We start from the raw sequence: 144,179 nt of genomic DNA, 5'->3' as shown, positions 1-144,179 counted from the left end.
GCTCCCCCCGGAGATACGGAGGATCCCGGATCTGCGCACTTTCCGCCGTGCCCTCAAAACATTTTTATTCCAGCAGGGAGGCCTAACCTCCCTTTTTAATTGTTTTTAAATTGGTTTTATAATTGGGGTGTTTTAAATCTGGCCAAAGTATTTAATGTATTTTAAATGGTTTTTAATGTTTGTATTATGTATATTTTACCTTCTGGCTGTTCACCACCCTGAGTCCTTCGGGAGTAGGGTGGTATATAAATTTAATTATAAATAAATAAATAAATAAATAAATAAATAAATAAATAAATAAATAAATAAATAAATAAATGTTTTCAATACCTTGTCTACGGAGATTTTCAGTCATCCAGGTCATGGTTGTTCCAAAGATGCTTTTTCGAGAGGCAACTGGACTTTCTGTCCCCCCCCCCTCCCCGTTTTTTCTTTGAAGAGTTTCACTTCTGCTTCTTTTTTTAGAAGAGAAATGTCTTCAGAAAAAAACAAGAAAGCCCAGTTGCCTCTCAAAAAATTACCTTTGGAACATTTTCAATACCTTGTGTTTATTGCCCCAAACAATTCCAAAGCAGCAATGCAATTCCTTCAAGAGCAATCAAACAAGAATGAATGGAGCGTCTTCTTTAAAGAGCTAATTTTTAAATAAGAAGCCACTCTATACAAATATTTAAAAAGTAGGTAGTACTTTGAAAGTCTTAAGCACCTAAAAGCCAGAACAGACACAACAGTTTCACAGATAGAAGCCCGGAAGGAGAAATATAGTTGAAGGTGTTGTGAGAAGCTTATAAGGCTTCCTGTCAACCACAGCCAAACAATGAGGGAAATTCATATCTGAAACATTAGCTGAGAATGTTAGCTTTCAGGTTACTAAACAGAACGGATTATACAGGTATGAAGTTATATAGCACTTTGTATTTTACTTTATTTATTATATGTCTATGCCATTTATTTCATGGTTTAAGTGACCTATGAGACTTATGAGAACATAGATTTTTATCTTTGTAGAAAACTGCAGTTTCTGTGACACTTCTGAACAGTTGTGATATATTCACAGTAGGTTGCCCAGGCCATGAAAATTTGCAGTAGCTGCAGCCTTTGAACTACCTCAAAGTTCGACCCATATACAGAACGTTTGAAAAACATTAGCCTTGTCATGAGTAATACTTATCACTGTCACCTGGATATCCAAGAATGATTATAGCTGCTAAACCAGCCAGAGCTGAAAGATATTTTGTCAAGAAGGCAATCCATTCCTCCGTAGGAACCTTCCCAATTTGAATAGTGTCCTGAGTCCTTTAAAGTTGCAGATCAGTTTACCTTCTCAGCTGCTTTTCCTGAAGAGGAAAGCTTGGAGACAGGATATACTAAACATTAATGAAAATATTAAGAAGGCTCTATTATACTGTTAGATACAACTGTCTTTTTGAGGAGAAGATTGAACACTACTTCACTGTGTTCAGGATAAATTTACTACTATCTACATGTTGTATAGGGGCATGGTGGCCAGCATTAAGACACTGGGTTTGTTGACCAGAAGTTTTGCGGTTCGAGACCCAAGCACTATGTGATAGGGTGAGTGCCCATTCTTGCCCTGGCTTTTGCCAACTTAGAAGTTTAAAGCATGCAAACACAAGTAGATAAATAGGTATCATTTTGGTGGGAAGGTAACAGTGTTCGCCATCACTCTGCTAAACAAATAATTCCCTCAACACTGTCAAACTATTCACTAAGTCTGCATTACTATTACTATTAATCTTCTCATCATTCCTATCACCATCTCCTCCCACTTATGACTGTATGTCTGTAACTTGTTGCTTGTATCCTTACAATTTATATTGATTGTTTCCTAGTATGATTTGATTGCTTATTTGTACACTGTGACTATCATTAAGTGTTGTACCTTATGATTCTTGATGAACATATCTTTTCTTTTTATGTACACTGAGAGCATATGCACCAGAGACAAATTCCTTGTGTGTCCAATCACACTTGGACACAATAAAGAATTCTATTCTATTCTATTCTATTCTATTCTATTCTATTCTATTCTATTCTATTCCATGTGCCTTCAGAATATAATCATGCTGGCCACATGACCATGGAAGTACCTTTGGACAATGCTGGCTCCCTCAGTTCAGAAATGGAGCTAAGCACTGCCTGTTAGAGTGAGACATATCTGGTCAGGGGAAACTTTTATTTTTATATTTTGCATGTTGTGACAGGAAGCCTTGATCATCCAAGAGGGATATGGATCTAATACACAAGTGGATGCATTTATAGCCCCAAGGCACCTGCCCATTTCCTCAGGATCAACAAGCTCAAACTCTTCCCAGATAACAAAGCCAAACAATGCCTTAGTCCAGATATCAAAGTCAGAGAGTGCCTCAGTTAACTCCACAAGACAGATGCCTTGAATAGAGTGCCACCAGATGTTCCTTTGGTTTCTTCCTCATCAGGAGAGCTAAGGCCACCTTAAACAAAGTAAGAAGAGCAGAAAAAGAGTTATGTTTTGCCACTTTTATTGCTGAAAGCCAAGCATTGATAAATATTTTTAAATCTATGTTCAGTCAAATTTATTCTTTGTCTTTAACAACTCAGATAGGAAAACTGCTGCAGAGCAGGAAGTAATAGCAATTCCATCTGATTCCTAGAACATCGCTTCACCATCAGTTCTGGTTATGTGCATAATATCATCTCCCAAAAAATTAATAAGCGTTACAGCTAAAAATTATATCAATTTGGTACTTCAAAAATATTAAAATCAAGTCATTATTCAATCATTTAAATAGACATAAAATATAATAAGAATCATCCATCAGAACAACAATTAATAAAAGTGTCTATTCAGAGGAAAAAAACCAGACCAGATCTAATATTATAAAGTTGTATATACATTAAGAGAACTCCAGAATTTGGATGAGGTACAAGCCCATATATAAAATTATAACCCATTAGGAACCTGGAAGTTTACCAATAGAAAGAACTGATCTGGAATCATTTCAAATTTTTAAAAAATGCTTGTGGAAGTTGTTCATCTCAAAATCAAGAATACTAACAATGAAAACCTGAACTAGTATAAGTATGATAAGGGACCTTAAGACTGGAATTACATCTATTTTCTCTCATTGTTCTCCCCAAATTAAGGGTTTCTAACTGTTGATAAGTATTTCATTTATGACAATATAGTCTCTATTTGCACAATACGATAACCTATCGTTGGTTAAACTATGATTTATTCAATTATCTCAGGGATCTGGATTTCAATACAATACAAAAACCTCACAAACTAGTGAACTATATTTTTGTCTAGGGTATTCTACAAATCTTGCCATTATTGTTTTCCAGGCTGTGAAAGGACTTCATTGGAAAACTAATGTGATGTCTTTAGAGGCTGATGTGATAGAAAAATCTTACCTTAAAAATATTTTTAACCATTTCTCGTCCACTATCTGAACTAGATATGTAATCACTGTGGAAAGTATCACAAGATGATCCCTGAGGAATAAAAAGTATCTTGATCATAGCAGGGAACTGCAGTGGGGTGTAGAACCATAAGTGCTGGAGGATTTAGAACAAGAAATTTAAAATATCAAGCAGGTTTTAGCTTACATTTGTAGTGATAGCATCACATACTGTATAGGAGATGATCTGAGACTGTCAGTATGATGTGAGGGATTAGCTGCATTCAGCTTCAACACCCACTGAGCTTCCAAGCTTGATAGACTTACTATTCTAATCTTGTTTAATGTATTCCCTACTTCTTCATTTCTGATTATCTCCAAGTTTTCTAAAATGCAACTTTCAGTGTGACTGTGAGCCTGATAATAAACAGTGTACTTTATTATTATTTTGCTTTTGATATTCTGTTTATTTTACCTCCCTAAAATGTCCACTGAGTTATTTGAATTCCACTCCAATATTTCAATATTAGCATGCATTATAGCAATGTTAACACCAGTGGGGCGGGGTGTCTATCATGGCAATTAAGGCTTAGATCTAATTCTAAAGGGCAGCTGAAAAGCTATTGAGCTGCATCTGGACTATACTACTTCAGGTTGCAAATCCTTCTCCAATTAAAATAATGGCAAAGCTAATATAAGTAACCCCCTCAAAAATAAACCTTTGTGGATAAAGCTAGCTAGGAAAAAAAAGGGGGGGGGACCTGTGTCTAGCTGTATCCATTTCCTATTTACTTTTGTATGTGGGAAAGATATTTGTATGAAACATTCCTTGTAAAGGGTTGCAACTCAAACATTAGTTTATCATGTCATCTGTCAACTTGCACCAACTGGTTTCAAACAGTGTTAAGTAGCTTATACTTATGTGAATCTCAACCAAGGAGATAGCAACTTGCTGCAGTTTCTGAAGTTTATTGACCTTATGCAAATATAAAGCCAATTTTATTTACTAGATCCTAAAAGCAAAAAACGGATAATTGAAGGAAGCAAGAGGAGTAAATGGTCTCCCCTAAAAAAACAATTCTCTATATTTTGCTGGACCACTAGAATTTCTGGAAGGCTGCAGGCTGAATGTTTTGTAACAGTTTGTACTGCTCGACTGCTGTTATCTATTGAAGATGGGAGAATTCAAGTTTAATTGAAAGGAAAATCTTTTTTTCATTATTATAAGTTAGCCAGAAAAACCACCTACACTCACTTTTTCCAGCATCTGGAAATTATAAGTGAATCATAACATGGAAATTAAACTAAGGCTGTAATTGCAATAATGCTCACTGGAAAGCTGTTTTTATCAAAATCATTGGGAAATAAGTTTAGGATTGAAGTTTTAATGTGCAATAGAGTGTTTGTTCCCTTTCCATCTGTGTCACACCAGAAGATTTATTCTATTTCTGCTATTGCTATGGTGAGCAACTATTTCGATACCATTCCATCAGTAACTAAAAGAGAATTTGCTGTAGATTGTAGTATTCAGGGAATGTATAAAGAAATGTAGTAGACTACCGGGTGTCATGATTCTCTGAAATTCAATGTCCAAGGCACAAAGGCATCCCAGATACCCAAGCATTGGTTAATAAGCAGAACCTAACAGTAGGCAATAGCTTAGGTTTCCACAGATTTTCTCATAGGAAGAACAAGAAACAGCTGCTGAGCTGATGAAAGGGAAAACTTGTGGTAAACCACGCTAAACTTGATTGCGGAATATACGACTTCACTAATAGTGTCAATGCCTGGAATGCACTATCTGACTCTGTGGTTTCTTCCCTTAACCCCCAAAACTTTAACCATAGACTGTCTACTGCCGACCTCACCCCATTCCTAAGAGGTCTCTAAGGGGCGTGCATAAGAGTACCAGTCTGCCTACCATCCCTGTCCTAATGTTCCCTTTTATATGTATCCATTTCATGTATTCATAATTATGTTTATATTTATATCTATTACCTATTACATGCTTGATGAAAAATAAATAAATAAATAAATAAATAAATAAATAAATAAATAAATAAATAAGTCCTTGAAAAGGGAGTTAGTGGGAAGGAGGAAGAGGCATGTTTGGAAGAAGAGAGAAGCTGGTGATAACTAGCAACTCAAGCTGGATCTAGACAATGTTTGTTGTTGAAGATGTTGACTAATGAGTCTGAGGTGAACTGCGTTGTACTGTATTTCTGAAAAGTGGCATATTTGAAGAAAGACTGGAACCAGTCTTTCCAAAGTGAAGCAATGCATAATCTGGGAAGAAGGCTGCCTTCTTCCCAATTGAAGTGTACAAAGTATCAAACAGACACAAGAGTTTTAGTACTATAGACTTTAAACTGATATGATAGTAATCAGGCAGTCATGCCCCAACTATTACAATATACTGTTAAGCTACCCTTGAAGGCATGAGCTGTGAGGGACATGCCTCAATGTGTTCAAAGGACATCTCTGCTTTACGAGCTGCACTGGTTCCTGATATTATTCTGGGTGGGATTCAAGATATTGATTATAACTTTTAAAGTCCAACATTGTATACAGCCTAGTTATGTAAGGAACTGCTGATTTCTGTGGCATCTGCTATAAGCCAGTAGGGATGGCATGTTTCAGATCCCTTCAATTAAGCAATGTAATTTATCAGGACTGAGAAAGAATGTCTTCTCTATTATACCATCTACCCTCTGGAATAAGATATCCCTTGATATCTGTGTGTTCTGTCCCCGTCCCACACACGCACCCAACCAGCCAGCCGAGGGTTAAATAAACTCTTCAAACACTCAACGTCAGTGATAAGGAACTTGGCAGCAACTCCATAGCTGCCTGCCAAGAACTTTTACTCCGATAACACAGACAAAAATACACACAGTTTGAATAGTCCAGTTTGTAATTAAATCCACAGCAAACAGGCATTGTATCCAAAGGTGCAAAGTGACTCGCCAGAGATTTAGCTTTGTCTGTCACAGAGTCCGAATGGCTATTACACTCCCTTTTATAGCCTGTGGGGTGTGGTCCAGTGACTCAGCTTAATCTCTGGCATGCCTCCTTTTCTGCTGCTCACCCTTGTCTCTCCAACGCTGGCGTGGGTCCAACCACAATGTTTCTTCATCACTATCCGACGGCTTGGAAACACCTGGCTCCTGGCCAATCTCTTCTCCCTCGGGAGACACCTGAGGCATTGCCAGAGAGGAGGGTCCTGGAGAGGGAGGCCTGGCCATCTCCTCTCCTTCATGTTCGGAGCCTTCTTCCTCCGATAAGATAGGCTCGGAGGACGGAGCCACAACACTGTGTGACTTCCATTCTGATAGCATTCCAGAAATCCCTGATGCCCTGGATCTTGTCCCAGGCCTTATGTTAGGGTTCCTGTCAGATAGCTTTGTTAAAGTTTGCTAATAAGATGTTATAAATATCAATAGGTTTTAAAAATGCAAATGTACTTCTGAACTCTATGTCAAAAAATAAATAATTTTTTTTATTTTACGAAGAACCAAGAATGAGGGCCAGCAAAAAGGATTAGTCTTCAATATAGGAAAAGCAAGAGATTTATAGTCTTTGATTACCAAAATGTGTTTTCTTACAGTTCATGAAATAACTATCTATGTAATGGAAAGATTGATCAATATTATTCAGAGTGGTCAAGATTTAATGATGTGTTTTAAAATTAGACTGAATGATTTCCTATATGTAGCATAATATGTTTTGATTGTTTGCTTTTGTGTTTTTACCTTTTCTCCCTCTCTTTTCTTGCTTATTTCCATATTAAAGCAATATTTGAAACATGAAAAATGGTATCATATCATCGCTCCCTGGTATTTCTATCAAAAAGCTAATTTAGCAACAACTTCTCAAAGTAGAGTGTCAACAACTAAATACGACAGCTGAGATGGAGATATGAGCTCTAGAATAAAATGGAACTATTATTTTCTATAATATGAGAACTATACTTTTGCAGATGCATCTTGGAATCATACTCTTTGAAGCCACATCCCACCATTCATTCACCTTGCAATCAATTAAAATATCAGGATCATTTTCATGAACCAAAGCCATGTCATAATACCTTCACATGAACAAAACACCAATAGAATTAAAGCTACATCACATTAGCTCAACATGTTCATGTTTACGGACTCTGTAGTGCCTTTTCACAGTTTTTGGCTGGAGTACTCCAGATATAACAGACAGCTTCAGGCAGCACAGACATTGGTTAACTTGGTTAATTAAAACAGAAGCAATAGTCCAAAGCATTTGAAGGCACCAGGTCAAGAAAGTGTGCTCTGTTTGTTTGTCTGCTTAATTTTATTTATAACCCACATTTTCTTGGTCACGTTGATGTGCTGCAGTTAACAATATAGTTCAAAGGAATCATTGATGAACTCCAACAATTTAGGATATAGTAATAACTTTTCAGAATACAAAATAAAATGCATAAATAGCAGCAATGTCCCAAAAGAAATGATGCACAACTCCAGACCTAAAAATATAATGTTAAAAACAAATACCTAGGGGAGGAAAGCTTGAGTCCAAAAATATGGATTCAATAAAACTGGACAAACTCCTGATCTTCATGAATCTTCCTTGGCAGATATAAGCAACCATATCTGAGGAAAGAAGTATCTGGAGATTTTGCAGTTAACTAATAAGGACTCAAAGAAGTCTTCCATAATTCTCATAGACTATACAGCACTTGCACTATTCAAAACAATTCCCTTGAGCAAATTTCCATAGATCATGTGGTGACTGAGAAAATCTTAATTTTCTTCTTTCACACTTTCACAATGAAGGGTCTCCATGCATTCTAAGCCATGATTCCTTGTATCTGCTTTTAGATTTCTGCTGCTGGCCTTTTTACTGTCTGTCAGGCTCAAATCTGTAATAGAGGAAGATAAGAATAGACCTGGGCAACTGATCATTTCATGCAGACAGCAAGTCTTTAATTGAGATACTTGGAGCAACAGCAAACTTTCCCTCTAGCAGATCTTGAAATTCCATAGAATCATCCTTTATTTTGGAATAATGAATACAAGGGAAACAATTTCAAGAAGAAAATTGAATGTCAGTCCATTTGTCCTTTCTTAGATAAAATAAGTGCTTTACATGGTTCTTTTGCTTTGTGTTTTTTAGACATAACACTCCCATGGTCTCAGAGACTCATTCTCAGAGACTCTTCCCATCCTGCTTACAATCTTTTTGGACTGTTGCCTTCTGGCAGAAGATACAGAACAATTAAAACTCAGACCACACGTCTTCTGAATAGTTTTTATCCCAGAGCTATAATTGCACTCAACAATGAACTAAAGGGGAGAACTGTGTGTGGGGCCTGGTCTTTGAGTGTTAAGTGAATTTTGTTGTATGGGTATACTGTGTATATACGTACAGTGACAATAAAGTTATTATTATTATTATGGTCTATAACTGTAATGGGGGAAATGTTGTGAGGAGGAATTACAGAGAACACTGTTCTTTTAAGGCAACACAAATAAATGTAATACCACCGAAAGGATGATGTATGATTCTAGTCAGAGAGTTTGGGATTACTGCTTAATTCTCTACTGTTTGGCAGTCTCACTAGGCAACAATTTCATAATCAACTCCATGGCTCAAATTTCTGGAAGCAATTTAGGGATAAGAGTTGAGTCCAAAAGATCATAGCCCAATGCCTCGGATTTTCTTCATCAGTATGAAATGAATTTAAAGTTTAGGTATGGCATTTCAACTAATAATACATGTTCTATTATACACTGTTACGGTCTTATGGGATGCTTCTTTCCCCACTTCTTTTGGCATTTGTATCTAGTTTGTCATAGTTTTTGTATTTACAGAAAGAGAATTGACATGTGCATGGGAAGGATGGAAAAAAATATTTTGTTTGATATAATGATTCTCTTGCCTTTCTCAAATAATTTATTCCCCTAAAACTTTTTTTAAAATGAAAATGCAGAAGAATCTGGGAATACCAATTTACATTTTTTGTATGTGCTGAATATCTGGTTTTGTGTAGTGTATTCTTGACCTAGATTCTAGAGTCATAATATCATAACTCTTGAAAGCTATTTTTGAGACTCCATCTGGAAAATGACTGGAATTATTTTTAAAAACTGTCCATCTTTAAGGTTATAATTCAATGTAAATTTCAGCCCTTTCTTCCACATACTCCCCCTTTGATCCAACTGTATATTTATCCGAGCATTTTTGCCCCATTTTATCATGTGATCTTTAACGTGTTCATCTTCTGTTTCCACTTTCAAGATTCAGAAAGAGTTTATACAACTTAGCAATAGTATGAGCATCATTTGTACCCAACTCCACATCAAATTCAGTCTTGCCCATTTTCAGATATTTTTACTACATCAGTCATCAATATATTACCTGAAATAAAAATAACATCTTAGGTAAACCTTTCATCTTAATTACAGAAGTTCTTCCAAAGAATGACAGCTGCAATTTTCCCATGTCATCATATCTTTTCAAACTTCATTCTATACCAGTGATCGTTAACCTTTTTGGTGCCGAGTGCCCAAAGCACTCGTGTGTGTGCGAACGTGTGTGTGCAAATGCACGTGCACATGCCAGAACCCCCAAAATGCAATGTGAGTGCCCCCCATGCATGTGCCCTGTTTTAGGCCTAGAAAGCCTCCTGCACCAATCTGGAAGCCAAAACGCGGCGCAGGGGCACCGTGCAACCCCCCCCCACTGCACCCTGTTTTGGGCATGGAATGCCTCCTGAACCAACCTGCACCCCCTCATGCATGCACCCCATCCCCCATGCACATGTCCCCTGCATGCACCCTGCCCCCCATGCATGCGCGGCAGAGACCCAAAGACCAGCTGGCCTGTGGGAGGTGCACATGCATGCGCGGTGGAGCTGGGCTGGGGTGACGGCTGGTGTGCTTGCAGAGAGGGCTCTGTGTGCCACCTGTGGCACGCGTGCCATAGGTTCGCCATCACAGTTCTATACCTTAAGATAATTATTTTGAAACAATTCATTATACAATTCATACACAATTCATTATGCAATCCAAATACAATTCATAATAGCTCTAGTTGTTGTTGTTGTTGTTAGTTGCAAAGTCGTGTCTGACCCATCGCGACCCCATGGACAACGTTCCTCAAGGCCTTCCTGTCCTCTACCTCTAGCACCCAAATATTTGACTTTTGTTTTTTATCAATAAACACAAGACCTAAGGAAACTAAAGCCTTAGTAAGACCACACCTAGCATCCAGTTTTGGTCACAACACTATAAAAAAAGAAAGAGTGCAGAGAAGAGCAACAAAGATTATTAGGTCCCTGGAGGCTAAAACATATAAAGAACGGTTACAGGAACTGGGCATGGCTAGTCTAGTGAAGAGAAGGACCAGGAGAGACATGATAGCAGTGTTCCAATATTTGAGGGGCTGCCACAGAGAGGTACAAGGAAAAGTACAAAGTACAAGGAAAATTTTTCCAGACAAGGAAAAATGGATGGAAACTGATCAAGGAGAGATTCAACCTAGAAATAAGGAGAAATTTTCAGATAGTGAGAACAATCAACCAATGGAACAGCTTGCCTTCAGAAGTTGTGGGAGCTTCATCACTGGAAGCTTTCAAGAAGAGACTGGACTGCCATCTGTCAGAAATGGTGTTGGGTTTCCTTCCTGAGCAGGGGGCTGGACTACAAGGCCTCCAAAGTCCCTTTCAACTCTGTTTTTCTGTAAACTCTGTAAACAACTAGGTTTTTCTCATGGTGGCAAATCTCCAACATCCACCAAAATAATTCATGGGATATTGCGGCAGTTCAGCATTTGGAGTCCTTTCATTATGGTATGGTAAATTTCAACAGCCTGTGGGGTCCATAAGATGCAATTTCAGGAGATTGGAAGCAGAGTGAGGCAAAAAGTCCTTCCTCTCAAAGCACAGATATGCCTTTAAGAATATGGCAATGGTCCAATGCAGTTTCCAAAGAGACAATTGCTCCCTTGAAACAATATTTCTTCATGCACTGATAAAACAGAACTCAAACAGAAAGAGATTCGTTGACCTTGTTCGCAATTGCAAGTCAGGGACTCATATTTTCCATTATTAGGATCACCACTTCGTCTTGAAAACTTCTAAGTCTCTTACTGAATCTATCAGTTGGGCCTACTTGAGCATGGTTCTCCGTGCTTGCATCGCACGTCCTTGTTTACAATAGACCCAGATCAAAGGATATTTTCTCTCTCATCTTGTCAGTCTTTGAATTAGAAAGTGGAGGAAGAAAGGGAAAACAAATTCTCATGGCTTTGACAAAAAGGCAGCATTTGAATAGAATAGAATAACAGAGTTGGAAGGGACCTTGGAGGTCTTCTAGTCCAATCCCCTGTTTAGACAGGAAACCCTACACCACTTCAGACAAATGGTTATTTAATCTCTTCTTAAAAACTGTTGGAGCATTTACAATTTCTGGAGGCAAGTTGTTCCATTGATTAAATAAATTCAAATAAAATAAAGGATTAATTAATTAATTAAACAAACAAGTCCTTTCTACCATTCTTATCTTACCATCCTCAGCACTGTAAACGTAGCTTTTTACTTCCCTGATTAACATGCGTAGGGTTAGGATAGGTATGGTTTTGTGAAGCTTCAAATGAATGATTTGACTTCCAAAACCTCCCATTGAATCACCTCTTCAGAATAGTTTCCCAAATTGAAGTTGTCATCTTCTAATTAAACTGGGAGTTTCTGGTGCATTTTAAAGAGTCCTGAAATTTTTGGACATCCAGTGATTCATGGGATTTATCTTCTGCCACATCTCAATCATTTTTGACCAGTTGAAGCTTCTTATCCAGGTAGGCACAAGTTCAACAACTAGTAATGCTCTGATTGTCCCCAAACCCACTGATCAGAGGATCCTCATGCGCCCAAATAAGAATAGTTCAGTGTTTTATTTGTATGTTTACCTAATGGGTGCATGCATGGGATTCATTACAGCAAAAAGGTTCCAGGGGTAGAGATGAGGCTATTGTCTTTGTTCAAGTGAAAAGGTGACGTGTTTCAATGCAGCAAAATGCACCACCTTAAGTCTCTGTGGGTCAGTGCTACAGGAGAAATGCTACCAGTTTGGGCATTTTTGGCCCATGCTATGGGATTCACTGTGTGTTGAAGCTAACCTGCCTGGTAGACCTTCAGAACAGACCATCACACACCACAGGGACTCCAGGGCAATGTTTTTGATACACATTACAGGGACCCAAGCATTGCCCAAACTACCCAGTTTGGAACCACTTCATTCTGCTTAATCTTTTCCTTGCTCTTAGAAGCAAGTGGGCCACATTGCTTCATGAAACATCTTCAAGAAAATGCTTCACTTTTTATCTTCCCTGAAACAGAATACTCCCTTGATGATTTGCACAGTCCCATGGATGTATTTATAGACCCATTTCACCCTACTGTTTATGGCACCAGATTGGAATGCAGGAAATCCTGAGTTCTAGAGACCCTCTTAAGGTATTGCTGGAAGAAATGTCCATCTGGGTTCAGTTCCAAGTGGAGAGAAAGACACTGGAAACATGGAGACTGCTTGAAAAGATGGTTTTAATGGTGAACAGGACCACCTGGTTTTGAGGTCCTGGGCAAAAGGGCACATGGGAGAGACAGAGAGACAGAGAGAGAGACAGAGAGAGAGGGAGGGAGAGGGAGATTTATACCCTCTATTGGGCTTTGAATTTGAGCTTGTATTCTGATTGGTTGTCAGACTCCCATGGGGCCATGCGGGGTAACTTTGTAGGTTGTCTTTTGAGTCCCAGGCTTGGTTGAGCCTTGCTGGCTGATGCAATCTCCCTAGGTGCAATGTGGTGAGTTCTGTTACTAGATGGGTAGAGGGCTAATCTTATCTTTGTTGGATCTAGGGTGAGGGCCTTTGTTTATGAATAGACCTAGCTATATCTCTTAAGTGCTGACATCTGTTGTGGGCTATTGAATGTCGGGACTATTAATAGTGAGTCTGCTTCCTGCCTAAAAACAAGTTTCTCCATTTCTCATCCAAAGAGGTATAATATTCTGCCTTTTTAATATTTCCTAGAATATTTCATTCTTCTAGGAGACGGGTGGATGTTAACTTCCTACAGTATGAAAGCCAGGGTGATTTTGAGCCAGTCTTTCTTTGTCAGCCCAATCCACTTCACAGGGTTTTTGGAGGAGGAACAAGTTTTATGTCTGTTTGCCACCTTGAATTACTTATAAAGTAATAAAGGTGGGATAAAAAATAATTGAATGAGCAAAAATCTAATAATAAAAATGTGGATACTTAACCACTTGTGCAGGTGCAACACAAGCAGAAATGCAAAAGAAAAATTATTTGTGAATATGTAAAATTTATACAGGAAGTTCCATGATTCCTTGATGGAAAAATTGTCATATAATTTCAAGCTGGGTTTTACAAATGTGCATTCAATTCAAGCAAACCATAACATAAGTGGAGGAAAAGTCTTTTTTTTTTCTCCTTTTGTTTAATTTACCCATGTTTAAACACCCGCTAAGAGGAGGTATTAGTGAACGGAGGCAGATTCTGTGAAGAGCTGAGTAGTTGAAATGTATGTTTCATCCACCACCATCATCCCCCTCCCAGGTTTTGGAAAGGATTGCCATGTCAAACTTCTAGAAGAGGAACAGCTTGTCTCCGAGGAAAGAGATGGAATGCAAAATTTGCTTGGAGTGTTGTGCCTGATGGTGCTAAAATCAGAAGGCCATGAAGGGCAGAGTGTTATGTGCAGAGCCTGTGACAAAAGTTCATCCTTGCCAACTAGAACAGAAATAACGTTATGCAAAATTGCAGGAGATGCATTCTTATGGCACCCAAGCAATCGAATGCTGTACCTGTCAAAAAGGTTTAATGCTTAAATGTTGGCAGGCAGGCAGAATGGATAACGTACATGGGAATGTTTGCGGAGGATTAATGACATTATTCCACTCTTGCAAGAAGCAGCCTCCGAGGAAATTTTAGCTCGTGTCGTTCGAAAAGGCACGTACACAAGATGCCGTATCTGGCCACAGTTGTATATAATGTGGAGGACATATGCAGATTAAATTATCCCACTCCTCTGAAAGGTGCCTTCACAGCTCAGATAGCACATATGCTGTTCAATCCAAAATACCGTATTTTTCAGAGTATAAAATGCACCTTTTTTGTCCTTAAAAAGGTGTGAAAATTTGGGTGCGTCTTATACACCAAATGTAGCCCCTCCCACCCTCTAGCCCCCACCCTTTGGCCTCTGCCTCCCAGCAATTTACCTCCTTGCAGCAAGCAGCAAGAAGGAATAACCCATTTCAGCTTCAGCACAGCCTAATTAGTACAAGTTGATTGTCCCCGACTCTCAGCTGTTTCAGGCTGCAGGGATTGCCATTGCCTATTGCTGCACAGGCCTCTGCTGCTTGCTGCAAGGAGGTAAATTGCTGGGAGCAGTTTTTTTTTGTGTGTGTGTGTTTTTCAGCTATGCTGAAAACAAAAATGAAAGTAAAGCAGGATGTTTGCTGTTTGCTGCAATGAGGCAAAATTGCTGGGAGGCAGAGGCAGATTTTTTTTTCTTATTTTCCCCACCAAAAAAGGTAGGTGCATGTTATAGTCTGGTGCATGTTATAGTCTGGTGCATCTTATACTCCGAAAAATACGATAGCCTAATATTCATCTGCAGAGGTCTGCAAGGAGTTCTCTGAATGTAAGCCCAACTTGGCAGATTTAAAAGTGTCTCTTCCAGTCTTTTGATGCTGTTTTTTTTTTTAAACTCATTTTTCGGTTTAATCACCATTATCATGGCCATGATTTACACAAATGATCAAAAAACGCCCTACCAGTTTTTCCTAACTCAGCTTTCAACTGTTTTGGAACTACAAGTTCCGGTTGGCCAGTTGGCTGACAAATTCTCGGCACTGCAGGAGCAATATGTCTAGAAAGCAATGAGGAAGACACCTACATTTTTAATGTCACTTTCCCATGTGCCCTTATCAATACACAGCCGGGATTCAAATGATTCAATGTAAAATAAACCATTCCCAGAAAGCTTTAATATTCCTAGCACAACCATGTATTTATTTCACAGATGGATAAGCAAATTCAAGCAGCGACTGTTGTAATCCTAAAATGACAGGCACAATTTTGCATTTAATAAAAATGCAAGGAGGGGGAAGCGCAAAATAAAGGCAAACACATGGACAAAATGTCAATGCAGCCTGTTAACAGACAAGGGTTGTTACCCATGAGCTGTCACTAGCTTTGGGATGCCCAAGAAATCACACCACGGATCTTAAAGCAGCAAAATCGGGATCTGTCCCTTTGATAAAGCCTTCCACATGGCTATTTTTCACTGATGTCCTCACATGGAACAGAACCCTCGCGTCTCATTTCTCACGCTGTAAGAGAATGATAGAGGAGCAGTTGTCATCTTCACTTGAAATGATTGCTATAGCTCTGCAGGTGCAGAACCCTTGTTTTCGTGTTATTAGCTGCAGAATTAGGTTCTTTTCAGCCAGGAAGCCGAAAATGCCTTCTTTATTTTTGCCTACGCAGAGAAATTTCTTTCTTCATATCTATTGTATTACACTAAATCACATCAAATCCTGTCACATCACTTTATCAGATCTTATCTTAAATCCTGTGAAGCACAGGAAAGTGCATATAGGACGAAGCTGGTATTACAAGCCTGTCCAGTTATTAAAAAGGCAGGAAAGGCCCCTCAAAGTCACCTCGGCTAGCAAAGGGCTACTCGTTAGGCCTGTGGGAAAAGGTTGTCCTGAATCTTTCCCATAAAAGGACCCATTATTCTTTCTTTGTTTTGGAAAAAAAAAAAGGTCACCTTTTAAATTAGGTTTTAAAATTACTGTTTAACATGACTTAATTTTAGTACTAGTTTTGTATCCTTATGGCCTTGATGCTATGCTACTTTTGATGTATTGTCCATGCCAGTAGAGGTTTTGTTTTTTGAGCAAGAAATGTGCAACAGAAATGGAAAAGAGATTTTCACTACAGGTAGTCCTTGACTTAGAACCACAATTGAGCCCCCAAATTTCTGTTCCTAAGTGAAACATTTGCTGAGGGAATTTTGCCCCATTTTTGTTTTTTACCTTTCTTGCTACCGTTATTAAGTGAATCACTGCAGTTGTTACATCAGTAACACGGCTGTTAAGTGAAACTGGCTTCCTCATTGACTTTGCTTGTCAGAAGATCACAAAAGAAGGTTACATGATGCGTGGACACTGAAACCGTCATAAATATGAGTCAGTTACCAAGCGTCTGAATTTTGATCATGTGACCATGGAAATGCTGCAGCGGTCTTAAGTGTGAACAATGATCATAAGTCACTTGTTTCAGTGCTGTTGTAACTTTGAACCGTTACTAAATGAACTGTTGTAAGTCAAGGACTACCTGTAAATGGGATCTATCTGAGGATGGAGTAAGGTTAAAAACCAGGGCCATCCTCCCTTACAGTATAGGACATGATTGGCTACAGCTATTAACATTGGAAATTAGCAGTAGCAGCTTCCTGGCCCACCCTTCTCAGTCCTGATCCATCTTATGTGGCCAGTTTCCCTCAGACATCATTGAGGACATTGGTCTGACACATAGGTTGAAGTAAACTACAGTTATATGTCATGTTTTCTTCTCTATATGATACATGATATATGTTATGTAATTAATGGAATATGATGATAGAGACACTATTTTGTCCCTTGATTTAGGACCCCAAATATCTTGAGGGCAGGCTGGTTTAAAAAAAACAAAAGTACCTGAAGCATGGAAATTGATCTTCAATGGTTATTGATCACCTGGCAATTGGGTAGGAAACATTTATTTATTTATTTATTTATTTATTTATTTATTTATTTATTTATTTATTTATTTATTTATTTATTTATTTATCGTCCCCCCTACCCATCTCATCAATGGCACCATGGCTTACATTTCCAGCTTGACATGGGCTAAAAGTCTTTCTCCCAAGCTTTGGATGAGCTGTTTAGCTCCTGGAACTAAAAAATTGTTTAGCCTCAAACTGGTGGTTGCTATTTGTTGGCTTTCTTCTTCATCTAGACAATGCCAGAATTTACTATATATAAGCAGAAAAGACTTCTAAATAATATATGATGCCTGGGCCAGTATGAGATAGAATCTTGAGTTTCCTAGCTGGAATTTGCTGAGGTGGGATGGAAATTCCTTATACCATTGGGATGAATCTTGATGTGATCTTGTAGGAACAAGTTTTCCTACTTCTTGGAAGTTTCAACATAGTTTGGAATGAGGATGTAGCCTAAGGTAACGTGGAATGTAGATTTCATCCACAAGACATTCCTTGGAGCTGCCTTCTGTGTGACAACTCTGAGATGACTTTGGGTGTGATGAGGGGCAAGGCTGGGCACCATGGCATTTTGTTTTGTAAATTCCTCCTATCTCTAAGGAGATCAGGGTTTCAAAGAAAGTAGGATTAGGTGTGTGATATGTAGTGAAATGTTAATAGGGTGAGAAGAGTGCCTGTCAGCTCTCCCAGGTAAACCAGTCAGGAAATCCAAATAGATGAACAAATTCTACTTTATTGTAAGGCCATATTAACAGAATCTTGCAAGTATGAAAGTACAGATTTCCTGTCACTACTTTTAACTGCTTGATCTATTGTTGTTGTTGTTAGTTACAAAGTAGTGTCCAACTCATTGCAACCCCATGGACAATGTTCTTCCAGGCTTTCCTATCCTCTACCATCCTCTGGAGTCCATTTAAGCTTATGCCTACTGCTTCAGTGACTCCATCCAGCCACCTTGTTCTCTGTTGTCCTGTTCTTCTTTTGCCCTCAATCTTTCCCAGCATTAGGCTCTTCTCCAGTGAGTCCTTCCTTCTCATTAGGTGGCCAAAGTATTTGAGTTTCATCTTCAGGATCTGGCCTTCTAAAGAGCAATCAGGGTTGATCTCCTCTAGGACTGACCGGTTTGATCACCTTGCAGTCCAAGGGACTCACAGGCGTCTTCTCCAGCACCATAGTTCAAAGGCCTCAATTCTTTGGTGCTCAGCCGTTCTTAGGGTCCAGCTTTCACAGCCATACATTGCAACTGGGAAAACCATAGCCTTGACTATAGACACTTTTGATGTCTCTGCTTTTTAGTAAGATATCTAGATTTGCCATAGCTTTCCTCCCCAGAAGCAACTGTCTTTTAATTTATTGGCTGCAGGTCCTCATCTGCGATGATCTTGGAACCTGGGAAAATAAAATCTGTCACTACCTCCATTTCTTCCCCATCTATTTGCCAGGAATTGAGAGGGCCAGATGCCATGATCTTAGTTTTCTTAATATTGAGTTTCAAGCCAACTTTTGCACTCTCCTTCTTCACCCACATCAAGAGGCTCTTTAGTTCCTCTTCGCTTTCTGCCATTAGAGTGGTATCATCTGCATATCTGAGGTTGTAGGTATTTCTCCTGGCAATCTTAATTCCAACTTTGATTCAGCTTCATCTATTAGGATGGGTCTTTTCTAAATTTCTTTCTCTGACCATTAAGCCACTAGGGCAGTGATGGTTAACCTTTTTGGCATCGAGTGCCTAAACTGGAGCGCACGCATACACCAGAGTGCTGGAACCCGGAAGAGAGCAGCTGGCCAGTGCGCATGAGTGCGGTGGCCAGCTGCTCTTCCGGATTCCATCATATGCATGCACACAGGACAGCTGGTCTCTTCAGGGTTCCGGCATGTGCAGGTGTGCCAGCCAGTTGGTCTACCAGTTGTCTGGTGCACATGCATGCAACAGAACCCGGAAGAGCAGCTGGCGATGGCGCATGTGCCTACAGAGAGGGCTCTGTGTGCCACCTCTGGCACGCTTGCCATAGGTTCACCGTCATGGCACTAGGGGCTTCTGCCTCTTTTGTTTGATTATTTCCTAATCAGCATCCACTCCCCTCATCTAGCTGACTGCCACAAAACATATTAAACATTACTTTTTATAGTTTGTATTCTTTTTTTCCTCCTCCTCCTCCTCCTTTTTCTCTGTTTCGCTTCTTTTTCTGGAAGTATGGTGGGATTGCTAGCTGCCTACAGCTTTCCATATTGGACATCATATAAACAAATGAAATAAGTAAATTTATTTTGTAAATAAATTAACAAAATGTTTAGTATATTTTTTCTTGTAAATAGCTTTAGTGATTCTGTATGAGAAAGCAAAATTCAAAATACTTTTTTATATCATATATTACAGTGAGATATGTTAAAATATGTATATGATTACCACTTTTAATGTCTGATTTGAATTTAGAAATGAAATATTCTAGGCCTTCATTTTTGTACTGGTTCCAACTTTGGGAGGAAATCTCACAGAGTGTGACACATCCTTTTGTTTACATATTTGAGCAGATCTTCTGTGTTAATAGAAACCCCTTTCTTTTGGCACAGTAATACTGAATACAATACAAGGCACAACATAATATATTATATTTTTTATTCTTTTAACAAAAAATATCCTCTACTCCTGTGATTCTAGAAGTAGAATTATTCTTCTTTTTTAATCCTATTTGTGGAATTCATTGTCTCTGACAAATGCAATTCTTTCTCAGAAACAATGAGATGGAAGAAATGGATATGCTCAACCTGAGATTGTTGTCCAAATAATTATATTAATTTTCTGTTTATGTGAACTCTTGCATTCCTAACATAATGCATATTGGTATAGACAGAGTATAAGGAGAACAATGCTTAGTGCTTTATTGGAGATGTCCAAAGCCAGAAAGTTCAAAGAACCCACAGCCAAGAAAAATTAGTAAAGAGTACAGAACCAAATATTTTATTCCTGTTGCGTATAGATATTTAAAATAGATATACACTTTCCTTGATTTTGAGGCATGGCAGGATGTTGGTAAGGTCATGTTTTTTTAAAAAAAATTGCTATTGCAAAATCCAACTTCTAAACAGCCAAGGAAATGTAAATGATAAGACAGAAGTAAGGGATCCAGTATTGCATTTCTCTGTCTGAAATCAGAATTAGAGATTTTCTGTTTAATCTCAGAAAGTCCCAGAATTTAACTTTAAATAATTTTACAGAAGAAGAATTGCTCCATGATTCATCTCCAAAACCCAGATTGGATTTAGAATTAGGAGACAGAAAATCAAGCTTGGATAGTAATATAAATTAAGAATATTTCTGATATGTAGACTTTTTAAATTTGCTTACTCATTTGTGATCATAACAAGTGGTTGACTATTTCTGCACTTCCTGAACTGTAACAATTATACATATGTATATATTTGTGCATGACTGTATAATAGCCTCAGTTTGTTTTGGCTTGATTTAACTCTTGATATAAAGAAGAATGACCCTGTACGGTAATATCTGTCAATTATATTGAGAATTTCAATAAACACATAAGACTGTTTTATGTTATTTAGAAGATTAGTTCATTCAGGCCATGCAAATGAAAACTTGACAAAAATCACATGAATCCAAAGGCTTTCATCATTACTGAACTCCTTTTAATCAGCCAAATCCTAAAAGTGCATTTTTCATATTTATATTTTATTGGGTTTAATTAGGCGACTTCACACTGATGAGTAATATCAGTAAAGTGCTTTAACTATTTGTCATGCTTTTATTAAAATAATGTGCTAATTGGACTTATTTATTTATTACTTACTTTCTGGGAGTCATTTTTATTTGTTTATTTCCCACAACTAGCACTATCTGATCTTCTAAGTATATTTTATTCCTTACTAAAAGTCTATTCATTCAGAGAGTGTTTAAAGTTACTACAATACTAAAAAAAAAAAATGGATTTGTAACCAGTCTTTGAACTTATAAGTGTTGCAATGCACCCATGATCACGTGATAAAAATGAGAGCCACCCACATTTATGATTATCCCCCTGCTTCCCCCCTTCCCCCAAACTGACCTTTGTTATCTCCGCTTTCTTTCCCTCTGCTGGGCTCATCAACCCAGCCCTGGCTCTGTGGCTCTTGCATTTACATCACTTCAGATTTGGGGACAAAACAGCCAGTTCCAGAGTGAGCTCCAGAAGTGCTAACAGACAACAGGCAGCAAGCTCCAGCACTGCCAGATAGACTGCTGTCTGAATAGGCAGAGGAGGTGGGGGAAACCAGCCTAGCAAAACCAATTGCAGTTGCTCTCTGGAGATAAAAATTAAAATTAAAGCAGTCCCTGTGGGTTTTACTCTACTACTTGTAGCTGACTTTAGGGGGACAGTGCTCATCTCCATTTCTACGTCATTGAGCCAGAGCTTTCTGAAGATGTTTCCATGGTCATGTGGCAACATGATATCACACTTCAGCGCAGAGCATTCAGTGAAACACTGAATACTGTTACCTTCCCACTGAAGTGATATCTATTTATCTACTTGCATTTACATGCTTTCAAACTGCTAGTGTCAAGATTCAAAGTGCACTTTTTCTGTTGCGATCATTAATGCTTCTCAGCTTGCTAACAAACCAGGGGGGGAAGGGTGAGATGGACTGTAGGCTCCCGACATCAAGAAGATGATCCATGAGAGCCAAGGACACTTCAGCAGGTGTTTGCCAAAGCCAAAGACTTTTTCTCATAACAATATAATGAGACTCAATTGGACAATGTGACCTGTACTAATTGGGGGAGGGAGAATTTTATTTTAATTATGTGGGTTTGTGTGGGAATTTGCTAGATCTGGTTTTACCTTCATCAGTGCCAAAATGATGTTAACTCAATAAAGTTTTGTATTCAGAGATTGGATAATGTCAACCATGCTTGCTTTGGTTGGGTTTGTCAGTTGGAAGGTTGACAGCTAGATTGGCAGGAACTGAGGCAAATGACTGGAACTCATGTTTCATGCACTGGTAAGATTTGAACCACTGGAGAACAGACTTTCTGTGGCATTTTTTTAAGCCACTGAACCACTGCACCTCTCTCTGAAGATGAGGACATGGAATTATTGCCCCTCACAATATAAGATCTCAGTGGGCTGCATACAGTGTATTGCAAAGGTGCTCTATAAGATTGCTAGCATGGAAGGAGTCTTGCCTCACTAAACAAGCAAACACCAAACTGCTTCTATTAAAACAGAGTAGCAAGCCCAAACTGTCTGTTGACAACAACTGCCAGTTAAGTTCCATTCCATGGGCCTTGACTTGTTGATTTTGCAATCCTGACTTTGAACCTGGACCAATTGACTAATCTGCTTAATGCTTTGACCATCAGGCTCTACCTGTCTACTCTCCTGCATGTTGCTTTGATCAGGAATTCTTGTAAGCCAAACATTCTGGACTTTGGGGAGAAACTAGTCTCTATACTGCAGTATATACTCCATACTGAGTTTGCAAACCCTGTTTAGCAAAGAGAACAAAATTACCCCTATGTATCTTTGGGTATGCTTGGCTTAGGACAGGACACTGGAACTTTTTGCCATGCTGTGGCTCTGAGATTTCTTTACGAAATCTGGCTCTGGTGTTGTTTAGCCCCTTGTGTATCCCATACCTGGAAGCAGCCACTTACCTGCCTGCTGGCTGGCTTGCAAGCCACTTGTATCTCCCTGTTGGCTTCCCCACTGCCTATGGCTGTGAGCAAGTAATCCACAATCCTTACTTCATTATAGCAACAGGGATTGCTGGGATTGCTATCACTAAGTAATGCAGTAATGCAGTCATGTAATGTCATGTTTTATTACCGCATCATTGACTGATGGAAATTCCAGTCCAACTACTGTCATAGTCAGGGCCTTCTCTGTGGGAGCCCCAGCCCTGTGGAATGAACTGCCCCCGGAAATGCGTAAGATCTCCGACCTCCGGGTATTTCGCTGTGCACTCAAAACCCTGTTGTTCCACCAGGCCGGGCTATCAACATAATAATTTTAAATTGGGTGTTTTAAATTTCTGGGGTTTTAAATTGAGCCAAATTATTTAATAATTTTAAATTATTTTAATTGTTGTTTGTTTTGTGCTTTTAATAGGCTGTATTAGGCTCCCTGAGTCCTTTGGGAGAAAGGCGGTATAGAAATAAATTTATTTATTTATTTATTTATTTATTTATTTATTTATTTATTTATTAACCAAGGACTACCTGTTTTTATCTTAGGCCACAAAAAATTGAAATGCGGTCTATATATTAGTCTCCGCTCCATCCCTGAGTACATATCTGGCAACTAGGGTTGCCGGGTCTGCTTCCAAAAAATAGCGGACAAGCCGGGGGGGGGGGTTTAAGTAGTAAAAAAAAAATTACAATTAAATTATATATTTTCTTACAAACATTTTAACACGTATTAAAATAATCACTTAAAAACTTTACTTAAAATTCAAAACATCAAATATATTATAATAATATGTAAAATATTAAATTACATTTTAATTTCATCATAAAGCTTTTGAATAAAAAAAAATGTCCACTATTTTGTGAAAAAAAATAGTGAACATAATGTGAAAAAAGTGGACTGTCCGCTGAAATAGTGGACACCTGGCAACACTACGCAACCACAAATATGTACCTAAAAGACTGAAGTGATATTTCTAAGGCTAACATTATTTTTGAAGACTGAATTCCTCCCAAACTTCACGGCTGAGAATCAACAGCTTTGAAAAGTCCCAGTTTCAAACTTAAAAAAAAAAAAAAATTAGAACAGGGTTTTTTATTTTTTTAGATTGTTTTAAACCTGCCTTTATTATTTTTATAAATAACTTCAAGGCAACAAACATATCAAATACTCCTTCCTCTTATTTTCTCCATTACAACAGCCCTGTTGGGGTGGGCTGAGAGAGAATGACTTTCACACCTGAGGTGAAATCAGAACTCACAGCTTCCTAATTTCTAGCCTGGTGCCTTGACCACTAGACCTTTCAGGCCTAAAACTGTTAATATTTAGATACATTTAAAATTCTAATATTCTACATTAACAATGTTTTATTAAAATAATTTGGGAAGTATATTCACAAAAAAATTAAACTGTGTTATTCCTAGTAATACCATTGCTTTGCTTGGGTCCCATAAGCTTTCTGAGACATTAAAATGGAAAAGGCATCTACTCTAAACTTTGTTTGGAAATGTGCTTACTTTCCCACAAAAAGGACACTGCTAAACATTTTTTAAGAATAGAGCTAGAAAGGTGTATTTTGTTTTGTGTATGCGTGCGTGTGTGGGTCTGTTTTCACAACCAAAATCCCCAATTATATACAGAGGTCATGTGGAACCAAATGTGTTTTGGGTAGTGGTCCTATGGGAAGCTCCCCCCCAAAAAAGAATGAAATATTTTGGGAAATATTAAAAAAAAAGGTAGGATAAAATATTTCCCCTAAAGGAGAAATGAAAAAATCTTAAGGGAGGTGGAAACCAGCCCCAGTTTCCCTGCCCCAACAGAAACTGAGGAGGGCAGCTTTTAGAAATGCAGATTGAAAGACTGGGTCAAGATAGAAATTCAAATAAACAACAAACAAAAGGCTGACAAAATTAGCTCAGAGAAGCCCCTAGGATTTGCATTTCACCCTTTTGCCTATAAAGCCAGCCATGACCCCATAGGAATCTGACAAGAGGCAATAGATTATTAAAGGACATGTTTTTGCACAGGAACAGGAAGCTCAAATACAAAACCCAAAGAACGTACAAAAACCCACCCCTCTAAACTCCATTTTGTCAGCTGTCCCAAAATCACATGTAATTGGTGGTTTTGTTTCATCCAATCAGCTTCCAGCTCCATTTTATCTCCAGTGCCTTTCTCCTGGATTGGAACTGGACCTAGATATTTTTTCCAACAGTCCGTTTTTGGCCACAAAGTATGAGCTATAGCCAGTGGTGGGATTCAATTTTTTTAACAACCGGTTCTGTGGGCATGGCTTAGTTGGGGGTGTGGCTTGGTGGTCATGTGACTGGGTGGGTGTGGCTAGCTGGTCATGTGACTGGGTGGGCGTGGCTATGTGCATAGGGACTACTCAGAGGGCTGAAAAAAGTCATTTCTGACTGGTCCTTGCACTTATGACCATCCTCACATTTATGCCCGTTGCGGCATTCTTAACAATCGTATCAGTCATTTCACCACTACTTCTCTTCACCACGGTGACAAAATAGAGCGTAAAACATAAAATGTGAGGACAGTCGTAAGTTCAAGGACTGGTCAAAAGTGCGAGGACCGGTCAAAAATAACTTTTTCAGCCCTCTGAGTAATCCATATACACAAAAGGATACAGCAGTAGAGTGGGATGAAGGAAGGAGAAGAGAGATGGAAGAAAGAAGGAGAGAGAGGGAAGGAAGAGAAAGGAGGAAGGAAGGGAAGGGAAATTAGAGTAGGAGTGAGGATAAGAGGGGGAGGAAGAGAGGAGGAGAAGGAGAAAGGAAGAGGAAGTAGGGAGAAGAAGAAGCGGGGGGGAAAGAAAGTAAGAAGGAAAGAAAAGAGAGAGGTGGTAGGTTTGAGGAGAAAGATTGCTGTACAATAAAAAAGATGAAATGGAAGAAAGGCAACCCCAAACAATATAAAGATATTAAGATAATATCTGAATTGTTAAACTTTAAAGAATAAAAGAGAACAAATATGAATAAATAATTAGAACCACACATACAAACATAAAATTTATTTTCTTTGAACAGAGTATTTGGCCGGTTCACAAATTTAAACAGTGTTTAGTCGTTTCAATTAAATTTACAATTTCTATATTTCCTTTTTGCCATATTTATTCCTTATCTATTTTTTTTAAAAAAATCAATATTACCCTTCATCCTCATCTCTAATCTTAATCAAATTCAATTTTTCCCTTCTATTCTATATTATACCCCTTCCCATTGTCATCTATTTTTATATCCATCCTCACATTGGTTAATTATGTAATATTACAGTTGTTTAATATAAATTCAACATTTTAATATAAATCAATTAGTTATATAACTATCTTTTTTGTATATTAATCAATATGCACATGAATATTCCAATTATTTCCATGCAATCCAATTTCTTACAAATCAATTAATTATATTTACTAATCATAATAAACCAAATAATTTCCCCCATATATTCCTCCAAACCACAACTTAACCATTTCTGCTTTCAACACAATATACAATTAATAGTATTTCAATTATTACAATTCCCTAGTTAAATAGAGCTTTTTTTTCTTTTGTATTTTAAAATCTTGAACTCTCCTCTTTTTCCCTAAAATTCCCATTGTTTGCACCTACCTTTTTGGGTGAGGAAAAAGAAAAGAAATCTGCCTGCTTAATTTTCCAACGTTGTAGCAACAGCAAAGCCAACAGCCTGCTTTACTTTCAGTTTCATTTTTCAGCATAGCTAGGGGAAAAAAAATCTGCTTCAGCAAGCAGCAGAGCCCTGAGCAAAACAGCTGAGAGTAAATCAGCTGAGAGTCGGGAGCCGATCTAATCAAGGGCTAATTAGCCTATGCTGAAGCTCCGCGGGCCAATAAAATTACAAAAAAACACAGAACCATTTGTTAAATTGCTGGCTCACTCGCCCCTCGCCCACCAATATTTATTGGCAATAAATAGTAGTGCTGAGGGGCAGGGCAAGGGGCGGGGTGAGCCAGCAATTTAACAAACGGTTCAGCCAAACCGCCTAGAACCGCAGAATCCCACCACTGGCTATAGCCATAGCTTTTGTTCTTATATCTCACTTGTTTTCCTGTGCCATTTATAAAGTCTGAAGTGTTAAGTTTTAAAAACATAGAGAAGCAATCTATCACAAAAATAAGCCTTTATTAATTTTCATCCTGTCATTTATGTAACTTAGAACTGCATCAGGAAACACATATCTTGTTCTGAATGTGAGCATGTCCTTTGGAGGTCTTAAACTGTATTAAGTGAATAGGCTGAATTTATACCTTCTGGTTTATCTGACTGTATATATTTTCTCATGGAACCAAAGATTTTGTCTCTTAGCTTTTAATGGGAGACGATATGAGATTCCGTGGTTTATGTTTTATCAGGTTAGCAGCCTCTGTAGGCATAATGGCTTTGAAACATTTCTGTGACTCCTGGAGGGAATTTAAAGTATCTCTGAAAGCCTCTGCATCCTGTGATTCATGTTCCCATTATGTTGCCATGTTGATGAAAGGAGGAAGATGTGCATTGAATGTACATCAAGGATTAACCACGCACATGTGCCAAGGTGTTTATGCGGTATAACTATCGGCTTGTTCCTCAGAATCAGTGCTACAGCATCAGAGTCTACAATCAGCTGTACAAACTGCTTCTATTATATTAACATATGGCCAGCTTTATTTTTTTGGCAACATAAAACTGCTGTGTGCAATTAATAATGTAACCAATTTGGGTTTTTTTTTTAATTAAAAAAAAATATCCAACTTTGGAAAGATGTACTCTAAGAATTTTTTTTTTCAGATTCTACTACATCAAAGAACACCCAGTAATTCCAAAGAATGAAATGAAATCTAGAGAGACTGAAGTCTGCTTTTTGAACACTGGGTTTTCTCATTAATGCTGTTTTCCCTGAATGCACATTACCATTCGATCATCTGCTAATAATTTTATAATATGCATGTCTACCCAGAACTAAGGAGCAATGAATTCACTGGAACTTGCTTATAGAGCATTACAACTTGAATGTAAATTTACTTTAAAAAAAAAACACCCTGATTTGTATGCCACCCACTCCTTTTAGGGATTTATGGATCCAGATAGTTCATAGCAATGTATGAAAATGATTATTAAAAAAAAAAATAACAAGCAAAAACAAAACTCTACAATAGTTACAATAACCCTTGGAAAATCTACAGTATATGTTACCTATTCCTTTAAATGCTCTGGTTGAATTAAGAAGCAACCATTATATCAGAACAACAGCAACAGCTAAATCAGTGGTATTAGAAGGCATAGAAGTTTGAACCTGCTCTTAAACTGTAACATGAATACTGATTTCTGGGAAAATCTATTCAATAATACTCCACCACAGAGAAAGGTGATCTATACGTTATCAAATGTATCTGTGGGCAGAACCCACAGATGCTCCTTTTATTTATTTGCAATTTGCTGCCTAGTCAATCAATTTAAGATAACAGACAATTCTAAAACCATAAGACATGTATAAAATCAATCCACAGTGCCATAAATATTCATGTTAGACTATCCCTCCATCCTTATTCTTATTCGGTTCCTTCCTCACCAAACCTCAATGACTGCAGAGTTAGGACTACTCTGAACTTAAAGGAAGGCTGTTCTAAGTCACCTTTTGGATTCTTATCCCCTTACCTCCAAGGAGCTAACCCTTATCGTATTAGTTCATTTATTGTCCATTATGTGTCATGAAGCTCTTAGCAACTATATAGATACTGTAGATCCTCATCCTAGGTTTAGGTATTCCTTTAGTGTGCCCATCACTGCTATACCTGAATCTTTATTTTTCTCTTTCCCTTGACCTTCCCCAGTATCAAAGAAGGGACCTCATCCCCATAATATGATAATTTGAGCTTAGTCCATCATGCCTAGAGTAAGAATTCTGGATAAATTTTTGTTTGTTTCCCTGGCTATCTGTGGAATTCTAAAAAATACTCTCCAATCCAAAATTCAAAATAATCTAACCTTCTTCTTCATATTCTTGAATACAGCTCATCCACCTGGAATCCACACTGTGTATCAGACATTAACACTATTGAGCCGGTCCAGAGGTATTTCAAGAGAACAGTATCCATTCCTCTACACAATAGAATCCCTTATGCCACCAGGCTTGAAATTCTGGGCTTGGACAATCTGGAACTGCACCGCCTGTGATCCGATCTAAGCATAGTGTACAAAATTGTCTGCTACAACGTCTTACCTGTCAACAACTTCTTCAGCCTCAACCACAATAATACACGGGCAAACAATTGATACAAACTCAAGGTAAATTGCTCCAAACTCGATTGTAGAAAATACGACTTCAGCAACAGAATGGTCAATGCCTGGAATGCTCTACCTGACTCCGTTGTTACAGCCTCAAACCCTCACAGTTTCAACCTCAAACTGTTTACCGTGGACCTCACCCCATTCCTAAGAGGTCCTTAATGGGGATGTGCGTAAGGGCACCAGCGTGCCTACTGTTCTTGTCTTACTGTCCCCATTTATCTGTACTTACTCCCTTTGTTTATGTTTATGTTTATACCTATACCTGCTATCTTGTACATGTTTGACAAGCAAATAAATAATAAATAAATAAATAAAATAAACCTGTGTATACATGGGATAGGCAGGTTCTACTAGGAACACACGGTAATGAAAGTTTGTTTGTGTGTTTGTTTGTTCTGCTGCTTTGGTGTCAAATCAATCAAATGATCCTAAGTAGCTTACAAATCCTATAACAGAGTAACACACAGCATAAACAACAATTAAGAAAAATGTATGAGAAATTGAAAATAAGGTGGGGGAACCCAACAATAATACCTAATAACCTAACACCTGAGAGCAGGCAATCCCATCAGTCAGTTGGACAAGCCATTTAAAGCTGCATATACTTTGATTTGAGCTCAAAAGACAGGCAATAAAATGTGGACTGCAAGCAGGTTTCCAATCACCTACTTGTATTACCACATTATAAATCAGCTACAATATTCTACCTCCTCATGGGCTGACTTGTGTATGACATTAGTTCAGGTTTAAGACTGCCAGTGAATCAATGAAGCCAAGTGTTCTCCATCAGTCAGAGACAAATCAAAGCTAACCAAAGGATTTATTGTGCTGAGGGTCTGGGATAGCATCAGTACTAGACCCAAGAGGTCCCCCAAGTTGCGAACCAGCTGCTTAAGGAAATGCAAGCCGTCTCCATCCAGAACCTGGAAACAAAACAGCTCTGTATCACCTGAGTTATTGTATGAGAAACACAATGCAGAACAAGAAACCAAGAAATAAATCAATGGAATATTTTTCTATGGACGTAGCCTAACCTATTTATGAAAAAATTTAAAATTCTCTCTGCAGTCAGTCCAATTCCTACAAAAGTCTGTCTCAGCTGTCCAGCTGGCAAATCCAGAAAAAGAAACTCCTGGAACATTATTTTACCAAGAGTATAAATTTTATTGAATAAATCCACATTGGCACAGAAGAAGCGAAACCAGCTCTGAGCTTCCTGCACAAACAGACGCATAGTTCATCTCCCCTTTCCTCACGGGCCACACACAGTCCATTACGTCCACCAATCACTTCTATTCATTTTGTTTTGGGAACCAGCTGATCACACTGTGGCATTTTCTCTGGGTGTCCTTGAGGGAGGGGACCAATGTCTCATGGAAACCAACAATGCTTGGAGGCCATTCCCCTCCACCCTTGCATTCCAATCCACAACCCGCCCCCCATTCTTTGTCAAGCTTCAAGCAAAGCAGAATATAGGTGATAGTTCAAGTCATTCTTGACAGTCTGAAACTTTAGAGAAGTGGGGAAAGAAAGAAAACTATTAACTATGGAATTCAGGGTTGCTCACCATTCCTAAACCAGAAACTATCAGTACTGTTCTTCCACTGTTGTCAATAGAAGAAAAATGATGCTAACAATAAGCATGCATCCCTGTCAGGATAATCAGTTACTTGTGGCATAGATTGTCATTAGATATGACACAGATTTTTGTTACACTGCTTAGCTGGCTGCAAATTGGACATGTCATACTGGTATTTTCATGAGTTCTTCATTTTCTCTGTTTTTGTTGCTATAGCGACTGTCAAAAGTCAGAGGAAGAAAACAGGCAGATCCAAAGGGAGAATTTCTTAATTTTAACAGATGTCTCCATCTCTAGAATTTCCTGACTTTTGTTCATTATACTTTTATTTTCTTCTTGATTTTTTTTAACAATAAACATGCAAGAAGTTTGACATGCTCCAGAAGGCTCCATAAGCTTTTGTGGCCTTGATTTGGTGTGATAACTTTCCAGAAGGAAAATCTAGAGGAAAGTCATTCAGCATTAATTTCTTCAGAAGCAAAAAGCATTGTATCTCTGTATTTAATCCTAAGAATCTCATTGGTAAATTAAATTGAAAGAGAAGGACTGGACCTATGTTACCCTATTAACATTACTGTTAAATTTGAGTATCCAGTTTGAAAGTGGTTTTTCTTCACTTTTGCAAGGTCTTCAAACGGCTTTTGAAACTTGAGAATGAATTTTAGATCAAAATAGGCCCCTTTCCAGAAAAACAGCTTTCTAGAAAAACATATATGCAGGAAACATATATGGCTTCCTGAAAGCAATTTTTGGCAGAAGTTCCAAGACTTCTAGCACAGATCTTTAAATATATGCAAACAAATATCATGCTAACCCTAAAAGTGCCCTCTCAATTCCACTTTCATTGTATTATATACAGTTCATGATAGAGGAGTTATTAAAACAAAATTGGGAGAAATAAAATATTGCATTACTTAAATGCATCTATTCCAAAGATGTTTTTTCAAGAGGCAACTGGACTTTCTGGTTTTTTTCTTTGAAAACACTTCGCTGCTCATCCAAGAAGCGAAACGTTTTCAAAGAAAAACCAGAAAGTCCAGTTGCCTCTTGAAAAAGCACTTTTGGGACAACCATGACTTGGATGACTGAGAAACTCCATAGACATTTAAATGCATCTAATTCTTCTCAGTGGAAAAAAAAAATGTAAAATACCTGGAAATAAAATTTAGGCATGAAGTTCAAGTTCAAAAAAAAAATTGAGTTATAGCAGTGGTGGGTTGCTACCAGTTCACCCCAGATCAGGCAAACTGGTAGCAGCGGCAGCAGGATGCTCCACCCACCCGCCCAGATGTCTCTGCGCATGCGCAGAAGCGCTGCGCATGTGTGCGCACCCACAAGCGAACCAGTAGCGAATGAAATTGAAACCCACTACTGAGTTATAGCTAGTTTTGCTTTTGTGAGTAAAGATTTTTGGGAGATGGAGAGAAAAAAAAAAACCCATGATACATTACTATGGCGTATGTATACATAGTTTTGAATGTCCCTAAGGCAAATCGTCTAATCTTATATCTCTCAGATAGCTTAGACTTTCCCTAAAAATAAAAAAAAGAAAGTTCTGGACATTAGTGGCAGATACCAGGTTGAAAAATTTTGCAGATAAGGTAGCAGTGTTGCCTGCTTCTCTTGATAGTGATGAAACAAATTATATTGCTACCATTTTTTAAAAAATGGAAGGATTTAAGTTTCCAATCAATTAGGAGACATCATAGTGAAAAAAGTTTTTAAGGAGGGATCTCTAAGTAGGTTACAAGTAATCATATCTACCAGGATACAGTTTCTATTAGTGGTGCTAGAAAAAAAAACATTTTTTAAACAAATCCCCATATAAAATTATCTGAACACATTGAATAATGTGCAGATTGGAACATAGCTATCCAATAAATCTCACACTTCTCCAAATATTTGAAACATTAAATTGAATTGTCCTCCCCCCTCACTCCTTTTACTTATATACAGTAAAGTAGAGACAGTAGAGACCTTCAAATTTCTAGGTTCTACCATATTTCACGACCTAAAATGGACATCCAACATCAAAAACATCATCAAAAAAGCACAACAAAGAATGTTCTTTCTGCGCCAACTCAGAATGCTCAAACTGCCCAAGGAGCTGCTGATACAATTCTACAGAGGAATTAGTCTGTCATCTGCACCTCTATAACTTTCTGATTTGGCTCTGCAACCCAACAAGACAGACACAGACTTCATAGGATAATTAGAATACAGAAAAAACAATTACTACCAACCTGCCTTCCATTGAGGACCTGTATACTGCACAAGTCAAAAAGAGGGCTGTGAAAATATTTACAGACCTCTCACATCCTGGACATCAGAACAACTAGACGCAAGAACAGTTTTTTCCCGAATGCTATCACTCTGCTAAACAAATAATTTCCTCAACACTGTCAAACTAGTTACTAAGTCTGCATTACTATTACTCTTCTCATTGTTCCTATCACCTATCTCCTCCCACTTTTGACTGTATGACTGTAACCTTGTTGCTGGTATCCTTAAGATTTATATTGACTGTTTCCCTATAACTATCATTAAGTGTTGTACCTTATGATTCTTGATGAATGTATCTTTTCTTTTATGTACACCGAGAGCATATGCACCAAGACAAATTCTTTGTGTGTCCAATTACACTTGGCCAATAAAGAATTCTATTCTGTTCTGTTCTGTTCTGTTCTGTTCTGTTCTGTTCTGTTCTATATCAAAATGTATGAGAATTTTTTGCTTAGACCCTTGCTTTCTAGTAGTCCTGACATTAACCTAAAAACACTGACATTAAGGTAGGCTGTTCTGTCCAGAATATAGAAAATAAAGTTATGGTATCTTGCTGGGCTGTGGTTGCATGGAAACATTACATTTTAATCCCATTCTTCTGTTAACCCTTCTTTTAGATTAATCATAAGGAAAGTGAAGATTGTTAACAAGTTGAATTGACGCTGGTGAAGATCAGGCTGATTGATTAATGCTGATACTCAATTTCATAAGATGCTGCATATAATTGGAAACACTTATTGCCTAATTCTCCATTGGGACACAGCTGCAAGACTACCTTTTACTCTTCACCAAAGAAAATATTTTGAATAGGAAAGGGACAAGTTATAGCAGTTTACTACCCTACCCTACCCTACCCTACCCTACCCTACCCTACCCTACCCTAGTTGATGGGGTGGCTTAATTTCAGACTCTGGTTCTGGAAAAATCTATTCTGTTCTGTTCTGTTCTGTTCTGTTCTGTTCTGTTCTAATGTACTCCATTCTATTCGAGAAAACAATAGGGCATCCAGGACATATAGTATAGTTACATTCCCCCAAGTTATTTTTTAATTAAGGCCCCCAAATTCTGCTAATTAACCGTATATATGACAATATTTTAATATTTACATATGAGTAGTTGGGATTTGGCATGAGGCTTCTGAACTCTTGAGAAATCTAAGATGGGAATGATGAAATCTTGTTAACTATGCACATGATTCAATGATTTTTCATGGATGAGATTTTAAAAAGCCCTCAAGAGATTTCACTAAAATATTTTCCATGATGGGGGTATTTTACCCCCTCGTTGTATATTACAAAATAAGTCTCTAAGTTGTTCCACCATTTCTGCTTGTAAAGTTTTATAATACACTGCAGTCAAACCATCTGTTCCCGGAGCTTTGGCAGTTTTCAGTTGTTTTATTGCTGCAGTTATCTCCTCAGTTGTTATAGGATAATTCAGTCTTTCCTTTTGTTGATTAGTAACTTTTGTAACTCTTTTATTTTCTAGATATTTTTCTATAAGTCCATTCTGTATGTCTTCTTTAGCATATAATTTAGTATAGTAATCTACAAAAACTTCTTTAATTAATTTTTGTTGATAAATTTCTGTCCCTCCAATATCAATACAATCGATGGTCCGCATACTCTGCTTCTTCCTTAAAGTATAAGCCAGCCATCTGCCCGGTTTATTAGCATTACAAAATGTATTATGCTTTGCATATTGTAAATTTGTTGCAACTTGGTCCGCCATAAGCATTTGAAATTGGTCTTTCAAAAGTTTTATAGCACTATGTGCTCTTTCATCTGTTGGATTTTTAATAAGTAACTGTTCTTTTTTCTTTATTTCTACTTCAATTTCAGCTCTTTTCTTTTGTCTATTCAGTTTATATTTAGAGTTCATATGAATGAGTACCCCTCTCATATATGCTTTGCTCGCGTCCCACACAATTTCAATAGGGGTACCCTTTCTTCTATCTGTGAAGTATATCACCACATCTCTTGGTAATTGTCTTTGTCTGGCCACCCATGAGTTCACTCTGTAAATTTTATCTATTTTGTAAAAGATCTCATCAGGATTAATTTTTAACAACACAGCCAAGGCATCAGCACAAATCTGTCTCAAATCCTGCCGGTCACTCTCCTTAATCCCTCTAATTCTTATGGCAAATTCCATAGACCGGAATTTCATCATCGTGATTTCATCTTCAACTCTCTGTATTTTATTATCCACATCAGAAATTTTAAAATCAGTATCCTTTATTTTAACATTCACTTCTGATTTAAATTCTTCCAGTTTGGAATCCACTTTGATAATAATTTCTGACAGGCCAGAGACTGCATTTGATAATTTATCAGTCACCTTATCATAATTCTCTTTCACCAAATTTTTCATTTCAGTAATTTCCTGCTTAATTTCCTGTTGAGATTTTTGAAATTTATCATCCAAAGCCTGCGTGATAAATTTTTTTAAACTTTCAAAATCAAACTGCTCTTCAGGCTTGTGTGTGGGAGATCCCCCCCCCCGTTGCCTTGCTTTCCTGCTTTTTAGAAGCCATTTTATCACGTGAGTTAGATTTTCTAAAAAGAGAAATCCTTTTTCTTTTTCTTCCAGCACCACAAAGTCCTCTAAAAAAATCCCCCAGCTTTAATCAAATTAGAAGTAAACTTGTATGAAATCAGCTTATTTTAGAAAGGGATTTTTTCCACCCCTCTTCTCCTGTGCTCGTAACAAACAGCGCTACAATGTAGCTTATTAGAATAGCTTTAGAAAGTCACTTTCCCTTTCAGCTTGTTAACTTGTTAGCGTTGGAGTGGCGCCATCTTTTCAAGCCGCTTCCACTCCCTTAAATTTTTAATCAGGTCAAGAAGTCACGAAGAAAGAAAAATACTTGCAATTCCTTGGTTTCAGGGTTTCCCCGTTAATTAGCAGGGTTAGATTCAATCAGTTTGTTTGCTGCTGCCGGCTTGCTCTGCATTAGCAGAGTCGTCCCACGCCGTCCGGAGTCTTCGCAAGTTGAAAGGGAGCCGCGCCTGTTTCCTCCCCAGTAATAAACTTCTGGGGGCTCACAGGGGCTCAACCTGCGCCTTGCCAACTCTCTCCTTCAAATCCTGCAGATTCTGGAGTTTTCAAGCCGCTCCTCACGATCGAAGCGGCTCTACAAACGGCGGGACTGACGGACCTTAAAAAAGGCACGTCTTCACCGGAGCCAGCAAAACAGGAAGCCCTTTGGAAAAAATGGATTTTGGGGATCAATTTATACTGGCGGTTTCAGCAATTTACCAAGAGCAAAAGGCACAGATTATCATTAATGGAAGTTTGACAACAGACTTTAAAATTGAAAAAGGTACAAGACAAGGTTGTCCGTTATCCCCTTTGTTATTTATTTTAACATTAGAAGTCTTGTTGAATACAATAAGGGATTCGACCAGCTTGAAAGGAATAGTGATAAGGCAAGAGGACTACAGAATAAGGGCATTTGCAGATGATCTGGTTGTTACCCTAACGCAGCCGGTGGAATCAATAATCCTGATGAAAGACATTATAAAAGATTATGGTACAGTATCAGGATTTAGACTGAACCAGAAAAAAACTAAACTGATAGTCAAAAATATGACACAAGATCGAAAACATGAACTTGAAAAGAGGGCAGGTTTTGAGATTGTTTCAAAGGTTAAATACCTAGGAGTTCAGGTTGCAGAATCTAATATGAAACTGATTCAAAATAATTATGAGGTGTTGTGGCGAGAGGTACAAAAAGATATGGAGACATGGAAAAAACTGCAGCTTTCTTTACTTGGAAGAATAGCAGCAGTTAAGATGAACATTTTGCCAAGATTTCTTTTTTTGTTCCAAATGATTCCGGTGCTTAAAAGTGATAAACAACTGAAAGAGTGGCAAACTGGAGTGAATAAGTTTGTCTGGAACGAGAAAAAACCGAGAGTGAAATTGAAAATTATGCAAGATGTTCCGGAAAGGGGAGGTCTCAAACTTCCAAACCTACAGTTATATTATGAAGCAGCAGCTTTGACTCAAGCAAGCGATTGGTTTGGAAGGAAAAAGACTGGAATATTGAATATAGAAAGTTTTGATCTCGAATTTGGTTGGCACGCTTACTTGTTTTATGAAAACAAACTGGATAAAGTATTTAAAAGTCATATACTTAGAGATTCTCTGATGAGAGTATGGAAGAAGCACCGAATCAAATGGGATTATAAAATACCGTTGTGGCTGGATCTTGGTCATATTATTTGGAATACAAATATAATGTCACTCGGGGGGGGTTTATATAAAGAGGTTCTTTTTACAGATGTGGGCAGATGGCAACTGAAGACATTAGAGACACTGTTGGGCGAAGGGATTAACTTAACCTGGTTACAATACAATCAACTTCAACTGAGATGGAAAGAGGACCAAAAAACTGGTATTATATTGCATGAGGAAGAGTTGGTTAGACATATAAAAGAGAAAGGTCCAATGCATATCAAAAGGCTATATAATGTTTTGTTAGAAAGGGACTCAGAAACTGAATTGGTTAAAGATTGCATGATTAAATGGGCACAGAATTTTGCAGAACCAGTAATGTTGGAAACATAGGAGAAAATATGGGTTCAGAATGTTAAATTTACGCAATCGCAGAATTTGAGGGAAAATTTTTATAAGATGTTTTACAGATGGCATTTAGATCCCAAGAAATTATCCTGTATGTATCCTAATGTTCAGCCAAAATGTTGGAGATGTGATTGTTTAGATGCTACATATTATCATGTTTGGTGGAATTGTAAGAAAGTTAAGGCTTTTTGGATAAAAATATGGTGGGTTATGCAGAATATTTTGAAGAAAAAAATTCCTTTTTCTCCACAATTGTTTTTATTGGGTATAGCAAAGGGTTTTACACAGGATGAAATTAAGCTGATATTGTACATGATAACTGCAGCGAGATTATTGATAGGTAAATATTGGAAAAATGAAGCTCTACCCACTGTCGAAGAATGGACTTTGAAGATGGCCAGTTTTGCCGAGATGGCGAAGATTTCAGCATATTTAAAAGATCGCTCACAAGAGACTTATGAATGGGAATGGAAAAAATGGATAGATTATGTGCAGAACAAATATCAAGTTAGAAAGTACCAAATAGTTTTTCATTGAAAGTATTATATAAAAATAGAAATGTATGAAAACTGTGAAGATAAAAAAAACTTTTAAGGGGGTCTGAGGGGTTCAAGTTTTATAAAAAGGGGATTTTGATGGGATTATATTTTGTGGAAGTCAGGGGGGTGGGTTAGGGGGGGGTTTGGGGGGGTTAGGGTGGGGCGTTGGGGCTGGGATGGGGGGGAAAAATGGGGTGAAAATGTAATTGTAAAACTTTTGCAATAAAAAAAAGAGAGATTTCACTAAAATACATATATTTTTAAATTAATATTTTGGAGTGTTCTTGCTCCTTTACATCTGTACGTGGAACATGAAAAAATAAATCAAGACAGACTTGATTTAGTCTACAGCCCTACAACCACATTTGGTTCTTTTAGCTTTTGTAAGGTCAGCTAAAGTCATCTGGGTAATGTCACCTGCCCTCTCTAATATAATGAACAAAGATTTCATCAATACCATTTAGAGCGTTTTTTAAAAATTATCTTCTATCTGTTTTCTTTAAATGTAGATTTTATGAACTGAACATAAAATACAGATAAAATGTGTTCAAAGCAAATATTTTAGGAATTTAGTTGTTCACAATAGTGCTTTTGTGAATTGAATACAATATCTGAGATCAAGCTGTCTAATATCTAATCAATGTCTAATCATTGATACTTTTATGATTAAAATATTCAGGAAAAACTGGTGTATGATACGAATAGTAATTAGTCCCATGTTTAATACTTCAGGTTTTTGAAAGAAAAAGCAAATATTTTTTCTTACATTCACCATTCAAGAGTTTTGTACACTTTAGGAAAAGAGAAGGATGATTGTCTGAAATTTCTGTCCCGAGTAAGTTCTCTAGACATCAAGTGAAATGTTAATGAGCCCTGCAGTTTGGTAAAGCTTTTGGTTCCAATTTTCCTGCTTCAAAGCTGAAAGGTCAATTTAATTGACACTTTTCAGAGACTCAGGTTCACTGCATCCATACAGCTTGTGCATGAATTTTCAATTCAATTTTCAGCCTCTAATGGGAGCAGTCACAGATTCAAATGCCTTGTTGAAGTGGCATAAAATGAATTATGTCGATAACAACATTTCATCAACCTCAAAACTATTCTGTGTTATATCTAAAGCAGTAAAGTGGTGTAAATGAATTGCTAAGTCACAGCAATATTGATGACTTACTTCTCATCTTTGTGAAAAACAAAGCTTCAGAAAAGCTGCCTTGTTCACAGGGTTTTTTTCAATTGATAAAATTAGAATTTCAAATTAGAATTTGAACTCATACAGCTTCTAAAATGAAACCTATCTAAGTGTACATGTATGTGGGTATTAGATGCACAAAAGACCTAATTGATCATTGCTGATATCATCAAACAGCTAGGTTTTGGGGAGAGGATAAGTGACTAAGAATAATTCTTCCCCTCCCTCCCCATTCCTTAGTATTCTCAACATTAAATCAGAAGAGGCCTACAGAGGTTACTGCCAAGAATTACATATGGTATGCAGGCATTATTCATAATCTCATTCCATACTATGCATCTACTATCAACAATGTTATTGAAAGGCACTGTAAAAAGCTTGAATCATCAGTCACAGAGCCAAGGATGGACATTATTTTATGTATGTATGTATGTATGTATGTATGTATTTAGATCATTCTATGGCCACCCACTCATATTCAGTGACTCTAGGCAGCTTACAAAAAATAAAATAAAAACCTAATATATAAAGAGTAAAAACAATAACCCCCACAAGTTACCGTGTTTCCCCAAAAATAAGACTCTGTCTTATATTTTATTGAACCCCAAAATAAATGCTTGGCCTTATTTTTGGGAAGGTCTTCTTATTTTGGGGCGTATGAAGCAAGACCGGGATCCTCTTGCTGCCTTACCTGATTTCCAACTCTGTCTCCCTAACCCTAACCAGAGGAAATGATGGGGACCAGCTGCACATGCATATAAATATTTTTGGGGAGGGCTTATTTTTGCAGGAGGGCTTATTTTCAGGGGGTGGCTTATTTTCAGGGAAACACAGTATCAAACAAGCCACTTGATGGGCTTCATTAGCCTCCTAAAATTTCAGTAGGACATTAAATCCTTGAATACAGGAGAAATTGCAGGTAGAACACCAATTGTCCTCTAAATTTTCCTAAGGTCCAGTGCTTTTGTCCAAGGACCTCTGGTTTAGATTCCTCTCTGTGGACTGTGAATCTGCCACCTAGCAGGATCGCATCAGGCAGACAGTACACAGCCTTTCTCTCTTAAATACTTAGGAGTAAAGTATTTACTCCATATAGTAAATTACAAAGAAGCCTTTCAAATTAATTTTAGTTAAGTTTACTTTGCAAGATTCCAAAACAGAAATAAAACCGACACAAATATTGTAAGCATTAAAAATGATATACGCATTAGGAGCATAGAAGAGTACAGAATTGCCTTGAAGAAGATTCAAGAGTCAGATGGCTAGTCTGCTCTGCATCTACTTACTGTAATTTGCAGCCTTGGCTGGAAAGACAGGAGAAACTACAGCCAGAAAAGAAAAGCGCAGCTGAACCTCCAATTGAGGAAGCAAGGCATGTACCAAGGCAGATGGTAAAGTCCCTCTACAAGACAGGTGGAAAGCAGCATCTTTAAGCCTTCAAAATCCTTGCTTCAAAACCCACCAATTTTCATTGGCTCCAGACTACGCTTTTCTTTGCCATTCTGGTGTTTTGGATTGAACCCATCACTCAGCCTAGCTGGTGAGGAACTTCTTTAGGAAATGGTCCAACTACATTCTTCTCAATACTTGGCATACAATTCAAAGCAATAAATCCCTACAAGGATGTCTTCCTCTCTGGTTTAACCCACTAGCCCCTCTTTTTTTTTTTTTTAACTTTAGGCAAGCTTTTTGTTTCTTCCACTCCTCACTTTATGTGTTACAGTGTCCCAGCCTATTTCTGTAACAGATAATGTAAGGCCATTGTACATATATCATGCAAAAAAACCATGCAATTTTTAACATTTTGCTTCTTTTTCACTAAATTTAGTAATAGATGTTCAAATATAACTACAAAAGAAACACTAATGTCCAAGCCTGGCACTGATTAAAAATGGCAAGTAATGAATATTACATTCCAAGACTAAGCAAATATAAAGTAGAAAGATTGAGAGAGAGAGAGAGAGAGAGAGAGAGAGAGAGAGAGAGAGAGAGAGAGAGAGAGAGAGAGAGAGAGAGAGAGAGAGAGAGAGAGAGAGAGAGAGAGAGAGAGGAGAATAAGATAACAAGTTCAATTCAGGCAAAAGTATCACTGCAGCCTAATTCAAAAATTAATGGGAAAAACAGAAAGTCACCACACAGAATCACTGTATGAGGGGATGAGTCGTTTCTAAATCTTTGAATGAATGAATGAATGTTCCGGTTTCTCTCTTTCTCAACTTCTACTGTCCTGCCTGCCTCAGTGTTTCTTTTTCTACCTGTTCTGGCCACCCATTTCTTCCACACTACCTGCTGCTTCTGCATTTTCTCTTTAAAGCAAAAATGCAGAGAAATAGATTTCAATCTTCTTTACAGCAGTTATAAATTTACCTCTTACTTTGTGGTTAGAACATAGCTCTTTTCTTTCTATAATCTATTGCGTCTAATCATCAAAACTATAAATCATAAGGGTTTGGGGTTTTTTTTTTTTTTTTTTGCTTCATGCAAAAAGTCTATAAAGGGTTTACAGTCAGGAATAAATGTAGATATTGTCTTTTCTCTAATCAGATAAGTCAATTTAGTCATCTCAGCAAATTCCATCCTCTTCACCAACCATTCCCTTATTGTGGGCAATGTCAATTCTTTCCATATTTGTGTGTAAAATAATCTCATTGTGGTTATCATAAGAAAAACAGTTCCATTACTTTTTGTCCATAAATCCCAAAAGACAAATATCTGGTCTCAATTGTATGTTAATTTTTAAAATTGTCTGAAACAGTGTTTGCATTTGAATCCAAAATTGTTTTACATGTCCACCAAACATGATAACATTTTTACCATATTGTTGTTCATATTTTCAATGTAAATTTGAAGTGTCTTTATACATTCTAGACATTTTTTCTGATGACGTATACCAACAGCACATCATTTTATAAAATGTCTCTCTCAGATTATAACATCCTTTCAGTCATACAGTATATCTTCCCATTGTTCATTCTGTATATTATAACCAAAGTTTTTAGCCCACTTTATGATACATTCTTTCACAAGTTCTTTTGTTTTGAATTTCAATAAAAGTTTATACATTTTAGCTATTAGATGATTATTATTTGTGCACAATTTTATTTCAATCTCACTCAGTCTTACACCGTTTAAAATCCTAAATTCTTTTGTGAACTTTAAGTGTTTCTAATATTTTAAATAAGAAAATGATTGAAAACTATATCCTTTGGCCAGTAGTTCTTCTCTTGATTTTATTTTGCATCTTTTTTTCTTTCTTACCTAGTTTTCTTTTACTTTTTTTCTTTTCTTGAACTTTTATCTTTTTAATTTATTTCTTCTTTTCTTTTTCTCACTTTATATTATTTTACATTATTTTTTATCTTTTTTTAAAAAAAGTTAATAAAATAGAGAGAGAGGGATAGGGAGAGAGAGAAAGAGAGAAAGAAAGAGAAGGAAAGAAAGATGATAGATAGATAAATGATAGATAGATAGATGATAGATAGATAGATAGATAGATAGATAGATAGATAGATAGATAGATAGATAGACAGACAGACAGACAGACAGACAGACAGACAGACAGACAGACAGTTAGATAGATAGAGAATGAGAATGAGAATGAGAATGAGAATGAGAATGAGAATGAGAATGAGAATGAGAATATAAAATCAAGGCAAAAATGCCCTTAAGTCAAAACTGAGTCCTGTTTTCACTTTGGTGTTTGACTCCTATCAGCCTGTCACAATAAAGAAAAAGGAAGCCATTCTTTTAAGTCTGCTGTCACCTCTTGTCCTTGTGGATCAGATGTGGCTGGCTGAATCCAAAACAAGATTCAAAATGTAATCTTTTGTGTTTCCCTTTGGAGGGAAAAAACCCCAACTTTTTTTTTTTTTTGCATTTACTTGATACAGAATTAGATGAAATTAGCATAAGCTCCTTTTCCTTTGCACTCCTGAACTTTCCATCCACAACTAATCTGTGCTCCTTTAGGACCAATAGAGCTCTATCAATAATTTTTTTAAAAAAAAACAACCTAACTTTGTTGCCAGTGATGTTTCATAAGTTTGGCCTCAGTGTTAATTAATGCTAGCATTCACTTATGTATTGCCGTTACAGGCTATCCACAAAATATGTGAGCAGATGAGAAAATGCAAGGAGTTTTATAGAAAACTGCACTAAACTAAGGGTTTTCATCACATTACATCTAAATGAGAATCAGGTTGTTATAAGACCAATATAAGTAGCTCTCTGTGGGATGAAGATGGGTAACTTAAATTTTAATTAAAAACTACTTGTCCTCATCAGTAAAAATTCCCATGCTATTTCCAGATGGATTATTTAAAAATCTTCTATCCCCCAACTCTCACCCCAAATAGGTTCTAAAATTACTCACTATTCTAAGCAGTTTAAATTTTTCAACTAATTTCATTTCAGTAATTTCCAGCCTGATGAGACATGCAAATTCAAGGAGCAAGGGTAATTAAAGTGAAAAGCAAAATAAAACAAAATGCATTTAAATAACATTGTATATGACAGAATCCCACTGAATCTTCATTTGGACCATTCTTGCTGTTTATAACTTCTTTTAAGTTATCAATGTCACAATGTCACATTGATGTGCTCTTTTGTTATATTGGTTTACATTGTGTGGACACTCTATTTGTGATCATTAAGAAATCTTCTTTGATTCACTCCATTTGAGTCACTCCAAAAACGACACTGCCAAACAAAAAGTAATAGGACCAAAGAGAGAACAATGACCTAACTGAGAAACCAGATATTTCTCTGAAATATCTGGAAAACATCCAGACTACTCAGTTAATTAGTTGTTTCACTGAAGTTAGGTCATATTTGCATAATATAAAGGGGGCATGAGGGAAAATTGAGGAATAGTATAGGAAATTAACCCAAAGATAGCTGAGGTTTGGATAAAGGATTAATCTACCACATTTACATATTGTCTTTGGCATAAAGCTATAATGATTACAATATTTTGATAAACGAGTTCTGTAGCGGAAATGTAGATGCCAACGTGAGCTTTTGTTCAAATGCAACTTTTTAGGGTTTATCCATCTTGCAAATTGAAAATCTGAGTTACTATTTTGAGCCTGAGAACAAAGAACCATTGGATTCAGTCTTTTGTTGCATTCAGTCTTTTGTTGCAATCAATGACTAGTATTCCATGTCTGAAACATACTAGATAAAGTAAAATAAAATATTATATAAAATGGTAATAATAATAATAACATAATAAAAATGATTAGTCAGTATACCAAATAATCTCTACAATTGAAAATGTAATTAATAAAGGGGTTTTAAAATCATAACCATGCATCTTTATTGAATGCACAGTTAAGAAATGCATGTGTTGTATCTTCTGCTGTATTTTACCAGAACAGAAGATTTTCCTGAACTTTCTTTCAAGTAAAACTGTTGGGAGTGTATGAAAATGAGCTATGATCCAATTGAGATGATCAGGGTGACCTTGATAGATTTAGGCTCATCCTAAAATCTGCAGAAATCCTATTGAGCTTAATGGCACTTATTTCTAAATAATCCCATGAAGGTTTAGTTTGTCAGTCTAGTCTTTCTACAACCTTTAGCACTTCTGTGGAGGTGTTGGTAGAGCAAATCAATATGCTTAAATATTCGGATTCTTAAAAATAAGAATTTTGAATTATTATATAATTCAATATATATATTATTCATATATAATAATTATATATGAGGACCCGGATTGTGGGGGCAATAAGATGACTTTGTATAAAAAAGAACACCACTTAGAGGGGGCCGAAAGCCCTACTAAGCAAGTATATACAAAAGTATGAAGGCTATTGCTTAACGCATTGTAAGCCGCCCTGAGTCTTCGGAAAAGGGCGGCATATAAATCGAACCAATAAATAAATAAATAAATAAAATATAGTTATTAATTATATAAACGCCACACATCAAAATATTCACATTTTAATAGGACCAGCCAGACATTAAAATTAGCATCCAAATTAAACAGAGTAAGCTTGCTTTTGAAGGTTCCACACTTTAAAAATGTTTTCTTGGATTGTCCACCTAAATCAAAAGATTTTGTGAAGATTATGAGACAGATGTAAGGAAGACTGTCTGAATGGAAGCACATCAAAATCTCTGGGTTTCCAGTGGGATATTAAAATTGAACAGGGGTCATTCTGAGGCTTCAAATTCAGAAGCTGATAAACCTGGTCTTACTGACCTTCAGTCTGCATCACAGGAATTATCTGAAGAGATGCAGGTTGAGACTGCAGACCCAGGATGTGAGTCAGGTTAGCTCCTAAACCAGTGATGGCTAACCTTTTTGCTGTCGTGTGCCAAAAGCGGGGGGAGCGTGGGGGGTTTGTGCATGTGTGTGCCCAGACCCATAATTCAATGTGCCCTGACCCCCCTTCCCGCACATGCATGCGTGACCCCCCCTGCTCCCCCCACTTTTGGCACGCAATGGCATAGTCAGCCCAGTAGGCCTGTTTTTCACCCCCCCCAGGCTCCAGAGGCTTTCTTGGAGCCTGGGAAGAGTGAAAACAGCTTCCCCCCCAGAGGCCCTCTGGAGGTCAGAAACAGTCCATTTTCCCATTTCCACTGGGCCAGGAAGGCCCGTTTTTCACCCTCCCCAGCCTCCAGAGGCTTTCTAGAAGCCTGGGGGGGGGGCAAAAACTGCCTCCTCCCCCCCGAGACCGGAAACAGCTCATTTCTTCACTTCCAGTGGGGCCGGAAGGGACAAAAATCAGTTGGCCAGCACATGCATGCATATTGGAGCTGAGCTAGGGCAACGCTCGCATGCCCACAGATACGGCTCCACGTGCCACCTGTGGCACACGTGCCATAGGTTCATCATCATGGTCCTAAACCCAAAAACCCATTGCAAATTATGAAGTGAAGACCAAAAGAAGTCAAGGCCCTCTACCTGAAAGTAGTATGATTCAGCCAATTAGTCAGGTGATTGCCAGGACTTCATAAAACAGATGTTCATTGTGACTGGTTTGGTGTGGCAAATAACATTCTAATAATAACATTCTAATTTCCTAACTGTGACTCTGTATGCTGTTGCTGAATTATCTGGACTCATGGGGTGGGAATAGACTGTTCTTAGATCTTCCTGAACTTGACATTCATCTCTGGACTCAAGTAGAACTAAGATTTTGTGCCTGTTTTCTACTCAAAAAGTATGACTTTGCAGCATACTTTGGGTTACTTTGGTAAAAAAAAATTGTAACTACAGTAAATATTTTAAATTCATAACCAGAAAGTAGCTGTGCATGTGTAACTGGCAGCAGAAAACAGGTTGATGCACAATTACAACATTGGTGTGCTTGCTAAATACCTATCCACTGGCAAGTAGAGTCAACACATGAATTACATACACATAAAGAGCCTTGGTAGTACAGTGGTCTAAGGCACCCTGTTATTAAGCTGGTTATTAAGACCAGCTGCCTGCAATTACTGCAGGTTTGAATCTCGCCAAGGCTCAAGGTTGACTCAGCCTTCCATCCTTTCTAAGGTAGGTAAATTGAGGACCCAGTTTGTGGGGGCAATAAGCTGACTTTGTATAAATATACAAAAGGATGAAGGCTATTGCTGAGCACATTGTAAGCCGCCCTGAGTTTCCGGAGAAGGGCGGCATATAAATCAAATTTAAAAAAAAAAAAAAAATTAAAAGCAGAACTAAGTCAACTAGATGCTTGCTTTAATATTGCATGTACAGGCTTATTCTACACCAATGCCCATGCATACAGAGAAATTAGTTGCACAAATGAATTATTCAGCTAGAATGACCATTCCTGGCTACATAATGCTGAAAATGAGATATCAGGAAAGTGAGACAAAGTAGCATGTATTGATTTAAACCAGTGTTCTCAATCTGGATAATTGTAGGCTCCAACTCCCAGAATTCTCTGCAGTGGACATGATGATAGAGGAATTCTAATTCTAGGAATTTTGTCCAATTTACAGAGTGTTTCTGAAAGTAGGCCAAGGAAGTAGATGCATCAGCATGTTTCTAAACCACAACATACTGAAATAGCAGTGTTACAAAACAGATTGGACATGATCATGGTATCTTAGAAAATGTTCACTTTTAATACAGAAAAGTGTTTACAAGCTGAGATGTTCCTTTCTATTTTTTTCTGATTATTATGCTTTCTTAAGATTTGCTATTTACAATAAAGCAGGAAACAAATGTAGAAAATCTTATTTTTGCATGGATCTTTTCATCAATTGGAATGGCAAGGTTTAAATAAAAGGTATTTCTGTAGTCTTAGCAACCTTTACTGAAAAAAAAGGAGAATACAACTGTTGGAGCAGCTTCCTTGACATGGAATAAATCACAATCTGGATATAGCTGCACACTCTAGAGCTTAAAGAGTTAGGAAGATTTTATATCACATTTAGAGTTCAAGCCAAAATTTAGACACATTTCTGAAACATGTTTCACCTCAGACTTTGGTGAAGTCAAGGGAATCTATTTCTAACTTTATACCACTCACTGAAAATGGCTTTCGTAAATCTTCTAATGGGCTAAGTATATGGCTAGACATGCCCCATTTTTGATGATCAGATCATAGTAGTGTAGCAAAATCAACCCAATGGAGAAATAGAGACTCCTTGGGGGAAAAGAACAAGCCCTTCTTAGAAAAATTCTCAAAATTGGAGGTAGGTCAGAACAAAATGCAGTAATTGTAATAAATATTCTTGGTTACTATAAACTCTTTTGCTGTTTTCTTATATCCATCCAATTGAAGAACAAAGAGCAAAAAGTAAGGTGGAAAGTCTATGAGCAGGAACACAGTGGTGATCTTATCATTAAAATATTCACTACAGTCAAAAGGCTATTCGTCTCATTTAACAAAATGTTTGGTGCCATTTGATACCTTCATTATTAAAGAGTGAGTTGTGGTGTTACTAAAGCAGGACATTCTATTTCATTGATGAATGCTGGAGTTAATTTTTTTGTAGATCTTACAGATTTACACACACAGCCCTATTACTAAAGAATTATATAGGCACTGCCATCCTTTTAAACATATCATCTTAGCCGCAGTGATGCAGTGGTTAGACTGCAGTACTGCAGGCTACTTTTGCGGACTGCCGGCTGCTTGCAATTTGGCAGTTCAAATCTCACTAGGCTGAAAGTTGACTCAGTCTTTCATCCTTCCAACGTCAGTAAAATGAGGACCCAAATTGTTGGGGGCAATGTGCTGACTCTGTAAATCACTTAGAGAGGGCTGTAAAACACTGTAAAGCAGTATATAAATCTAAGTGTTATTGCTATTGCTATCTCCCGGAAGGATCAAACATAATTCCTTGTAATGGAAGCCTAGTCAGTTTACAGAACTAGATTTGGGAGAAACTGTTCACAGCCTTACTGAAAGCAGTGAAGAAGGAATATGCAGCTTGCCACTTTTCTATAGCTTTGATATAAAAAAGAGCAAAGTTATGCAGAAGAAGCATAAGCCTTTCAGAAGATCTTCAGAAAGTACAATAACTTTCTGTTAAATCAGAGCGGTTTAAAAGAGCTGATTACAATAATATGACTTATTCTGATTAGTGCAGTTTTCAGATAACAGATAACAGAGTTAGAAGGGACCTTGGATGTCTTCTAGTCCAACCCCCTACTTAGGCAGGGAACTTTATACCATTTCAGACAAATGGTTGTCCAAACTGTTCTTAAAAACCTCCAGTGTTGGAGCACCCACAACTTCTGGAGGCAAGTCGTTCCACTGGTTAATTGTTCGAACTTTCAGGAAATTTGTCCTTAGTTCTAGATTGGGTGTCTCCTTCACAATGATAATGTATCCATTAATAGGCAGCACCCAATCCAATTTGCTAAAACTCTCAGCTTCTTTATAGCCAGCAGCCTGTAAATAGGAAATGGAATGGAAACACTAAGGCTACCACAAATTTTAAACTTTTTTCCCCCCTCCCACATGCTCAAGTTCAATAGGATCGCTATTCTTAATTTTGCAGCTATTGCTTCTTAATTTGGGTTTTGTACAATTCTAAATATGTTTTGCACTCGATGCAATTTTATTTAAATTTTCTGATGGGAATTAGTCTAAATAATCAAACTCCCTGAACTAAAGGTGAGCACGACTTCTCAAAATCCATGTGTGCCAAAAGCTGTCCTCCGTTCTCCAGATTTCCCTACAATAATGAAATCACAACCAATTATTTTGCAATGCATACCTTTTTTCTGTTTCCATACGTGTGGATGTGTTTCTTATAATTCTTCTGTTTATCTTTTCAAATTCAGTTTCACGTTTGCTTTGAATTCTGTCTCTCCGTCAGGTTTAAATTCATTTCTTAGGTGACATGTATTTGACTGCCTAATTTATTGATCAGATTGCGGGAATAGTTGCTGAGATTCAAGAAAATATATGGTTTTGTTGGAAGTCCCCCCCCCCCCCAAGAATGAAATATTTTGAGGAATATTTAAAAAGGCAAGATATAATATTTTCCTAAAGGAGAAGTGGAGAAACATGCTCTTAAAAGACAGAAAGCAGATTCAATCTCCCTGCCCTCCAAGCAGAAACTGAGGAGGCAGCTTTTAGAAATGCAGATTTGGCAATCCATTCAAGACAGACTATTTTGAAACCAAGGCAGAATGGTAGGATTTAGAAGCAGTCCCTCACCCAAGATCCAACATAGAACAAAAGTCGTTAGACACAATAGGAATTGCCCAACTCCCTTTCAGAACAAAAAGGCCCTTCACTGCACTATCCCAGAGAGGCCCAAGCATTTCCTCTTTTGTCTATAGAGCCAGCTATGACCCCTACATAACCCTTACATGACCCTATAGGAATCTGCCAACAGCCAATAGAATACATGTTCTTGCACAGGAACAAGAAGCTCAGATACAAAGCCCAAAGAAGGTATAACAGCCCCCCCCCCAACTCCATTTTGTCAGCTGCACCAAAACTATAAACGCTGGTGGTTCTGTTTATCATTAAACCATCCTTCCAATCAGCCTCCATGTTTCTAGTGTCTTTCTCCCAGCTTGGGACTGAACCAGATGGATATTTTTTCCAACAGTTGCAAGCTATGAAATTTATATATCCATGAGCAACTACAAGGAGATGTCTTTGATGGAGAACACTACACTCATTAATCCATTGGGCAACTGCCTTGGAGCTCTCATAGCTGGTGTAGAGAAAATAATCAAGGTAATCTATATTCTCAAGATTCAGATAAGTAGGCTTTTTTTTCTCTCTCTCTCCAGAAGAAAAATTCAGCTTCTAAAACACAGGGAAAGCACATAAATAATTGGAGCTAAGGAAATACAACCCTGTTTTGAGACAGCTAGAAGGAAGAATTGTAATCTGACACCAAATGTGATAGAAGAACTAACAATGCGATAGGATAGCTTTTTTTTTCTTTTTTCTTTTTTTTTGCTGATACCAGCTTTACACCATGGAATATAGCAAGCTACAATAGTAAATTTGCATTTGGAATTTTGGGTTCAGTCCCAGCAGACACATATTGACAAATGGAAAGGGAGATCAGCAAAGAGCAGGCACATAATTAGTGGGCTAGAAGGATTGATTTAAGAGTTAATAATGTATCACTCGGCAAAGCAACTGGAGGGATGAGTCCTAGTCTACAAATATTTAAGAAACATAAATGCTGAGAATGAAGGGGAATTATTTAGATGGCTGCTGGTGAGGACTCTGGAGGAAATAGAGAAAGAGAAAAATTATACTCCAACTCAGAGAAATATCCAAAGTGTAATCCATCTCACTGACACAAAGGCCTTACTTTAAACAAGGAACTGCATCCCTTGTCTTCATGCCATAAAAGCTTGATTTAGCATAGAAAAATGCTAGTTACAGATGCACGGGAATTTAAACTGAAAATGCCTTCATTGGTGAAGACACTTTCTCATTTACCTTATATTGACTAGGAAAATGCACAAACAGTTACCCATAGGGCACTCCTGAAGATTATCTCATTTTTGGCATTCATCCTGAAGATGACCAGACAATGGACAGATCTTCAGGATATAAAGCCAGATGAACTTACTGCACTGAGATCGATGCATCATCACAACCTGGCTAGCCCAAATACAACACACATTAACTGTCCAATGACAATGCAGATTATTTCTCAGATTAAGATGGTGCAGTGGTTAGAGTGCATACTACAGGCTACTTCAGCTGACTGCTAGCTGCAGTTCAGCAGTTCAAATCTTACCGGCTCAAGGTTGGCTCAGCCTTCCATCCTTCCGAGTGGGTAAAATGAGGACCCAGATTGTTGGGGGCAATATGCTGACTGTGTAAACCTCTTAGAGAGGGCTGTAAAGCACTATGAAGCAGTATATAAGTCTAAGTGCTATTACTAGTATTATTTCCTGAACTGTCAGTCAAGAAGGCCAGACAATCTGGATAGTCATCCAACAACTCATAATATTCATTTGCAGTTTTATTGAATTTGTGTGTGTGTGTGTGTGTGTGTGTGTGTGTGTGTGTGTATACATGGTTGTTTTAATATTGTTAACCATCCAGAGTTGGTTGGATAGTGAGATATTTTTAATACAGAAATAGTTTGTGCTTTCTGATGTCAGATTCTGAAGAATTAAATTTAATTAGAACTTAATCTATTTTCTCTCTATGAACTGAATCATCCTTCAGAATTTACAATTCACAAACAGTTTTTCAGACAGTGTATAAGTATATCAAGAAAGGGGAACCCAAAAATGTATAGTAGTGAAAACAATACATAAAACACATATGAGGAGAAATAGCTTATTACATTGGAAAAATGTGCACAAAAATTCTTACATGCTTAAACCCCCTCAAACCTACATAGAAACAGAACAAACTTCAGATTTTTAAAAAAATAAAAAATTGGAAGAGAAAAAAAAACCAAAGATTTTCAACTTTCTTACTATATAATAGACTCTCCTCCACATTCCAGATTTGAAAGAAATTGGCCATCTGCTGCAGGGAGAAACAACCAGGTTTAAATAGTTGCAGACGGAACAAGGACAGGGGGAATTTCACTTGACTTTTGTAATAGGCAATCTAAGCAGGAAATGATATGCTAGAATTTTATGAAATGGTTCAAAACGTGTGTCTTCTCTCTCTTTTCATTTGGTTTAAAAAGTAGCAACCAACAATGAGAAGCATTCTGGGCTAACCTAAAAATTCCCATAGTTTCCTCTTGTCCCTTTGAGGCATATCATGCCAGATGCAAAGAATCAGGGCCATATGTTAAGTTCTAGTTTAAGAAGATTTATTGCTCAAGCCTATACATGAGAGTCTAGTCAACTAATGGTCAATTAAATTGGTGCTACAAAAGAGTCAATGAAATTCAAAGGAGGCTGGACAAAGCATTTGTGCACATATAATGATTCTAGGCTGAGTCCTCTCTTGAATATGCCCCCAGACTCTGCCTTTTTGTGTCATACATATTCAGAAGAAACTGCTGGACTTTTTTTTTCCCCCTAGCCTGTCATTTCCTGACATATACTGTAGAATTCCCTCTGGAGCTGGTGTGTTCATGAGAACTGTGCTAGTAGAGCAATATGTAGCTACAGAAAACATATATTTGCTTCTTTCCAGATATAAAGAAGGACACTCTTTTCCAAAGAGCACAGCAGCATCATTAACGTCACCCTTGAATGCAGTCATTGCATTTCCATCAGGAAATCACTACCTGCATATATTGACATTCAGGTAGGCTTCACTTAAAGAAGTATTCAGTGGTGGGATTCAGCCAGTTCATACCTATTCGGGAGAACTGGTTGTTAACTTTCTAAGCAGTTTGGAGAACCGGTTGTTGGAAGAAATCTTATTTTGTTTTTTTTCCACTTTACAAGGCTAATCCTGTAAGGAAGACAGGAAGGAAACATTCTGGTGTTGTTTCTAGCCTAATCTTTATTGCCCTGCTTACAGAAACTGCCTCTCTGGTTAACAATTACAATTATATTGTAACAGTGAGTGACGTTGAGTTGGCCATGCCAACTCAGTTACATGACCACCGAGCCACGTCTACCCAGAGGGTCATTAGGGCAGAGAACCAGTTGTTAAATTATTTGAATCCCACCACTGGAAGTATTCCTTTAGTGACCATTTGCAGTCAGAAAGCTGATGAAAATCTTTGTTGTTAGTCGCGAAGTTGTGTCCGACCAATCACAACCGCATGGATAACATTCCTCCAGGCCTTCCTGTTCTCTACCATCCCCCAGAGTCCATTTAAGCTCATGCTGACTGCTTCAGTGACTCCATCATTCTCTGTTGTCACCTTCTTCTTTTGCCCTCAATCTTTCCCAGCATTAGGCTCTTCCCCAGTGAGTCCTTCCTTCTCATTAGGTGGCCAAAGTATTTGAGTTTCATCTTCATCTTGTCCTGAAGATGAAAAGCTAACATTGTATTATTATATTGTATACCACCCCGAGACCCTCTTTAAGGGAAATGGGCAGTTTAGAACCATGAAAACAAACAAACAAACAAACTTTGTTATCAGTCCTTACATTTACAATCTCTGCAGGCCTGTAAAGCAGAGGAAAGCTGAAGTAAAATCATAAGCACAGTCACAGTTTTATTTCGTGACCATTTCATTTAATCAATTTCTGATCCCAGCTGTGGTTGGTTGGTTGCTACGTGTATTTTATAATCTTAAAAAACATTAAACAGTCTTTACATGTAAAGTAGAACACGAAATCAAGTACAACAAAAGTTATAATTGAAATTTTAAAATCCCACAAAAATGGAAAACAGATGTTCTTTTACTTAAACAGAAGTGCCATTACCAGGGCTGAATTGATTATTCATAGGGACATGGATTGTAGGTGCACAATCAGAGAATCACAGGTGCTTGTCTATATGCCCCAGTTTCTGTTGCCCATCAGCAACAAGCTCTCATATCCAGTCACCCCTGTTGGCTTTGTTCTGTCCCCATCTCTAGTTATTGCAGCTGCGCATGCGCGAGATGGCGGTTCCCCGAAGTGCCGGCTGAGATCGGGATGAAAGAGTTGCGACAGGAAACTGGGGGAAGGCCGTTTTTCCACTCATCGGCCCCCTGCCCGATATGCTGAGCCTTTGACAGTTCAAATGAGCCGTCTCCGACAGAAGACGGCTCTCAAATGACCTGGGGACGGCGATGAGAGGATTGCATCAGCTGGGCGCCGCTGGGAGGGCGGCGTCGGCCCTTGCAATCATGCTGAGGCCGTTGGAGTTTTACCGGCCGGATCGGCGCTATTAGACACTGCAGACACTCGGCAATTTTACATCTAATTGGGGGAGGCTACAGGTGCTAGGCTGCTGTAAGATCGTTAGCCCCCCCTGATGAATCCGCTGAGGTTAAGGCAGCGGGTATTGTGGCAGCCTTGTTGATGGCGGTGAATGTCACACTGGAGATGAGAGGCCGGGAAGATCTGGGCTGTAACTGCCCAGCGAGGACAGGCTATGACTGCGGGGTGGGTGGTCCTGAAGAAGATCTGGGGGGCGGGGAGTTGGCCGGAGGGGAAGTGATAATTATCCATCTTGCTCTTCCCTGGGGTCTCTCCCTCCCCCATTTTTTGTCCCCCCCCCCCCGGACTGTTGCCTGCCTGGTTCGGCCTGCTTGTTTTACTCATCTTCAGTTGTCTGTTGGGACTTTTGTCATCTCCCCTCTTTGAACTGCTATCTGACTCCTGGCTCCTCTCACACCGTAAAGTGTTACATCTTATCTTTTCACCCCTATTACTGCCTTATTGGTCTCGTTATATTGGACAGAGTTATGGAGTTACAGACTGATGAACTATGAATCCTGGTGGACTGCTGCTGCATCATGTTCCTAGGAACTGCTCTATGACTCCGCCGGTGGTTGTTCCCCACCTAGCCACCGTGAGAGGGTGGCTGCGGCTGGTTCCGCAGGACTCATTCGTTGGAGCCTTGGATTCTCCACCGCTGTGAGAGAGCGGTGGTTATGCCGGCCTGGGTTGACTCCTATTTTACCATCATTATCCCTCTTGTTTATCATCTCGGTTTCCTGTTGCTATTTTCCATCCACTTCTCATATTTATTATGGTTTACACTTCAGCGACCCTCCTTGCTCTGCGAGATGCCCCCCTCTCGCAGACATGGCCTTCGAATTTATCAAAGGCCTACCTCAAGGATGGGTTTTGGAACCCCGAGTGGTGGCATGCTTCTAAGCGTGGTTTGAGGGGTTTTTTAATTAATGTTTTTAATCAAATTTTAAGGGGACCCGGGAGGCGGGTGGTAAGGGTTGAGCCAGGGGCGGCTCCTACGGTTCAGCAATTGGGCCTGTCGGATGGTTGGGAGGGGAGGGAGGGAGGAGGAGGGAACAAAGAGGCTCAGCGGAGAGAGGGTCTTCCAATCCCTGTGACAGTTGGGAGATGCAGAGGTCGGGAGAGGGGGGGCTAGGAGGGCGCCGCCGCTTCGTTCAAGCGGTGGCGCCCTCCTGCCCCCTCAGCTCATCCTGCTCCCCCAACAGCGACGGAGTGCGGAGCCCTGGACTCCGACTGGTGTACTTAAATGCCATGTCCGTGGTGAACAAGACACTCCTCGTCCGAGATCTTATAGACGAGGAGGACGCGGACCTGGCTTGTATCACTGAGACCTGGCTGGGGCCGGAGGGCGGTGTCCCTCTCACGGATTTGTGTCCCCCACAAATACTACACCAGCCACGACTCCAGGGGAGGGGCGGAGGAGTGGCGGTAGTTATTAAGGAAAGTCTTAGGCCTAGGGAGGTCACTGTTCCTCAGGTTGGCGGGTGTGAATCCCTCCTTTTGAAATGGGACCCTGGAGTTCAGTCTGGGCTGTTGATCACGTACCTCTCCCCCAGCTGCGTGGCCTCAGCCCTGCCCGCACTACTAGATGTCTTAGCCGAATTGACGGTGGAACTCCCCAACCTTTTGGTTGTGGGAGATTTCAATCTGCCATCGGCCGGTGAGTCATCTGAGTTGGTGCGGGAGTTCATGACCTCCATGATGGCCATGGACCTGACTCAGATTGTACAGGGCCCAACTCATATTGGAGGACACACACTCGACCTTATTTTTCTCTCTGGACAGTGGATACATGATTGTGGGGAGGGGACTTTATCTACTGACCCTCTGTCATGGACCGATCATTCCCTCCTTAAACTCGACTTTTCCTCCACCATCCCCCATCGCAGGGGCGCGGAACCAGTAAGATGGTTCCGCCCCAGGCGCCTGATGGAACCCGAAAGTTTCCTGATGGAGCTTGGGTCATTTCCTGCCTCCTTAGCCCACGATTCATCTGAGACCCTTGTCGCGGCCTGGGAACAGGCTGCGGTGGGGCCCTGGATCGAATCGTGCCTTTGCGGCCTCTGATCCGACGCAGATCCCAGGCGGCTCCTTGGTTTACCGCGGAGCTCAGGGAAATGAAGCGTCAGAAAAGACGCCTGGAGGGTGGTTGGAGATCCTCCCGATCCGAGTCCGACTGAACACAACTAAGAACCCATATTAGGTCTTATCTTGTGGCGATGGAAGTGGCGAAACGTAACTATTTCGCCACTCTCATTGCATCTGCAGAAAATCGCCCAGCAGCCCTGTTTAGAGTGACCTGCTCCCTCCTTAATCAGGGAGCGAGGGAGGACCCCTTACAGGGCCGTGCTGAGGACTTTGCACAGTTTCTGCAAGATAAAATCACTCAGATTCGGACCGGGTTGTACTCCGACTGGACAGAGTCCATTGAGGTGACAGGGCCTAGTCTTGGTGGAGACATCTGGGTTGAGTTTGAGCCTGTTTCATTGGATGACATGGACAGGATTATGGGTAGGCTGGGGTCTTCCACATGTTTACTGGACCCTTGTCCCTCCTGGCTTGTTTCGGCAGCCAGGGAGGTGACTGGAGACTGGATCCAGGCTGTTGTCAACGTTTCACTAAAGGAAGGGGTCTTTCCCGCTGCGCTTAAAGAGGCGGTGATTCGACCCCTCCTTAAGAAGCCTAACCTGGATCCTGACGTACTTAACAACTACCGTCCAGTCTCCAACCTTCGCTTTTTAGCAAAGGTTGTTGAGTCTGTGGTGGCACAGCAATTCCCTCAATTCCTGGACAAAACTGACTACCTGGATCCTTACCAATCTGGTTTCAGGCGTGGCCACAGCACGGAAACGGCATTGGTCGCCCTAGTAAATGATCTCTGGCGGGCCAGGGATGGAGGTTGCTCCTCCATCCTGGTCCTTCTTGACCTCTCAGCGGCGTTCGATACCATCGACCATGGTATCCTGCTGCAGCAGCTCAGGGGGATAGGGTTAGGAGGCACTGTTTTACAGTGGTTCTCCTCCTATGTCTCGGGCCGTCTGCAGTCTGTTTGGGTGGGGGGTCAGGGATCCTCCCAGAGGCCTCTCACTTGTGGGGTGCCTCAGGGCTTGGTTCTCTCCCCTCTGCTCTTTAACATCTATATGAAACCGCTGGGTGAGATCATCCGTGGTTTTGGGGTGAGGTATCATCAATATGCTGATGATACCCAGCTTTACATTTCCACCCCTGACCACCCTAGGGATGCCCTTTCCGTGATGTCCCACTGCCTGGAAGTGGTGCGGGTTTGGATGGGGAGGAACACGCTTAGACTCAACCCTTCCAAGACTGAGTGGCTGTGGATGCCGGCATCCCGGGATCTGGAGGTTCCATCCTTAATGATCGGAGGTGAAACCCTTGCTCCCTCCGATAGGGTCCGCAACTTGGGTGTCCTCCTGGATTCTCGGCTGTCTTTAGATGACCATCTGATGGCCGTAACCAGGGGGGGCTTCGCACAGGTCCGTCTTGTGCACCAGTTGCGCCCGTTCCTAGACCGGGATGCCCTCGCCACGGTCACTCACGCCCTTGTTACCTCTAGGTTGGACTACTGCAACACCCTCTACATGGGGCTGCCCTTGGGATGTGTCCGGAGGCTTCAGCTAGTCCAAAATGCAGCCGCGCGGGTAGTTACGGGGGCGTCTAGATACTCCCGTGTAACACTTCTCCTGCATGAGCTGGACTCCGGATACGTTTCAAGGTGCTGGTGCTCACCTATAAAGCTCTTCATGGCTTAGGCCCAGGGTACTTGCAGGACCATCTCCAGCCGTTCTCCCATCGTCCTGTGCGCTGTCACAGAGTCGGCCTCCTCAGGGTGCCGTCAGCCAAACAATGTTGGCTGACGACCCCCAGGGGGAGGGCGTTCTCTGTGGGAGCCCCGACACTCTGGAATGGATTGCCCACTGAGCTCAGAACAGCCCCCGACCTTCTTTCCTTCCGTCGCGAGCTGAAGACGTGGCTCTTCCGCCAATTAAACTGATCCGTTTGGGGGTACACTGGTATAATTTTAAATTGTTTTTTAATTGGGTTACTGATTTTAATTTTGTATTGTATTGTGATTTGTATTGAAGTTGTCATTTTGTAAGCCACCTTGAGTCCCTAGGGAGAAAGGCGGCATATAAATCGAAATAAATAAATAAATAAATAAATAAATAAATAAATAAATAAATAAATAAATATTGCTTTTATGAGATAATGAGATTTAGTCACATATTTCTTAATTTATTTGAAATCTGAGGGGATCAATATAAGCACACGTGTTGAAATGCAACCTTTACATAGCTAAAGACAATAAAATATCCAGTGCATTTAATTTGTTTCTCCATTGTTGAAAGAAATATCCAGGTATAGTTCCTTGGAGAAAGGAATCAGAGACAAAATGGAGGCTGGAGGCTGATTGGAAAGAGGGTCCATTTATTGATGAAGCAGAACCACATGGGTTTGTGGTTCTAGGCAGCTAACAAAATGGAATTGAGAGTGGGTTTTTTTAATATCTTCTCTTGGGTTTTTATATCTTCTCTTGAGCTTCCTGTTCCTGTGCAAGAACATATATTCTATTGGCTGTTGTCAGACTCCTGTGGGGCCATGTAGGAGTTATATAGGGGCCACAGCTGGCTCTATAGGCAAAGTACAAACCCTTGGTGTTTGTCTGAGCTACATTTGGTTGAAGTTTGGACTGCTCTGAGGGTGATGCAATGAAGGGGTTTGTGTTCTGAAAGGGTGTTGGGTAATTCTTATTGTGGCTTAATGGCTTTTGTCCCGTTTTGGCTCTTGGGTGAGGGTGTTTGCTTATGAATAGAGCTATCTAGATACTTATCTTCTTTCAATAAGAAAGAAGTGCTTACATCTACTGTGGGCTATTAAAGAAAGTGGAGGTTGCTTTCTGCCTCTAAAAACATGTTTCTCCATTTCTCATTTAGTGAAATCTAATATTCTAGCTTTTTAATATTCTTCAAAATATTTCATTCTTCTAGGAGTGTGTGTGTGTGTGTGGTTTCCCACAGCATCCAAATGAAATAAATTTATTTTTCACCTTTTTATGAGATCTTTTCTGCTTTTGGCATTCAAAACCTTTTATAGATGTCAACTGAATAATGACCATGACTCCAAGTTGATATACAGTATACTAGAGTTTGAACCAATTGTTTTAAATAATGTGTTGTTGTTGTTTTTTAAAAAAGCTTCACTCGCTTAATATTTTTCTTCAGAATGAGAAACAAAGGCACTAAAATACATCCAGCTTTTCCTGGAGGTAAGCCAGTGTAGCTTGCTTACTGACTAGGAACTGGTCAGGAAAGGTTTTGTAGAGGAGTAGATATTCACCCATTTTTTTTGTGCTTTGGGGTTGAAGAAATAAGCAGCCAGGAAACCAGAGTGAAAAATCTGGCCTAATTCATCAAGAACGTATTTTTTCAAGAGTCCATTTTTCTGAATACAAATGTCAAGTAGGTAATCGCTGACGATCATAAAATATTTCAGAGAAAAGCAGATACTTTGTCATTCAGCAAGACTTCTCTTCCAGAGGAAAAAGGCTGCAGAATTCAACTTCATTGCTCTTATAAAGAAATTAACAACATTATCTTTCTTATCTTTCTAAGATAAAGCAAATTAGTTTACCTAACATTTGTATATTAACCTTTTGTTTTCCTGAAGTAGCTGCTTTGCTGATAAATATATCCTGGGCCAGTTATACAGTATATGGGTGGGGATCATAATAGAAAAATCTTTTTTAAAAAAAATCAAGAGAAATGAAACCATGACCATTATTTTCACACTATCTCCCCTGTTTTGTTCAAGGTGGTGTTTTTTTTGTTTTTTTGTTTTTTGGCTGTATGTTGGCCTTCTCCTAGCTGATACTGGATCTCAAAATCTTGCAGATTTATCAAGGATTCACGTCTTTTATAAATGTTATGTAAGAAAGAACTGAGTGTCTGAAATCACTTGGGCTGCGCCTCTCAAACATTCTGCGCACCCTCCGTATCATTCAGAAAATATGTGCAGACAGGTAGAAGGTTTACAAGACAGGCTGGCTGGCTATTTTAAAATATGATGGTGGAGCTAGTGGAACAAAGAAAGAAAATTGCTATAGGCAACTGTGTTGGAAGGCAGAGAGAAGGCTTCTGAAGAATTTGATGTGCTCCTGATATATTTTACAGTTCCAAAGTTTCTGGAAAAGCAACTGAAGAAGCCAGAGGGCAGGAAATTGGCAGATGGCAGTTCCAGGGTAAAGGTGTACTGGTTGGCCAGTGTTTATCAGTGAGGGATCTAGGCAGGAGGAATCCAGGGAGCTGTACTGTTAAAATTCCGAGGATTTATTTCTGGAAGCAGCCTCAGCCAAACAGGACTGATTTGTAGTACACAGCATGGACTCTGGTTGTCAGGGATCAGGGGAAATAGGCTGCTGCTGAGTAGAGTTAGCTAAAAGGAATGGCTCTGCAAAGTTCACCCTTGACAGCAGTGGAGAAGGTTTGAGGAAAAACAGGAACAGGCACAATGGGTTCAGATCAGGGGTGAAATGCTATCGGTTCACATCGGTTCGGGCGAACCGATAGTTTTAAAAAAAGTACCGGTTTGTCTGAACAGGTATTTCCAACGATTAGCTATGCCATGCAATTTATATTTGCTAGAAAGCAGGAAATCCTGCTTTCTAGCGAATCTAAATCATGTGGCACAGTTGTTCCCCCCCTTGCTGTTCTACTTACCTTGTTAAGTGTCCTTTTTCTGCGCGAAGTGTGTGTTTGGAGTGCATTGCACATGTGCGTGTGCACAGCATGTGTTTGGTGTGCAATGTGCATGCACGCACAGCATGCTTTTGGCACCCATTGTGCATGTGAATTGTGCATTTGGCGTGCACCGCCCATGCACGGGCAGGAAACTGGTGGCAATCCGCAGAGGATTTCTGCACTGGTTGAGATACAGCCTTCCACTCTGGTTGCTGGAAGGCTCCAGTGGGAGGGGGAACTCAGTTGGGGCTAGTTGAAAGTTTGCCAAAGACAATATAAAAGCTCAGCCAATGTCAGCATCACCAGTCCTGCTCAACAACCAGTTGCTGGGAACATCCAACAACTGTTGAAAACAAAGGAATGATGAGGAAAAAGAGAGTCAGATTCAGGAAGCCTTCTAGGGTTCCCAAGTGGATCTGCAAAGGAAGGAATAAGGTTAGAGGAAAGAAAGGGGCCAAATCTGAAGCTGCACAGGATGGAGAAAACCAGTTTCCTTCCAAATCCAGTGCCCAGAACCAATTCACTGGTGGCAGTGATGCAGAAGCAACCTGCAAAACCAGAAACAAGATGATAAGGAAAGCAAGAAAATTCTTATCCCAAAATTCAGGGGCAAGAATACCCTGAAATGACCAATTAGCTTATTTCCACCTCAAACATCTGGTGGTAGCCAACTGAAGGATCAAGTTCAGGTTCTTCAGTAAGAAATGAAATCTGGGAAAATAGCCAAAGTTGAAGGTGCCCAGCTACAGATAAGCAGGTGCAGTGTTGGAAAAGTTCCCAGCCTGTTAGCTCAAAGAGAAAATTGAAAATCAAAAGCCTCTATCTTTGTAACAATAAAAGAAGAAATCTTCACTAGGCATTGACTATGCATTGTTTGAATTTTTGCATCTTCCAAAATCTATGGCACATTTTAAAAAATTTGTTAATGATTACACTTCTGTCTTCCACCTATGCCCCACAATTAGCTAAGAATGTCTTCCTTTGGAAAAGAGGAAAAGATGACTCCTTGGCTTTGTTATTGTAATGGACAGACTGATCTCCAGCTCTTTAACTTCTGAAGTTGCCCAAAGAGTTGCCATTGTACCACAACATACCAACAATCCTATTTCTCTCCTGCCTTTCTAGATTGACCATCTACATTGAGAGCTGGAGAAGGAAGGTTCTTCTCATCAGGAGAAGAAGCGTTGCAATTGCAAATTTATAGCAATAGCACTTAGACTTAAGACTGCTTTATAGTGCTTTACAGCCCTCTCTAAGCAGTTTTACAGAAGCAGCATATTGCCCCCAACAATCTGGGTCCTCATTTTACCCACCTCAGAAGGATGGAAGGCTGAGTCAACCTTGAGCCTGGTGGTATTTGAACTGCCAAATTGCAGGCAGCCGGTAGTCAGCAGAAGTGGCCTGCAGTACTGCACTCTAACCACTGCACCACTGAGGCTCATATTATAAATGATAAACTTTCAAACCCCCCCTCAAAAAAAAAAAAAAAACCATCAGAAAGATCTGGAGAGTGACTGTATAGGCATGGCACACTTCTCTGTAGAAGAGATTAATTTCCAAAAAACCACTTAGAGCCACAGTCACGACTTTTCTAATATAGAACAAAAAAAAAAGTTTTGTTTTATTACATTGTTTATATTACTCCAGTGTAGTGCTCCCTGATGAGATTTATTTTCAAAACCTGCTTATTATTCCAGACCAGGACTTTTCTGATAGAGAATGAAGTTTTCTTTTCCATATGCAGCCTGAGGCTTTTCTGGAGCAGAATCAATATTTTATTTTCAAAAACCTATGGTTGCACTAGGCCTGAACAGAAATCCAAGCAAAAACATCACACAATTACATTCATTTCCTCAAATTCTGGAGTGGTAAAAGGGGTTAATATTCAAAAAAAGGGAATGCATACACGTTTTCTGAAGCATGAACATGACTTTTCAAGAGTGTTGTGAGATTTGGAATATAAACAGAAAAAGTTTAAATCATTGGAAAATACCCCTGACTGCTGATGAACTTTGAGTCTAAGGCACTTAATCCAGTGGCAGGCAAAACAATGAATGCAGAATACTTTTTCAGCCCTTTTTTATTGCCACAGAATTTGCCATTTACAATGACCTAAAGTTTCAAGAAACTGATGGACAATTAATTCTCATTAATAATTTGTACACATTTCAGATTTGGGGTTACTGAAAAGCGATTCAACCATGGCAAATAGTTTTTTAACTCCAATTATTACAGTAATAGTTGGAACTGTTGCATTTATGCCTTTAGCGCCTGAGAAATAGAATGCACGTGGGATGAGGAGTGTGTGTGAAGCATGAATAAAACATTGTACATACCACTGCACATTAAATGAACTGTGCTTCTATTTATGCTGACATATTGGCAAGTATGTAGCAGTTATTGTAGATTCAGCTTTGTCTACAGCTGAAATGAATTTGCTAAAAAGATACCTATAGTAGAGTGCAATTATTCTATGAGCATTGTGGTCTAGATTGAGCCATATAATTTCTCCAAGTATATCTGAGGCTATTTTATAATTTTCTATATTTTTATATATATTTAAGAGCTGGGATGGCGCAGTGGTTAGAATGCAGAATTACAGGCTAATTCTGCCAACTGTCGGCAGTTCGATCCTCACTGGTTCAAGACTGACTCAGCTTTCCATCCTTCCAAGATGGAAGAATAAATAAAGATCCAGATTGTTGGGGGCAGTATGCTGACTCTGTAAACAACTTAGAGAGGGCTATAAAACACTGTGAAGCGGTGTATAAGTGCTATTGCTGTTTTCTCTCTCTCCCCACCCCCTTTAGAAGGTCATTTTGAAAACATACTCCCCATGCTTTTACACAAACAACATTACTGTTCAGTTGACTCCTACCACTAATCTTCTTATGACTATAACTTTGTTGCTTGTATCTTACGATTTATATTGTATAAATATAAAGTATCCTTTATCCTTTAAGGATAAAGTATCCTAGTATGATTTATGTTGATTGCTTCTTTAGTATCCATGGCTATCACTAAGTGTTGTACCTAATGTTTTATGATGAATATATTTTACAATGACTATGATAATGATCGATCACTATTGTTGTATGTACACTGAGAGTTTATGCACCGGAGACAAATTCTTTGTGTGTCTAATCACACTTGGCCAATAAGGAATCCTAATTCTAAGAAAGTGTTGGAAAATCTGGATAAATTTGCTGAAATGGACTTTCAATTTTTAGACCTACAAACAGAGGGAGAACTTTGAAGAGGCCATTGATATACATCATCCTACAGACGTTAACAAAGAGCACCTACTTCTTCTTCAAAGTTGGACTAGATAAGAATCAATGTCTGCAAAAATGGCATGGTACATGGAAGATGATTCAGCAGTTCATATAATGGGGTCTATACTTGTATCAGTAGGAAAACATAACATACTCACTGTGTTCCTGATAATTTCACTGCATTTCCAGATGAGAGAGAGATGGAAAAATAAGTCTGGGAAAATCTTTATCTCCAATTAAAGAAGTAGCCATATTAAAATCTTAGAATAAATAAATGCAAAAAGCTGTAACAATAAGACAGAAAACAATAAGACAGTTAAAACATGCAGTAAAGTCAGCATAAAATTGAAACCGTAAGAAGAAAAATCAAATCAATATACTGGCATCCAGTGGTTATCCAGATACTCACAGTCTACATCTGGTAGTATATTGGCCAGTTACCCTGTGGTAAGATGGGCAGCCAATAAATTTGATAAAGAAATCAATAAATAAATTGAAAGCAATTTTAAATCAAGGTATGTGACATAAATTCAATTATGAGTTGAATTGTTACCTCCTTGTTTTAAGAGCTGTGGTTGTGCAGTGATTAGAATGCAGTATATTGCAGGCTAAATCTGCACAGTGCCAGGAGTTCAATCTTGACTGGCTCAAGGATAACTCAGTCTTCCATCCTTCCAAGGGTCAGTAAAATGAGGACACAGACTGTTGGGGGCAATATGCTGATTCTATAAACCACTTATGGCTATAAAGCACTGTGAAGCGGTATATAAGTCTAAGGGCTATTGCTATTGCTATTGCTAAGGTGCTTTGGAGAAGAAAAGTACATGAGGAGTTCCACTAGTGATATTATGTTACCGCATTTGGAAAAGGAACTATGACACAGTGGCATGAAGTCTGACAATAAATTGTTCCTTTAAAAATAAAAATGGGTAATGGTAAAGGCAATCATATTTCCAAGGTGGTATAAATCAAAATAGTATTAAAGTGAAATGGTGGTACTAAATGGAAGGCCTGAACTGAAAACTAAAATATCTACCAATAACCAGAGAAATCAGGATCTTTTATAGGGCTGCATGAGGAATAAAGGTAGGCAAAAGCAGCAGCGAGAAGGTTTTGTGGTTCCTTTAGGACTTAAGAAATGGGCTATTAGCCAAAATGACAAAATCATAATAACTATAAACAGAAAGAGAGAGAGAGAGAGAGCAATATGAAGATGTTATGGACTAAGAATACCCAAGATAAAGTAAGTGGACCTTGGGCCAGTCATTTTCGTTATCTAAACCTATTGTACAGTTTGTTGTAGAATTAAAACTATGGGAGCATCATGGTTCTTACCTTAAGTTCTCTTAGAAAAGATGGAAGATAAAATAATAACAATAACATAATATCACTAGTGGAACTCCTCATGTACTTTTCTTCTCCAAAGCACCTTAGCAATAGCAATAGCCCTTAGACTTATATACCGCTTCACAGTGCTTTATAGCCATAAGTGGTTTATAGAATCAGCATATTGCCCCCAACAGTCTGTGTTCTCATTTTACTGACCCTTGGAAGGATGGAAGACTGAGTTATCCTTGAGCCAGTCAAGATTGAACTCCTGGCACTGTGCAGATTTAGCCTGCAATATACTGCATTCTAATCACTGCACAACCACAGCTCTTAAAACAAGGAGGTAACAATTCAACTCATAATTGAATTTATGTCACATACCTTGATTTAAAATTGCTTTCAATTTATTTATTGATTTCTTTATCAAATTTATTGTCTGCCCATCTTACCACAGGGTAACTGGCCAATATACTACCAGATGTAGACTGTGAGTATCTGGATAACCACTGGATGCCAGTAAAAAGTATTTAGGAGGTCTCTTTGCTCCAGCCTTTGGTCATCTGGGATTTTTTCCCAGCTCAAATCTGATAGAACTAATTATAAATATTTTGCAATTTGATGCAAAAATATGGCTGCTGTAGTGCATGTGGACAATCACCCAATACCATGTTTCTCTGAAAATAAGACCCTGTCTTATATTTTTTTGAACCCCGAAATAAGTGCTTGGCCTTATTTTCAGGGAGGTCTTTTTGTTTTGGGGAGCGTGGAGCAAGACAGGGCTCCTTTTGCCATTTTACCTGATTTCCAGCTCTGTCTCCCTAACCCTAATCAGAAGAAATGGCAGAGACCAGCTGTGCATGCGTTTAAATATTTTTGGGGAGGGCTTATTTTTGGGAGGGGGGCTTATTTTAGTGCATGCACTCAAAAGCCCAATGGGGCTTATTATCAGGGGATGTCTTGTTTTTGGGAAAACAGGGTACCAGTTTACCCAAGGAGATGCAAAACACTGCACTTCCACCTCCTATCATTCAATTTTTGAAGACTGGAGAAGCAGGGCAGAAGCATTCTTGGAACTACAGGGGGTAACTCTTGAGGTTGAAGTTTTGTTTATCAGAATGCTAGCTTCCCATTCCTGCTGTTTACTGTGAAGCAAGTGATATCATGATAATGTCATGTAAATGACACAAATTTCAGTCTGCATAATTTACATAATAACATCATGGGATACGTGCCATCATTGTAGCTTCTATCACACATCTAAAGCAATCCTTTAAAAAATGAATTTAGGACAGGGAGTTTGGCAGACACCAAGGAGCATGTGAAGGTCATTTCATCCCCAAGTACCCTAACCCTAACCCTAACCCTGGACTTCCTCTGAAGTAGAAATGCTCTTAAAACTTGACTACACGTCACTTGTTAGGACAGATATAACAGGCTTGCCCTGTGTTTCATGATGTTCTGGTTTCTTAGGGAAATTATGAAACATTTCTATAATATGAATGATTAATACTTTCAAAGACTGTTAGTTACTGTATTGAGCATTATGGAAAGCAAGGAAAAAGACACAAAGTTCACTTACTTGAATATAAATTTCTTTATACTTGGGGGATGCAAATATAAAGAAATTGATGAATCATTAGCAAGAAAAGACTTAATCTTTTCTTGGTAAGGATTCATCTCAAAATTCCAGAAAAGGTCTGGAAAATATTAGTGGAAACAATAATGTTTGCGTCTGTCTTTTTATAGAACTAACATCTTTTCAAGAAGAAAAAAATGACAGATCAGCTTCTTTGAGTGCTTCTACTTTGGAGAGGATTTTCAACTACAATTGCACTCAGAATCACAGTTGGGTTTAGTGTCCTTATAAATGATGGATCAATCAATCAATAAAGGACACCTAAGTAGCAAAGCATGAGCATGGTGGCACAGTGGCGCAGTGGTTAGAATGCAGGCTAACTCACTGCTCACTCCAGCAGTTCAATTCTGAGCAGCTTAAGGTTAATTTAGCCTTCCTTCTGAGGTCGGTAAAATGAGGACCCAAATTCTTGGGGGCAATATGTTGAGTCTGTAAACCACTTTAAAAGGGAAGTAAACCACTGTGAAGTGGTATATAAGTCTAAGTACTATTGCTATGTGCAACAAGCAATTATGAAATCAACTCATATATATATATTAGGTTTCCACTAAGACTAATGGAAAGATGCCCTGTAGCACTGAGAAGAATAAGACTTAATATCTGAAAAACTGAGACAGTAAGAAAAAAATATGGCTACTATCAGTGAATTACATTTGCACCAATTCAACAGCAATAACATATAAGTTTACAGGACAGTAATATGTCATTAAGTCTCATCTTTACTAGCAATTGTTGGATGTAGATGAGAGGAATTTAGCCACCAAACTCTAATCTTCAGACCTGATGATCTATCAAAGCAGTCAATCTGAGCAAAAGAAGCATGAAGGAAAGGAGCCACTACAAATAAAAACAGAGCTGAATTCTTTCGGAGCTATATTTTGCCCCCAAAATATATAACGTGTGCTTTCAGTTAGCATGAGCAAAGTGACTGTAGAAAATCTATTAGATTCTGAAAGCAAAGCACATCCAAAATAAACCTGTAAAGTGTGCTCTGATGACTTCAGCTTTGGCCCTGGAAAACACTAACTTTCTAATACTCACCTTCTTGAAGCTGTGATAATTTTAGAGAAGCAACACTAGAGGTGGAGAGAGATGAATGTTCTAGTCTTCCAAGAAACCATATTGAGACTACTTGTACTCCTTGTTAAAAATTGGGCAATGGTAATTGGGACTCAAATTTCTGTTGCTAAGCACAATACCACAGGGTCACATTGATAAGCATTGCTGTTATTAACCTGTAGTCTTCTCCTGACTTCCTGTCGGTTTCCAACAGCAAAGTCATTGGAGAAGCCAGCAGGAAGTGATGAGTCCCAGGTAATTTGCAAACAGTCCAGCAGGTGAATAAACGTTTAGTATGTGACTGCAAGAGTGCAACCTGGCTAGGGTTGACTACGGCTTGGGGTGGTAGGGAATGCAAGCTGCCTTATTTTCTGCTGCCTCTGCCATACCCAACAGTGACTGTTGCACTCTTCTTCCCCCATTGCTGACAATGGATACCTAGCCTGGACCTTTGGAAAGCAGCTGCTAGCTGCATAAGCCTTCTTCCCAAGCCTGGCTAGCAGGGGCAGGAGAAGGCCGAGATTCTGGAGGAGAGGAGAAATAGATGAGTGATAGCAAATTGAAAGTTCACTTTCAGTTGTAAATGTGGATGAGCTGCTAACAGTCCAGAATAACAAGAGTTGGAAGGGATGTTAGAGGTCTTCAGTAGGAAACCCTATACCAGTGATGGCTAACCTTTTTGCCATCATATGCCAAAAGTGGGGGGAACGTGGGGGGGGGGTCGCACGTACGCATACCCACACCTATAATTCAATGAGCCCCATCCCCACACATGCATGTGGTACCCCCCGTGCTCCTCCCACTTTGGCACGTGATGGCACAGTGGGCCCAGTAGGCCCCTTTTTCATCCTCCCCAGGTTCCAGAGGCTTTCTAGGAACCTTGGGAGGGCAAAAACGGCCTTCCCCACCCCCCGGAGGCCCTCTGGAAGCCGGAAGCGGCCTGGTTCCCAACTTCCGGTGGGACTGGAAGGCCTGAAAATGAGTTGGCCGGTGCATGCATGCGCGCTGGAGCTGAACTAGGGCAACGCTTGCGTGCCCACAGATATGGCTACATGTGCCACCTGTGGCACACGTGCCATAGGTTCGTCATCATGGCCCTATACCATTTCAGACAAATGGTTATCCAGTCTCTTGCAATTCAGTTCAGTGTGAGCAAAGGTAAAGTATGTTATAACGCATAGCTAATGCTGGTGACAGAGTCTTGCTAGTCTTGTCTATTCTAAGAAAACCAAGAACGTTAGATCTGGTTGGTTGGTTAGGCCAGGTGGTTCACAAATATTACACATTACACCCGTGCTTTTTGCGGAGTAATGCAGTCTTTCTCCAAATAAAAATAACTTTTTTTAAAAAAAAAAAAAAAGATAGCTGAAATTGTACAAGATTACAAACCTTTTGAAAATTGGCCATAATCAAAATGTCATTTTATTTAGGCACCTTCAAATTTTTAAAAAAGGCTTGGTGTCCTTGGAGAAAAATCATGCTGTCAAGCTTTCAAGCAAAATCTCATACCCCCTCTTCAACTTTGATTTCTGCATTTAAAAATATGAATGAATATCTTTATTTAACTGAGAGGCAATTTGGTTCTAATTATTAAGGCACCAGGCTAGAAAGTGGAAGACCATGAGTTGAAGTTCTGCCTAGCCATGAAAGACAGAGTCAACTGTTCTACTCTGTTCTCTAGCAAAGAAGGACTCCTGGCCATTTGCTTTTGCCAAGAGTACATTTTACTGAAGCTTAAGCAGTTACAGAAGTAGTGAAGCTGAATCTTCCCACACAAACAATACCAAGTAATTTTTCCTCTTCCCCCTCCCTCCCACCTCCCCGCCCTCCATTATCTTGTATATTGTTTAGGAAACAGGTTCCCAACCCTGCATACTAATGGCTGACCTTGGCTGGTTGAAGCTTCTTTCAATTTACCTGCATCAGGTGGGCTTCCATTTCCCCTTCTTTTTCCTTCCATTTCAATCTTTCCTCCCTCCCCCCCCACCCCATTGCTAATGTCAGGCTGTCAGCTCATGAAGCTTTGAGAGGAGAGAGGCAGCCATGACAGCCATGACATACACGGAATTAAAGTCTCTCCTCCCCCCCCCCTTTTTTTTTTTTGCTGTTTTCTTAATACTGATAGTCCTTGACTTACAACCACAATTGAGTCCAAAATTGATGTTGCTAAGTGAGACATTTGTTAAGTGAGTTTTGTCCCATTTTACAACCTTTCTTGCCAGAGTTGTTAAGTGAATCATTACAGTGATGAAATTAATAATGTGGTTGTTAAGTGAACCTGGCTTCCCCATTGTCTTTGCTTGTCAGAAAGTCACGATGACCCCAGGATACTGCAACCGTCATAAATATGAGTCAGTTGCCAACTGTCTGGATTTTGATCTCATGACCATGGGGAAGCTGCAACAATCATAAGTGTGAAAAATGGTCACTTTTTTCATTGATGTGTAACTTTGAACAGTCATTAAATGAACTGTTGTAAGTTGAGGACGTACAATTAGCGTCATCCACTGCAGCTGGATTCCAGAGTAGACAAAGAAAAGTTCTTCAGATAACACATATTTAAAATATGGATTTCACCATCCATGTTATAGTGATGGCTACTAACACAAACCTTTTAAAAAGAGAATTACAGGATAATAAGTAGAGGATCAAGCTATCACTGCCCCACAGTTATGCATTGGGGTGAAATTCACTTAGTTTCCCTACCGGTTTGCAAATGTACGCCATTCCCCCACGCGCTACCTTTGCTCGCATGCGCTGTCATCCGCACATGCGCAAATCCTTCTGCGCATGCGCAGAGGCTGAAAATCATCGCAAAAAAGGGACATCATGACGCCCACGTGGTTGGGTGGGGCTTCGCGCAGTCAGCCCTTCCGTATGGCGCAATCCAGTAGGAACCGGCTGAATTTCACCCGTTATGCCTGCTATAAAGTATTTTCAGACACCGGCTGCTGAGATACACATTCCCTCCAGTATAAAAGTTGCTCAATCTGCCTGTTGTGAGAGGTGAGAAAGGGCTATCATCCATTTCCCTTTCCTCTCAGCAACACCTTGTGGAAACAGGGTACTGGATTTCACGACCTTCAGTGTGATTCAGCCAGGCATTTCCTATGGCTGAAACAGTGTTTGTGGAGGCAGTTTGCCATTGGATCTCTCTCCTAGTTTGCGGAACTTATTAAATCACAAAACTTTCTGATCTAGACAGCATTGAGTTTTTCACTTCAATATCCTGCCTCAGCCGGTCTGCCTGGAAGACAAAGAAAACTCCACGCATGCTTTGAAAAACCCTGAACCTTGATTTTGTTTGCTTTCTCTTTGTATCCATATAATAGCCTGCATCTGTTGCTATCGCTGTGTGCATCTAGAGAATAAGGAAATATTGGGAGAGCACGGGAATGGGTTTCAGATGATTTGCAGTTCAATATGTCTCTGGCACTGCATTGTACATCTTCATAGCTGCTGTCGAAGAAGCTGCCTTTGCGAGCCCATCACACATATCACAATTCTTTTCTCTTCAGCCTCTCATTTGCTTGGGAAGGAAATTAAACAGACGTTTGCATTCAGCTCTTCCCTCCTGCTTTCCTTCATTCCAAGTCATGCTTATCTTTTTTAATAAGAGTATGCAAAACCCTTTGCAAGATTTTCTGCATTAATCTTTATGAAACAATATATTGGTTCCCTTTCAGAGTGGTGTAATCAGTCTTCCTCTGTCAATATCATCCAAGGTTACATTTGGTCTGTCTGTGTGTTTCTCTTACATGTTGTACGAACCCGCCATTTTGCCTGATGGCAAGAAAATAGAATGTTGAGTTCCTTCTCATGGATATAAGTGTTGCTCTATAGGCATATCTGTTTATGCAGATGATCACATGTGCACACCATGATTGCACACTTTTGTCTTAGACCCAGGAGTGGGCTGCTGGGAGTTCGCAGGGGTTCGGGAGAACCTCTAGCTAAGATTCTGTGCAGTTCAGAGAACCCCCAGTCAACTCCTGACTGGCCCTGCCCCTCCCAGGAATCCCCACGCAGCCCGTTTTGGATGCAGGTAAGTGCAGGGCATGCACGGAGACTTGGGGAGGGCAAAAAAACAGGCCTACTGGAAGTTCAGGAAGGCCAGAAATGGGCCTGTTTCTTGCCTCCAGAGGACCTCTGGAACCCGAGGAGGCTATTTTCGCCCTCCTGGAGGGCTCAAGAAAAGCCTCCAGAGCCCGGGGAGGGCACCCCCCCCCACCATGGTGCAGGAGGCTGACTAGGCTATGCCCACCATAGCCATGTCCACCCAGCAACTGAGCAGAGACCTCCTTGCTAAAATTTTGGAGCCCACCCCTGCTTAGACTCTAGCTCAGTCAAGATATTTTGCAAAACATCATTGTTCCCTCTAAGAATGACCAAAATACCATTGTTTTACAGAAATAACCTAAAGGTGTCTGGAAACTCTTTTGAATTATAACCATTATACTTAATTTCTTTAATATTCAACTTTACCAATATTTATTTATCAGAATTCAGTATTCAGCATTCCCAAACCCGGTTCTCTCTAAAAGATTTAGAGCAGTTACAGTCATGTCTAGCCAGGGTGATCTAAGGATTGAAATCTAGCATGTCTCAAGGGTTCCAGACTGGAGAAGGGTAAATGAGCTATCTACTTTGGATCTATATTTTGGACTGACAGAATATCCTCAGAGAGTAGGGTACCAAAGAGTACCATAGTTGAAGGATTGGGCTATCGTATTTAATCTTTGTTTTCCATTTTAAGGTAGAAAAATTGGCTGTCAGATTTTAGGAATTGTGGTCAGAGAGTTTCCAAGGATTACATGGGCTGGAAAAAAGGGGTCCTTGTAGTAAGCCACAGTTGATCCTAAAGAGCTCTTTGGCAGCTTCTTCAAGAATAGCAGCAAACGATGTCTTCCTTATAGTCTCCATTGCCATACCATTAGTGTCATTGTGTCTTCTAATCTTATCTATCTGGGTTCACAACACCATTTATATTTTAACTGTCTCCAAGCTAGTTTCCTTTGATTTCCTTTCTATGGAAACCAGGGGTGGGTTCTACTTACCTTTACTACTGTTTCACATTGTGCCTGCAAGAAGCAAGAAGCTTCTGCGCATGCGCCGATCACCTATGATGATGTCTGGGTCAGTGGGCGGAGCTTCCCGCTGGTTTTACTACCGGTTCTTGCGAACTGGTCCAAACCAGGGGCAACCCACTACTGATGGAAACCTATGGAGAAATCCAGTCTGCTTTAGGCATGAGGCCAATTGGGTGACTTTGGGCCTGTCACACACTCTCTCTCTCTTTCTCAGCCTTGGGAAACACTATGAAAATTTACTTCCAAAGTCATGCCAAGGAAACTGCAGGGATTAATACAGGCAGTCACCAGCCATCAACTTGAAGACACAAAACCAAAACCAACCCACCAGATTTAAAAAAAAAACCAAAAAAACCCCCCTACCTTCATGTTTAAACTAAAACTACGATTTGAATTGCCATCACAACATCTAAAAATATGCTCTTTCCTGCCTTAGGCATTTTGTACCAATTATTAGGAATAATGATAATAATGATACTTGTTAAGATGTTTTGATCTTTCATACTTGCATCCCACACTGATTGCAGACATGCAAGTCGCCTGACGTGTGTCATGATGTTACAATTCATGTTTCATCATTAACTTGCCTTCCCTACCCGCAGCCTATAATTCCTGCCATCTTTGATTAATATACCTGAAATTTCCAAACTCTGTGGCATTTTGCTCTTTTGATTAACAGTGTACTTGTGGTATCTATTTTGTCATAAAAATTTAACTTTATCAGCAGATGTAAATCTTCAGACTTCATCTTCAAGAGCTTTAATTGCACGGTTTGATTTAAAATGCCTACCTCAACTTTTTATCTTCAGAGTGAGCATAATTCTTTCACACACATCACAAACATCCTGTCAGTAGAGCAAAGTTGGACAGGAAATGTATACTGAAGGAGATGATATGAGGATAGCCAGGGAATGTGTATTCCCTTTTCCAGTAACAAATTCTTGATTTTGACAGTAGAAATAATGTAAAGGTTCAAATCATTTATGTTATGTCCTTATAAGGACATCCGCCGGGGGATTGGCTGGTCCACCGGCGGGAGATTTAAACAGCTGTCATTGGGCGGCTAAGCCTGCCGGAGCGTATAAGAAGAGCCTCGGCAGCACAGCCACTTGTTCATTGCTGAGCTGAATAAAGGTTCTGAAGGAATCACTGCTGGTCACATCTTCCTTTCCCTGTACCAATCTAACACTGGCGACGAAGGATTCAAGAACCAAGCGATGAACCTCATGGCACGAAGCCAACAAACAAAGAGCTAGTCACTAAAAGCTGAAGTCACACATAGGAACTGTCCAGCGGCATGGCAGCACCAGAAACCGCATTGCTGACCTTTGCCCCCTTCCGCCCAGGGAAGGAGAAATGGAAGTCCTACATGATCAGATTCCGGCAACAACATCCGTGATATCAATGATGACCAAAAGAGAGGTCTATTCCTGGCCCATTGTGGCTCCAAAGTCCTGGAGATGGCCATCGACCTCGTGGCACCGAGGGACATCGGTGCCATGGGCTGACCTGCAACAACTCTTGCAGGAACACTATGCACCCATGGAAACGCCGGTTGCCAACCATTTCACCTTCCACCAGAGAGATCAGAGAGAAGGTGAAATGATCAAAGAATTCGTGGCCGCCCTACGCCAAATCACGGCCAGCTGTGAGTTCGATCACATGGACAATGCCATAGCTGACCGCATTGTGTTTGGCATGAGGGACAGAGCCTTGCAGAAAAAGTTCCTGAGCAAAAGGACGTTGCTCAAGGACGTTGTGGAGGAAGCCACGGCTGCTGAGACATCCGACAGAGCGACAGCCGCAATGCTTCAGACAAAAGGGATCCACAAGATCCTCAGAGCAGCACAGCCATCGACAGAAGAGTCAACAGCTGGATTGGACTCGGAGGAAGAAGTGGCCGTCCACAAAGTCTCCAGACCCCCGAAGCGGGAAACCGCTCGAAACAGCAACCGGGGGGAGCGCTGTGCCAGCTGCAGAGGAGACCATGCCAGGGCCAAATGCAGATGGAGGGATGCGACCTGCAGATGCTGCAACAAGAGGGGTCACATCGCCAAAGCCTGCAGAGGCAAGGATCCAGCCCCAGAACCATCCAGCCATCGCCCGTGAGAAAATCACGAAGACTACGCGAGGTCATCTAGATGGTCCTCCTACCAACCCAGATGCAGAGAAAGCGATGGGAACTGGAGGAGAGCAGTCCACCAAATAACCATCGATTTCTCCGACTACGACGACACCACCACCAAGTGCCACGTGACGGGACACGGAAGGGACACCATGCTCCATGGAGGTAAACTCGGGCTCGATCTACTCCATCATGGACTGGCAACAGCTAAAGCACCTCAAGCCCGAGATCAGGAAAAAGGACCTGAAGCCTCTTCAATCAAGACTGGTCGACTTTGGAGGAAACCCGATTGGAGTCCTGGGGAGAACGTCGCTACAGATTGCCTACCACAAATTCCAAGGCATCCTCCCCATCACCATTGTGGAGCACAGTCGCCCGAACCTGCTAGGCATGGACTGGTTCAAGCCACTAGGGCTTGAAATTAGAGGGGTCAATCAAATCAGGAAGGATGAACTCTACATCCTCCTCGAAGAGTTCAAGGAAGTCTTCGATGGTAAGCTGGGGAAATTTGTGGGAAAACCCATTTCCTTCAATCTAGATAAGGCAATTACACCAATTAGGCTTAAGCCCCGCAGAGTTCCGTTTGCCTTGAGGCCAAAAGTAGATGCTCAGCTAGATAAGCTGATAGCCCAAGGCATACTGGAGCCAATCAATCATGCGACATGGGAGACCCCCATTGTGACCCCCATGAAGCATGATGGATCTGTGCGCATCTGTGTCAACTATAAATGTTCAATCAACAAGGCTTTGCAACAGAGCGCATACCCAGTCCCAGTGGTGCAACATCTCGGAAGCTCCAATCGCATACTTCTCGAAGACGATGTCCAGCACCAAGAGGAACTACAGCCAGCTGGACAAAGAAGCCTTGGCCATCATGGCTGGCATCAAGCGATTCCACAAATACTTGTATGGCAGAAATTTTACGGTTATCACGGATCATAAACCTCTATTGGGACTACTGGTGGGGGACAAACCCACCCCGACCTTCATGTCACCCAGAATGACACGTTGGGCAATTTTCCTGGCCGGCTATGATTACAGGCTGACCCACAGACCTGGGACATCTATAGGGAATGCAGACGCGCTAAGCAGATGCCCCACCAAAGATCCCGTAGAAGACCCCGCACCCACGCTCAGCCTACTCCACATCGACACCGACAGAGAGTGTCCAGTCATATCAGCTGACGTGGCAGCCCACACCCAGAGGGACCCCATCCTCAAACAGGTCACCTCCTGGGTTCTGCGAGGCTGCCTAACTGAGAAACTGGCAGAAAAATTCAGCCCATTCACACAGAAGCAAAAGGAGCTGTCCACAATGAAAGGCTGTCTGCTATGGGGAGACCGAGTGCTGATCCCCAGCTCCCTGCAACGGAAGACACTGGAAACGCTTCACAACGGACACCCTGGCATTGTGCGGATGAAAGGACTGGCACGGAGTTACGTCTGGTGGCCATCCTGGACAAAGACATCGAAGAATGGGTCGTCAGATGTGACCCGTGCCAGGAGGTACGCCCAGCCCCAGCTCAAGCCCAGGCGTCGGAATGGGAGATGCCCAGCAGCCCCTGGGCAAGGGTACACATCGACTTCGCGGGTCCAATGCAAGGGCAGTACCTCCTAATAGTGGTGGACGCGTTTTCCAAGTGGCTGGAGGTCATCCCCATGGCATCTACCACGTCTGAAGCCACCATCAGGGCGCTCCGGCGCCTATTCACAACGCACGGGCTGCCAGATGTCCTGGTCTTGGACAACGGACCTCAACTCACATCCAAGACCATGGAGGAGTTCCTGGCCGGACGGGACATCCATCATGCCCTCTCGGCACCCTACTACCAGGGGTCCAGCCGTCACCCCAGCGAGGGAGACCTCCACCAGGTAGACAAGGTAGACCGGGGACAACCCAGGGAGGGAGAGCCACACACCCCCAGCGAGGTTGTCCCACAACACCCCAGTGAGGGAGACCCAAGCCGCCGCACGATAGACCAGGGACAACGCAAGGAGAGAGGCTCACAACACCCCGGCAGGGTCGACCAACACCACTCCAGGTCGACCCACACAGACCCAACAAGGCAGACGGGAGACTCCCCAGCGGGGTTGGCCACCCACCATGACAAGCCAACACGCAGACAGAGAAACAAAAACAACAACAACAACAACAACAACAACAACAACAACAACAACAAGAGAAGCAGCAGCGACCCCAACATCAGCAGAAATTAAAAGAAAATCCAATGGACTTACTGGACATCAGTCGGCACCCACCGATGTCCAGCCGCGAGGTTCCAGAGTTTCCGGTCAGGGAAAGGACCAGAGACACCAGCGGGCAACTCCAGATGTTGCGGCCAGAGGTGCGGGGACAGGGCCCGCACACTTGACGGCCGGACTCCGGTCCACTCCGGATTGGAGGCCGGAGAGGACAGAAGCCCCTCCTGCCCAGTCGGGGGCAAAGCTCAGTGTGAACTGCGCAGGTCATCCAGAACCACCAGGCGTCCCGCCTACCTGCGTGACTACGTATCACTGATTGACTGTGATGGACGTTTTTCAGACTAGGAGGGGAGGAGTGTTATGTCCTTATAAGGACATCCGCCAGGGGATTGGCTGGTCCACCGGCGGGAGATTTAAACAGCTGTCATTGGGCGGCTGAGCCTGCCGGAGCAAATAAAAAGAGCCCGGCAGCACAGCCACTTGTTCATTGCTGAGCTGAATAAAGGTTCTGAAGGAACCACTGCTGGTCGCGTATTCCTTTCCCTGCGCTGATCTAACAATTTATATTGTCTGTATAGCAAACTATAGAGACTTTTGATTGCTTAGCAAGATATATTTTGGAAAAGGCATTTTGATGCTTTGGAATCATGTCTATAATTAACAATGTCTATTATGCCAATATTTTGTCTAATAGCTCCCCCCGCCCTTTCCCTTTAAAAGAAAAAAAATCTATGATTCATCCCAAAAACAATAACAGCAGAATGGATATATGGAATTATATTACAATGATTCTGGAAAACTAATGGAAAAGATTACTTGTTATTTCTCCCCTTTATACTACAATATATTAATATATAATATAATATATAATATATTAAATTCAGTACCAGCTTAAAAGGACAAATATTTGACACAGTAAATACTGCATTATTTTTTACAAACAGTAGCTATTCCATCTTCACAAGGTTGTGAAGGGATAATTTTAGCAATATTAACATGGGAATTGTTCTTCACGATCGCAATGTGTAATTCACTTGTAGCTTACATTGTAAGGAGAATATTTTAATAGAAGATTTCATGATCTTAAATCCTAAAATATTCTGATATCTTCTGGCAGCAACAGTGGCTAAGTGCATTTTTTGTCATATTTACTGAGAATAAAGCACTAGCCTTGTGTAAACATTTTAGAAGGACTCTGTGAAGTTAATAAAACAGATCTCTGAACCAACACTCAAAGCTCTCTGAAAAATTGTCTATTGTCTGAGCAAGCGTATGCACTCACAGAAGAGTCAGTAATCCTGGTGGAAATGTCTTTTTTTAAACTATGGTCCAAGTGTTCCTCAGTGTGGTTTCAATTGTTTATCAGGCCAGCATTTAGTACAGGGATAGATGACCAATGCCTGAGCCAGGATGGAGTTGGTGCACCTATCCTGATGCTCCTAATCCCTCAGTGGCTTTCAGTATCACTTAACATGTTTCTGTTTTGAATCACCTTCAAGGTGCTCTTTTGTGCTTACATTTTATGATGGCTCCTCTCTTTTCTCTATGGCCTGTTTCAACTGGGGTTGACAGAGAGAGATAAATTATAGCCATGGCCCCTTTCTTATGGGGTGGCAAGGAGTTGACATTTTCTCTCCTTTGACACTGTTAAACTCTTAGTCCTGTGCTTGGAGGCTGTGCAGATCTGATGACCAGGCTTGGACTCAATCCTGAGAAGATTGAGTAGCTGTGTTTATGAGGTCCCCTCATTCTGGGAATATTGCATCATTAGCTCTCAGTGGGGTTGCACTTCCCCATTCAAGATCCGTCTGCAATCTGGGAATTTTCTTGGATTCTATGAACAGCTGTTGTCAAGAGACCATTTGCATAGGTATACCTGGTATGCTAATTGTGCCCTTTCCTGAACGAGGACATCCTTCAGTCACTCTTGCCCTGTTCACTTTATGATTGCCCTATGTTTTACCTGCTCTTTATCTCTTGTTCTCTGCCTATAATAGAGGAATCTCACCAGTCTGGTAGCTTTTGTCTGGGAAACACTAGATTAAGCTCTAAAGAGGTGGTGATCAGACTTAATTCTCTTGTATTAATGTAGCGAGTCCCGGCTGATCCCATGTTTGAACCATTCTCCCATCTAGGATGATTGCTCTTTGGCATGGATGCCCCCCTGCCCCCCTCTCTGGATCTGAGTTGAGAGGAGAAGGAATAGTTGGGTCCTGGCATCTCTGGGGAAGTGAGTACAGGGGTATGTGTAGACATGAACCAAGGAGTGGAGCGCTCCAGTTTGACAGAGCAGCTGGAACAATCAGTTGTGCAATAGGCTGAGCCTGAGCAGAGAGAGCCACAGCTGCAGCAGGTTAGTCTGGAGGCTTTGACTGAAGAATGGGAGTATCTGCCTGCAGTCAGTGAGGATGAGAAGGTGGAGTCCACAATCCCCCCCCCCCCGATCCAAGGACATGCAAGGTGGAGACACAATAGGTCCAATTCCAGTCGTCCAGGTTACTTGTGAGGAGGCAAGCCTTCATGAGGGGCTGTACCAGCATTACCTATTTAATCCCACCCAAAGAAATGGGCATTGCTGGAACAATGTAGCTGGTTTCCTTGATCCATGTTCTTGCTTCCTGCGTTTACCCTTGAACCCAAGTTTGAATCTTGGACTGGCTCTTGAACTGTGTATCGTGCTTAGTGGACTGCTTTTGGCTGGAAAGTCTTGTGCTACCAAGTCCTGCTGATTTGTGACTGAGAACTGCTGGGGTTTGAATAAAGACCTCAAACTCTCTGTGGTGTGTGTGTGTGTGTGTGTGTGTATGTTTGTGTGTGTGTGTGAGAGAGAGAGTGGGATGGCACACTCTTCTACAGAAGCATTGGTCTTTTTCCAATGTTTTTCATCTCAAGGCCATCAAAGGAGATGGGATAGTAATTCATGCTTAATGCTTTTTAACAACCAAATTGTAGAAACATTTGCAGAAATGTATAATTTGGGAAACATTCTTGAAATTAGTAATTTCCCACTGAAGTATCTATTAAGATTACAAACTATTATCAAAAGAGTTACCCAACTTGTCAGTAGAACAGAGAGATGTTTTGTGCATCCCTGTTCATTCCTATATTCCATCTTTTCATATCCCTCAGGACTTTTTATAAGATAAAAAGGACAAAGCATGCATATCCTGTGCTCAGATGTTTGGAGGAAGCAAGACATGCAAAGGAACCAAAATAAATCTTAAGAAAATGGTAAGATTATTTTAATTAAACACATGAGGTATCTCTTGCTTATACTTATTTATACCGTATATCTCATAGCTATGCAAAACCCATAACTGTTGTAGAAAAGCAGGCATTACAATTTATTTCATATACTGGGAAACACTGCTGGGTAAACATTTAAAGAAAAGTAAATCACTGTATCAAGGTTGAACCATTTAAGCTATTTCTACTGCTTAAGCAGTTTGTCACCTGCAGTCTTAAATGATATCCCAAAATGAACCCATCAGTTAAAAATAGCTGAACTGAAACAACCACTGTGGAGATGATGTGGTAAAGTACCCTTGCAGTTTGCCAATCACTATTTTATTGTTTTTACCTCAATGTTAATTTTCTTTTTCCTCCTCAATTTACACTTCAACATTATCTCTTTTCCAGAGAGAAATAGAAGAAGCTAAAAAGTCACCTTTCTGTGGCCATTTGGCAGCAAATGTTACAGAAGACTAAATGAGGAGTGTCTGTGGTACCTAAAGCCATCAGCAATTATGGAACGATGAAATTGGGCCTTCTGGTGAAAGTGTCACGTATCAGAAGGCAAAAGAGACTGGAGGCAAAACATGAACAAATTAGGTTATTCTCATTCAAAGCTAAATCTTGCTAGAGAAGCTGATGGTTGCTTTATGATTGACCACATGAGCCTGAATGAGATTTTTAGTTTCTTCTGAGAGAAAATGACATCTGTTTCTCACTTCATAAGACTCACCATTTTTCTATTGCTTCGAGACATTCCACATTCCTTGAGCCTTAAAAAGATATAATGAAGCATAAGAAGAGTCCTCTGGTCTCATGCCAAAATCCATCATGCAACCGAAGAGAATTCTGGGAAACTCAAAAGCTGGAGAATCATTATAGCTGTTCAGAAGCTAGAATTCAGTGGTACAGGCTTCTGAATATAACAATTCTATTTTCTGGTATTTCCTGGATTCCAAAGGAAAGAATCCTTTGGATTTGAAGGAGGGGTCTAAATATGAAGTTAGGATTATGGTTGAAAGAGATTCTTCTCTTGAATAAGCACTTAACTTCTTTAAATGTGCAAGCTTCAGCAGGCACACGGGTAGAGAAGTCTAATCTATGCATTCTTTAACATATGAAGATTAAAAATATGCAGAGGGAAGGAGGGTGATAGTCTCATTCCCTGTATCCTTGTGCATTCAAGGCACACCCATACATGTGACTGTTGTACTCATACTTGCTTGAACAACTCTTTATGTGATCAGGGACTGTTATAAAATAGTATCCATGTTCATTCAGAGGTATTTGACAGATATATTCAGTAGGATTTGACTGACTGCATCAGTGAAATATCCAAAGAGAAACTGAACTGTTCACTAGTAACTTTCTTCTATGCCAGTTTATTTTCATTGTTTATTCTATGCCCTTTTTAATTTTTATGGATGACCAAGAAGTTTAATATCATGTCACCTTCTAATCAGGAAGTTCCTAATGTGCTATGTGCAAAAGCAATTAATCTGGTGAGGAGGCACTGCCAGACTCTGTATGAAATAATTAACCATTGCAAGAGAGCAAAAGGATGAAGGCTATTGCTTAGCACATTGTAAGCCACCCTAAGTCTCCGGAGAAGGGCGGCATATAAATCAAATTAAAAAAAAAAATGCAGGAAAAATTGCACCATGCCAATAACCAAAGTCAATATCTCTTTAGCAACACAATGGATTTTTTTAAAGAGTGAAATGATAAACTATTATGCCCTAGTCAACAGGATTTCACTTGAAGTTCTGTGTTGGGGATACAGACAAGCTTAACAAAGAGATCCAGAAGGATCCACAAGTGAAATGAGGGATCCCAGAATTAATTATCAAGCAGCAAATCTTCTTAGTACATCTTTTTTGAATCAGCCAATACAGTGTACCAAGGAACAGGCTTTGCGCAGTTGCCCTATAAACTCAGTTCACTGAAGAAAAAGTGACAATTCAAGTGAGATAGATTAATTAAACGAGGGAATCTTCAACATACAGAAGAGGCACAGAGGGTTAGGAAGCTACGCAAAAAGCTGAATGGATACCTATAGCTAAGAGAAAAAGTTAATGGGGGTTACATTAACAATTTCATATATTTAACCTAAGATCAGAAACAAGGAAATAATTACTCATCTTAGTGATTTAAGATAGACTAGGAAGCAGGGGGCACAAACTGCACAAAGAGCCTGTAGTACAGTGGACTAAAGCACTATTATTAATAACTGCTGCTTGCAATTACTGCAAGTTCAAATCTCACCAGGCTCAAGGTTGACTCAGCCTTCCATCCTTTCTAAGGTAGGTGAAATGAGGACCCAGATTGTGGGGGCAATAAGCTGACTTTGTATAAATATACAAAAGTATGAAGGCTATTGCTTAACACATTGTAAGCCGCCCTGAGTCTCCGGAGAAGGGCGGCATATAAATTAAAGCAAAAAAAAAAAAAAAAAAAAACCTACCAGAAAATAGAATTGTACAGCATGAAAAAATGTTCTAGTTAACAGATTTGAAATGGAACATCTTCCAGTCCCATTTGAATGCACTGACCATTACCCTAGTACTGTGATGACGAACCTATGGTACACGTGCCACAGTTAGCACGCAGATCCATATCTGTGGGCACACAAGCCATTGCCCTAGCTCAGCTCCAGCGTGCATGCTCACACTGGCCAGCTGATTTTCATCTGGCCACATCCATACCACCCCTCCCCTCCCAGGAGTCTCCATGTGGCCCATTTTGGATGCCAGGTAAGTACAGGGCTCATACAGAGGCTCTGGGAGGCCGTTTTTGCCCTCCCCAGGCTCCAAGAAAGCCTCTGGAGCCTGGGGAGGGCGAAAAACAGACCTACCGGGCCCACCAGTAATCTTTTTGCCATCACGGGCCAAAAGTGGGGGGAGCGCGGGGGGCGGGGCATGGGGGGCATTGAATTATGGCTGAGGGCACGCACGCGCGTGACCCCCCTGTGCTCCTCCCGCTTTTGGCACACAATGGCAAAAAGATTAGCCATCACTGCCCTAGTACATTTTGACAGCTAAATGTGAAACAGGGAAGGGGGGAGGAAAGAGATGCCCCATGACTCCATAGGGTTTAACATATTGATGTCACTTCAATACCTTTACCTCTCCAAAATGAGAAACAAGTCAAAATGCAGGTAGTCCTCAACTTACGACCACAACAAAGCCCAAAAGTTCTGTTATTAAATGAGACATTTTGTCAATCGTGAAGCTGACCTGACTGGAGCCATCTCCAGTTGCCACACTGGAACTGAGGTATAGGGAGGGGGGGATTAGAGATAGCTGGGGTTTTGTAGCCAAAATAAAATACTTTCTCTTGGGAACCAAGGACATTCTCACACCTGGACCGTGGAAGGAGGAGTGAGGTCACCAGGCAACCAGACAGTGTCTTGATTGGACCATGTGACTGATTTTTTGGGGTTGAGGGAAAATTTTCTCTTTTAATTAGGTGAAAACTGAGGGAACCTTCAGAGCTGGTTTTCACGAGATTTGTGCCAATATGATATCTCCAATAAAACTATTCTTTTAGGAATTTATCTGCCTCAGAGTTTTGCTTGCTATGCATCTATTACTTGGAACCCTGACACATTTGTTAAGTAAATTTTGCCCTACATACGACCTCTCTTGCCACAGTTATTAAGTGAATCAAAGCAGTTGAAATGTTAGTAACCTGGTTGTTAAGTGAATCTGGTTTCCCCCTTTGCTTGTCACAAGATTACAAAAGTTGATCACATGACCTTTGAACACAGCAATGGTCATAAATATGAACCAATTGCGAAGCATCTGAATTTTGATCCCTTGATTATGGGGATGCTGCATAGGTCGTAACTGTGAAAAATGGTCATGTCGCTTTTTCCAGTGTCGTCGTAACTTTGAACGGTCACTAAATGAACTGTTGTAAATCGAGGACTGCCTGTATAGGTTTGCCTCCATTTTCTCACATCTTGACATTCCCACTGTGTCCACTGCAGACCTTAGAAGTTGATTTTTAATAAATAAATGTGGCATCAGGCAAAGACAAGATTGTCATAACCATACTTATATTGGTATGAGTTGCACATAAGCTTGTATGAACTCCTGTAGAAGCTTTTTGTGAACTGTAATTAATGTTTCCATATTTTCTGACACCAAAATATATTCACTCAAACCTCAAACCTTGCCTCATTAAACCCCTGTCCCCTTCATTATGCAAATAAATTGTAATACTGTGCAACTTTCTATACATTATGCTTTAATCTGGTCCACTCGCCGTAATATGTTTAGTTGTCAGAAAGTACTCCTTGGCCTTCCTGGGCACAAACAACCTATAATTTCAGGATTGCAACGAGAATGGCTCAATGTTGGATCATTAACAAATGTGTACATAGTTCTAGAATGATTTGATTCTGTGCCATTCTTTTATAATTACAACCTGCCTAGGGAGATTCAGAAAATTATGGGAAGCCTGATCAACATATCAGATGGTTCCTTTTGGGTAGATCTCAGAATATAAACAGTCTGAATTACAACTTAATCTCCGAAGTCAAGGACTGCTGCAAATGAACCAGGCTCATGATAAACATCTTGAATGTGGGAAATGGTGAAAATTACTTTTTCTCCCTCCCGCCCACCACCTAGCTTTCAGACTGCAGTTTCTTATGTTCTTTCCTGATCCCCAGCCTGCTAAATTAGACAGAGGCTTGAAATGAGAGCATTCTGATTGTTAATCATGAAATGTACTGTAATCCTTCACGAAGCAGTGCTAACCTTCTCAATCAACAGCCTTTTCTTACTTAATTACATGATACTCAGCACATCAAAGTGCTGCTGTCAGATTTACATTGGAATTATTTTAAATGTTAGTTCTGTAGTCATGGAGATGATATATATAAAAAGACAAAATGCCAAAGAACTGAGAAAATGTCAGATTTATGTTACACCCACAGCCTCTATCTGCCTGGGAGTTCTTTCAGTACTTCTCCATTTTCCACGGAACAAGCAATATAAACTTGGACAATTGCAATACTCTAAACACAACTGACTTATTGATCTTCACTTCTAAATATGCCATGCCGGTCTTGGACTCTCTTCGAAAATCTTTATAGATATTACCTAATTAATCCTCATATGCCTGAGTAAAAATAGGGAAAGAGCTCCACACTTAATGCTGAATATAAAATAATGTCCCACCAGGGCCAACTCCTTAATAGAAGAAATACAAGTGGTTGCATTGCAAGTGTTCAAGTGGGTATACCCACTGCTGCTGCAGTCTTTATTTGTATTTTTCTTGAATTCACATACTCAACAGGAAGATGCCTTTCGTGCTTGAATCTGTGTGCAGTCTGAATGCGTCCTTCCTTTCAGTGCTTGTCACATCCTCTTCAAGGGTGATGTGAATAGATGCACATTTCTAGAATACAAATTTTTTTTCTCTTTACTTACTGACTTACTTTCAGGGTTTATATAGGTAGGCCCAATCAGCTAACTGGGTGGTATGCAACTCTCCTGCTTTTTGGATAAAAAGCAGAGAGATGCACAATCAGGATTAAAACTAAAAGCATATATCATAAAATGAACATACTGCATTAAACTCCCCCCCCCGATGTTAACATTCAAAGCACAAATCAAATTGAGTTGTCACAACTGCCCTGCCCCCAGAGCTTTATGAAATAAATCCCTACAATTTTACATACTTTATAAAATCCCCAAGGAAGAGGGCTACTTGAATATGGGAGCATTTCAAGAGATAATTCAAAGCAAGGGGCATATTTCCTGGGGTACAAAGGATCAAAGGGAAATTGCAACCAGCAAGCTATTCTAAGAAATCTGTGAACTTTATTATTATCTCTCCTCTTGGTATCTGCTCAGAATCTTATTATGTTTATATATTTAAATGTTTTCCATTCTCCTTCTCCGTCCCCCAACTCTTGCTTTCTCTCTGCATGCTTTTCTGTCACTATCACCTTCAAAACATATTCTGTAGAAAATAATTTTATTGCCCATCTGGATCTGTATTCTATATATTGGATACAATCAGGCCTAATTCCTTCCCAGTCCTTCTGAGCAATTAATCCTAATTTTGTTCATTTGTATTACAAAGAAACATTAGGGGAAATGGCATTTGTAGAAATGGTACTATGTTAATCCCTGGGGGTATTTTTTTCTTCAGATATATTTTGAAACCACTTATCGTAGACCAAATTCCATAAAGAGCACGCTTAAAGGCATTACAACATAATGATCTTAAAAAGCTCTTTTCCAATACAGATTTCTGTAACTGATATTGATTCTACTCCTACTTTTTGGGCTGATGTCCCTATTTCTATCAATTTAGTAATTATAAATTGGAATAAGGCAAAGACAGCTAACCCTGGTTCCATATATATTGTGTAGTGACTTGATATCATTGAATCCTACTGCATTCTACACTTGCTCCTAAAGTCACCTCTGTTGGCTCACACGAGAATGCTTGTGGCAATTTGGCAGTCACTTGTTACAGGAGCCAGGAAATACTCTGGCTCATCTGCAGTCACCGTATTCATTGAAGTTGAAGGAAAGCCCCTTCCAGCACACCCTTTGCCTTGCTGCTGTAGAGGCTGACCTTCTGCCGTACCTCCAGAGATTGATATAGGCTCTGTTAAACCTTGGCTGACAATAGCTGCAATTGCTTATCAGTCCATCATTGCAAGAGGCAAGACTCACTGATGCAGAAACAGAGCTCATTCTAGATTAATCTGTTACATATCAAATGATAGGAAGTAGTGTATGAAAGGTGCCATCGCAAAGCGATGTGTTTGGTGTTCCACGTACAACTTTGCACTCCTTCACAGCTTGGGAAAAAAATCGTCACTAAGTTTAATGCATTTGGATATTTGGAGGAAGACACTGAAGCTGGTGGGCTTCAAGTTTTTGCAAGGTGAACATTAATGGGAGTGAATCAACCCTCAACTTCCCTCCATCTGAAAGATCTCTCTACTCAAGTACTGTACGTGAAATATCAGAGTTTTCTCGCTAAACCACAATCACAAATTTGCAAGTGAGAATGCAGGCACGATTGTTACAAAATAACTCAACTGTTTTCCTTTCTGAGCATGAATACTCGTTTTCCCATGAATGTATGTACAGTATATGTCAAAATGAACACGAGGAACTTTTTGAACTTTAATGTATACCAGGCTCAGTTGTGAGAATGCTCATATGTGTCTTTCAGAAGTAGACAGCAATTGGCTAACTTTATATAGATTGCAAGCTAAGTAGATCTCAGACTGTTTAATTCCTGGATTGGAGACTTACAGAGAATATTATAACTGTGGACTTGAATTTGAAATTGTAAATAAAAAAGAAAACCCATCCTGAAAGAAGTCAATGGCATGCAAATTATGTAGATATGTCCCTAAATTTATATAGGAATTGAGCTCGGTTTGAAAGTTTATATATATATTGGTTGGAGCAAAAGATCTGAGGTAATTAATCATTGCACTGCTATAAAATTTTCTTTGACAAGACTCTACATTTAAACATCTGAATTAGGGTCTGACATACACTGTTCAGCTTTGTTCTATGAATTTTTATTTAAGTACTAAATTAGTCCACAACCTACATATAGCACTCAGAATCTTGTTTGTATCATCCAGAAGAGTGCCACAAAAGTTAAACACAAGGTGGAATTTTTTTTCCAGTGGATTCGGAAGACATAATGTTGAGGATACAAATGGGACCTTTTGCTTTAAAAAAATATATCTAACCAAAACTAACTTTTTTATTTTTATTTTGGAAAGTTTAAAAGATGACAAATTACCTTCTCCCATCCCTGTCTTTAATTATCCACCAAAAACTGAAGATGAATTTAAACCGGGCCACATCCATTACTTGGCATTTCAATGTCACAATACTATGGATAGCTTTCTGTGGCTGGAATGGGACAACTTGATGTTGCCAACTTGCCACAGCAACTCTCCAAGGCCAACCCACCATGGTCAACTTGGTGTGGCCAATTCACTGCAGGATAATTCAATTTAAGTATTTAAAATAATTTTAAAAATAATTTTAATTTTTGTCATTCATATTTCATTTTGTCCCTCCTTTCTTTAATGATTCTATTCCCCCATTTCTTCGATATTAGTGTAACTCTTATCTTGTGGCAATTTATCCTGAAGAGTGTTGGCCATACCAAATTGTTCTAGATCTTTCTATGAATCCTCAGTTCATTAAGAAGCTGAGCTGGTCCCCAATTACATACACCCAGCCCTTGAGGAAACACTTCAAAAATATCTTTAAAACTTCCTTAAAATCTAAACATCTTCATTCACATTTTAGTGTTAGGTCAAAATGTTTACTGCAAACAGCAAACAGTAAAGAATTGAACTCTCTGAAGCATTTATGTGTGAAGTAACAATCAGGGAATTTAAGAATGCTTATTCTTATAAAGTTTAGTTCCATGAATAATTAAAATAAATTTCCACATCTGACATGTAATCAGCAGGCAATAAATCCTTGTTATCCAGATTTCGGAGTATACATCCTCCATATGGCTTGAGCTAAACATAGGGATCTTTTGTGGGGGGAGAGAAGTTAAAAAAACCTCTAATTAATGAGTACTTATCTGGGTTCTTGGGGTCCTCAGATGTTCCTACAAATAGCATTTTATTATATGTAGTTTTAGAATTAATGTCAAAATCAGAGACAAGAGATAAGATCTTGTACACTATAAACCCAGCAATTCAAAGGGAGATCATTGTTATAGATAGAGGAGTGTGGCACCCAGTGAAGTGTGAAAAAAGGCAGTAGCTGTTAATAAGATGCTGTGCATTATTGTTCTATTAAGAACTTCCAACTTCTAATTCTCCTTTGTCTTTCATTTCCAGCAGCATTACGTGTTATGTTCTAGCACAGAAAAAGTAATATGATCCTATTGAGTAATCCAACTGAATTCAAGAATTCAACCTTGGGTTATAATTATTGCTACAAGGAGAACAGAAGGAATAATATTCATTATATTTGTCCATAATATCTCTATAAATATAGTGGTGTTGCACAATCACAATATAACTAGGAATCATGCAATAACAGTTATGCTGATTGGTAAATGAGCTGTGGGTTTTTATATAGCTAGGTTTTATAATGTTGCTTGCATTGTAACATAATTAATTGTTAGGAAACAGACATTGCATTGCTTATTCAAATTATTGGACACCATGTTCATTTGTATTCCAAATATTGAATAGAAGGGACATTTGAGTTCATTTCTGAAATGAATGTAATTGTTGCATTGTATTCTTTGTACAATGTGTGTGCAGGAAAAAGATACTTGAAAAAACCTGAATGTTTTATGTAATGATCTACTCATCCTATCTCATAGAATTTAGCAGACTATCACTCTTCTTTCAAGTTATCTGCATCTGGTAAAAGTTGGATGGGTCACAGTGTGTGAAAAATGAATTTAAATGTGTTTTTTATGATGCAGGATGGAGATCATGATTAGGCAATAGAACAGTGTCCTCAGAAGTCATCAATCGAATTTTGCAACTCTTCAGGGGGCTATTGTGGATATAGAAAGAGCCAAAACAATCATATACTTGCTTCGTGTAAGAGCTACAGACAAGTGGTACAATTACAACTCTGTGTGCTCCAAAGCATCATTGGGTATTTAATCCAAAGCTCTAGATAACCCTAAAAAAAGAATATGGCACAGCTGTGCAAAGCTGTGAGTGGGTGGTTTAATTTGAAATCCGAATTAAATTTTAAGGATTGGATTTTGGGATCATTTTGTGCTCTTTTTTCCTTCCTCTAATCCAAGATAGCTTTTTGGTTTGGTGAGAAACTTTGGGAGATGAACAGTCTGAAAGGATGTCAATACGTCAACTAAACCAGAAGAGTAAGTGATAAGTACAAGTAGAGTAGGGGGAGCATGCTATTCATTCTTTTAATAAGAGCTTACTTTTAAAGTGCCAATTTTAATGCCTTGTCTTCTGCAACATTGGAGGGATGATGTAATTACTTTTTGCAGAAGGAATCAGTCCCTCTGTAATGAGGGAACCTGAGACATGTTTCCTGCATTACTTTGGTACTCTGTTCATAATAATTTATCCTACTCCGTGTTAATAACACTATCTTTTCTCTTGAGGCCATCTTATTTGTTCTTTGCTGTCAGACTAGATCACCAACACTCTCAAGAGAGTTGCAAATTTCTTTCATTTGTCCTTGGCTTATACAGAAACTCATTTTTCTGATTTTATTAATGTATAACTTTATTCTTTCTGTTTGGTCCCTTACAGTGCATCTAGGTTTTATTTCTCCATTATATTTTATTTGTAATTGACCAACATATGATTTTATTTATATTCATTTATATTCACATAAACTCATTAATAAATGTATATTTACTTAATAGACTAATGAATATATGCTTACTTAATGGAGTAATAAATATATATTAACTTAATAAAGTAATAAATATATGTTTACATAATAGCTCAATATTTCACAGGTAGAACTTCAGAATTCTACAGTTATGGTACTTTTACAATTAGTATTTTAACTAGATACTTTATTACCTAACCTATAGATAATTGTGCACTCTTATAGATATTTCTGAAATGTTTTCAATTTAGGCATTTTACTGTTTTTCCCCAATAACATCTATACTTTCTCTTCCTATCCCATAGCTTCTTGGGCTCAGTTTGCTAACTGATTAATTTGCTGGTCAGTGATTATAATAAAGATTATAAATCCAACTACATTTAAACAAACTTTGAAAGCTTTTTTTAAAAAATGAATTAGGTAAAGACATTTTCTATATTGGGTCTGCAAAATATCCTTAAAGATTCTTTAAGGATGAAAGGAAAGAAAGTTGAAATGATCCAAAGATGCTTTTTCAAGAGGCAACTAGGCTTTCTTGTTTTTCTTTCAAGATGTTTCACTTCTCATCCAAGAAGCTTCTTCAGACTTCAGAGCTGAAGCTTCTTGGATAAGAAGCAAAACGTCTTCAAAGAAAAATGTATATTTTCATTATTAATATATAACCATTATTAATATATAGCCATTTAACAAAATGTAAGGTTCTGAGCAGTAAAGCAAAATAAAAATATGTTGCTGGTATATCTTCGGTGAAAGAAGGGTGAATGCATTCCTACAGTATATCACAGAAGTGAGTATACCCCCTCACATTTTGTAAATATTTAAGTATATATTTTCATGAGACAACACTGAAGAAATGACACTTGGGTACAATGTAAAGTAGTGAGTCTACAGATTGTTTAACAGTGTAAATGTGTTGTCCTCTCAAAATAACATAACACAGAGACATTAATGTCTAAACTGGTGGCAACAAAGGTGAGTACACCCCTAAGTGATAATGTCCAAATGGGGCCCAAATGGTTGTGATAGAACAGTCATTAATCAATTGCTGATTTATTAAAATGGTTTTTGCAGCTGAACCTATACATGGGATTCCCAAAGTGACAGTATAGTAGGAACGGATAACAGTGTGAATATCTTCTCATAGCATAATATATCCCTCCCTTATGAATGTTCCTCACCTCCTGCATATATTTCGTTCATAATAAAATATTTAATTATGTTTGCAAGTTTGGATAATATTTGCAGGTGAATCTATTTATGGATTTTGGTTCTCATATCACTGCTACATTTTTTTCAACAATTTCTCCAAAATCTAAAAGCCTCATTTTTTTCCCTTTCTTTTTCCTACTTAAATAGCAACAACAAAATGTCATTAAAGATTTCATTAACTAGCATTGTAAAGACTGTATATAAGGTTTTATAATTAGGAGATACATTTGGAAACATGTTGACAGGGATTTTGATATGTTGCAAATTTATTATGATATATGCAATCTTCACTCAAGAGGTTCTAGAATAAAATTGGTAACCAATTTTTTCATTTATCTATGTTTTCCTCAAATTTTATTCAAACGAATGTTCTAATTAATATTAGTAATGTGCATTTATTTCAGGATACATTTAGTTGGATTTACAGTCATTCCAAAACAAATTCATAAATTAAGGTACCAAGAAATGCATATTCATGTTGGAAGAAAAATCCAGTCCAGTTCCAATCCGGGAGAATGCGCTGGAAATAAAATGGAGGCTGATGGGAAAGAAGGACTCTGTTTATTGATGACCAGGACCACAGCATGCAGTTCTGGGACAGCTGACAAAATTAGCTTGATGAGTGCAAAGATTTTTATACAGTTTCTGAAATGCTGCAGGAATTGTGCCATGTAGTGAGCCTGGTGTCTTTTGCTATTCTAATGGTGGTGGGTTAATCCTATTATGTCCTAAAGATCATGTCCTGTTCTTGGAATTTGGGTGGAGGGGGATGTAAATTTTAATCCCATCACTGGAGATGAAAGGGTTTTGTTTGTGAATAAACTGGCCCAGTCTTTCTTAATGGGCACAAAATATCCATTTCTAAAGACTTCAGGAATCTGCTGGAGGCTACTAAGAAAGACTGGGGCTGCTTTCTGCCTTTAAGAATATGTTTATCCATTTCTCCTTTGAGGAAATATAATATTCTGCCTCTTTTAATAGTTCCCAAAATATTTCATTCTCTAGGATGGGCCGGGGGTGGGGGAAATGCATAATTATCTCTTACATTAGGAACAACTGAAATGTACAAAATAACATCCATGTTTTTGAGTTCTCCAAAAACTGAATCAGGACACACTTTACTATAATGGAGGAAAATCTCAGAGGTAGGGGAGAGGGAATGAAGCCAGATGTTGGTACTTTGAGCCTTGTCTTAGACCAGTCTTAAAGAAGTGACTGCAGACTTAATGACTAAATCCTTCTAACTGCTGCTACTGATAGAAGTAATGGCTGACAATAACTTCTGAAAACCCAAAGACAAACTTTCAATATCTATATTTTCTACATTCCCAAGATGATTCTCAAGGTGGTTTTGGACAGCTTTGCTTTATTTGGCAACATAGAGAAATATACACAAATTGTATTTTTTTAATTGAATTTGCTTGTATAGTATTTGACAAAGTCTCTGGCAGCTGTCTTAAATAATATTTTAAACACTGATTCAGATACCGAGTTTTGAAAAGAATATGAGCATAGACTGCGGATGAATGAAGACATAAAAAATAAGTATCCTCCAATATAGGGTGTGTTGGTTGAAATAGTGTAAAAGCAAAATAAAGGAAGCTATGAGAAAATAAAACCAAAGTTTAAAGCTTATTTGTTTGGGGAGTGGGGAGAGATGCTATGAGCAAAGTTCTAATAATGAGATGGTTTAACATTAAAAAAAAAAAGATATCCATTTACCAGTGTTATCACAAAATATCAATATGCTGAAGCAAAAGGGAGCTGTATAAGCCCCAGCTAAGAAATAGATTACACAAAAAGGTGGACAAACTATGTGACTTATATAGCAGTCCTTTTCTCCTGCTTTTAAAGATTGCATTTCATTCCTTGGACTCATTATCACTTCTTTTCATCCTGTGGATCACCGATAAGCATTCACTTATTACAAGCATCCTGTCACTCACAAAGGCCACAGCAGGAAGCTTATAAGGTACTGTGCTGCTGGGTCTTTCTCTCCCTGGAGGCTTTCCTTCAAGATAAGGGAAAGTTATAAGAAATACTAAATGATGAGATGTGAAATATATAGCCCCTGCATAATGTTATAAGAACATAACAGATTAACAGATTAACAGAGTTGGAAGGGACCTTGTAGGTCATCCAGTCCAACCCCCCCACCCTACACCATTTCTGACAGATGGCAGCCCAGTCTCTTCTTGAAAGCCTCCAGTGATGAAGCTCCCACAACTTCTGAAGGCAAGCTGTTCCATTGGTTGAGTGCTCTCACTGTCAGAAAATTTCTCCTTATTTCCAGGTTGAATCTCTCCTTAATCAGTTTCCATCCATTATTCCTTGTCTGGTCTTCAGATGCTTTGGAAAATAGCTTGACCTCCTCCTTTCTGTGGTAGCCCCTCAAATATTGGAATACTGCTATCATGTCTCCCCTAGTCCTTCTCTTCACTAGACTAGCCATGCCCAGTTTCTATAATTGTTATTTGTATGTATTATCCTCCAGTCCCCTAATCGTTTTGGTTCCTCTTCTCTGCACTCTTTCTAGAATTTCAACATCTTTTTTATAGTGTGGTGTCCAAAACTGGATTCAGTATTCTAGGTGTGGTCTTACTAAAGATTTATAGAGTTGTATTAGTACCTTACTTGATCTTGATTGTATCCCTGTGTTAAAGCAATTTAGGATTGCATTGGCTTTTTTGGCCACTGCTGCACACTGTTGGCTCATATTTAATTGATTGCCTACTAAGACTCCAAGATCCCAATATAACTAAAACTCTTTTAGATTGTACCCCTGGCCCATCCAGCTCAGCAGACTGCTCTCCCAGTGACCAGCGAACTACACAAGGCTTCCTACTAGTCTCCCAGCAGATGACCTTCAGAGATATACTGACATCAAGGTTAATGGTCAGTTTTCCTCATGATTTCCTCCAATCTTTTTCTGAAGCTGGTGGCAACACAACTTCTTGTAGTGGACTCCAAACTTTAATTACATATATGTTGTGTAATAATATATTTCATTTTGTCTATCCTGATCCTTTCAGGATTCGGGATATGTGTGTGACTTCAGTGTGACTCACTGACTTCAACATGCTCATTGGTAGATGACAAATGTGCTCATTTCTGGATAAGATGATATAAATTTTGCTAAATAATATAATTCACAAATGAATGTGCAGCTTCATCAGAGACTACCGTAGCCTTTTCAGTTAGGTCTCTTTGGTAGCTCTTTCCTCATTAAAATTAACGGACAGAGAAATTCCAAGGTATTTGAAATGAGAAACATTTCAAGAGGTCTGTACAACTAGGAGGAGAAAGGGATGCCTTCTACTATGAGGAAGAAATTTTGTGATGATATAAAAACATCTAGCACTTTAATTTGGTTGCTTCCCATCCATGATCACAAGATATACACTTTCTGTTTACCTTTCAATGGTGTAATATGAAAATTGAGAGAAGGGAAGGGAAGGGAAGGGAAGGGAAGGGAAGGGAAGGGAAGGGAAGGGAAGGGAAGATTCCTTAAGACTTATTGTTATTATTATTTCAAGTGGATGAACATTTAAGAAGGTGAGTATTTTTAAAGATTATACAATGGTATAACAAGGCTTAAAAAAACTGGATCCTCTGGGACTAGAATCATTCTTGGAAATCAAGATGATTCTGGAGCCAAGTACTTGCTTTGCATCATTCCAGAACCCCATATTTTTAAGTATTTATTGTTTGTTTTTGTAAAAGGCGATGTTTGTCACTGACACCAAGTAAGGGATTTTAGCTTTATATAGTGCAATAAGAAAGCACACTGTGCTACAAAATTTATTTCAGCAAGTCTCAAAACAACACTGAAAGGAAAATCATGTTGATGTCTCGTCTGCAAAGCAATTAGACTGGGAGATAAGATAAAGTATTAAGATGCCTTCTGGCAAGCAGAAACATTTGAGCAGATGTATGTGCATTTTATTCATTCAATCACATTCATCTCACTGAGATTTTAACCATAGACTAATGTACAAGTTATCATCTCCTGTTCTTTTTATCAATTTCCACCAGCCTCATGAGGCAAGCCTGCGGCTTTGATCTCTGAGTGACACAGCAAGGGCTGATGAAAAAACCCAGCGCAAGATGATTGCATTGGCCAATCTCAGCAGTCTAGCTGCTCAGTTTTGAATGAATTGGAATTTCCAGATCATTTTCAAAAGCAACTCCACGTATAACACATTGCAATAAACCAAATGGGAGGTTATTGGCGTGTAAGTAAGAAGCAACTGTTACAAAGCCATCTCTGTCCATGTAGTTAACCAATTTGATTTTGAGTAACAATCAAGCATTCTAGAGTGATCTATAATTTTGCAACTTCCTTTTTTGATGTCCCATCATCATCATCATCATCATCATCATCATCATTGTTACGAATTTTCAGTTTCGAAATAAAATGTTACCAATTTATATATTGTGTTTAATGACTGTGTGTGAGTACTGTTTCCCAGTAGCTCACATGATAATGACCAGGCTAGAAACCAAGAAGCTGTGAGTTCTAGTTCCACTTTAGGCATGAAAGTCAACTGGATGACCTTGGGCCAGTCATTATGTCTCAACTCTACCCAACTCACAGGATTGTTATTGTGGACAAAAAAAAAAAAAAAGGAGGAGGAAGGAGTGTTAGGTTTGTTTACCACCTTGAGTTACTTCTTTAAGAATAATAATAAAGATGGGATAAAAATAAATAAATAATCAATCAATCAATCAATCCTTGGAACGGCACAACTGCTCTAAAGATTTGCTGCTTATGATTCATAAAATCCTAGCATTATAGCACAGCATTTTGATATTTGAATCCAATCCCTATTCAGAGAAGGAATCCCAAGTAAACCCATTGTCTAGCCTTTGCTTCTACATATCCAAGGAAAGTAAGCCTAACATTTCACCTCATTTCTGATAGAAATGTTTTACCGCATTCAGCCAGAATCTCCCTTCCTATAACTTAAATTCCATATCCAATGTCCTCATGCTGTAACAAGAGAAAAAATGCCTTGACCGTCTAGATAACATCCTTTCACGTATTTAAATAAGCTGTCATATTTTCCCTCTGTTATCTTTTCCCAAGGCTAAACATACTCACTTTTGCCAATCAAGGGCTTAATTTTAGTGTCTTAATTATTCACACTGCCCTTATTTGAACTTGTTCCAAATTCTCTAAAGTTTCTTAAGCATAGGATTCACAACTGGACAAATTACTCAAAGTGGAGTATGACTAAAGCAGAATAAATTGCAGCAATTACTTCGTATGATTTGGAAGCTATGCTTCTGTTGATACAGCAGTGAGATCTCAGGAGAGGCACAACTATTAATACTGATAGAAGAGAATATTTGTAGCTTAGTGTTGAACTGTGGGGTCCTTGGTGCTCCCTGAGCTTGGTTGTTTTCTTGCTGATGATGTTACCTGGCTGAGTAATGAAACATCTGCAGGAAAACAACGAAGCTCATAGAACACAAAAGATTCCACAATTATTACTTTCTATTCTGCAGAAACTTGACCCACACTCTGGAACTATAAATAACCGAAGATTCATAGGCTTGGCATCTCTGGTAGGCTACTTTATTAGATATTATTACTGAGATAATAAATAACAAAAATAACATTATTGAAAGAAGTGCATACGCCTGCTGCAAACTATGAGAACAAAACCTTCCCATATCTCCATCCCGGGACTTAAATTCTAAGCCTCTTCCTTCCATCTTTGGAAATAAACAGAATTTTGAGAGTTGGAGGCATCCATTCAATATTTACATTACAATTTTCTCAGAATTGAGAACTGTTGTTCTCACATTTTCAGCTACAGCTCTGATAGCAGCCTAAAATTTCATTTTATTTTTTTGAAGCTATGTCACCCAGCTGAAACATAACTCATTTTAGCAATCAACTACTATTCCAAGATTTTTTTTTCACAAGAAGCATTACCAGCCAAACATTTCCCATCCTATGTTTATATTTTTAATCTAAATGAAGAAATGTGTACTTGATTCTTAAATTACTTTCAGTTACTTACAATCCTGTTTCTTTTCAATCCTGTTTCTACATAAAGCTCAATTTGAATTTTATTTCTCTCTTCTAAGATTTTAGCTGCCCTACATAAGTTTGGACCATCTATTCATTTGACAAACGTTCCATCCAGCTCCTCATTCAAATCTTTAATTGAAAAGTAGGACTCCAAAATGATCCTTATAATCCTTATGGCAACTGACTTGATATCTATCTCCAAACTGATGAGAAATTTGTAGTTACAAAAATACAAGCTACATCCCTTGCAACTTCAGTCTAAAGAACTTCAGTTACTCTAAAAATATTAAGCAGGGTTGGACCACTTTAGTACTTAGATGGAAGACCCTAGGGCTATAGATTAAATTCAGAATTTGGGGGGGAAAATATCCAGGAAGAAGGCCATGACAAATCACTTATATATTGTTGCCAAGAAACTGCACAGATGTGTTAATGTAATCACCAGACATTGAGCTCAAATCCAACAAAATTCTTTGACATTTTTTTTTTCAATTGGCACCATACCTTGTTGTTGCCTTCTGTACACTGCTGGCTGGCTGTGTTTTCTATAACTTGTATTCTACTAGTTCTTTCCATTCCAGATTTTGATTAATTTGATTATGTTCTTTTTTATGTTCTCATTTAAAACCAAGCATTCTAAGTCTCTTCCTTTAACTTCTAACAGTGATCTCTGTTGGATTCAGCCAATGGACCATCTAGTCAAGTATTCTGTGGCACACAATTACTAACTGGATTCTTGTAAAAAATGGGCAGGAGTGAGATAGCCTTTTCTACTGTACTCCCTAGCAACCGATATCACTGCTACCGATGACTGAAGAGTACAACTATCAAAACTAGCAGCCATTTGCAACCCATTTCTCAGTGAAAAATGTCTCATCTCTGTTTAAGAAATAGATGCTATATTTATGCCCCTCTGGTTTTCAGATCTGAAGTATTGCTCAGCCATATATGTACAGCATTTCCAGATGGTACCAATTCACCAGCAAGAAAGCTGTTTAGCATTCTGAGAACAGAAGTTTTGTATACTTAGTAATAAACAAAGGCAACATGCATCACAAGATGTACTAGCTTTGCTAAATGGATGTCAGATCATGCACTTTTGGAAGTTAAAGACAGACTGTCCTGGAGAAAATCTAGCTATCTGACTCTTAAGGATAGACAACAATTTAATGGTACATAATCAATCAGAACAATGGCAATAGTTATGACAGGCAAGTTTAAATGTATGGGGTTTCTTCATGTCTGTAAATTTTTGCTCTTCTGGCAGGCTTTAATTTAAAAAAAATATATACATAAATGAAGAAAATCTGCTTTCTTTAGATTGTTATTATTGGAGCCAAGCCTCGTAACTTGGAAGAAAAATTAAAATATGATAAAATTGCATCTTCTTTGCTCTTGCAGAACATAAGCCCCCATTTCATGGGAGGGTTTTGAATCTGCAGCCTTTTCAAATGAAGGCAAACAGTTGTCAGATTTGTGGCACCCACTATTATTTAACAGAAATGTAGATTAGATTTAATTCTAAGTGCCTGATTAGCAAACTGTCCTCTTTGAATGGTTTCAAATCTTCTCATTTTACTACCTTGGTAATTTTCCTGTCTCTGAGATAAAAAAAAAAAAAAAGAGTAAAATCGTGACCCAGTATTTATGAAAGCATTTAAAAATTACAAAATGCTCTTTTCCACCATCAGGCAGAAAGAAGCAGCCTTTTTTTTTATTATTGCACATCATTTATAATAAGATCATTTTCCTCTGTAGCTCAGCGCCACTGCTTAAATTGCTGTTTGTTTTGGGTTTTGTGGGGGGTGTAATTGCACCCACTACCTATCAAATTATCTCCATGGATGCTCAGAAAATACAAGGCTAGGAAACAAATGGCATTCCTGTTTTCAGTTTCAAGATCATAAATTGTTTTACAAAAACAAAACATTTAGCCCAACATTTAACTACACACCCAGTTAAAGTACAAATTCACAATGGAACTCTGGTGTCTGAACTGAACATGATTAACCAGTGATCCTAAATATATTGATAGGACAGACTAGAGCAAAACAATGAATGTTTCATGCACAGAAAACCCCAAATTTAGTCCCCTAGGATCTCCTATTAATTAATAAGGAACTTCAAGTTCCAGGATTTGGAAAGACATGCTAAAACACGAAACAGCTGTTGCTCAGCTGGCCTGGGGTGAGCTGGACAGCAGCTGGATTAAACATTTAAAAGGAACTCCCACTGGCACTGGAGCTACAGATTACATAAACCATATTCAGATAGTATTCATTTTAATATTAAGGAGCTTGTATCTATATCTACCAAGATCAAATTTGGCAGGGAATGGTTTTCTCTCTGACACTCTAAGAGGAAGCAAAGGTTGCACTTTGGAGAAACAGAATAGAAACAGTATTGATGCTTTTGAAATTTTTTGTTAGAGAAAGCTCCTGATACTGTCACTGGAAAGCAAACTAATGGACCATGGAATAAAGAAATCCAGAGTTCTCATTTTGAAAGCAGGAATGACCAGGGTCAAATTATACCACTTTGGACACTGGCCAGGGGTGGGATTCTATCGGTTTGGACTGGTTTGGGTGAACCGGTAGCTCCGATGATCAGCTGGGAGTGAATCAATTTGCTCCAACAATCAGCTGGGCTTGCCCACCTGCCCCTGTGCTTTACTTACCTTTATTTTCTTTGTTTGAAGGTCAGCTGATCGTCGCAGCAGAGCGGATTGCCGCACCTCACTGGGGCTGCAGTAGAAGGTAAGTTTTAGAGCTGAACTCAAACACACCGCGCGCTCAGCGAACCGGTTGTTACACCGGTTGAATCCCATCACTGACACTGGCTGTCTGGAGGAGGATCTAATGCTGGAAATGGTTGAAGGAAAAAGAAATGAATGACCAAAAGTGGATGGACACAGTTACACAGGTGATTGATACATTGTTGGAAGATCTAAATGGTTATGATGGGAACAGAAGATCCTGGAGAAACTCTACTCCTGCGAAGGAGTTGCTGAATGTTGCTAAATGTTGACATCAGCTTGATGGTGCACAATCATTCATTCATGCAATCTATCAATAATATTCCTTTACTTGAATTCATTCCTACTGAAGTTATGGTGGGTTTGGGGCAGTGGTGAAATTCAATTTTTTTTACTACCGATTCTATGGGCATGGCTTGGTGTGTGTGATGTGGTGTGGCTTGGTAGGCATGGCTTGGTGGATGTGGCAGGGGAAGGATACTGCAAAATCTCCATTCCCTCCCCACTCTGGGACCAGCCAGAGGTGGTATTTGTTGATTCTCCGAACTACTCAAAATTTCCACTACCGGTTCTCGAACTACTCAAAATTTCTGCTACCGGTTCTCCAGAATCTGCTGGATTTCACCCCTGGTTTGTGGACAATTGCATGATTTGTATTTCTTTATGATCTAACATAACAGAGACAGAAAGGAACAAACATATTAGCAGGCAATAATGGGCACTTATTTAAAACAATTTATACATGAAACTTAACTGTTTTTCTCCAAAGTCTGTAAAATTCAGCCTATTGCTGTGTTATTCAATTGCCCTGGTTGCAATTCAGCCTATTGCAACCAGGGCAAATTTTGGGGTTGATATTTTTTTAAAAAATCACAAAGCAAAAAAAAAAAAAAAACCCAGCACTTCGAACTATCCAGATCACTTAAAAATAAGCCCACTTGAAATGAGTTTTCTTCCAGATGTGTAAAATGTCACCTGCCTTATTTTGGGTCATAGATTTACTGCTGTTTCAAGAATGCTGAACTCCTATTCTGAAATAGAGTGAGGGTTGTATTACAGGCATGGAGGGGAGATAGGAATAACTCTGAATTTGCTCCTACGTCTTGCCTTTCTCATGCATATAAATGCCAGACAAGTGGAAAGTGTCTTGAGTGAAGTGGAAAGGCGTATATATATATATATATATATATATATATATATATATATATATATATATATATATATATATATACAGTAACTATTGATTTCTTTGCCATTGATGTTTTTCTGTCTTGTACTGCTTTTGTGTGGCTGTTTTTTTTTTTTTCTATTGTTCTTTGTATCATTGCAATCATTGAAGCAGAACACCCACGGATACGAAGTTTTAGGATATATTATTAGATGTCAGGTATAATAGTTGTAAACACCCATGCAATACAAATATAAATACCGTGTGCTCCATCATCCTGAATGACTATTTTATTACTATTTTTACTGATTTCCTATACAGGTAATATATAAAGTGTTCTCTGTTGTGCTGTGGGATGTGTGTATGTGAACTGAAACATCATCCTGCCTATATAGGCTCTGGTTATATCAAACTATAGAAATATTGATCAGAAATAGAAAGAGTTAATCTCCTCTCCTAAATTGACAAATCATCTCCATCCCCAAATAATGCAAATTCTCAGAGTAAATTTGCCCATTTAATCTTTAATTAATTCAATCTTTCATTAAATCAGGGTTTTTTGTTTTTGTTTTTTTGAAAATAGAAAGTTTTATAGTATTAATACTTCGAAAGCTACATAAAACTGCTGGTGAAAATTCAATCCATTTTAAAAATGGCCCTGCTATTTAGATGTTTGTAAATAAATAAAATAATCTTTCTTTTAATGCTCTGTTGACAGATCATGGTTAAGCAAGTTGTGATTTGGTTTGTAAATATCCCTGACAGAAGTAAAAGGACAACAAAAATAATGAGGCAAAAAATAGCAATAGCAGTAGCTTTTAGACTTATATACTGCTTCATAGTGTTTTACAGTATTCTCTAAGTCAGGAGTGGGCAAATGTGGCCCTTTTACAACCTGTGGACTTCAACTCCCAGAATTCCTGAGCCAGCTTGGCTATCTCAGGAATTCTGGGAGTTGAAGTCCACAGGTTGTAAAAGGGCCACACATTTGCCCACTCCTGCTCTAAATGGTTTACCAAGTCAACATATTGCCCCAAACAATCTGGGTCCTCATTTTACAGACCTTGGAAGGATGGAAAGCTGAGTCAACCTCAAGCCCATCTGAATCAAACTCCTGGCTGTGGGCAGAGTCAGACGGCAATATTGCATGCTAAAAACTGCACCACCACCAAGTATATTTTTTATCCCTTTCAGAAAGATCTCCGGTCAAAGTTCTTAAATAATGATAGTATATAATGGGAAGTAAGAAATCCAGATCTTTCAAATAGTCCTTCAAGCAAGACTCCTGAAGGTAAACTGCTTGTTTAGTTATAGAAGAAGGTCAGCTCCAGATTTTCAGTGCCTTTCCTCACAGTCTCCAGAGTCTTGGTCTAAGCCAAATGATGATGAGCTCTGGAGAAACTCCAGAAAGGCGTTAAAATTATCACTTTCCATATTGATAAGAACACTTGGTTCATCATGCGTTTTGATCATTCAGAATTCTTTCTATTCTTGTAACCTTGGATCTGTGTGTTTTGGGTGGCTTGAGAATGAATCTGGATTTGGCTTTATTCTGTCATTTGTGGAATGGGAGAAAGGAATTACTAGTGGTATGAAAGTATTAATATCCAAAAGAAAATATATCTCAATAAATATGCTTTAAGACTAAGTTAACAAGACAGCTATTTTGGTTACAAAACTTTTCTTGTCCTGATGCCCCCTGGGGAATTTATCCAGTCATACCATAGTCTCCCATACAAATTTCAGCAACAGAGAACTGGGAGCATCTCCGAGAGGTCCGGTACTGTGGGTTTGGGCTGCTTGTCCAATAATGAGAGCACTTTCACTTCTGGCATTCAGTGCTATAATCAGTGGTGGGTTTCAAAATTTTTTACTACCGGTTCTGTGAGTGTAGCTTGGTGGGTGTGGCATGGCTTGGTGGGCGTGGCTTGGTGGGCATGGCAGCGGAAGGATACTGTAAAATCTCCATTCCCTCCCCAATCCAGCAGAAGGTTACTGCAAAATCCCCATTTCTTCCCAATCAGCTGGGACTTGGGAGGCAGAGACTAGATGGGGGCGGGGCCAGTCAGAATTTTTACTACCGGTTCTCTGAACTACTTAAAATTTCCACTATTGGTTCTCCAGAACTGGTCAGAACCTGCTGAAACCCACCTCTGGCTCTAATCCCTTGTGATTATACAATCACAATACCTGCGGTATGATTTAAGCAGAGTACACAAAATTATATGCTACAACATCTTACCTGTCAATGACTTCTTCAACTTCAACCTCAATAATACACAGGCAAACAATCAGTATAAACTCAAAGTAAACCGCTCCAAACTTGATTGCAGAAAATACGACTTCAGGAACAGAGTGGTCAACGCCTGGAATGCTCTACCTGAGTCCGTTGTTATATCTTCAGCTTCAACCTTAAACTGTCTACTGTGGACCTCACCCCATTCCTAAGAGGTCCATAAAGGGGGCGTGCATAAGTGCACCAGCGTGCCTACCATCCCTGTCCTACTGTCCCCATTTATTTGTATTCATTTCTGCTATCTTGTACATGTTTGGCAAACTAATAAATAAATAAATACAAATACATCATTTTCATTAAAGCAAATCTGATGGAAGTTGATTTCAGACTAAAATGAAATGCATTATTCCTACTGACTAATTAGGACTAGTTCTGTAGGGGAGTAACTTCTATGCTGTGTCACCACCGGCCTCAATAATTCAGCCGCACAATTCTTGAATTATTCTATTCAATTATTTTAGTGTGTACATGTGTATAATACTAACAAAATGAATACAAGGCAGTATGTATTGGAAAATAGAGTAGGTTGAAGAATAAAGATTGGTCCAAGGTCAACTAATTAGTTCAGTGCCACACTGCACTGAACCTTCCCTTCCTCAGTCTTAATCCAATATTGCAATTATGGCCCAACATGGGGAATGGCATTTTTGTTTTGGTGTTCTTATCATGAATACACAGCCTCAAACATGAATTGCAACCAAGTTCATTCCTAGAATATGTTAACAAATCTAGGAAGGGGGGGAATACCTCTAATTACCTGCAAAATAAAATTCTTTCATTGGTTAGTAACTACTTCTTCTTTGCAGAACTACCTGGAATAGTAGAGCTCTCTGAATATCATGGATTCTGAGCAACTGAGCTGCTCATGAGTGGAATGAGGCACATCCAGGTTTTTCTTCTTCTATAAAAGCGCATTTCCTCTATTTGGATGCCCAGTGCATCGCATCGCATCGTATTAGGTCAGTGAAAAGGACAATAGACATTTGTAGGGCAACAGACCATGATGAATCTCACAACATTTTAAGTTGTGCCACAAATAGCGAGATGAATGTGCTAGGAAGCCTCCCAACCACACCAGGACAATCGTATGTGCTGCTCCACTGCCACTCCTGTTTTCAAGTAAAATAGAGCTAGCGAAATGGTAGAGGTTACAAAGTACCTCATTATCCTTGCCTCCAGACAGTGCTGAAAAATAACCAGAGAGATGCTGTGTGAGTCGAATGTATAATAGTGAAATAAACCTTTAAATAAACTTGCAATGCCTCATCCAAGACACACACACACACACACACACACACACACACACACACACACACACACACACAGGGAAACAGAAACAAAACGCATCTCACACGTGTTTAATGCCTGGAATATATGCAGGTTGGGGTTTAACAGATTCTTCTTTTTGTGCTGCCAGAAGCTATTTCTAACTGGGGAGCTTTAGAAGATGTGGCCTCCTTCTGCCAAACACAGACTTACCTTGAATTCTAGCTGGAGAGGTAGAGAGTTCCTCTCCACAAAACGCTATTAATAAATCATTTGAGGATGAATCTTCCTTCCTGTCCTCTATTAGTTTCTCCTTTAGCCTTTTGTTCTTTTTGCCTCCATTTATCTTCTAACACAGTATCTTCTGATGGTGACATTATCTTTAAGTCTTCTAATAGACTGGGAGATCTGAAGAAGGGAGATCATTGACTTAAGTCAGAAGAGCAGAAGTTTCCATAAAGTATCAGTGATATTTGTCTAACTTGACCCAGTTCAGCAATAGGGAAAAAATTATAATTATGGACTCCCATAAAATATTATGAATGAGGCAGGCTATATTATAAATGCTGTATCTGAAAGTACCCACAGTCAAGGGCCTAGGTAAATGTAACCATAATATACTCAGATTATATTAGATCACATTTAATACACAGCAGTGCTGAAATCCACTTTTTTTTTGCTACAGGTTCTGTGGGCATGGCTTGGTGGGCATGGCAGGGGAAGGATACTGCAAAATCTCCATTCCCACCCCACTCCAGGGGAAAGATACTGCAAAATCTCCTTTCCTTCCCCACTCTGGGGCCAACCAGCCAACCAACCAACTACCAAGAGCCTTGGTAGTACAAGGGTTTAAGGCACCCTGTTATTAAGCTGCTTAAGACCAGCTGCCTGCAATTACTGCAGGGTTCGAATCTCGCCAAGGCTCAAGGTTGACTCAGCCTTCCATCCTTTCTAAGGTAGGTGAAATGAGGACCCAGTTTGTGGGGGCAATAAGCTGACTTTGTATAAATATACAAAAGGATGAAGGCTATTGCTGAGCACATTGTAAGCCGCCCTGAGTCTTCGGAGAAGGGCGGCATATAAATCAAATTAAAAAAAAAAAAAAAAAACCAGAGGTGGTATTTGCTGGTTCTCCAAACTACTCAAAATTTTCACTACCGGTTCTCCAGAACCTGTCAGAACCTGTTGGATTTCATCCCTGATACACAGCATACGCCATCACATTGTCTAATATTGTTCAAAACAGAAGATAAAGTGATTTATTCCAGGAAGGTGAAAAAAACAGTGACAGTTTTAGCATTCTGGTGTGTTAGTCTCTCTCTCTCTCTCTCTCTCTCTCTCTCTCTCTCTCTCTCTCTCTCTCTCTCTCTCTCTCTCTCTCTCTCTCTCTCTCTCTGTGTGTGTGTGTGTGTGTGTGTGTGTGTGTGTGTGTGTGTGTGTGTGTGTTTGATGAGGGGGGAATAACAGGTTAATTCCAATCATCTAATTACAGCATTTGGTACAAGATGAACTTTTTAACGGTAGTTAGATCACTATCTGTACTTATTCATTGACATTGTGATTGCCATTTAAAGGTGGATCAGAAATAAAATATTTCTGCCTTGAAAGAGACCGTGAAGAGGCAAAACAAAGTTTATGAACTTGACAAATAAAAAGATACTTGATTTCAAATCATTTCTTTGGAGTCCCGATCCTTTGAGTTTCTGCTTCTTTTAAACATTAGCCCTCAATTGAGATTAAATAATTTGGGACAAGGAGATACCGGTATTCTTTTTTTTTTTTCCTCATAAAACATCCTGGAAAAAAGATATCAGAGGTATCAGCCTCCTTTCCTTCTTAAGCCAACATTATTGATGCTGATGATGTTACCTATTTGGATAATGAAATGTCTGCAACAACTAGGCTCAGAGAGCACCAATGAGTCACAGTTCAAGCCTGAGGTATAAATATTCTTTTCTATCTGAGTCAATATTCCCTGGACATTTTTCTTGGAGATTAGAAAACATGGATTTTCATCTACCTTTATGAAAGTATTCCCTATTATAGAAGATATAATTTCAAAATTCTGGACAATATTTGTTGTGCTTCATTTGGAGTAATTTAGTTGTACTGTTGCTTAAGTAGCACAAAGATAGCCACAAAGAGTTTGTGACTGCTTTGTCGAGACCCAGAGTTTTGCTGCTTAGTTCCAATAGCTTTTAGACATACAGTAAAGAATATACTTTTCTCTTTCTCTGTGGATTTACAGAAACTCCTCTGTGAGACTCTGCTAACATCTCTGCTGGGAATTTATATGTAATACTACTAATAAACCTGTTAAATTACCAAACGCTGTGTGCAAATTCTGTTCAGAAAAATAATAGCTATGTTTTTCTTTTCTTTCTTTGGGCCTTTAATTTCTTTTGCTTAGTATTTCGTATTCTTTTTGTTATGCTCTGCATAATGTTGCTTACCCCAAAGGATAACAGCATGATGGAGTACAAAGAGTGTTTTCAATAGACAGCAAAATTTAAGGAGAGAAAAATTGTGGAAGTTTCTCAGACTGGAGAATCAGTGGTGGGTTTCAAAAAAATTAACTACTGATTTGGTGGGTGTGGGTAGGTGGGGGGGCATGTGACTGAGTGGGTGTGGCCAACTTGACATCACTCATGCCCACGCCCACTCAGTTACATGACACCCCCCCCAGCTAGCGACACCCACAGGAAAAGGTAGGAATTTTTTTGGAATTTCCACCTATCTACCCCTGCCCTCCCTTCGCCAGTCACCCCCATTTCCTGTCTTTTAGTGGCCACAGCCCTAGCCCCGCTTCCTTCCCCACCCACCGCTTCTTTGTTTGGGCTGCTTACCTTCCACAGCGGCTAGTCCAGAGTCCAGAAGGCAAGCTGTAACTTTGAACAGTTGCTAAATGAATATTTGTAAGTCAAAGGTTACATGTACATGAGAATTTAATTCAATTTCCACTCATGCAGCTTCCTATTTTATCTTATGGTAGATTGGCAAATATTTGAATGTCATTATTAGAGGGCAAATATTAGAGCTTCATCTAAATTTGGAGGGACTATTTTTCTTACAAATAAAATTCAAAATGTAAAGCTTAATCGTCTGTTTCTGCCTATGTCTCTCTGCTTAAAAAAAACCCAAATATATTTTTTTACCTTCTGGATCAACTGAAGAAACAATATTTAGCAGAAAAATAGTTCTATTGATCTTGTTGTCTTGAGGGGAAAAAGCTATTACAATTTCTATGATGATCAATGAAATGATGAAGACTGCCTGCCCCCTTCCCCTACCTCAAGTTGCTTTTCGTCTTTTTCAAAAGAAATGAGCAAAAATTAAAGTCCATTTGTTTCTTTTATATTATGCTTGATTCCTGCTATATCTGTGGAGATATTATATTTTGGGGATGGGAAGTCATACATTCCTGTAAGAAAAAGGGCTGATACCCAGAGTTAATCTCTATTTGTATCTCCAGCAATTCTTTACACTGATGGAGCCAATTTCGAATTGCTTAATTTAAATTCATTCCTTTTCCAGTGTAAGCCATTTGTTCAGAATGATTATTATAAGGAATGAGACTTTCAGTTATTCAGTAGAATAATGTGCATTACTAACCAGGACAATCTAAAATGACCACAACAGACAATAGGTTCATTCTGCTTTTACAACCAGACTTTAGGTAGTAGAATTTATAAATCTGATGGTCTAGGCCAGGGGTCCCCAACCCCCAGTTCATGGACTGGCAATGGGCCATGGCATGCCAGAAACCGGGCCACACAAACAAGAAAAGCCCCATCCTTGGGATGCAGGCAACACATGAAACTACCCCCTTCCAGTCCACAAAACACCTCTTTTCATGGAACTGGTTGGTCCCTGATGTCCAAAAGATTGGGGGCCACTGTTCTAGGCTAAATATTGGCTTGACCTGATCCACACATACATACACACACCAATTTAATGCAAAGTCTGTTTTGGGCATTGCAATCCTATCCATTTCCAAAGATGGTAAATTCTTACATCCATAGGTCCTAAATCACAATAGCTATATTCATAATGATATGCTAAATCACCAATAAGAAAACCAAAAATTACATGTTGGGTAAACCTAGCCAGTCAATAACTACGGCAATATCCTCTTGTTAGTATCAGGGTTTTAAATTTTTCATTTGGTTCACAATTTACTTTGATCACTTTCAAGTTTCCTCCAGTCCTGTACGATATTCTAAACAGTGCAGATGACATTTTATTGGAAATTAGTGGTGCATAGTTCTTTGTGGAGCTGTTTCATTTATGGGTCAAAAAAATCAGTGGAATTTTTTTTCACTGTATTCTCTGATGCTAATTGCTTCTTAATGAAGCCTATCTTATTAGTGCAAAATATCTTAAAAGATGCTTCACAGGCAAAAGGCCACTGTTCCTCACTCCCCCCTCAGCCTAATATCTTGTAGTCATTGTTGATTAATGGAGCAGCTTTCGAGCCATTATATGAACTTTGGGGACTTGACTTTTTTGTCGAATCAAGGAGACTAATGTAGGTCTCATCTGAATTGGGGAGTCAAGAACACTGCAAGCACCTTTTTAAAAGGTGAACGAATAAGAGAAGATGCAGCTTGAATATTAATAATTCTTCAATAGATTAGAAGAAGTTAAAAATCCAAACATCTTAAACAGGGAAGGCAATATTGTGATTCAATGCAAACTTTTTGCATTTGTTGTACTGCATTCCAAGATAACAGAATAACAGAGTTGGGAGAGACCTTAGAGGTCTTCTAGTCCAACCCTTTCTCAAGCAGGAGACCCTATACCATTTCAGACAAATGGTTGTCCAAACTCTTCTTAAAAACCTCCAGTGTTGGAGCATCACAACTTCTGGAGGCAAGTTGTTAATTGTTCTGACTGTCAGGAAATTTCTCTTTAGGTTGGTTCTCTTTTTGATTAGTTTCTATCCATTGTGTCTTGTCCTGCCTTTAGGTGTTTTTGAGAATAGGTTGACCCCTTATTCTTTGTGGCCCTTAGAGATTTGAACAGTGTTATAATGTCACCCCCAGTCCTTCTTTTCATCAAACTAGACATACACAATTCCTGCAACCATTCTTTAGCCTCTCCTCCCATTTGATATTGAGATATTGCTGTTTTACATTATTAAGTTTTACTTCTGCCATGTTAATTGGCATTTATGATTACCCTGAAGGCAAAAAGGCAAAATAGAAGTAAATTATAAGAAACCATAAAATGACATTTGTTGTATATGCTTTACATTAAATTACTACTTCTTAAGTCAATGCATATCACTAAGCTCTCATGTTGTGATTAACAGAAGCTACTGTTTTATATGAAAATAAATTTGGTTTTGGAGAAAGTTAGCTTCTCCAATAATTTTTCTACTCCACCAAAAGATCTGTAGATATCTACAGATCAGTAATCCTCAGGGTTTAGGCAAACAGTACCCTGAATTAGTATTAATATCAGCCTTTCATTGCCTTCCTCAGACCGTTTTTCTGACAACCCTTTTTTTCTCTATCTTTCCATTTCTCCATGAAAAAATGGTAGCTATTTTGTAATGTTTCAGCAGTTGACTAAGTTGAATTTTTACTTGTACAGACAAAAAACAATATTCTAATTGAGGAATAACTGAGAAAAAACCCACACCCTATCAAAACTGGCATGGCAAACTACTATATATAAATAAACACCCAGGGAATTTGGAACAATCCAATCCAAATTACTTGTAAAACTATGGGAGAGAGAGAGAAAAAAGGATAATCCTTAAAAAAGAAGTTGTACAAATTATACATGCTCCATTTCCCCACCAAAACATTCTTCTTCTTGCATCAACATGGTACCACAGGAAATTTGATAAATTCCATGCCCTTAGAGACAGCTCTTAAATGCAAATTTGAACCAATGTTGTCAAAAAGTTAGAAAACAACAACCATTCACTTAAATATATGTACACAGAGACTTCAGTTTTCACCATTGAGAAGGGGGATAGTGTTAATGTTGGCAATCCAAACATAAGCTGTGAGTAAGAAATAGAGCACAGTTCTTCTGATGAAAATCCCATCACCAAATTGTAGACAAATATATCACACCAAACATGCAAGATACGTTGGTGAATTTGTTCATATAACATACTTTGGTGTTATTTGAGCAAGAGAAATAGATCATCCGACAGAGGCTCCTGTCACTGGAGACAATTCAAAACAGCCTTAAAATACCTTGTTTCCCCAAAAATAAGACATCCCAAAAATAAGCCCTAGCGTGTTTTCTGTGTGTGTGCCCAATATAAGCCTTAGCCCCAAATAAGCCCTAGTTAAGCGCATATACAGCTGGCCACCTGCCCATTCTATCTGGTTGCTCATGGTGCCACTGACAAGAGGTGAAGTGAGGCGAGGGGGGTGCTGTCCAACACACATACTGGCTTACCACAGGGCCCCTGTAGCTCCATGCCCCAACAACTTCCTTCCTATACAGCAGCACTGGCAGCCATGTGCAGCAGGAGCCCCTGTGGCCACTGGGTCACTTCTTCTGGCACTGGTACAGCACCACAGGAGGAGACCGAACAATGCAGTCATACCCTGACAACTGCCTCACTTCAGGGCCACAGCACCTGCGGCCCTGAGGCATGTCACTTGGTCTCTTCCTGAGGTACCATGTTGATGCAAGAAGAAGAAGAAGTAGTAGGCTGCTGCCATGAGGTGAAGCAGTGTCATGGCATGGATGACCTAGCTGCATCACTCGGTCTCCTGTTCGGTACCACACCAGTGCTGGAAGAAGTGGGTTACGGCTACATGAGCTCCTGCTGCACATGGCTGCTGCTGCTGCTGCCGCCACAATGTAGTTGTTGGGGCATGGATTTGTTGGGCAGCTCCACCCCCTGCCTCACAGTATTGGCACTCAAAAGAAATGATACCCCCTGAAAATAAGTCCTAGTGTTTATTTCAGGGCCTAAAAGAAAATAAGACCAGGTCCTATTTTCTGGGAAAACATGATAGCAACAGTTGATGTGTCTCAAAGCATAAAAAACAGAATAAATGCACTGATTTGGGCAAGATTGACTTCAATGGGATGTGGACTACAAATTGGTCATATGTGAAAACCATTTTGATATCTTTAAGTATCAAGATATTCATTAAGTTATATGATGCCATTTCTAAAAGGTATGAAAAAAATGAAAGCAAAGGTCAGATCATTTTTCTATATTTCTTGCCATTAAAAGCACTGTGATTAAGTAGGATATAATTTGCTGATACTGCTGCAAAAAGCAGAAAAAAAGTAAAATAATAAACACTTGTTTTATTTTCATCAGTTATAGTTATAGTCTTTGTATGTGTCGCACAAACACATCCCACACACAGTTGTATACTTAATATGGGCAGATAGACAAACAAACAAATAATGCTTTTGTAATGGTGTGAGTTTTCAGTGACAATAAGTGAAGCTGGTGCAGATTGGTAGGGATTTGCCATGATGGGAAATGAAATAACTTGGGTTGCCTATGGTTAGTAATTAGCAGCATGTAGAAAAGAGAAAAATATACAAATGTAAACAGGGTGGAAATAAGATAATTAGGACACAGCATCAGATGATGTGCTTCCTATTAGACAACAGAGAACCTGCAAGGGAATCAGAATAAGGGAGATGAGAGGTCACCTTGGAGACATGAAAGGAAAAAAATGGTATCCAGAATTTGAAAAAGATATAAAACACGAGGAATTGGGGGAGCAAAATTTGCATACAGACTGAGGGGCAAGAGAAGACTTTGGGACTTTATCACACAGACAAGATTGACTATAGAGCTCAACTCTGGAAGAAAGCGCTAGGAGAAAGAAAAAGTGCTTGGCTTAGGAAAGCAACCAGAGGAAATGAAAAAGAGTTAGAGATTTAAAATGAGATAGGAAGATTACTTGAGAATAATGGAGGAAAAAATATAAGCTTTAAGTGGAAAAAGAATTCCTCAGTAGTCATGTACTGAAGAAGACAAAAGGGAGATAAAAGAGAAAGCAGTCTAGTTAGGAGAGGACAGTAAATGACAGAATGATTACTCAGGAACAAGAGAAAAAAAACCCATAAGGTTTTTCTCTCTAAAGTAGGGCTTTAGGAAATCAACCCAATATATCCAACGGAGAGAAGATTGTGGTCAAGAGTTGGAGGCACATCCAGTGTGTGAGATATTGGGGGAGTGGGTCATAATTGGAAGAACCAATGAGCAGCCCATTAGATTTAGACTGTGAGCCTTGAGAAGGAGGTATGAGAAGAATCCCAAAGAGGCAAGGGATAGGAATAGAAAATCCCTCGATAAGACTTCTGCAAAACAAAGATACTTTTTAAATTGTGTGAATATATTTCAGATTTAAGAAGGACAAAGATTTAAAAGAAGCCTGCTTTTCTTATTGGACAGCAGAAAGAATAAGAGACTACTTTTTCCAAGAAAATAGCAATAGCACTTAGCAGTAGCACTTAGACTTTTATACCACTTCATAGTGCTTTTACAGTCCTCTCTAAGCAGTTTACAGAGTCAGCATATTACTCCCAACAATCTGGGTCCTCGTTTTACCCACTTTGGAAGGATGGATGGCTGAGTCAACCTTGAGCCGGTGAGATTTGAACCGCTGAACTGTAGCTGAAGTAGCCTGCAGTACTGCACTCTAACCACTGCTCTACCTCAGCTCTTATTATGACAGAGTCGGAGGTGAAAAGGGTAGGGTGGAATGAAAAGAATCATTCCTATTTAGTGCAATAGCTATGGTTCTTTTAAGTCTGTTCTAATTCAAATAATAGACTAGACTTATTTTCAGCCTTCTAAAAAGAGAAAATTAAGATGTTGTCCTTGGAACTTACTGGAATTTTCAGGGTACCAGATCAGACTTCTCCATCACTGCACATCAGGAAACATATGCATCTATGCCATTCCCCACTATCCTGTCAGAGCTGAAGAAGCTTCTTGGATGAGAAGCAAAATGTTTTCAAAAGAAAAAAAACAAGGAAGTCCAGTTGCCTCCTCAAAAAGCACCTCTGGGACAACCATGACCTGGATGACTGAATATTTCTACAGACCCATGTGCATCTATGGTTCAGACATGATTGCATAGCCATTCCATTTATATGTCTGTGAATGTTAACATTCCGGCTAGGGGGCACTCAAATGCTCCTGGTGTTTTAGGAAATTGCATCAACCAATCAGCAAGACGTGCACCTCCATTGGGATTTAGGAGGTGTGCATGTTGGCCCATCCACAGCCCAATACAACAGGGCTGTCAAACTCCCGGCCCACGGGCTAAATGTGTCACGTGCTGGCCATGCCCATGCCCAGTTTAGCAAAGGGGAAAAAAGTCCTGATATGTCATGTGATGCCGCCGTGACAACATGAGTTTGACATCCCTACCTCTACTTATCTATCAGCTCCTTCACAGCATAGGTAAGCAGTGATGCCTACAAACAGTTGCAGGAAACCCTAAATCAAGTTTGACTCCCCTTAAAGCTGTTTGTTGCTTGGAGAGTTACCAACAGCCTTGACCCTATAACCAGTTTTAGATAAGAATTAAAAAGGAAGCAGCTATTATTTGAGAGGACAGAGTTTTCCCTTAAAGCACTTTCTTGAACTCAGAACTAGCCACCGGAAAAGTACAAAATTCCCCAAAGAGAGCTAACACTTTTTCAACCTTCTCTTTTATTTTTTATTAAGCAATACCTAATAATAAAAAGATTAGTGCCGTGTTCACACCTGGTAAGTTGTTAATTAAAAATAAAGTATCTTTAGTTTTGCTGATTGAAATGTATAACTGTATATTGGCAGTAGTAAAATGACAAGGTTTACCCAAAACCCACAAAGGAAAAGCAAAAGGATTAATGAAGATAAATAAATAAATAAAGCAAACAAGGAAAATGTTAAACAATGGAATTAGGAGGGAAACAGGGGTGGGTTGGGAAAAAAATGGTGTGCTTAAAAAAATAATTAACTAGTGGTTCAGATTACAAATGCTGTTCTCCAAACAGCAGAAACAACACAAGAATTAGCCAGGATCACCACTTTTCGCCTTTTCCCAACCACTGATGTAAAACCTCCACCAGGGTTTGCTGACACCTCCCCAAAAGTTATATTATCTGGCTTCATAGATTTGCATCAAATGTTGAACTGATGATTTGACTTACACAGCCACTGACAGCACATAGCAGATAATAGCAATCAAGTCTCATACAGAAAAGTTCTATCTTCTCTACAATGTTTAAGCTCTGGAATTTATGTCAAATAAGGAGAAAACACAGTGGGGAAATTCTGGAGGATGACATGGCTGCTGATCGGAACCTTGTGCATAAGCAGAATATTTATTAGGTGGTAACCATAAAGCTTTCCTGCTGAGAAGGTCTGTATATTTTCCCAAAGCATCTGTCACTCATGTAGAACCGTCTTTCAGTCTCTGAATCTGTTTTCAGCATCACCAAGCAGTTTCCTCACCTGCTGACCACCAATTATCAGCATGATAAACTGCCAGTGCTGTTTCCTGAAATCTCTCACTGTCACATTGCTAGGAAGGGGATCCAGAAACAACACGACATGACAGCCATGCAGCTTCTTCTCCCCCACATAATTTCAAGGAACAAGAACATTTGCTCAAGGAAAAGAGCAACTGCTACTACTAAGGGAAGAAGCTAAAGAAAGACATTTCTCTCATTCGTCCTGCACGATGAAAAGGAAGTAAAACATGGCCCAATAGTTGCTTGACTTATTTAGGGAAAAAATGTATAAGATTACATGAGCATTTTACTTCTGCTTTTCAACTACGGGCAGAATTCACAGGAGCCTAGTCTATGAGGTAACACAAAGAATGCCAGAATAAATCTGCTGTGTTTTCACAATCAACCCTTTGCCCCATCTTGTTCATGAGGTTGGTGTTGTGATCCGCCAGCAGCCTGCAGAGCTGGCAGTGGAGTCAGACAGTAGGAGGCTAGGGACGAACATGGGCCAGTCCTGGAGTCTGGGGAAGGCCCAGACAAGGGCTCTGCGTCGGAGGCAGAGATGGGGCCAGGGCCATCAGGGAGTGATGCACCGACTCCGGAGCTCCCAGAGTCGGACAGCAGAAAGGCAAAGGAACAGGAGGAGCCTGTTCCTAGTGCATGCATGCGCAGAGCTGCCAGAAGGCAAGAGCAGCTAAAGCAAAAGGGACAACTCGAGAGTAAGGCCAGGATATGATTGGCCCCTCCCATAAAGCTTAAAAGAGAAACAAAGGCACTTGGGACCTTTTGCAGGAAAGCAACATTGCTAATTCTGTTTCCAGTTGGCATCTCTTGTTTGTTTCTGAACTTCGTGGGGCTTTGCCAAGTAAGGCCTTTGGCAGGGTGTCAAAGAAGATAAAGGTTGGTGATTATCCCAAAGGACTTCTTCCGAAGGACTTGTTTTACAACTAATTGGGACTCAGTTAGGAATGAATGTAATTCTCAGCTGTTACAATAAAATATTTTTTTTTCAGACTAATTGTGTCTTATAATGAATCAGTAAGCCTAGGTCAGAACCGTTGGTGAATACCGTGATTGCAGACATGGCAAGGCCCAACAGTTGGTAGGTTTCCTAATAGAAAGGAAAACCACCACCATTTATTTTACTAACAAAAGCTGTGACTCTGGGAGATGACAAGTATAGATTGTGGGGTTTAGCTATCCATCAGAATTTGATCTGAAAAGTCTGTTTTTGATTTACCAGGAAGTGGGCCCTTACCTTATGGGTCATCTATAGATCCTGATCTATACGAGTATAAATTGACAGGAAGGTGGGGCACCTTTGGGATCAAATGATCTAACATAGTTCAGGTGGTGTGAACTTCTTGGTAAAGTGAGAGGGCTCTTCTCCTTTACAAGCATTTCCTACTACCCTGTGTCAGGTTCTAGTAAACCGTGGGAAAAATGCCAAAGAACACAGTCCTGGGTTACAATGGATTTATTTTCATTGCAGAAACACTGGCATGAATTGATGCTCAACCCACCCAGTGCTCCTCTCCACCTTTTAAGCGCTTCCCCAGCCACACACACACCCCTCACGAGGAGATCTTTCTGCTTCAAACAGTGAGGCATGCCTGATGCGCAGGAATCTGCCGTGCTCCTCAGCTGTTTTGGCTGCTTCACAGTTGTGGAGTCAGAGGCTGGAACCGGGCCTGGCCTGGCCGGGTCTGGTCCAGTCTCACCCATCTGGCTAGTTGCAATGCATGGGTCCATAATTCCAGCAGGTATGGTGTTTGGTGGGTGTGGTGCAGCCACACAGCTCTCCGGAATGGCAGCCCCGGGCCGCCAAGTGCACCAGGGCTGACACCCTGTAGATCATCAGTCATGGCAGACTATGGTGGGATGTCAAGACTGTTCAGATGGAACAGGTCCTAGTAGATTATGAGAGAATATCTATCTTTCATTACTGGAAAATCCCTACTCATTTCTGTGAATTACCTGTAGTACCTGATACACGGATATGGAGTAACAGAAGCTGGTAACCTTTATCATCCTAAATCTCTGGTTAAGATACTGTACAGTAGATCGGGGTGTCAAACTTGTGGCATCACATTGTCATCACGTGATGTATCACAATTTTTTCCCCTTTGCTAAAACGGGGGTGGGGGTGGCCAGTGTGTGACGCATCTGGCCCGCGGGCCACCAGTTTGACACCCCTGCTGTAGATGATCCACGAGATAGTATGGATCCTGCCAACAGCTCATTCTGTAGGGGTCCCTTGCCTGTCAATCAGGTTTTTTTGCTTATATTTTGTTTTTTGTTTTTCTACAGAGATCACCCAATATGGAAGAATATGCCTTGACTGATTGGTCACCTCAGGAGAGGAAGCTTCCATCACACAACCAGCTGAAATAGCCAAGGGGAACTGGGAGATCCCAAAGACTGTGTCAACTCCAAGGTCACTGCCAAAGCATCAAACATTATACTTATAGCAAAGCTTGTGTTAGCAGAAAGCTCAGAACATCGCTTTCACTTTAGATCTACATCAGAGGTGGGATTCACTTACCTTCGCTACCAATTTGCAAATGTGAGTGCGCACACACTTCACTCACACGCATCTTCTCTGCGCACACTTTGTTTGCACACACCTTCTCTGCGCATGTGCATGGCCTTCCCTGCATGCGCAATGCTCACACATTACGTGGGCAGAGACTCCCACAGTGGCCACTACAGGTTTGCCAGAACAGACAGAACTGGCTGAATCCCACCACTGATCTACATACTTTAAAGTTAAGCAGCTTCACCTATGTTAGGTGGGTGTAGCCTTTAAAAAATGGTTAATGTTGCAACCCTGTGTTAGAGGGAATAAGAATGTGTCCTGAGTTTCTCTTTTAGAGTCTCTTGTGTAAAACAGAAAAAAACATTTATGAGATCGCTTTCACTTACTGAAGAGCACTTGTCACTATTCACTGAATGTATTCCAGTCATATATTAATTTCAATTGTTCCTCCTTGTCCTATTTATGTTTATTAATATATCACCTTTCTGCCAAGGTTCTCAAGGGGACTTAACTTTTTGAAACTTAAAAATGCCCCAGAAGATTATTGAACAGTGTAATCAAAGTCTTTCAAACCTCCCTCATTTCTCCTTTTCTGCAATTAATAAACAGAGCTATCACTTTTATGGGTTTGATCCAGAGACCTGGAATTATAGTGTCTTAGGACTGTGTTCTAGTTATAATACAGAAATCTCCAGGCTGAACTAATGATTGCTTTCCATTGAACAAAGTGGACCCATTAAAATTCCTGATACCCTTTCCTCCTCTTGAAAAGAAAACCACATGCAGTACATTGGCGGTTGTATCATTCCCTTCTTTGGTAGGCAAGGGGAAAATAATAATTAACAGTGAGTCTCATATTTCAAAACCACATACTGTAGGGTGAACAACAATAGGAGCCTGAGTGGCGTAGGAGGCTAATGCCTCCTACTAAGGCAGCATTTAACATCCAGCTGCCTGCAATTACTGCAAGTTCAATTCTCACCAGGCTTAAGGTCGACTAAGCCTTCCATCCTTTCTAAGGTGAGTAAAATGAGGACCCGGTTTGTGGGGGCAATAAGCTGACTTTGTATAAAAATATACAAAAGTATGAAGGATATTGCTTAATACATTGTAAGCCGCCCTGAGTCTCCGGAGAAAGGCGGCATATAAAAATAAATAAATAAAAAAAAACAAAACTGGGGTTTGTTAAATGCACCAAATAGAAGGTGCCAGGAATTTTAAGGATTCCCTCTCCAAACGGTGTGCTTTTGCAATTCCCCAGTGGAATGTTATCTCAAATCTCCTCTATCAGAGAAACTTCTCTTATTTAGAGGCTTTGGCCATGATAAGAGGGTCAGCAGAATCAATCTTCAAAGATATGTATAAGAAAGGAAAGGCTGATTCTTCTCTCTGTTCTTATGAGAAAGGAAGGGAAGGAAACAGGGTGAAATGCTACCGGTTCACACCAGTTTTACTATTGGCAAACTGATAGTAAAAAAAAGCTACCAGTTCATCCAAACTGGTATTTCCGATGATCAGCTGTGCCGCGTGATTTATATTCTCTAGAAAGCAGGAAATCCTGCTTTCTAGCGAATCTAAATCGCGTGGCACAGCTGTTTTTCCCCCTCACTGTTCTACTTACCTTCTTAAGCTTCCTTTTTCCACGCGAAGCACATGTTTGGTGCACACTGTGCATGCATGTGTGCAGCGTACATTTGGTGCACACTGTGCATGCACGCAGGCAGTGTGCACTTGGCATGCACCACACATGCGCCGGCAGCGAACCAGTGGCAAACTGTGGAGTATTTTACCATTGGATGAAAGGCTTAGAGTTGAAGGAATAGTTGATAGATTTTCATTGAGTGAAATGCTCTTTGCATCTTCAAAGCCTGGAGAGAGGCAGGGCAGATCCCATTCAGAAGATCCTTAGAAAACGGATTTGGAAGTATTTCCATTGTGTCTTGTCTTGTCTTGTCTTGTCTTGTCTTGTCTTGTCTTGTCTTGTCTTGTCTTGTCTTGTCTTGTCTTGTCTTGTCTTGTCTCTCAAGACAAGAGTTCTTGTCTCAAGAAGTTCTTTTGGTTGCATCTCTGGATCATTAACCAAACAAAAGTGGTAATCCTAAAAAGTAGCTTAGCGACACCACGGCAACCAATAGCACAAAGCAGTATTTCTTTCCTTCCAATTTCTTTAAGCAGATAGGATTTACACAGTCCAGGAAATATGGAACAGGAATCCTTCAGATTCCTAGCAGCAAATTGTGGTAGACATTCATTTTCTTAAAAATGTGACTTATGTCCCATTTTTCCACTTGTAATTTAAAACAACATGCCTCTTTTCCCATTTTCTAGCCCTCAACAACAGCAACCCCGTGGAGGAAGCTGGGATGAGAGATACTTACATGGCTAAAGTGGCCAAGTGAGATTCCATGAACTTAAATTGGGACAAGTGGGAGCTTTATTGCTCCCTATACTGGTTGTTAACTAGTTTCCTACTTCCTTTTTAATATTAGAAAAGTTATAAATCCAAATTTCCATCTCATTCTTTCTTTCAGTCTTTCTGTTCCCTTGCTAAAGTTACATAATTATGAATTAATGCAGCAGAGAATATAAGTTTTTGCCTGACAAAAACAGGTACAATTGTTCGCTTCTATCCCACATGACAAAGTGGAACAGAGAAAGAATAGATGGATTCTATGAAGTCAAGTTACCAGCATGGCTCACTGCTAAAGAATTCAGAAATAAGTAACTCGAGGGCATAAATTATCCTACCGCTAAGTCACAAGATAATACTCTCAGAAATCCACATTATCTACTCTGTTTACTTTCCTTCTTGGCTCAAACATACACATACCAACACAAAAACACACATCTCATGGAATGCTTTATAAGCTTGTAGGATGGGTGAACTGAGAAGAAATTGATGAAATTTTACTTTTTATTGGAAATGCAAAGAGAGAGAGAGAGAGAGGCAGAGGCAGAGGCAGGCAGACAGACAGACAGACAAACAGACAGTGACAGAGAAGTAATTGTATATAAAGTTACAAGTCTACTTGAAGAAAAATTACCGTGGTCAAGGTTTGTATTCTCTGACCAAGGAGAGATTCAAACTAGAAATGAGGAGGAACTTTCTAATAGTGAGAACAATCAACCAATGGAACAACTTACCTTCGGAAGCTGTGGGAGCTTCATCACTTGAGACTTTCAAGAAAAGATTGGACTGCCATTTGTCAGAAATAGTGTAACCATTAACTCTGTTAATCTGTCTGTCGTGGAGAGTCAGAAAGAATTAAAATATAAAACTTCTGACTTATCAAAAAAAAATATGCAAACTATTTTTTAAGTTCAACATTTGTCCCTAAAACTTGAAAATAGCCAACATGACTTCAATTATTTAAAAAGAGATCAAGGAGATACCTAGGGAGTTGCGGGATAATTAGCTAAGTATTAAATTTAGTACTATTCAAAAGAAAATATGGAAGAATGGGTCTTATAAAAAGAAATCAGCGTGGGGTCTGGTCTTATTAACCTTCTAAATTTTAAGCATTTTGAGAGAGGTCATCTAATAAACACTTTATATTAGGAGCTGTTCACCAACTCAAAAATTCTTGAATTGAATATAGCAGCTATGGAATAAGAGCACGATTGGCTGGTAAAACAGGGAGTAGTAATACATGGACAATGTTCACACTGGAAAGATATATGAAAGTGAGATACTGTAGCAGGAGCTGGTGTTTGGGACAAGCTGCTTTTAATTTAAAGGATCTAGAATTATGAGTAAACAATAAGATTGCCAAAAATGTTGTTGACGCAAAGGTGCTCACAGCAATAAAATTAAAGACAAAAACAAAAAAAAGGATTGCAAATGGCTCCAAAAGTATATCTGGAAACCATATGAATGGAATTTTAAAATGCAAATACGGTTTTTATGTTAATAAGAGCAAAGTGATGCATGATAGCTCTAAATTCAAAACTTTACCTCCACTTTTATGAGATTTGAGCTGGCAGTGACTGATCAGGCTAGGGATCTTAAAGTCATGATATATGGTTCAATAAAAATGTCAAATTCATACATGCCTGTTGTAAAAAAGCAAAATTCCATGCCCAGAATAATTAGGAAGGAAATTAAAACAAAACAGCTGATATAGCAATGTGCTTATATAATCCTCTAGTGAGGATTATGCTTAGAATACTTTGTACAGCTCTAGGCATTACATCTATAGAAGGATCTAGCAGAGCTTCAACTAGTTCCCAAAAAAAAAAAAAAAAACAGCAAAATTTTTCAGGAGCTATAGAAGCAATTTGATAAGGGAAGATTTCAATATTTACAGGACCGCCTGCTGCCGCAAACGGCCTCCCACCGGCTGGTACGCTCTCACAGAGAGGGACTCCTCTGAGTGCCGTCGGCCAAACAATGTCAGCTGGCAGCCCCCAGGGGGAGAGCCTTCTCTGTGGGGGCACCTATTATCTGGAATGAGCTCCCCCCGGAGATACGGAGGATCCCGGATCTACACACCTTCCGCCGCGCTCTTAAGACCTTTTTATTTCACCAGGCTGGTCTGGCCTAACCTTTCCCATTCTTTTTTAATGTAAATTTTAATGTAAATTTTAAATTTGTTCTTAACCTGGGGTTTTAAATTTGTCTTGGGATAAATTGATTTAATTCGATTTTACTTCTGCTCTTAATTTTTGTATTTTATGTGTTTTATTCTGTGCCTGTTCACCACCCTGAGTCCTTCGGGAGTAGGGCAGTATACAAATTAAATAAAATGAAAATGAAATAAAATGAAAATGTCTGAGGCCCCTTAGCTTGCAAGTTCAGGGAGGAGATGAAAGAGTTAGACAGTCACACATGATATGAAACTCCATTAATTTGGGTAGTTTTTTATACAATGGATAGTTAAACTGGAAAAGTTTCGCCATCTGAGGTAGAAATGATGGCCACCATGTTTCATAGCTTTTAAATGATATGTTAGATAAATTCATGGACGATTGAGCTATCAATAGCTACTAATCTTAGTGGTTACTGATTGATTTTGTGCTATTTTGACTCATAGTAACTCTACGCACCTTCCACTGCACTCTTAAGACCTTTTTATTTCACCAGGCTGGTCTGGCCTAACCTTTCCCATTCTTTTTTAATGTAAATTTTAATGTAAATTTTTAAAAAAATGGGAAAAAAATAGATTTTTTTTCCCATGGGAAACTGTCCCTAAGCTGTTCTTTCAAGTCTCCCAATGGTGCACCATTATAAGTGAGTCCATGATCTTTGCTGCAGGTTGCCTTGTCCCTCTCTTTTTTTTCTGCCTTTCCCAGCATTAGAGCCTTCTCCAGAAAGTTAGATCGTCACATAATGTGTCCAAAAATAGAATAGTTTGAACTTGGTTATTTGACGGAGAATTCTGAGTTGATTTGTTTGATGCTTGCTTGGGTATCTACAGTATTTTCAGGAGTTTTCTCCAACACTACAGTTCAAAGCAGTGGTGGGTTGCCCCCAGTTCGCACTGGTTCTATAGAACTGGTAGTAAAACCAGCAGGAGGCTCCGCCCACTGACCCCAACGTCATCAGAATGCTTCTGCAAACCAGTAGTAAAGGTAAGTAGAACCCACCTTGGTTCAAAGGTGTCAATACTCTTCCTACTTTAAAGTCTTTCTTTAAAGAAGCAAGAAATGACCCGCAATAATGTATTCAAAATGTATAAACAATTTCAGAGATTAGCCCATCATTAACTCTAAAAATAACATATATTTTTTTATTTAAATATATGGAACTTTTAGGAAATAAACATTCTATTTCAGATAACATGTACATAGTACTAGTCAAGACTGACCACAGTTCTTTCTTATTCTTTTTTGCTGTTCACACGAAAAGCTTTATTAAAAATACCATACTTTATCTAATCATAATCTGGTCATTTCTTCTTTTTTTTAAACAAATACTTTCTGACATTTATCCTGTGTTATCCTGCTGTATCCAAAACACTTTATTCATGGAATAATAGAAGCAACTGCTACAAAAGAAAGGAAATTTTGTAGATACACACTAGAACAATTTTCCGTCGACACTTTTAGAAATCTATCTTCACTGGAGCCACCCTTGAGTAAATGTTTGTGCTCTTAGGCAGTTGCTTATTAAAAACAAATGGAATATTGAAGGCGGCATTTAGCCTACACACTGTTTTCCTAAAACATTAAAATAATATAAAAATTAAAGTGTTGTCTCCCAAAAACACTTCACAGCTGCTTCATTGAGTTTATTACTGCACCAGCTAAATATTAGATTAATTCTCAAGTATTCCCACTATCTATCAAGGGCATATAGGAAAAATTAAATACTTCTTGCTTTGCTTATTTCAGCGTATTGCTTATGTTCTCTTTGTTCTGCTTTTATAAATTTACAAATGTTAATAACTTTGCTTCACAAATAATCATGCAATAATGTAGCACATTTCGGTACATATATAATGACAATTATGTGAACATTACACTGAAAGAATGTAGAAATTCTAATAAAAGATTTAAAAGTTAACCTAAAAATAAACCAGCGTACAGTAACCATTAGTTCATTGCAATTGCTATTTGTCCGCTGATAGAATGTTTGTAACCTGTGCTCTGAAACTGTTTGATCTACAAATGTCCAATTACCGGTATGTAAAAATCTTATGTGAACACTTATTTCTAACCTATGAAAAATGAATCTATTGGTAGGCTCATGAGCATCATCCAATTTTTTTCCTACTGATGCAGACTTAAATGTTCTATGATCATCTGTGGAATATGATGATAAGAGAAGTAAGAATCCACTGTTTTCAAGGGAGAAATTAGTCTGATAAGCAAAGAAAGGAAGGTATTATGGAATTGTTTCCAGCTTTTTAATGAAGTTGCATCTGGTAGACTAGTTCTGTGGGCACATTATAAAACAGATGGACAGACACAGAAACACACACACGTTCCTTCTCATCCTTATGTTGTTTTCCTCCATCTCAGGACCTCTGCCAGAGGTCTCAGATTCTGCACAATATCTTAGCTGTTCCTAGCACTGCACTCTTCTGGACAGAAAGTTGTGATGTTTTTCCTGCAACCTGTTGGAGTCACTCTGCCAGATAAAGTATTACAACCAGTTACTCTTAAGAGTTGTCCTACCAGTACTGGGACACCTTTGGTCTTTCCTTCTTCTTTTGTTTCTCCTTCAAGCCCTGGTACTTCTCCAGTTTCTGTCATGTTGCTGGTTGATTGGCCAATACCTGCCTGTCCATCTGGATCTAGAAGTACCACAGAACTGTACCCCTGCATATTCTGCACAATCTTCTGTGGCATCTTCTATCTGGATACAAGAGAGCTTAGCCCATATACTATGTTGAGAATGCATGTTGATCTTACATACTCATACACACAGATACTAAATTTATCCATGTATGGTATATAATGTGGGGATTTCCTTTGTTCTACAGAAGGGAGCTACAAATTATTAATTTTTATATTGTCTAGTCCTCAGTACATGATATTAATACTTTTTGTTATCTATATGGTTCAGTTATCCAAAATTCTGGTGGCTCTGTTTACAGTTATCTGAATGCATCATCCATAAGAATTTACCTTATTGTTCACACCTGACTTTAGATTGTGAATAAGTTATATAGCCTAAAATAGTGCGCACTAGTGTTTCTCAAACTCAGCAACATTAAGATGTATGTATTTTGACCTCCAGGAATTCTGGGAGTCAATGTCCACAAACCTTAAAGTTGTTGTGGCTGACAGATATTGCTGTACACCAAGGGTGTCAAACTTGCATCATCACAGCTGCGTCATGTAACATATCATGACTTACCCTTCGCTAAACCAGGCATGACACATCCTGCCCATGGGCCACGAGTTTGACACCACTGGTGTACACTAATAAGAAAATAAATCTATAGAAGTTTGTAGTCTTGTATAAGCATTATAAATAAATATAAAATAATTGTCATTGTAAGTAGCATGTTTGCTTTGAGAAGAACCAAGTGTATTTTTCTTTCTTTTTTAGAATTTATAGAATGTGTAATCTGTGCTCTGCAAGCTGTCATTGTAGGGATAGACTGTGGACCAGGACTGCATTATGGCTGGCTGAAATCAACCAGCTGAGAGATTCTATCATCTACCTCCCTGAACATAGAAAGAATGCTGCAGTGAGGTAGCGACGTCACTTGAAAGGTGGTTGTCCCTTTGGGACCCTATTAGAGTGATTGCTTGGGTGGCCAACCTGTTCATAAAGAAGCAATGAAAGAAAGATAGATAGGAGTCTACAGAGAAGGAACTGCTTCATTTCCCTAGCTTTATTGATTAACCTTGACCAGACAGATAAGGGAGAATACATAATGGAAGTCTAGAAAACTATTGCTTTTATATTTTTTTCCACCTGTATACAGCTTTTTAAAAGAGCTACTAAGCAGCTGTAATATGTAATAGGTTCATCACAATAATCATAAGGGCAAAAATGTCTAAAGAACTTTATTGGTATGCATGTTTGTTTACATAAATTATCTCCAGCTCCAATTCTTCAGACTCCCGATCTACAGCAGTCAGCTTTTTGTTCGTTTGTTTGTTTATAAAACTTTTACCTTTAAATGTAAACTCTTAAATATTTTATTGCATTTTTTGCTGTCAAGGCAACCTTGTCTAAGAAGTTTTAAAACAAGGGTGGGATGGGGTTCAGAAAACCTGAGACGGCAGCTGCAACTGTCTGATTGAAGCGCTGTTCCTTTTTACATGTGTTGTACATGCAAAACACATAAATAAGACTGGAGTTTTGTTTTTTTTACCCTGTGCAGTTGGATGCCCTTCTTTTAAAGATTAAAAATAGCAACTTTCTTAATAAGAAAAAAGGAATCCTTCTCCCTCATGTCCGGCTCAGTGTAATCTGAATGGCTTTAGAGTAAGAACAACTGGACAGATTTTCAACTACTTAACTGCAGGAATACTAAGTTCCTTTATCAGCCAGTTGCAGTAATTGGCACTTTGGCTTGCATATCTAACAAAGCACTTCATTTTCATCACACCATTTATAGATCTAACATTTATTTTTCATTGCACTTTGTGTTCTAATCAATCAATTTTTCTAACACTCCATAAAGCCTAATTATTACCCCCCAGGACTCCCTAGTCATTAGATTATGTGATGACATGCATCTCACTTAGCGCTCTTTAAATGCCAAATACACGATGAACTTGAAACGAATGCATAACATTTCTAGTTAACAGAAGCCAATGAGCTCAAACTATTCTCAGATAAATTGTGCAACCAGTACCCACACGTTGATGAGTGTTATGAATGTTGCCATCGCCATCTGTTTTTATAGAAACTCATACCTGATGATAAAATATAAGACTTGGTTAGATGGGTGCCAAAGACAGAATATTTTCAATGCACTACCTTCCAGGATACAGTGATTCAAACTTGTATTTCTGAAGATCCGCAGCCAAAATGATGACATACATTTTCCTTTTTTGTAAATATGGCTATGTACGGAAGAGATTGCCGGTGCTTCATCAGAACAAAACTGAAAACATTTCAAATATTCAAGGAATAAGAAAAAGGGAGAACTTGACACAGCTGCTTCTCCCTCAGTTTTCAGCCTGGGTTGGAAGAAGAGGTGTTAGACAGTCCATGTTGAATGCCAACTTGCCAAAGACAGCAGCTGCATGCACTTTCTGTATAAGGTTTTCTTAGTGCAGGGGTGTCTAATCTTGGCAACTTTAAGACTTGTGGACTTCAATTCCCAAAATTCTGGCTGGGGATTTCTGGGAGATGAAGTCCACAGGTCTTAAAATTGCCAAGATTGGACACCCCTGTCTTAACATTTTACATTTTAAAAAATAATCTATTTGGCTTGGCCAATGTTGTGAATACTTTTTGGCAGCCTTCCTGCCAACTGCAAACCCTGCACCAACTGTGTTGCATTTTTGATGTTTTTGTTTACTGATTGTTGCTCCAGAAAATTAGAAAGGAAATACCTGCAAATCCTTCTTAATTGCATTCCAATAAGATGTGAAAGATGTGTCCTGAATGCTGACACATAGCAAAGTTCGATAAACCAACCAAACCAATAGTATACTATTCATTTTTACATGTATTGGCTCAACGTAACATTAGCAAAGTAAAGCAAACTAGGGCGCACACAAAAACATGTCACACTTTTTGCGTTACCTATAGGTAAATAGCAGCATCGCCCAACTCTTATGGAGCCACATTTACACTAACAGCTCTATAGAAAAGATGTTTTGGGATTTTTTTGAAGTATAATTTATCCCTCAAGACTGAAAATGTCCTTCTTCTTTTGATTGGCCTTATCTCGAAGGATTTTACGCCATTCAGGCTAAACCAAGAGTAGCAGGGATATGAGCGGTCATTAGGTAGAGCAGAAAACATTTGACAACAAACAAGTCACAGAATAACAAGTCCAACTGCAGTGTTCAGAGGACCCACATTTTGTTTCATGCTTGGTACTCAAAACGGCTGTTCAGAGGTCCGATAATTTTGTACTCTCCAGCAAATTGGCTGTAGCAGTTTTTAGTAGCAAAGCTTCTGCATCCACAGCAAGTGCAGTACAATAGATCACAGGTTCCCAGTGAATGAACCATTGCATTTGAGATACCAGATTTATTCTTTATTCTTCTCCTATGCTTGCTCTCTCTCTCTCTCCCTCCCTCCCTCCTTTCCTCCCTCCCTTATACACACTGAGACAAGTGCTTAAGGTGCTGAACAGTGTGGAAAACAGATAGATCTGACTAATAATTAAATCTGTGTAATTCTAACACAGGTCAAATGTTGAATTAGCTACAAAAAGGCTGTAGTATTAATGTAGGTTTTCATCGTGGCCTTTTCTTCTGCCAGATAAATTCCTTTATTTTCAATATTTAATTTTGAGCCTTTCCTAATAAAATAGTTAAAGTCCTCTTAAACTGGGGAAGAGGAGAGGAAGGCACAAGGTCTCTGAATTTTGCTTGGTGAAACAAAAGAGCCTGCTTTCAGATGAGAAAGCTTTTGCTTTTCATTATTTTATTTTGCATAATGTTGAAAATGTTCAACTGATCAATAGAGGAATGAAGCTGTTGCAAGCTGATCTCTGTGGAGTAAAAATAGTGTGGCGAGCTCGGGGAAGAATTATAGGAAAAAGCAAATTAAATTTACACATTTCAGATAATCAGGCATGTGGTTTACCCTCTGTGGGTTCTGTAATCTAGCTTTTCTTAATTACATTCTCTGTAAGATGCATTGTTTGACTTTTCCCTCCGTGGACTTCTTCTTCTTGCATTGTAATTACTAAGCTCTTGGCATTATTTCTGTTTTTATTATGAAATGTCAAGATTCTGAAAGGAAAATTTCAGGCATGGTATCATGTCAATCATCTCCCTTTATGACACGGAACACCATGAGACAGTCTTTTTCTTCATATATGTTATTGTAAATAGGCTAGATCAGTTTGCTTGCATAGAAACTAAACATGAGCATTTACTGTAATCATATCTGCTGCAAAAACAAATGCAGGCCTGTTGACAGCAGGGTCCAATTACTTCATTGCACAGCCCAGGAATATACTCAAACTTGGGGGGCGGGGGGAAATGTAAAGGCTTGAAGACAAATTGGCTTGCTGTTTGTCTTCAACCACCCAGAGCTGGGTAGTTGAATACAAGCCAAATAATTTTTATCTCTGTGTAGTTTCACAGCAAAAGATTCGGCTTCAGCATTTATACCAAGCTTGGTGTTTGAGGACCCTTCATAGATGTCCTTAAACCCTTCTGCATCACAGAAGGCTTCAAGGAAATCTTCCAAAACTAACTTTGGAAATTCTACATGATTTCATTGGCAAGATTAGAAATGATATTTGTTTACAAATAATGAATACGGGTCATCCTCGACTTACAACCATTCATTTAGCGACCACTCAAAATGACAACAGCCCTGAAATAAGTGACTTACAACCGGTCTTTGCACTTATGACTGTTAGGGTGTGTGTAAAAAGTATTTGTTGCTTGTGCAACGAGCAGAGCAGAAACACACAGGGAAGGAGATAAACGTCCAGCTCGTGTGAGACTAATACTTTATAGATAACAAACAGTCTCGGTGTAAGTAAAACAGTCCAAGGTCATAAACAGTAATATCAGTCCAGTAAGTATCTTCCCTTACCAAAGCAAACAGACTTTAGTAACTCTTGGTATACAGTACCATATAACAGACGTAGTAAGGAAAAGGATACAATCAGGTATCAATCCAGAAGAAGCAGGAAGAAGGAACGCTTCTCTGTGCTGCTTATTTATGCACTGTAGCCTAATTACAGGGTTCAGCAAACCCTGATTACGTGGCTCAGTTGTTTCTTAAAGAAACAGATATATTGCCTGACCAACACATTAGGAGTAAGCTGCAAGCTGAACCTAACATTCTCCCCATTGGGCAGGACAATATACACAATAGATACAGAAATAAAAATACACATCCAAATCATACATTGTACAGTGGTATCAGTTACATTTCAGATTCTTAATCCAAATCTTTCACAACAATTGGTGTGTTTAATGGCACCTTGCGCTTTAGTAAAGTTGTCGGCAATATTGTCCTCTGATGCGCAATATTCCAATGTAATCATGTTATCCTTAATACATTGCCGAACATTCAGATAACGTATATCAGTGTATTTAGTCCTTGTCTTTACAGCAAGATTCGTTGCCATTTTAATGGCTGCCTGGTTATCCTCATAAACCGTAATAGGATAATCCATTTTGAATCCAATATCTTCCATCAACTGTTTATAATAAATCAGTTCAGTACATGTAAGTGATAGACAAGAAAACTCCGCTTCCATGGTAGACAAACTGATATGTTTCTGGCGAATTGATTTCCATCCAATCAGGCAGTTATCCAACATGATTGCTATTCCAGACGTAGATTTTCTGGCAAAACTGGCATCAGCATATGCCTTTAATATCATATTGGCATTTGGTTCTAAATACATAGCAAAATGCAATGTTCTTTTAAGATACCTAAGAACACATTTAGCAGCCTGCCAATGCCTATCAGTAGGCTCTGAACTATATTGTGCTAGTTGATTAACACTAAACGCTATATCAGGCCGTGTCCAGTTGCTCAAATACGACAAACTGCCTATTAATGATTGATACAGTTCTTTACTGAACTGTGGACTCTGCAAACTATCCTGCTGGAATTCCTGTGCCATAGGAGTCTTGGCAGGTTTACATAATTCCATCCCATATTTTTTCAACAATTTGCAGATCTTATTAGATTGTGATATTTTAAATCCTCTAGATGTTTTCAGGATATCCAGCCCTAGATAATGCCGTATATGTCCTAGATTTCTAAGTTTAAATTTTGTTTGCAACTGACCGATAATCTCTCTGGCCTCAGCGTCAGTTCTGGTAATTATGGCAATGTCGTCTGTAAAGAGTAACAAGAATGAAACACATCCATCCTGTTCTTTTTTAAACAGACATTTATCTGCTACGCCCTCATAGAACCCAATGTTATGTAATTCCTGCACTATACATTGGTTCCACTCGTAACCTGATTGCCTTAAACCATATAGGCTTTTTTGTAGCCTCCAACACTCAGTGCTATCCTGTGTATCATAACCAGGAGGTTTCTTCATATATATTGTATGCCTCAACGGAGCGTTCAAGTAAGCTGTTTCGACATCTATATGAGTAATAGAGCATTTATTTCTAGCTGCCCAAACAAGCATCGTTCTCAAAGTGCTCGCTCGTAAACTTGGAGCAAAAACCTCATCATAGTCTCTATCTGTCTGTGAGAACCCTTGTGCAACAAGCCAAGCTTTATGGGTTACTACCCCATCTACACTTTTCTTTACCTTATAGACCCACCTACAGCCTATAAGTTTCTCATTTGGTGGTATTCTTACAACTTCATAGACACCAAGCCTCTTCAATGAATCAATTTCTCTATCCATTGCCTCTTGCCAGGCTTTTTGCTCCTTTTCTGGATATAATTTTATATCATGATAACTGGATGGTTCGATATCTACTTGGCAAACCACTGTGGCTTTATAGCGATCTGGTGGATGCCGGTCCCTGGAAGATCGTCTAGGCATAACAGGACTAACATCAGGTATATTGGGTTCATCCTCCCCTAACCCTGATTCCTGTTCCTGTTCTTCAACCTTAATAGATGGTTTATCATCCATCTCAGATAAACTATCATCAGGAATATGGTCTATCTTAACATCTACATCTGTAAAACCATAGTCTGCTTTTTCTAACCTGTCCCAGCCTTCATGTTCTAGGAATTTAGCATTAGTGCTACACAAAACTTTTGTTGTTCCTTTTTCCCAGAACCTATAGGACCTATGGTTAGCCTCATAGCCAACAAAAATCATTTTCTTTGCTCTCTGTTGGTCCTTCCTTCTCTGACTAACTAGTATATGCACCCAGGCTGGTGCACCAAAAGTATGTATATAACTTAAATCAGGCTTCCTCCCGTGCCATAAAGTAAAAGGATTTTTTTCCTGTAGAGGAGTGCACCACATTATTTAAAATATGATTGGCACATAGTATTGCTTCTCCCCACAATTTATCAGGTAAACAAGCATCAGCCAGCATAGTCCTAGTCATAGCTTGTAGGGTCTGGCCTCTTCGTTCAATATATGCATTATGTTCTGGCCGAAAAGGGGCAGAACGTTTATGCTGTATCCCAGCATCCTTCAAAAACTTAGCCAACTGATGGTTAGTAAACTCAGTTCCATTGTCAGTAACAATGCATTTCACCTTAAACCTCTGCTTCCTTTCAACAAAACGAAGCCAGTTTGTGATACATTGAAACGTATCACTTTTGGACTTCATAAGGTAGCAAAAACCATATCTGGTAAAGTGATCAACTATACTCAAAATATAGCATGCTCCCCCTAAACTGGGTTTCTTTGGCCCTATTAAGTCTAAAAAGACTACCTCCAAAGGTTTAGTTGTTTTAAACCCATTGCAGCGGTTTGCAGGTGTAACTTTACTTTTATGCTGGTTACAAGTATTACAGTTCAGGTATTTGCTGCAAGCCCTTAATTTTATGCCTTTAGACTGCTTAACAGTCAAATGCAACAACCTGAAATTCAGATGACCAAGCCTTCTATGTAATAAATGTACGCATTCATCATGAGGCTTTACATTTCCAAATTTAGCTTTTGACTGAACTAACAGTAAAGACTTATCTCTAATGACAAATAAGTCGTTTTCTAATTCTGCAGTAACTACAGTGCCTTCACATTCCAGCAAACATTTGTTGTTTTTAAAAGTTACTGTAAACCCAGAATGTAGTAATGATTTTACAGATAAAAGGTTATATTTCAAACTAGGGATATAAAGCATGGGTAAAGGGTGCTTACTAATAGAACATTGAACAAGTCCCTCCCCAGCTACAGTCACATTCCAGCCATTAGCTAATTTGACCTTTTTAGTACTTTTCTTCATATTTAGAAACAGTTTTCTGTTTTTTGTTATTGATTGAGAGGCACCACTATCAATCACCCACCAATCATCTTTTATATTATTAGATGAACTGGTTACTAAATTACACCCTTTCCTGGGTTTAGCAGAGTTTCTAGCAGATACTTTCTTATTATTACAATATTTTGCAATGTGCCCCTTAGCCCCACATGCATAACAGCGTTTAACAATATTGACATTCTCATATACAGCTTCCACTTTTGGTTGCTGTTGCATCCTTAACTGGTCTCGTTCTTGCCTACGTTTGGCCTCATCCAGTAACCTACCAGTTATACTGGCCAATGTTAGTTCATCTCTAGACAATACTTCTAATGATGAAACAAAAGAGTCATAACTATCATCCAACGATGAAAGAATAATATAAACTTGCTGCAGTTCAGTAAACACAAGGTCTTTCTCATGTAGCTCCTGGAAAAGCCCTGTCATGGAGTCCAGGTGAGCCATCATGTCTCCTCCTTTCTGAAGATGTAAGCGAAATAATTTCCGTGTCAGGTAGATATGGACACCCACAGAGTCACGAACGTAGAGCTTCTTTAGCTTTGACCAACACCTCGCAGCAGACTCTTCGCCCCGGAAATGGACAAGTTGCTGGTCTCCCAGTGTCAGGCCAATGATGCATAAAGCACGCTCGTTGTCCCTGTGAAACTTCGCTATCTTTTTGGCATCTTCTTCGTCATCAGCATTCAATGCAGTTATGTCCGGTGGATTATCAACCATGTCCCACAGTCCTTCTTTTCGCAAAAGTAGACAGCATTTTGTGGACCAGGTAACATAGTTTGTTCCATCCAACCGGGTTATAGTAGAATAACTTGTACCTTGCTCAAAAGCCATCATCTTGACTACTACACCCACTGCCTGCACTTCTCTCTTCCGCAAAAACAAATTAAAGAGCCCTGGAACGTTCTGGGCCCATAACCAATGTTAGGGTGTGTGTAAAAAGTATTTGTTGCTTGTGCAATGAGCAGAGCAGAAACACACAGGGAAGGAGATAAACGTCCAGCTCGTGTGAGACTAATACTTTATAGATAACAAACAGTCTCGGTGTAAGTAAAACAGTCCAAGGTCATAAACAGTAATATCAGTCCAGTAAGTATCTTCCCTTACCAAAGCAAACAGACTTTAGTAACTCTTGGTATACAGTACCATATAACAGACGTAGTAAGGAAAAGGATACAATCAGGTATCAATCCGGAAGAAGCAGGAAGAAGGAACGCTTCTCTGTGCTGCTTATTTATGCACTGTAGCCTAATTACAAGGTTCAGCAAACCCTGATTACGTGGCTCAGTTGTTTCTTAAAGAAACAGATATATTGCCTGACCAACAAGTTAGGAGTAAGCTGCAAGCTGAACCTAATAATGACCTTCGTGGCATCCCCATGGTCTTGTGATCAAAAATCCAAGTGTTTGGCAATTGGCCTGTGTTTACAATGGTTGCAGAGTCCTGTGGGCTTGTGATTGCCATTTACAAGCTTCCAAGTTGGCTTCTGACAAGCAAAAGTCCATGGGGGAAGACTGATTTGCTTAACAGTTATGTAACTCACTTAACAGCTGCAGTGATTCACTTAACAACCATGACAAAAACATGATTTGGAAAAATCAGGCATGACTCACTGAATAGCTGCCTTGTTGTATCCCAATTGTGATTGTAAGCAGAGGGCTATCTATACAGGAGTATCACAAATACACAAAAATGTTTATTGAGCAACTATTGTTGCATTCCATCCCACAGAAGCATTGGGTTGGTTACAGTACTTACAGTATAAACCTGCATAGCTAAATATGTCCACTTCTCCTTGGTGCAATCTATATTTTTGATTCACGTGGTTAACCTTTCCTGTACATATAAAAACATTTTGTTCCCTCTACAGTGTTCAAAATGCTGACCAGTTATTTCCCCATCCTAGAATTATCCTGATATTCCACTCATTTATTACTTGGTTTCTTTGAACATTTAGAGATAATAGCCAAAGGCTTTTACTTGTCCCCACACATTGCTTTGATTTAAAACTAACAGCTTCAAGTTATAAATAGTCCTTAGCAATGCTTCAAGCTGGGAAGGAGGTTTCTCTCCTCAGTTTCATTTTGACTAGATCTTCTCTCTATTAGGAAAAAAAATCAAGAACACCTTTACTTGGTTATCTCCATTTATTGCTGCCTTTCCAGTATGTCCACATAGACAGAGTGAAAGCGCTCCAGGACCCCTCTACTAAACATTATCACCTGGTGGGACTTATATAATGTTCTTCTATTTGTAGCCCTTGCTGTTTGGAACTTCCAAGAGAATATATATGGTTCCCACTCTTCTATTGTGTGTTTGTGTTTGTGCGTGTGCGTGTATTTGGTAGTTGGGAAGGAATTTTAAGAATGCTCAGGTTCAATCTCAAAATTTGCTTCTTTTTCTTCATAAAAAGTCTGAGAGCCATGGTCTACCAAGAAAAACAAATGTAGTCCTGGATTAGACTAAACTTCTGTTGTGTCCTAAAACTTTTAGATTATTATTATCTCATGAAACATGAAACTCAGTCAACTGAACATTTAAAAAGGTTTTAGCTTTGTAGTTAGTTTGTTGCTGCACTCACATACTAAGTGTGAAACAGTTTCAACTTTGTCATTGCGAAGTCGGCAGTTTGGATTGTTTGGCAGTTTGGATGATGATTATTATTATACTTTATTCATTAAACATGAAACTCAGTCAACTGAACATTGAAAAATGCATTACAATTACCAATGACTGGTGCTAATGGTTGATATGGGTTGCTGCCAGTGTTCTAGGTATCAACCAAGTACTTTCTTAAGATGTACGATGTTCCGAGTAGCACAGTGTTTTGCAGTTCCCCTGGTGTTATTGCAGGAAGCTGCAATTTGTTGATGTATCTTATAAAATTCTTAGACATGGTACCAAGTGCCCCAATGATAATGGGTATCACTGTTACATGTTTCATCCATAGCCGTGTAGTTTTGATAGCCAGGTCGTGATATTTCATGATTTTTTCCAGTTCTTTTTCTTTGACTCTGGCATCTCCTGGTACTGCGATGTCAATAAATTGTACATTTCGGTTTTCAACAACTGTGATATCTGGCGTGTTATGTTCCAAGTGATGATCCGTCTGTATTCGAAAGTCCCACAAGATCTTCACCTTCTCATTTTCTATATCTTTTTCCACTTTATGTTCCCATGACTTTTTGGATATAGGTAAATCGTATTTTTTACATAATGATCAGTGGATTAATTTAGCAACTCAGTTGTGTCTAGCTTTGTGATCAGTTTATGCGATTTTGCTGCATTCGCATATTAAATGTGAAACAGTTTAGACTTTGTTGTTGCAAAGTCGGCAGTTTGGATTGTCAATGGATTTTTGTATCTTTGTTTTCATGGCATTAGTTTGTAATGCTTGTTCTTGAGCAACGAGTATTCCTTCCATTTGAAAGAAATGAAAGAAACCTTCCATTTCTTTCTTGATGGTTCCCATCTTAAGCCATGCCCATGTAAAGTTGTCATCACATTTTCCTTCAATGTTTTTCAAGTGCTGTCCATGCAAAGCTTTGGTTTTCCATCTCTTTAATCTGTCATCCAGCTGTTTTTCCTTATATTCTGCCTTTGTTTCTGCTGTTTTTATAATGTTTTCTGTTTTCACATCCTGCAACAATTTTTCTGTACTTTGGTTCACATAATCATTCAAACTTTGTTTTTCTTCTTCTACAGTTTGATGGATTTTCAATAGTCCTCTGCCCCTATTTTTCTTGGCAGATACAACCTGTCAATGTCACTTCGTGGATGTAAAGCGTGGTACATATTCAAAACTTTGTGTGTTTTCCGGTCCACGTTTTCCAGTTCAGCCAAAGTCCAGTTGATGATTCCATCTGAGTAGCGTATCACTGGAACTGCCCATGTATTAATGCCTCTAATTATGTTTCCAGCATTCAGCTTTAATTTTAATATTTTGCAGATCCTCCTGATGCATTTCTTTTGTGTTGATTCTTTGACTTTTCCATTCAAGGTGTTATCTGCTTCCAATATGCCTAGGTATTACTATTACTATTACTATTACTATTACTATTACTATTACTATTACTATTACTACTACTACTGTTGTTGTTGTTGTTGTTATTGTTGTTGTTAATCTTTGGTAAGATTCACAGCCTTTGAAGCTGGTTAATAGCTTAGCAGCTCGAGTCCTAACCAAGGACCTAGGAACTGTTAAGGTATCGTTGGAGGATGAAAGCTGTTCCAAGTAGGGTGGTTTTTTGTAGAGTCAAAATATTCAAGTCCGGTAAATTTAGAATATCTAAATAGCAAGGTAGCCCTTTGGGTATTGCTCCAAGGGCTCCAATTACAATCGGGACAACACACAATTTCTTTTTCCACAGTCGCTCAACTTCAATTTGCAAGTCCTGGTACTTTGTGATTTTTTCTTGCTGCTTATCTTCAATCCATGCATCACCAGGTATTGCAATGTCAATTATTATTATTATTATTATTATTATTATTATTATTATTATTATTATTATTATTATTATTATTGGATTCCAGTTTCTCCAACAAACATAAGAAAAGCTACCACTCTCTTACTGTATATCCAAGAGAGATCTACAGTAAATGTGTGTGGTGGGGGGAGGGTTAGTATAAGGCAATCTTTTGATAAAATCATGAGAGGGTGTTTCTTGAATAGATTATAAATTCACTGCAATAATAATACTAGGAACCCTTTTTTCAAAGAAAGCTTTCTTCACTTCACTGGAGGGTATTGTCTTATTGTTTCTCTACCTGAGGAGGGTGGTTTTCAGAGAATTCATTTCATGAGGATGTGAGAATTTGGTTTGCCACTCCTTTACATGGACTTTATTTCCACTGGCCGTTGCTTCTGAGATTTGCAAGGGATTATCAAAACTCTGCTTGTTAGATATTTCATGGTTCTCTGAACAGCCACCCTGTGTAAGTTTGCTTTGTATTTCCTAACACTTAATGAATGCTTTAATGTCATATAAAAGCATTTCTCTTTTGTTACTAGATTTTTTTTTAAAAAAAGTTTACATCGTGGTTTTGTAATTTCTCATCTATTATCACTTATTACTCATTAAATTAACAGTAGCTTAAGTGTGTCTTTGCCAACACAAACCTGCTCATTATTTTTTCACCATCTCCTCTTCCCTCTTCTGTCTGTTCTTAAAAATGTTGAAAGGTACCTACAGTATTGAAGCTATTATATTGTTGTCATTACTATCTCTTCAGTGAAGATTAGCATTACCTGAAGTGAATACATTTCAAATATCATGGAAAAGGTAGATAGGATTTTCAGGAGGATTAAAATGCAAAGAAGGAATATAAAGTTAAATATATATGGCACATAACTACAGTATTCTTGTGACGATGCTCCTGATGCATCTGGGTGCTCAAAAGCATTAAAGTAACAGTTTTCTCCTTTCGTTGCATCCCTATTCATGGTATTTATAATTTATACAATTAACTATTGGATTTGAATCTGAAAAACCTGTCCTTTTTATGCCTGAGCTTTTGGCTATTGCCATATCTTGTAACGATCAGTTTATAACTTTGTAGTTCACTTTTGATTTATCAGGTGCCCAACAACAACAGTTTTAGACAAGCCTTTCACAAACCTTTATCCCAGGAGCATCCCTTAAAATGATTTTCAGGTCTTAGTAAAGTCTCCATAATTATGGCAGCTGACCAACGAAATTCAAACTATATATATATATAATTGTTTGAATTTTGTGTGTGTGTGTGTGTAGTCAACTTGCAAAGCTTTCACACCCGCACCCGCACCCACACACACCCACACATATATATATAAAGTGTTTTTCTATCAAGGTACCTGGTCTACCCTAGCATGTAGGAGGGAGTGTACTGCATCCCTTTCGCCTTTCAGCTCCAATCCAGGAGCCCTCAAGCAGTCACATTGATGACAAACCATTTTATACCAAATTTATATTTCGCTGATAAAGAAATATATTCACAATCTCTCACAGAACCTCTAGTGACCTCTCATGGAACCCTAAAGCACAGCAGAACCCTGGTGGACAAGGCTGCTAGAGGCATTAAAGACCAGAAGCAGATTCTGTCACTATATAGTGATAGATTTTCCTAGGTAAGTGGGAAGACTTGCAAACAAAACACTGACCTGCAATACCTTGATGGTTTTATTTTTCAAAAATGCCTATGAGGCTGATGGGGGACCATGAAGCCTTGAAGTGATTGGAGATATCTAAATATATTAGTGTCAACACATTTTGGATGAATTGTGGCTGGCAAAAAAGGAAGTATTTGGAGACATACTGATGTTCTGGATTGGGAATCATATTCCTACCTCTGTCAGAAAAAGACAAAAAAGAAGTAGTAATAGAAAGGCAACTATAATATGGTTATTAATTTATGACCCTAAAATTATGCACTTCTTAGCTACACATAACACACTTCCCATTTACTGTCCTTAAGAAGTTCCTCTGACATGAGTATATATAAAGTGGATCAGCTATTTTTGAAACATATACATGCAGTATGACTTGATTGGCATTAAATTATGTGACTGATTGATTGATTTAATGAATGATTACATGCCATCAAGTTGGTGTCAAATCTTAGTAATTACAAATAGATTTTCTCCATGATAATCTGTCCCTATCTGACAAATGTAAAGACTGCACCAAATGTTTTACTCTTATACAAAGGATGGGATTGAGTTCACTCTCCATACTAATTTCTATTTATAGATCCTTGCAGATATTGGTAGATGATAAATCTCACCATCTCTTATAATTAACTACACTTATTGATATTAATGGGGGGGATTTTAAGTTCTCCAAAATGTATAGGTTATTTGTGGCACAATTTTATTTGTTTTGTTTTTCTACCCATAACAGATTCTCATTTCTAGATGCCTTTAAAAAATTTCTCTCAGGTTATTCTAAATTCAGCTGCACTTAAGTTCCAATATCTAATTTCTTTTCATCTGGTCAAGAATGTTAGGTTTATATGCTCAATTTCAGCATATATTACTTTGGTTTATGGATTCACAATCCAGTCTAGAGGTAAGAAATAATAATGGAAGCTTCTTCAAATGTTGTAGTTTCTGACACAATAGTCCAGGGGTGTCAAACTTGTGGCGTCACATCATCACGTGATGTATCACAACTTTTTTTTGCTAAACCGGAGGTGGGCATGGCCAGTACGTGACGCATCCAACCCACAGGCCATAAGTTTGATGCCCCTGCAATAGTCATTAAAACAACCTCTGCATTTTTTAAATCTGTAGGTCAAGCTGTCAAACTCCCAGCCTGCGGGCTGGGTGCATCACTCACTGGCCATGCCCATGACTGATTTAGCAAAGGGGGGGAAAGTCCTGATTTGTCATGTGATGCCACTGTGACAATGCGAGTTTCACACCCCTGCTATAGGTGATCTGTAAATATCTCTTTCACATTGAAATATCACATTTCACATAGATCTTCTATCCTAAGCAACAAAGATTATAGAGCCATGTAATACACTCCTCAAAGTAGTCCATATCAAAGCCCTAGTGTTGGTGTTATTGTTATGTACAGTTCTACTAGTTAAAGTAGCTTTTATGAAAGGGGGTTAATAAAAAGGCCCCTTCATGAAGGGGTCGATGAGTTGAAGAGTTTGGAACCACTAATGTATAAACAAAGTAGAAAAAAATATGCACTCTCTTAAAATCTGTTAGCAGTTTTGCTCACATTTCTCTAAGAGGAAGCATCCATGGGTGAAATTGAGGGGGGGGATGTGAAAGTAGCATTATGTGTATCTTTCATCAAAGACCTACAAAATGGACAGAGTCTGTGTGACAAGAATACAACACTTCTTGCATCATTTTGACAAAAGCACCAGTTGTTGCAGAGTTCTCTGTCTCCATGCTTATGCATTTTTTTCAAGGTATGTTCAATTTATGCAAACATTTCCCCAATGGAACATATTTTTTTCAATTCAAAACATATGCATTTCTGTGCAAGCTTTTCTCTAATGTCTTCCTCCTTCTTGACAAACTTTGCTGCTAAAGCCACATTTAAATATATTTACCTCTATCCAGACTAGCCTACCTGGTGATGGAAAAAAAAATGAAACCTAAACTCAACTTCTGAGCCCTTCTGTTGTTAAATCTATCCCTTCTCCATAACTTATTCATTCAAGCAAAGTCTAGCATGCCTACATCATGTGCTGTCAAGGGCATATGAAAATGAATGTTTGTGCGCCTATGTTAATAAAAGGACATCAGTTTTAGGCAGCCTGCAATTAATTATAGAAAGCGAAGCATTTGGCAATTCTTGGATCTAAATATGCTACCATGTGTAAAAAAAATATTATTAGACAGAGGGGATAGGAAGCAAAGCAATTTACAATATCCTGCATAGTGGGCAACAATAATCTTTAATCTCTTTTCTCACAAATAATAGTCTGCAGCTGTCCTTATAATGTTTAATCACTTCCTTGTTTAATATTGCCTTTGCTTAAAATGGAGATTTATAGCAGCTGTCTGCAGGATGTACTCTTGTCATGGTTCTCCTCTACTACTACTGATAATGTAATTAGTTTGATCTCACCCTTGTATCTGCTAAGTGGTCGATCAGGTTCCTTCTGTTTCACTGATCACACCTCCTTCCTTCTAGTTGCACCTGTAGTCATCTATGAACTTCTGACCTTATTTAAGTAGCAATTTGATAATGTATCAAAACATAGTTCATTATAACTTCTTATTGGATCAGTAGGTCCTTCCAACATTTTCTATTTAGAGTATTAAATTAATAGATTGCAAATTTAGCATACATATTCCCTAACCACCTAGAACCAGGATGGCGAACCTATGGTACGCATGCCACAGGTGGCACATGGAGCTATATCGGTGGGCACGCAAGCTCAGCTCCGACGCATATGTGTGCGCCGGCCACCTGATTTTCGGGCCTTCTGGGCCCACCAGAAGTAGGGAAACAGGCTGTTTTCTGCCTCTGGAAGAAACAGCCTGGGGGGGGGGAGCCCATTTTTTGCTCTCCCCAACTTTTGGTGGGACCGGAAGGCCTGTTTTTTGCTCTCCTCAGGCTCCACGGCCTTCCCCCCCTCCCCAGAGGCCCTCTGGAGGCCAGAAATGGTCCATTTGCCAACTTTCAGTGGGCACAGAATTCAGCAAATAGACTGTTTCCGGCCTCCAGAGAGCCTCCAGGGGGATGGGGAAGGCCATTTTTGCCATCCCCAGGATCCTAGAGAGGCTCTGGAGCTTGGGGAGAGCAAAAAAACGGGCCTACTGGGCCCACCATGCCATCACATGCC

Source organism: Pituophis catenifer, unplaced genomic scaffold (genome assembly GCF_029215685.1).
Source record: "Pituophis catenifer annectens isolate HBS135680 unplaced genomic scaffold, rPitCat1.0.hap2 SCAF_2, whole genome shotgun sequence".
Lineage (NCBI taxonomy): Eukaryota > Metazoa > Chordata > Lepidosauria > Squamata > Colubridae > Pituophis > Pituophis catenifer.
This window is presented reverse-complemented; position numbering follows the sequence as displayed.